Source organism: Dipodomys spectabilis, unplaced genomic scaffold (assembly GCF_019054845.1).
Source record: "Dipodomys spectabilis isolate Male_0828 unplaced genomic scaffold, ASM1905484v1 ptg000112l, whole genome shotgun sequence".
Classification (NCBI taxonomy): domain Eukaryota; kingdom Metazoa; phylum Chordata; class Mammalia; order Rodentia; family Heteromyidae; genus Dipodomys; species Dipodomys spectabilis.
In genome coordinates, this window is record NW_024870789.1 from 4,848,006 (window position 1) to 4,987,359 (window position 139,354).

General features: G+C 47.9%; 6 protein-coding genes, 1 long non-coding RNA gene, 1 other non-coding gene and 1 pseudogene across 10 annotated transcripts; 5 read left to right on the forward strand and 4 right to left on the reverse strand.

The window, feature by feature from the left end:
• The first annotated feature begins 2,104 nt into the window (after positions 1-2,104).
• Positions 2,105-3,039, forward strand: Cldn3 (claudin 3). Its single transcript, XM_042688141.1, has one exon. It carries the CDS (start codon positions 2,240-2,242, stop codon positions 2,891-2,893), a length of 654 nt encoding a protein of 217 aa, XP_042544075.1. The 5' UTR covers positions 2,105-2,239; the 3' UTR covers positions 2,894-3,039.
• Positions 3,040-18,257: 15,218 nt separating this feature from the next.
• On the forward strand, positions 18,258-21,237 carry Abhd11 (abhydrolase domain containing 11). 2 transcript variants are annotated; one of them, XM_042688085.1, is made up of 6 exons: positions 18,258-18,443; positions 18,589-18,724; positions 19,995-20,168; positions 20,371-20,541; positions 20,652-20,833; positions 21,017-21,237. In XM_042688085.1, exons 1-6 carry the CDS (start codon positions 18,325-18,327, stop codon positions 21,213-21,215), a joined length of 981 nt encoding a protein of 326 aa, XP_042544019.1. In that variant the 5' UTR covers positions 18,258-18,324; the 3' UTR covers positions 21,216-21,237. The 2 variants fall into 2 exon arrangements, with proteins under 2 accessions (XP_042544019.1, XP_042544020.1); XM_042688086.1 differs by having other exon boundaries at positions 18,261-18,443; positions 20,971-21,237.
• A 9,776-nt stretch (positions 21,238-31,013) lies between these two features.
• Stx1a (syntaxin 1A) lies at positions 31,014-47,462 on the forward strand. Of its 2 annotated transcripts, none has more exons than XR_006148657.1 (10): positions 31,014-31,087; positions 39,207-39,284; positions 39,455-39,554; positions 41,738-41,812; positions 42,333-42,406; positions 42,494-42,602; positions 42,750-42,823; positions 43,719-43,856; positions 45,873-46,051; positions 46,406-47,462. XR_006148657.1 is itself a non-coding variant. In XM_042688157.1 (10 exons), exons 1-10 carry the CDS (start codon positions 31,058-31,060, stop codon positions 46,481-46,483), a joined length of 867 nt encoding a protein of 288 aa, XP_042544091.1. In that variant the 5' UTR covers positions 31,014-31,057; the 3' UTR covers positions 46,484-47,462. The 2 variants fall into 2 exon arrangements, 1 of the variants encoding a protein (XP_042544091.1); XM_042688157.1 differs by having other exon boundaries at positions 45,941-46,051.
• A 455-nt stretch (positions 47,463-47,917) lies between these two features.
• Positions 47,918-55,146, reverse strand: Bud23 (BUD23 rRNA methyltransferase and ribosome maturation factor). Its single transcript, XM_042688155.1, has 12 exons — positions 55,077-55,146; positions 54,936-54,973; positions 53,184-53,279; positions 53,012-53,094; positions 52,823-52,919; positions 51,754-51,850; positions 49,958-50,008; positions 49,500-49,585; positions 49,292-49,337; positions 49,071-49,129; positions 48,232-48,321; positions 47,918-48,145 (listed from the first exon to the last, which is right to left on the reverse strand). The coding sequence occupies exons 1-12, from the start codon at positions 55,122-55,124 to the stop codon at positions 48,091-48,093; spliced, it is 846 nt and encodes a 281-aa protein (XP_042544089.1). The 5' UTR covers positions 55,125-55,146; the 3' UTR covers positions 47,918-48,090.
• LOC122114902 lies at positions 48,452-48,579 on the reverse strand. Its single transcript, XR_006148664.1, has one exon.
• Positions 55,147-55,198: 52 nt separating the features above from the next.
• Dnajc30 (DnaJ heat shock protein family (Hsp40) member C30) lies at positions 55,199-56,866 on the forward strand. The gene has a single exon (XM_042688136.1). It carries the CDS (start codon positions 55,199-55,201, stop codon positions 55,979-55,981), a length of 783 nt encoding a protein of 260 aa, XP_042544070.1. The 3' UTR covers positions 55,982-56,866.
• A 5,296-nt stretch (positions 56,867-62,162) lies between these two features.
• On the reverse strand, positions 62,163-66,143 carry Vps37d (VPS37D subunit of ESCRT-I). Its single transcript, XM_042688145.1, has 4 exons — positions 65,977-66,143; positions 64,862-65,033; positions 63,896-63,978; positions 62,163-63,224 (listed from the first exon to the last, which is right to left on the reverse strand). Exons 1-4 carry the CDS (start codon positions 66,112-66,114, stop codon positions 62,862-62,864), a joined length of 756 nt encoding a protein of 251 aa, XP_042544079.1. The 5' UTR covers positions 66,115-66,143; the 3' UTR covers positions 62,163-62,861.
• Positions 66,144-134,716: 68,573 nt separating this feature from the next.
• Positions 134,717-135,211, forward strand: LOC122114897. The gene is made up of 2 exons (XR_006148660.1): positions 134,717-134,919; positions 135,134-135,211. It is a non-coding gene; the product is annotated as an uncharacterized LOC122114897 (long non-coding RNA).
• A 1,018-nt stretch (positions 135,212-136,229) lies between these two features.
• LOC122114875 lies at positions 136,230-136,680 on the reverse strand (annotated as a pseudogene).
• Positions 136,681-139,354: the final 2,674 nt, after the last annotated feature.

The following is a 139,354-nucleotide window of genomic DNA, read 5'->3' on the forward strand; positions in this document are numbered from 1 at the left end:
AATGAGATCAAGGTTCAAGGCTAACCCAAGACAAAAGTTCTTGACTGTCTCCAAAATAACTAGCAAAAAGCTGGGCTGGAGGTGTGACTCAAATGGCAGAACATCAGCTGAATAAGCTGGGCAGGCACAAAGCCCTGAGCTCCAATCCCGGTACCAGTAATATGCATATATATATATATATATATATATATATATATATATATATATATACACACACACACACACACACATATATACATACGTATACATATATATGAAGCAATTAGAGAACATAAGTATGAAAGAGGATGAGAGTCAAGCATGAAGGTATACACCTGTAATCCCAGCTACTCAGGAGATAGAAAAGGAAGACCCTGCAGTCTGAGGCCAGCCAGGAGAATGTTTGAGCCCTTTACTAAAAAGCAAAATAAGGAGGTCTGGGGTGAGGCTCAAGTGGTAGACTGCTTGTATAGCATGTACAGGGCTCTGAGTTCAATTCCCAGTCCCACTAATAACAATAATAATAAGCAAAAGTTGTGGGGGTGGCTAAAGTGGTAGAAGGCTAATAATCTTCAGCACCATAGAGGAAGGGGTCAGGATAGTAATTGTGGGGTAGGAAGCCACTATTCCCTCATAGCCAGGAATGGTCTTGTGGGGGACAAAACCTGCTAGGAAAAGAGTGAGCTAGAGGACACCTAGAATGCCCCCACAGAGGGGACAGGGGCCAAAGGGGACTGTGGTGAGTGCTCACACTGCGGCATCTAAGAGCTAAAGCAGGCAGCCAAGCGCTGTCCAGTCCCCAGTGAAGAGAGCACAGAGCAGGACAGGACAAGAAAGGACAGGAGGGGTAGAACCACGTGACCTCTAGTCCAACCCCAAGGCTGGCAACAAGTTGGGGAGGAAGGACCCAGAGCAAATCAAGAGCTTTACCGGAGTTTCTAACTTTTTTTTTTTTTTTGTCTTGGATTAAATCTCTTTCCTGGCCCTCAGTGGGAGGGAGGGGGCCCTGGCACTCACTCAGACAGAAGGGAGGGGGCCTGGGCTCTGAGAAGCCAGGGGGCTCAATGGGGGATGGGAAAAGGCAGCTCAGCCTGAACTCCTGGTTTTCTAACAACACAAGAGCTGCAGAAGAAAAAAAAAATTATTTGTGGCTTGGACTCAGGGCTAGTCTGTCATAGCTTTTCCACTCGATGCTGAGGCACAGCTCCACTTTAGGAATTTTGCAGGGTGATTGAAAATAGGAGTCCCTCTTTGTCTGTCTCTGTCTCTGTCTCTATCTCTGTCTCAGACTTTCCTGCCTGGACTGGCTTCGAACTGCGATCCTCAGATCTCAGCCCCCTGGCTAGCTAGACGTGAGCCACCGGTGCCCAGTTTGGAGGCCACTATAGGGCACCTGTGCGGGCAGACACTGGCTTCTGAGTCCAGCACCCCTCAGAATGGATAACTCCATCCTCCTAGGTTAGGCCAGGCCTGTTCGAGGCGTGCCTTGCTGCAGAGGACCCAGCAACCAGAGCAGGTGTTGAGCTCAGGCTTCTGCCATCAGGCTACAGCCACGCCCCCCGTGGCTCCGCCCACTAATCACTGTCCGGGGTGGTTGGCCGCGCCCCTCTGGCCCCGCCCACTCTCTCGTTGTCCTGAACGGTTGGCTCGGCCCTTAGACTGCCCAGGTGGTTGGTCCCGCCAACGTAAGCCCCGCCCACTCCACTGTCACGTGGCCTGTAGGCCACGCCCCCAGCCGCCTGCCCCAGTGATGCCAGCGGGAGGGGGAAAGGTGCTGAGATCCGGATAGGGAGGTCGAGCCCTTCGTGATTTGCACCCCAAATCCATGAAGCACCCCTTCCCGGCTTGCCCCAGAGAACTGGTCTGTGAGTCTTATGGACCAGGAGCCCGGAGCTGAGGATGCAGACCCCTGCCCTCCCCGAGCCCCACCTGGCGCCCTCCACTGGGGGCGCGCGGTGGCCGAGAGGCGGGTCCGCGTCACGGTCCCGGGTCCGGGAGGGCGTGGCTCCGCCGCTCCCGCCCCTCCGGCCCCCGCGGGGCGCGGGGCGCCGAGCTAAGCTCAACCTGCCCGGCCCAAGCCCGGCCCTGTCGCTGTCGCTGCCTGCAAAGCCGGGAGCGCAGCCGGGAGTGCGGCGAGCGCGGAGCGGGCCGTTACGCGCGCGGGCGCACACCTGTCAGTCCGTCCGCCCGTCCCGGCGCCGCCACCGCTCTCCAGGCCCCGCAGCCGCACAGCCCGCGGCCCTCGTCCCCCGAGCCGGCCATGTCCATGGGCCTGGAGCTGGCCGGCACGGCGCTGGCCGCGCTGGGCTGGCTGGGAGCCATCGTGAGCTGCGCGCTGCCCATGTGGCGCGTGTCGGCCTTCATCGGCAGCAGCATCATCACGGCGCAGATCACCTGGGAGGGACTGTGGATGAACTGCGTGGTGCAGAGCACCGGGCAGATGCAGTGCAAGGTGTACGACTCGCTGCTGGCGCTGCCGCAGGACCTTCAGGCGGCCCGCGCGCTCATCATCGTGGCCATCCTGCTGGACGCCTTCGGGCTGCTCGTGGCCCTGGTGGGCGCCCAGTGCACCAACTGCGTGGAGGACGACACGGCCAAGGCCAAGATCACCATCGTGGCGGGCGTGCTCTTCCTGCTGGCCGCGCTGCTCACCCTGGTGCCCGTATCTTGGTCGGCCAACACCATCGTCCGCGACTTCTACAACCCTCTGGTGCCCGAGTCGCAGAAGCGGGAGCTGGGCGCGGGGCTCTACGTGGGCTGGGCGGCCGCCGCGCTGCAGCTCCTGGGGGGCGCCCTGCTCTGCTGTTCCTGCCCCCCGCGCGACAAGTACGCGCCCACCAAGGTCCTCTACTCCGCGCCGCGCTCCACCGCGCCCGCTGCGGGCCCCGCCTACGACCGCAAGGACTACGTCTGAGCCCCGGCGCCGCCGCCGCCCCCTCGCTGGACCCCGAGAGTCCGAGCCCGGAGGCCACCCCTCGAGGAGCCGCTCGCCCGGGGCCCGGGGCCGAGCTCCCTGGACGGCCGCCCGCCCGGCTTGGTGTCCACCCGCCGCGTCTTGCCAGCCCCAAAGCCAGCTGTGTGCTCCGATCGACCGGCCCGGCCACCAAGAAGCCGGGCCATTGGTATTTTTCAATAAAAGTCTTTCTCATTTTGCAATCGCCGCTGGGCACCTCCTTGTCCTGAGCGCCCACCCGGGAGTCGCCCTGGGCCGGGTGCCCCGTCCTACTGCCTGGAGCTTAGAGCAGGATAGGGGTTCAAGAAGTAGAAAGTGGGGCAGGGGTGCAGCACTGTTTGGTGTTCACTTCCCTGCCATGCTGGGGGATTTCAGGGCCCGAACCAACCCAAGCCGGGGTGGAGTGGCAAGTCCCATCCACAAAGCCCAGCTCCGCTGGGGGGAGAAGCGGTCCCCCGTGGTGTGGAGGAGACCGTGGGGCGCTCCTGGCTGTGGACGGGGGCCCCTGTGGTGTGTACTGGGACCCCATGGGCGCTCCCACTCGTGGATCAGTGGGGTGCTCCCGCCCATGGATAGGGACACCCGTGGTGTGGATCTGGGCTTCGTGGAGCGCTCTCGCCCGTGGTTGGGAACCTCCGTGGTGTGGATCAGGACCCCATGGGACGCACCTCCCCGCCCCGTGGACTGGGCTCTCAGTGCAGGTCCTTCCCAGACAATAGACCTTTTGTATGGATCCGGTGCACCATGGAAAGGAAAGCCCCAGGCCACATCTGCTCACCTGTTGGGGGGGGGGGAGTGGGGGTGGTGTCGGGAGAAAGAAAGACCCTCTACCTTCCCTGGGATCCTCAGGAGTGGAAAAGAAGAGAGGAGTCAGAGTCTGTATCCCCAAGCTAAACAATTCTTAGTACTCAAGACTATGCCCCACCCTTACAAGGAAGAGGCTCCTATGCTTAGAGAGAGTGAGAGAGGGGATCAGCTGGAGAGATTCCCCCCATCCCTGGGTGACAGGGTGCTGGTCAAGAGCAGAGGGAGGGGGACAGAACCCAGTGGGGAGGGGAGAAGGTCTTTGAAGGAAGCAAAATTGGATTGGGGGTGTGGCTCAAGAGGGAGAGAGCCATGTTTGCCAAGCGCATGAGGCCCTGGGTTCAGTTCTGTATAAGGTAACAAGAAAAACAGAAAGTCAAAAGCTGGTGGCTCATACTTGTAATCCTAGTTACTCAATCCTAGCTGAGATCTGAGAATTGCATTTCAATAGCCAAAATAACCAAAAGTGGAGCTGTGGCTCAAGTGGTGGAGCGCCAGCCTTGAGCAAAAAAGTCAAGCCTGAGGCAGTGTGTTAAACCCCAATACCAATACACACACACAGAAGAAGAAAGATGAAAGAAGAAGTCATCAGCATGAGGGAGCAGGAAAGATCTAGATCTGGAATCAGTGTAAGCCAGGTTCCCACCGTGGTGGAAGCCGCTGAGGGGTTCTGATGGGAATATATTAACTTTGGCCAGTCTCAGGGCCATCCAGGAAGGACACCAGGAAATAGGAGGACGATCAGATGGCAACCGAAACCAGAGGGAAGATGACGTCAGTCTAGAAACCAAAAAAAAAAAAAAAAAAAAGCTTCAAGGAGCAGCTACGGGCACCAATGTGGCAGGCAGAGGCTGAGGCAAGAAAAAAAAAGCTAGCTCTGCCTATGAGGATTGTGGGGTCCAAGACAGCCAGGGCTCCTTCCTAGGCCCCTCCCCAGTGAGAACTTGTCTCAAAACAAAAAAAAAGGGGGATTAGTGGACCTCTAGGGACCCAAGATGACAACACATGTAGAACCACACATAGAACCACAGGGTCTTGAAATTGTTTGTGTTTCTCGAAATGTTTTGGCTGTGACAAGCTAAACCCATGTTCTCTATTTATTTGCCTATTTACTTACATATTTTGGGCAATGGGGGTCTTGTTATGCAGCCCACACTGATCTTGAACTCCATCTCAGGCTGGCCTCAAATTCTGGATCCTCCTGTCTTGGCTTCCAGAAAGCTAGGACTACAGGCTACTGTAGCTAGGATTACAGGCATACCCTACTGTAAAAAGGATTTCTAGGCTAAGGAATACTAGTGTGGTATCACCAAATGACCCAACGAGGAGGAAGCTCTTAGAGAAGTACTATGTGCAGGGTGTAATCTCCCCAAAGCTGTCCCAGAGCAACCAGAGGAAGGAGACAACCCAGCCAAGTGACTGCTTTGATTGAGTTCAGTCCTGAACAGGGCTGAAGAAAAGGGATTCCTGCTGGGTGCTGGTGGCTCACGTCTGTAATCCTAGCTACTCAGGAGGCTGAGATCTGAGGTTAGAGGTTCAAAGCCAGCCTGGGCAGGGAAGTCTGTGAGACTCTTATCTTCATTTACTCATCATAAAGCTGGAAATGGAGCTGTGGCTCAAGTTGTAGGGCACCAGCCTTGAGCAAACAAAATTAAGGGACAGAAGCCAAGCCCTGAGTTCAAGCCAAAGGACCCCTCCTACCCCTCACACCCAAAGAAAAGGTATTCCCCTAGCTTCCCACTACCCTCTGTGAAGGGGTGGAGCTCCCCAAAGGGGGCTTCCAGAGGGAGGGGCTTAGAGCATGACTGAGGGCTGGAGGGAGGCAGAGGGCAGCGTTATAGGGTCCTGTTGGGAAATCAGGGCTGCCTCTGACTTGGCTCCCACAGGCCCTGCCCAAGGCAGCCAGGTTGGGATACGATGATGAACTGAAGGGCTCCTGTGCCGCTGTCTCTGGGAGCCCTACAGGCAGCCCCAGGGTGACTGAGAGCTACCAGCTTCCTGAGGACAGCCTGGATGCCATGCTCCCAGCCACATAGACATCATGGAAAGCCATGGAGACATGGCCAGAGGGAGAGAGCCTGTCCTAGGGGTGCAGACCAGACTCAGGGTAGGGGGCAAACTTTGCCAGTGTGCTTGCACCCCAACTCTAGGCACCCACTGAAGGGCTGGGCAATGGGTACCCTCCTTCCTCACTGCTGTCTTATTTACTTATTTTGTCAGTACTGGAGATTGGTCTAGCTTGGTCTGCTTGCTGGTCAGTTGCTCTACCACTTAAACCATACCTCCAGTCCCTTTTTGACATGGTTATTTTCCAGGCAGGGTCTCACTGTCTGCCTGGACAGTGATCCTCCTATTTGTACTTCCCTGTGTCACGGGATTGCGGGCACATCCACTGCACCCAGCCTTTGTGCTGATATAACAGGCATGGGCCACTGAGACAGCCATTGGTTGAGATGGATCTTGAAAACTTTTGTTTTGTTTTGTTTTGGTCAGTCATGGGGCTTGAACTCTGAGCCTGGGCACTGATGTTGAGCTCTTCAGCTCAAGGTGAGTGCTCTACCACTTAAGACACAGAGCCACCTCTAGTTTTCTGGTGGTTAATTGGAGATAAGAGAATCATAGACTTGGGCTGGGAAGGTGGCTCAGTGGTAGAGTGCTTGCCTTACATGCATAAGTCCCTGGGTTCGATTCCTCAGCACCACCTAATCAGAAAAAGCCAGAAGTGGTGCTGTGGCTTAAGTGGTAGAGCTCTACCCTTGAGCTGGAGAGCTGAGGGACAGCACCCAGGCCCTGAGTTCAGGACCCATGACCAAAAAAAAAAAAAAAGTCTGGGCTGGCTTTGAACCGTGATCTTCAGATATCAGTCTCCTGATTAGCTAGGATTACAGGCATGAGCCACTGGTGCCCAGTTCTTAAAAACATTAAAAAATTATTGTTATAAAGGTGATGTACAGAGAGGTAGCAACTACATGTATACATTTCTTTTTGGACAATGTCACCCCTTCCCTCATTCTGTTTTTCCCTCCCATCCTCACCCACAAGTTGTGTAGTTCATTTTCAACACAGTATCTAGTGAGTGCCACTGCCACATTTGTCCACCGTTTGTCCCTTCATGTCTGTGCCCCTTTACCCTCCTAAAGACAGATAAATGAACAAACAAGACAAAAAGAAAACAACAATAATAACAAAGAAAAAAAAACCTGTTTCCATACTCTGAGTTCATTTCAATGAATACTACTTTATATGATCAGATGCAAACAAACATTACACTTTTGTGTTCCTCCCCTAAGAGTGTCCTCCTTTGGTCTTACTATGTGTGAATGCCTAGAGTCCTGTATAATGTATTATGTGCAGAAGCTATCTGCACTTGAGAGAAAACATGCCATTTGTCTCTTTGAGACCCCTCAGGGCTGGCCTCAAACGAACCTCCTACTCCACCTCCCAAATAGCTAAGACTACAGCCTTGAGCTACCACACCCACCTTGGATTTTTCTTATTTGCCTTTTTCTTCTCTGAAACAGGATCTTGATTGAAGCCCAGGCTAGACTGAGCTCTTCATCCCCGGCCTCAAGCTCTCAGGTGCTGGGGTTATAGGTGTATACTACTATGCTGGGCTTTGAACCTCTGAATCCTTTCTGAATTCTGGGGCCTAAGTGGAGACAGCACAGAGATCACCAGCTGAAGGTCTCAAGAGAGAGGCCTCAGGAAGTCTTTGGAAAAGAAAAGGAGGTGGTGGTGGTGGGGGGGGAATGGGAGGGCAGAGATGGTAATTAGAAACAAAGGCAGAGGCAACAATGCTGGATAAGAAATGTACTCATTACCTTGCTCATGTAATTGTAACCCCTCTGTACAGTATTTTCACAATAAAAAAACTTATTAATAATAAAAAAGAAAAAAAGAAAAAAAAAGGACATCTGGTGTCAAGGGACACATCCTGAGCAGAAAGGCAGGTGACCTGAGCTAGGTCCAGCCAGGCTTTTTTTTTTAAACCTGGGTAGCAACACCCCCCCATTTCTGAGCCTCAGTTTCCCTGACATTTTGACAAAGAGGAAGCAGACCAGATGGTCCATGACACCCCAACTTGTCTTTTCTACTCCCACCTTTATTCTTACCACAACCTTTACAGGAAAACCAGCTGAAAGCAAAATGAGCAGGTAAAGAGAGTCCTCCACCCTCAGTTTCTACATCCATGAAAGGGGTTTAACAATAGCATAAGTAACTCATGCCAGTAATCCCATCTATTCAGGAGGCTGAGACTTCAGGCTCTAGATTCGAAGCCAGCCCTAGCAGACAAATCCATTAGACTCTTATCTCCTAATAACCAGCAAAAAGCCAGAAAAGCTCTGGCTTAAGTGACAGAGCACCAGCCATGAGGAAAAAAGCTAAGCAAGAGTGCAAGGCTCTGAGTTCAAACCCCAGTACCAGCACACAAATCAAATTGCCCAGATCAACAGCACTGAGTATTGCTAAGGATCCGCTCAGCCCTCCTCCTGGGCCTGCTCTCCTGGATGAGCCCTAGTCTCCTGACTTCCACCAGAGGCTCAGGCCCCACAGTGAAGGCCAGTGCCCCCCAGCCTCTCTGTGTACAGCCCCCAAGCCCACTGAGAAGGCTATGGAATGAGGGCAGTTGGTGGCTTGCTTGCTCCTGGCACCAGGCTGGCTACGTGTTTAATTAATTCACATTCCTATCATTCATTTTTTAATATACATAGCTAGCCAGGAAGGAACCTGGGAACACAAAAGAAGATGGCTGGATTAGGAGAAAGTCCTCAAGTTTCTCCCAAATTCACAGCCCTGGAGCTCTCTGCCAGGTGCCTGTACCTCTCTCCCCGCCTCCTGCCTGTGCCCCAGGCCACCCAGGCCTTGCTACACCTGTTTGAGATCTTCCTTGCTCTGTCAAACAAACACAGAGTTTATTGTGGCTGCCTCAAGGCCTGGAAGAACAGACAGGGCCTTCCTTGCTCCAGCCCTGCCAGATTCCAGGAGAGGTCACCAGTGCCAGGTCAAGTTGGCCAGGCCCAGCTGGTACCTGGAGCTCTATCTGTCACTTTGTGATCTCTGCAAGGCTGGCATTAGAAGCTGAGAGCTGGGGAATCACAGTTCAAAGCCAACCCAGAGCGGAAGGCCAAATTTGTGAGGCTTTTATTTCCAATTAACCAGCAAAGTACTGGATTAGAGGCATGGCTCAAGTGGTAGTGTAAGCATTATGCCCACCTTTGGTCCTCAGCTCCACCCAGACCTAAGCTCCTGAGCCCTGGAGTTCCTGCATACAGCTGGCCCCTCCCTCTCTCCACCCAGACACACCTGAGCTCCCACCTACCTCACTTCCTTCTCCCAGACTGTCCTGCTAGCTAGACAGTGAAGAGTGCTGCGTGCTCTCTCTCCAGTGGAAATATGGCTCCTCTAATAAACCTTATAATAATCTTTCTCCTCTGCCTGTTTGCCTCTGCATGATCCCCTGGAATGGATGTGAAGGATCCTTTCAGGTAGAATGCCAGCCATGATCAAGAAAGCTGAGCAAGCTCAAGGAGAAGCTGAGTTTAAGCCCGGGAACTGGCAATAAAATAATATTAATATTAATAATATAGTATTAGCCAGGCACTGGTGGCTCACCTCTGTAATTCTGGCTATTCAGGAGGCTAAGATCTGAGGATCGGAGTTTGAAGCCACCCTGGACAGGAAAGTCTGTGATACTCTTTATCACCAATTAGCCACCAAAAGTCAGAAGTAGAGCGCCAGCCTTAAGTTAAAAAAAACTAAACTCAGGGACAGCATCCAGGCCCTGTGTCCAAGCTCCAAGACCCACCCAACCCCTTCACACACAAAATAATAGAATTACAAAATGCTGCAGCAATGTTTCTGAGCATACCATCCAAGAGTTACAAGGCAAACTGTAGAAAACACACACACACACACACAGAGAGTTGCCACAGCCCTACTCACTCACAATGCCGAGAAACAAAACCAAAGGTTCAGCAATGGATGAATGCACAAACTAAATGTGTTGCAAACACATAATGCACTATTTCTCAGTCAGCAAGAAGAGGTAAACTCCATCACCCGCTCAAACCTCCAGTGATCCTTGGTGACCCACAGCCCACAATTACTTTATATAAAGGTATTTTGTCAGAGAATAAAAACAGAAAGTAGGAGTGCTGGGAGGGGAAGGGGAAGGAGGAGGAGCTTTTGGTTCAGTGTAGAGTTTCACATTAGTGAAAGGAAGTTCTGGAGATCTCTTACACAATACTGAGAACATATTTAATACTACTGTAGGCAGGCACTCTACCTCTTGAGCCAGTGCTGACTCTTCTGGTGTTGGCTATTTTCAAGACAGGGTCTTGCTTTATGCACTGGCCAACCTGGACTGTGATCCTCCTATTAGTGCTTTCCTGAATTACTGGGATGTCAAACTCACACCACCATGCCCAGACACTGGCTGAGATGGGAGTCTTCTGAACTTTTTATGACTGGGCTGGCCTTGAACCACAAAATCCTGATCTCTGTCTCCTGAGTAGCTAGGCTCACAGACTTGAACCACATTGTGCACAGCTCTGAATTGTGCATTTTAAAAATGGTTAAGAGGGGTTGGGAAGGTGGCTCAGTGGTAGAGTGCTTGCCTTGCATGCCTGAGGCTCTGGGTTCGATTCCTCAGCACCACAGAAGCAAAAAGAAAAAAGCCGGAAGTGGTGCTGTGGCTCAAGTGGTAGAGCGCTAGCCTTGAGCTGAAGAGCTGAGGGACAGCGCCCAGGCCCAGAGTTCAAGCCCCACAACCGGACCTCCAAAAAAATAATAAATAAAAATAAAAATGGTTAAGATCCAGCTGGGAAGGTGGCTCAGTGGTAGAGTGCTTGCCTTGCATGCATGAAGTCCTGGGTTTGATTTCTCAGTAACACATAAACAGAAAAAGCTGGAAGTGGTGCTGTGACTCAAGTGGCAGAGTGGTAGCCTTGAACAAAAGACACTCAGGGACAGTGCTAGGTCTAAGTCCCAGGACCAGCAATAATAATAATAATAATAAAGAATGGCTAAGATGGTAAAGGTTATGCAAATTATTCTTTGAAATAATACCAAGAATAAAAAGAATGATAGAACGCCTGCCTAGCAAGTGCAAAGTCCTGAGTTCAAACTCCAGTTATGCTGAAAAATTAATACAGAAGTAAAAAGTTCAAAGATAAACAAGAAACAGGAATAAAATATTTGCCTTATCTGTTATAGAAAGCTTCCTTGCCTTAAAGAGTGGCTGCAAATCAATAGTGAAAGTTTAATAATCCAATGGAACAACGTGAGGAAAGATAAACAATTACACAAGAACTACTTGTGCTAAATATACATCAAAAAGATGGCTAACTATCCTATTTAAAGATATATATATTTTTTTTATGTACTCGTCTTAGGGCTTGAACTCAGGACCTGGGTATTGTCCTTGGGCTTTTTTGCTCACAACTGGTGCTCTACCACTTGAACCACAGCTCCACTTCAGGCTAGCTTTTTGGTGATTGTGATGCATCTCAGGGACTTTCCTGCAGGGGCTGATTTTGAACCTGGATCCTCGATCTCAGCCTCCTGAGCAGCTAGGATTGCAGGCAGGAGCCATTAGCTTTTTTTTTTTTTTTTTGGTGACACTAGGGAGGGAGTCCAGGCTGTCCTGGAACTCAGGCTCTTCCTGCCTCCCCTGGACCACGAGCGAACTGCAGATTTCCCATGCTGCCTCTGTCAGGGCTGCCCATTCCTGTCTTCTCCAAACCTTTTTCTTTGGTTTTGTTTCTAGACTAATGTCATCATCCTTCCCTGGTTCCAGTTGCTGTCGGTTGTCTGCTTCCTGCTGTCCCCATCGGGCTTCCTGGGAGGGCCAGATAAGGAGCCCCTGAGGGTCCCCAGTACAGCCTAACTCTCTGACCTTTGGGTCTTGACCCCCCTCCCTTTCCTCTCTTTTCTAGATCTCTTCTCTCTCTCTTTTGTCTCACTCACCCCCCTCTCTTCTGTCTCTCCTCTCTCTTTCTCTCTCTCTCTTGTCTCTTTCCCTCCCCTCCCCCTCTGTTTCTCTGGTACTGGGGAGGACCCCCTCCCCCCTCCTCAAACTTGCCACGTAAACTCTCTACCACGTGGCCCACACCCCTGGCTGCAACTGGATTCCTCCACAGATCCCTGACTGCCACCATCTCACTAGGGTACGGGAAATTCTCTTCTGGGGTCTCCCCTATCTTTTATATATATATATATATATATATATATGGGTTGTGGGGCTTGAGCTCAGAGCCTGGGCACTGTCCCTGAGCTTCTTTGCTCAAGACTGGCACTCTACCACTTGAGTCACAGCTCCACTTCTGACTTTTTAGTAGTGAATTGGAGATAAGTGTCTCACAGACTTTTCCACTCTACTTGGCTTCCAACCTCAACCTTGATGCTCAGATCTAAGCCCCCTGAGCAGCAATGGGTGGGGTGGGGTAATGCCTTTTACTCTTTCTAGTCATTGGAACCCTTCTTTCCTAGTGGGGCGGAGCCTCAGGTCTCCTCAGAGGGTTTCAAGAACAAGAGCTTTCTCATGGCTCAGCTTAAAGATTCACATTGCGGCTCCTCCCCTTTCCCTCCCACCCACAGATCACTCGGTAAGGCCTCTGCCCTTACCCCTTACTTACCAAGCCTCCACTCCCAGGACTCCAAGATGGGCCTCTGGCATGTCCCCACCAATGGTCACCTTTGTCTGTAGCACTTACTCTCTTTTTTTTCTTTTTTTTTGGTCGGTCGTGGGGCTTGAACTCTGGGCTTGGGCGCTGTCCCTGTGCTTTTCAGCTCAAGGCGAGCGCTCTACCGTTTGAGCCACAGTGCCACATTTTGGATGGAGTTAATTCTCTAATGTGATTACGCAGTTAAGAATTTTTGTGAGGTAAATGTTCATGTGAATCTCACACAGTATGTTTCTTAAAACAATTTTATTTACTTTTTGGGTCCGGTCGTGGGCCTGAATTCTGGGCCTGGGCGCTGTCCCTCAGCTCTTCAGCTCAAGGCTAGCGCTCTACCACTTGAGCCACAGCGCCACTTCCGGCTTTTTTTTTTCTGCTTATGTGGTGCTGAGGAATTGAACCCAGGGCCTCAGGCATGCAAAGCAAGCACTCTACCACTGAGCCACCTTCCCAGCCCTCTTAAAACAATTTTAAACTCTACTCATAGTCCTTGCTCTAGTAACTTCAACATCCTCTTTTTTTTTTTTTCCCGGTCGTGGGGCTTGAACTCTGGGCTTGGGTGCTGTCCTTGCGCTCTTCAGCTCAAGGCTAGCACTCTACCGCTTGAACTACAGCGCCACTTCTGGTTTTCTGGTGGTTTATTGGAGATAAAGAGTCTCACAGACTTTCCTGCCCGGGCTGGCTTTGAACCTTGATGCTCAGATCTCAGCCTCCTGAGTAGCTAGGATTGCAGGCATGAGCCTCCAGCGCCCGGCCACTTACTCTCTCTTTAATGTCAAGTACTAGCTGGGTGCTAATGGCTCATACCTGTCATTGTAGCTATTCAGGAGGCTGAGGATTATGGTAAACCCAGCCCGGGCAGCAAAGTCTGTGAGACTCTTATCTCCAATTAACCACCAGCCTTGAGGAGAAAAAGAAAAGAAAAGAAAAAAAAAAGCCAGGGGCTGGGAAGGTGGCTCAGTGGTAGAGCACTTGCCTTGCATGCATGAGCCCTGGGTTCCATTCCTCAGCACCACATAAGCAAAAAGAAAAAAGCCAAAGTGGCGCTGTGGCTCAAACGGTAGAACGCTAGCCTTGAGCTGAAGCGCTGAGGGACAGCGCCCAGGCCCAGAGTTCAGGCCCCACTATGGGGCCCCCCCACCCAAAAAAAAATAAAGCCAAGAGACAGCATCCAGGCACTGAGTTCAAGCTCCTGGACTGGTAGAAAAAAAAAAGAAAAAGTTTCTGCCTCCTCACCACCCCCACCTGCCTGCCCTCTGGGACCCATTGCATCCTTCCCCCAGCGCCTCCTTTTCCCATTTCTCTCTCCTCCAATCCCAAGGTCTCTGTCTTGTCTCCTCTCTTCCTCCGAGGCACTTTCTGTTGGTCATCTCGTGCTGTACGGTCATGGACAATTAACTGACCTCTCTGATCTCTAAAGGGGATCAGAAATCATAATGTGTCTCTGGGGAGGTCATTATTCCATCACAGAAACACCAGGAACAATGCTTAGCACCTGACAAGCTCCATCAATCTTCACTCTGGCGCCACCATGGCGCCTTGCACCTTTGCCCAAGCGGAACTCTAGTGGTCAGGCCCCACAGGGGGACCCACTCTTTACTTCTCCCCTCGGCCTAGTCTTTAACTCTCTAGTCTCTGACTCTCAAATATGCTCCAAATCCCCCAGCTGGCCTCGGCTCACCTCCTCTTTCCAGTTCCAAGTCAGCATTCACACTGGGTGCCCATGGCTCACACCTGTAACCCTAGCTACCCGGGAAGATGAGATCTGCAGGTTTGCAGTTTGAGGCACAGTTTAAGCAGAAAAGTCTACAAGACTTTGCTCAAGAGGCAAGGCACCACCTGAGCAAATTCAAAGCATCCAATCTCAATGGAATATGGCCATAATCTCCTATGTTTTTCTTCCTCTCCTCAGCTTCCCTGTATCTGTTCTTTGGATAGTCAATAGCTCTTTAAAAATGTAAGTAATAAATCAGGTTGCTAGTGGCTCAAGCCTATAAGCCTAGCTACTTAGGATCTGACAATCTTGGTTCAAAACCAGCCAGGGCAGACATATCCCAGAGACTTTTATCTCTAATTAAGCAGCAAAAAAAAAAAAAAAAGCCAGAAGTGGCTTTTTTTATGGCTCAAATGATGGCGCACCAGCCTTGAGGAAAAAAGTGTAAGCCCTGAATTCAAGCCCCAGGATCACCACACACCAAAATAATATAAAGAACAGTGAAGCTGGGTGCCTGCCTGTGGCTCACGCCTATAATCCTACTCAGGAGGCTGAGATCTGAGGATGGTGGTTCAAAGCCAGCCTGGGCAGGAAAGGCCTTGAAACTCTTTATCTCCAATAAACCACCAGAAAACCGGAAGTGGTGCTGTGGCTCAAGTGGTAGAGCCCTCGCTTGAGCTGAAGAGCTGAGAAACAGCACCCAAGCCCAGAGTTCAAGCCCATGACAGACAAAAAAAAAAAAAAAAAAGTGCTGGGATCATGGCTGGGGCGAATGTGCAAGGTTCTGGGTTCAGATCCCTAGCCTTCCTGAAAGTATATATTGCTTGAAAACCTTCACTGGCACTCAATTCTCTTAAGATAAATGGCAGTGTCTTACCAACTTTCTCCCTGCTTCTCCCAACCCAGCCCCGCTCTTCCTCATTCATGTGGTTCATATGGGAATCCTGCTCGGGTGCCCTCCGGCTTTCCTTTGTACCTCTGGGCCTTTGCACCTGCTTTGTCTGGAGCAATTTCTCCCGCTGTACCTCTGCCCACCTACTTCTTATCCTTCCATATTTTGTGCCCCCCCTCCCCCAGCCCGCTGGTGGAATCTGCGGGTGAGGCCCGGGTCCGGGAGCGGTGCCTGATCCACAGAAGAAAGGCAAGAGAAACCGAGGTTGACAGAGCCCTGGTAGCGCAGCTAAGGGCTCAAGGGAACGTGCGGGCCCCGGCTCCAGGTGGGAGCGGCGGGGGGGCCGTGTGCGGGCCCCGGGTCCCTCCTCGCGCGGGCCGGGCGGGGGCTGCAGGCCAGGCCGTGGGGGACGGGCGGCCGGAGGGCGCGCGCAGCCGCCGGGGTCCCCGGGAGCCCGCACAGGAGCCCGCACAGGCCGCGGCCCGGGCCCGCCGGCGGGCAGGAATTCGCCCCGTGACCTCTCCGGCGCACTCCGGTCGCCATGGCGACCGCGCGCGAACAGCGGCCGATTGTCCCCGCGCGGCGGGGTGGGTGAAACCCGGGCCACGTGACCGATACCGGGCCAGGTGCGGGCGCGGACGCCGCCGCCTCTGCGCCTTAACCCGTTCGAGGCTGCCCGGGGCCGGGGTCCCAGCCGCTGGGGGCCACGCCCCCGAGGCCCTTGGTCGCCACGCAGGTCATGGATGAATCCGAGCACTGTGCTCCGAGTCCACGGGCGTGGGCTTTACGGCGGACCCCACGCGGGCTTCTGGCTGGGGGCGGGGCCCGTGTCGGGGGGGCGGGACTACAAAAACCAGGCCCCACGCCCAAGGCGCTGGGAATGCCGGGAGCCTGGAAGGGCCCAACCCGCTGTCGTGACTGACAGGCCCGCGCGGGAGGCTCCGCCCAGGGCCTCCGGAAGCCCAGGCCCCACCCCGCCCTCACCCGCTCTGAAATGTTCTCCTGGTAACCTCAAGACAACTGGTTTTTCTGCTTGCTGGGCCCAACCCAGAGCTGTTAGCTCGGTGACCAGGATGGGCCTCTTCCCTCTCCTCCCCCTCCCCAGGGGTCTCAGGTTCCTGACAGATGGCCGTAGGTCATGGCCCTGGCTAACCTGCAGAGCCACCCAACCTTTTCCCTTCCTCCCGAGGCCTAGAAAAACCTACTCTTCCTCCAAGGCCCCCGCGGTCCCGGCCCTGGGCTCAGGTGTCCCCACCATCCCCTCATTGAAGGATTGCACCAGCTGCATTTAGACTCCCCAGTGAGCTCAGTTAGAACAAGGCACCAGTTGGGTCCCCTTAGGCTCAGAGTTGTGAGGCCTTGGAGTGGAAAAGCAGGGGACTGCTTCAGATCTGACTCCAAGGAGGTGGCAGAGAGGCCCTTGTCCTCTGCTGGGGTAGTGTGGGGCTGTAGCTGAGCCCCAGCTTAAGGTTTGACTAGGCACTCTCAGGTGCCCTTGAACCCCCAGCCTCCCTCATGCTGGGCAGGCTCCACTACCAAGCCACATTCCCAGACCAACAACCCTTGCATCTCTTGTTGATTGTTCAGTAAAATCACTAATACAGTTTGCATCAGATAACAAAACCTAACTCCAGTCCTCCAGGAGACTGGAACTAGGTGAAGGCCTAGGGAACTGCTGAGTAGACCCTCAAATGTTTTGAGGAGGGGCTGGGAAGGTGGCTCAGTGGTAGAGTGCTTGCCTTGCATGCATGAGGCCCTGGGTTCGATTCCTCAGCACCACATAAACAAAAAGAAAAAATTGCTGTGGCACTGTGGCTCAAGTGGTAGAGCACTGGCCTTGAGCTGAAGAGCTGAGGGACAGCACTCAGGCCCAGAGTTCAAGCCCCACGACCGGACCCCCCCCCAAAAAAAAATGTTGTGAGGATGTATATTTCCACTCAAGAAATCTGGGAAGGATGAAGTGGCAGTTATCTCTAACCTCAAGAGATGTTTAGGGCACACTGGGAGTGGTGGTGCACACCTGTAAGACCAGCACCCAGGAGGCAAAGGCTTGTTAGATCCTGTCTTAAGTAATAACAAAGTGCTGGGCACAGGTGGCTCTTGCTGTCATCCTAACTACTCAGCCCGAGAGCTGAAGATCAGGGCTGTGGTGGGAAACTCTGTGAGACTATTACCAATAAACTACCAAAAAGCTGGAAGTGGAGCTGTGCCTCAAATGGTAGAGTGCCAGCATTTAGAGTAAAAGCAAGGGGCAGCACCCAGACCTTCAGTTCAAGCCCCAGAATTGGCATAATCACACACACACAAGAAGATACACAGGACCCAACACCTAGATAGACCGCTGAAAGGCAAACAAAACACCAGGGGAGAACCGCAATTAATATCTAAGAAACAGAATGCCTGCTAGGGGACCACGGGAAGAACCCCTCTGGGGGAAGCCCCACTTAGGGACAGGAAGACCCAGGGGCTTTCGAGCAGAAAAGTGCCAGAAGAAAGTGGTAGGAAGAATAGACTGGGGGAAACTTGAGTCCATCTCGCCCCCCCCCAAAGCGAGGCGACTTCCGTGCTGCCAGGGCTGACCTGGGGCTTCAGGGAGGGCAGGGCAAAGGCGCTGATGCAGGCCGTGTGTGTGTGTGTCGGGGATTGAACACCCAGGGTTTTTGGAAGTTTGAGATACAGTCTCACGGACTTTCCAGCCCTGATGCTCAGATCGCGGCCTCCTGAGAAGCTGGGATTACAGGGCGAGCCGCGGCAGCCGGGCCACAGTCCGGGCACCTGGCCGCGCCCTGCCCCGGTCCCACCATCTCCGCACGCGGAGACCTAGGCTCTCCCTGGCCAAGGCAACTGCCCTCGACCTTCCGGCCGTGCCCTAGCAGGGGAGAAAGCGGCCCCACCCACCCCCGCCCGGCTCGGCGAGGGAAGCGATCCCCCAGAAGCCGCCTGCGCGGCCGCCGCGGCCCCTCCCAGAACGGACGACACCTGCGCCCGGCGGACCCGATTCTGACCCCAGGCTCGGAAATCCCGCGAGGGGCGAGACTGGGAACGCGTCTCCCGTGGCTCCGCCCGGGGCGTGGCCAGGAGGCAGGCTTTGGAGGCGAGGAGTTGCACGGTAATACGCGGTGACGTAACTGCTTGGGGGCGTGGCCACGGGAGGAGCCGGATTCGGTTTAGCGATTACGTGACTGAGAGCGCAGGCTCGAGTGGGAGGTGAAGGGGCGTGGACATGCTTGTTTGTGGGCGTGGCTCCAGGGAGAGCACTGCAGGACGTCCGCCGCGTGGGACGTGCTGTCTGAGGATCGGCATGCTCCGCCGCGCCGGCGCCTGGAGGGTCCTTCGTGGGGCGTTCGGCTCTCAGGTTCCCAGCGTCTCCAGAGCTCTGATCGCGCACAGCAGCGGCGGCCGCGGGGACGCTGAGCCGAGGTCAGTCGAGGGCGCGGAGACCGCAGTTCTGCGCCGCTCCTCCCCCGCTCCACGCGCGGGTCCCCGCCCCGCCCCGCCCTGGCCGCGCCCCCCGGGCCGCCCCTTCCCCGCCGCCGACCCTCTCCCTGTCTCCCCCGCCCGCCAGGCCGCTGCCGCTGTCCTACAAACTTCTTGATGGGGAGGCGACCCTCCCGGCCGTCGTCTTCCTGCACGGGCTCTTTGGCAGCAAGACCAACTTCTCCTCCATCGCTAAGGCGGTGGCCGGGCAGACGGGCCGCCGGGTGAGCTTCGGATGGCCGGCCGGGCGGGGCCTGGGAGGAGCCTACATTTGACCTCGCTTCTGGGCTGCTGCTGGCCTACCCACGCGGGTTTTAGCCAAAAGTGACACAGAAATCAAAGAAGCTGCCGGATCCGGTGGCTCATGCCTATACTCGTAGCTACTCAGGAGGCTGAGATCTGAGGATCGTGCTTCGAAACCAGTCCGGGCAGGAAAGTCCATGAGACTCTTATCTCCAATTAACCACCAGAAAAGCAGAAGTGGTGCCGTGGCTCAAGTGGTAGAGTGCTTGCCTTGAGCTGAAGAGCTCAGGGACAACGCCTAGGTCCACAGTTCAAGCCCCACGACCGAAAAAAAAAAATCAAAGAAGCCATTCCAAGGATGGAGAGAACCCACGCGGAGCTGGCTCTGCTTGGACCGATGTTCATGTCCCCTCTTGTGTGCTAGTGTGCGGGTACTGGGGCTTGAACTCAGGGTCTGAGCACTGTCTCTTAGCTTCTTTCAGTTTAGGCTGGTGCTCAACCACTTCTGGCTTTTTGCTGGTTAATTGGAGAGAAGAGTCTCACCGACTTTGCTGTCCCACATAGGCTTTGAACCTTGATCCTCAGATCTCAGCCTCCTGAGTAGCTAGGATTATAGATGTGAGCCACGAGGGGGGGGGCACTCAGCTGTTTAGTCCATTCATATTAGACCTCTCCACTGCTTTTCCACAACGAGCTAGCCTCCACTCACACCCTCACTATAAAGGGTCTGCTCCTGGTTGCTCACTCGGGATGACAGGAAGCTCACCACTCCTTATGGCAGCAACCCATTGACCTTATCCTACTGTTGGAAACTCTGGGTGTGGCTTTCGTGGCTGCCATCTAGCCAGCCCAGATATAGTCAGTCTTTTTTTTTGTTGTTGGTTGGTTGTGGGGCTTGAACTCTGGGCTTGGGCGCTGTCCCTCTGCTCTTCAGCTCAAGCCGAGCGCTCTACCACTTGAATCACAGTGCCACTTCTGGCTTTTTCTATTTATGTGGTGCTGAGGAATCGAACCCAGGGCCTCATGCATGCAAGGCAAGCGCTCTACCACTGAGCCACCTTCCCAGCTCCTGTAGTCAGTCTTTTGTGGAAGAGTGGCCTGCTTTATGTGGGGCTCCTTGATGTGGCCCCCACACCTTCCTCAGCACCTGTCCCCAGCTTTGTCTCTGCAGTCTTCATGGCTCAGGCAGGATTCTCTCCTGGGTACTTTTGACTAATGCTTAGAGTAGCACTACCCCTTCTCACTTCCTAGGTGCTGACTGTAGACGCTCGGAACCATGGTGACAGCCCCCACAGTCCCGATGTCAGCTATGAGGCCATGAGCCAGGACCTGCAGGACCTGCTGCCCCAGCTGGGCCTGGTCCCTAGCATCCTCATTGGCCACAGCATGGGAGGAAAGACTGCCATGCTGATGGCACTACAGAGGGTGAGCCTGCCCTCTGTGGGACTTGCCCAGCCAGTGTAGAAATGAGGTGCCCAGCAGGAGCACTGGGACTCATGGCCAAGTTCAGGTTCTGGAAACCTAAGGGCTTGCAGCATGACTGGGGGGGGGGGGGGTAGACCCAGCGTCTTTCTAAGAAACACACTGTACCTGCCCTGAGCCACCCCAGCCCTCTTCTCCCCCACAGCCAGACCTGGTAGAACGTCTGATAGCTGTGGACATCAGCCCTGCACCCACTACATCTGTCTCCGATTTCAAAGCCTACATGACAGCCATGAAGGCCATCACCATCCCACAGAAGGTGCCCCGCTCCCACGGCCGCAAACTGGCAGATGAGCAGCTCAGGCCCATAGTACAGGTGACATGCCCCAGCCCCCCATGCTTCCTGGGAGCAGTGTTGGGAAGAGAGGCAGCCCCTCCACACCCAGGGCTCACAGCGAACGCCCCGTAACTGCCAGGCCCCCACAGGACACGGCAGTCCGGCAGTTCCTGCTCACTAACCTGGTGGAGGTGGACGGGCACTTCTCATGGAGGGTGAACCTGGATGCCCTGGCCCAGCACTTGGACCAGATCATGGCCTTCCCTCCACAACAGCAGTCCTACCCTGGCCCAGCCCTCTTCCTCCTTGGTGGGAACTCCCAGTTTGTACAGTAAGCCAGCCCTGGTGTGGGAGGGAGGCGTTCACTCAGTCTCCTACCTGAGGAATGGGCCTGAAGCACTCCGTGGCTTCCCTCCCCACCTGGCCTCTGTTTGTCTCCTCTTCCTGTGGCCCCTCTGCGGTGGACAGGCCCAGCCACCACCCTGAGATTTGGCGGCTCTTCCCTCGGGCCCAGATGCAGATGGTGCCTAATGCAGGCCACTGGGTTCACGCCGACCGCCCGCAGGACTTCATGGCTGCCGTCCGGAGCTTCTTGGCCTAAGATGGAGACCCCAGGCTTCACATCCACGCGGCTGGGCCCCGCTTCTACGTATGACTCAGGCAAGGCACTGAGCATGTATGAGGGTGCAGAGGCAGGGGGATGCCAGCTTTAATGAATAAAGATAGTGTTCCCCATGTCTGGCCCTCATTTCTCACCACCAGTGCCTCCGCCAACCAGAGGGGAACAGGGCCCCCGGGCTCCTGGCCATGCTGGCAGCGCGGGGGTCCCCAAGGGCTCGCCTGAACTCTCCATGCAGCTGACTCTGGACCCGCTGTCTCACCAGTTGCCGCATATCCTCCTGGGGGCAGAGAGCAGGTTCAGGGCCATCCCCAGCCATCTTCCGTGCCCCCCAGGCCCGGCAGGCATCCTCACCCTACCTCCCAGGCCTCCACCTCCTGCCTCAGTCGCAGTTTCTCTGCCAGGACCTCCAGCAGCTGGGCCTCCACCTCCCTTAGCCTGGCTTTGCATGTGTCCAGCTCAGCCTCCACTGCCTGCTTCCTGCAGGGGACAGGAGCAGCAGCCTGAGGCTCAGGGCCCTGGCCTTAGTTGACAAAGTAGGTAGTTTGGTGGCTTCTCTTCAGCAGGATAGGCCCTGCAGTGGAGCCCCAACCTCCTCACCCAGCCCTCCCTATCCCAGCCTCCTCCTCACTTGGCAATGGCTTCATCCCGCTCCCGGAGGGCCTGGTCCAGGGAGGGCCCAATCTGGATGTCCCCCAGCACGACCGCCGCTTGGGATTCCAGGCCCTGCTGGAGTGTGGCATGGGAGGGGTTTTGTTGGTCTGGGCTTGCTGGGAGAGATAACCCAGCCCTGGTGGGCTCTGCCACCTGGGCTAGGACGGTAGGGGAAGAGGCTGAGGCCTTCCATGTCTTCCAGTGCCAGTCCTGGAGGCCTTGGGAATGCTGAAGACAGCAGGGCGACTCAGCCATACTGAAAGATACTGGACTGGCCAAGGCCTAACTTAAAGACCAGCAGTGTGGGCAGGGCCTCTGATCCCCCCCAAAGAGGGAGGGGTCCTCACGCAGCCCTCGGGGAAGGACAAGGTTAGTGGGTTTTGAACACTTACCCTGCAGGCCCTGGACAGAGACAAAGACAGAGACGGACGCCTGGTGACAACTCTGGCCAGTGGGGTGGGGCAAGTGAAGGACGAGGCCCTTTGCCCCGTTCCAGGTGGGGCACGCCTGGGCAGGCTCCACCCTGTGATGGCCAGCTGGGGACTAGGAGCAAGCTGCCCTTCCCTGCCTGTCCCTGCCCCGGCTTGCTGACTTCTGCCATAGGGGGCACTCCACAGGTCACTTGTGACGCCAGGGGATGGCCAGGATGAGGCCAGGCAGGTCCAGGGCTGAGACAGTCACAGCCCCCAGCCTGAAGGGCTGGCTTTGTAAACCACGCATGCGTCATTCACACATAAAATGAACCTCAGCTATCCAGAGTGGGAAAAAGCTTTTTTCCTGACAGATTTCTCCTGACATAATTTTTTTTTTCCTTTTTCTTTTTTTGGTCATGGGGCTTGAACTCAGCTTGGGTGCTGTCCCTCAGCTCTTCAGTGCAAGGTGAGCGTTCTACCACTTGAGCCACAGTGCCACTTCCGGTTTTTCTGGTGGGTTTTGGAGATAAGAGTCTCACAGCCTTTCCTGCCCTGGCTGGCTTTGAACCATGATCCTCAGATCTCAGCCTCCTGAGTAACTAGGATTACAGGTGTGAACCACAGGTGCCTGGCTTTCCTTTTTTAGCCAGTTACTTGAGCTTGAATTTGGAGCATGGGCATCGTCCCTGACATTCTGTCTTTTGAGTTCTACTTCAAGCTTTTTTGGTGATTAATTTTAGTTAAGACTCTCATGGACTTTCCTGCCCAGGCTGGTTTCAAACTGAAAACTTCAGATCTCAACCTGAGTAGGACTTCAGATGTGAGCCATTGGTACCTGTCTCCTTCCTTAAAAAAAAAAAAAATGTGTGTGTGTGTGTGTGGTCTGCGCAGGGACACCTCCTTAGCTTTTGGCTAAGTTTCCGCCCAGTATCTGTTACCTAGGTAACTGGCAGACCTGGAAGCAGAAGCAGGCACCTTCCCTTCCTGCTAGGTCACATCCTGGGCCACCTCTGGTCACATTCCTCCCATCTGACCTGAGGAGGGTCCCAGACCCTGAGGTAACATCTGGATCCAGTGTGGCCACACCTCTTCCTGTTCCTGGCCTACATAAGTCCTGGCCAAGGGGTGGGTACCCTTTCCTTTTCAGCCATGTCTCTCCAGCATGCACGGCTGCGGCAACAATTCGGTAAATAAACTTATGCCTGAATAGCATGTGTTCTCTTCATTGGCTAATGAAACCTACCTATTTAATATACCTTACATAATACTTACATATATATATATATACACACACACACATATATTATGCATAATGCAAACATACACACTATTTTTGTAGAAAGGAGTTGCCATTCAACAAGTTTATGAATACAGTGCATCTTGATGTTCCCCCTTTCATCATCATTATTCCTCATCCTTTCCCAACCCTTCCTTTCCTCCTGGTCCCTTTAAAGACAATGTTTCATTATGTAGCCCAGGCAGGCTTAAAAGTTTCCCCTCTTTGGCTTCCTGTGTGTAGCCTTTCCATGTGAATTTAAGCCACATCGATAGGAATATGTATCGCTTAAGATTAAATATTGGAGGAGGGAGAGATGAGACAATGAGGCTTTTTTTTGTTGTTGTTTTTGTTTTTGGTCCGGTTGTGGGGCCTGAACTCTGGGCCTGAGCGCTGTCCCTCAGCTCTTCAGCTCAAGGCTAGTGCCCTACCACTTGAGCCACAGCGCCACTTCCGGCTTTTTACTTTTTGCTTATGTGGTGCTGAGGAATGGAACCCAGGGCCTCAGGCATGCAAGGCAAGCGCTCTACCACTGAGCCAACTTCCCAGCCCCGGCTTTTTTTTTTTTTTTGGCATCATGTTCACTTAGGTTGTAGTGGTACATGCCTTTAATTTCAGTACTCAGGAGGCTGAGGCAGGAAGATCTCAAATTGAAGGGCAGTCTGGCCTACATCCTGAAATGTGATCTCAAAATACTTTTTTTTTTTTTTGGTCGGCCGTGGGGCTTGAACTCTGGGCCTGGGCGCTGTCCTTCAGCTCTTGAGCTCAAGGCGAGCGCTCTACCACTTGAGCTACAGCGCCACTTCCTCAAAATACTTTTAAAGGCTTCCTTCACTCCCAGTGTTTGTTTTTGTTTTCCTTTTGCCAGTTTTGGGGTTTGAAAGCACAAGTACCTTGTGCTTTCTCTTGGTTTGCTTGCTTATTGTTGGTGTCCTACCACTTGAGTCATGGCTCAAGCCATGCTTTTAGCTGGTTAATTGGAGATAAGAGTCTCACAGACTTTCCTGCCTGGGCTGGCTTAGTACAGTGATCCTTGGATCTCAACCCCATGAATAGCTGGGATTACAGGTGTGAGCCAGCCAACAGTAAGCACTCAGTTCATTTAGGTGGGTTTTTTTTTTTTTTGTCGTGGGGTCTGAACTCTGGGCCTGGGCACTGTCCCTCAGCTCTTCAGTTCAAGGCTAGTGCTCTGTCACGTGAGCCACATCACCACTTCTGGCTTTTTCTGCTTATGTGGTGCTGAGGAATTGAACCCAGGGCCTCATGCATGCAAGGAAAGCACTCTACCACTTAGCCACCTTCCCAGCCCAGTTCATTTACTTATAATAGGTGGACACATGGTTTTCTGTTTTACTCACTGGGTTTTAATGCATCCCTATTGTTTATTTTGGTACTCAGAATGCGCCAGATTTGGCCAGTGGGTATCCCTGGCCAGCTTCTTGGTCTGGCACCTCCCATCATTCTTTGGGTGCTTGGCTTTCTCTCTAGCTTAGTAAGATATCCCAGGCTGGTCTTGTTTTGCTCTGACCTAGTGTGGAGGTAGCCATTTCTTCAAGGACATCCAGTTCTTTTTGGCAGGAAGTAAGCTGCAGTCAGCCCTCTGCACTTGGGAATCCCAGTATGGGTTCTCCTTAACTTAGGTGTGTCCTAAGTCCTGCATGACTGACTTGTCATCCCACCCACGTGCTATTCTTTCTCTGAGGCCAGACTGCCAGTGGGCTGCCAGATGTTTCCAGGAATTTTAGACTTTTTGCACATTCTACAGTTACTTAGCATTTGCCACATTCTAGGCATGCATGCAGGGTCCTGACAAAATAGATGAGGTACTCTGGCCTTAAACAGTTTTACATTCTATTAGGAAAAAGACTAGAGAAATAAGGAGCCAGGTGTGGCAGTACCTGCCTGTAATCCCATTTCTCAGGAGATTGGGGCAAGAGAACTGGAAGTTTGAGGTCAGATTGAACTATATAGAATCTATCTGATAGATAGATAGAGAGAGAGAAGTCTGTTGCTTGTGGCTCATACCTGTAAGCCTAGTTACTCAGGAGCCTGAAATCTAGGGGACTGCAATTCCAGGCCAGCCAAAGCAGAGAAGTCCATGAGACTGCATCTCCAATGTAAGCAGCAAAGCCAGCTGGAGGAGTGACTCAAATGATAGAGCACGAACCATGAGCAAGAGAGCCCCTGAGTATAAAACCCAGTACTGAGCCCCCACCAAAAAAAAGTTTTCTGGTAAAAGTAAGGATGTTGGGGGGGGGGCACTAGGGATGATGACCCAAGGGCATGGCAGAGATGCTGGGGTAGAAAGGTGAAGGATTTGAGTAAAACATCAGCCACCAGTCTGGAAAAAAACATCGTTTCAACATAACATTGTCCTTTAATGAATGTGATTTTAAATATTTAAAATTTCAATACTTTCACTACCGTAAGTGCAGAGTCAATTCCTCATCTCTGAGGGGAGAGTGCTGTCCATTGGACAGGGCTAATCCTAGTGATCACAATAGCCAGGAATCAGTGGTCACCTGTAATCCCAGCTCCTCAAGAGACAGGCAGAGGGATCCACGAGACCCTCAGCTCCAATTAACCAGCAAAATGCCAGAAGTGGGCCGTGGCTCCAGTGGTACAGCGACAGCCTGGAGCGAAAAAAGCCACGCCAGAGTGCAGAACCCGGGGTTCAAGCTCCAGCACAAGCAGAAAGCCCCAGCTGGGCCCGGCAGGGCTGGGCCTGGCCTGCGTCCCGCTCCTCCGTTCAACGGGGCTAATTAAAAGCCTCCCCCGAGAGGCCTGGGACACCTGCGGTTATGCACAGCCCAGCCATCCGCAGGGCAGGGCCAGAGTTCGCGCGAGAAGAGGAAAAGGGACTTCAGCGCCGGAAGCGCGCGCATGCGCACGCCGCCCGGAGCCCGGGTCCGCCGCCCCATCCCATAGCGCGGACCCCGCACACCCTCCTCTTCCCCCTGCTCTAACACCCTCATAGCCCCTGCAGGTCCCACACCGTCTAGTCCCGTTCCCGCCAGCGGGAGCACTTGGAGCGGGAGGTGATGTCATCCTAGCCTCCGCGCAGGTGCGGGGCGGTACCGGCCGCGGCCGGCAGGTGGCAGCAGCGCCTAGTGCCTGGGACCCGCGGAGCCGCCCAGTTGCTCAGTGCAGAGCCTTGGAGGCCCACTGCACCTGCTGGCCACGTCCGCTGGGCCCCAAGCCCCGCCGGAAGTCGTGTCCGGAGAGGCGAGGCAGGGCCTGGCAGAGAACGACAGGGAAAGCCAGGTTGAAATGCTGCCCTGAACAAGTAGGAGAAACCAATGCCTTTAACAAGCAGCCACCAGACTTCAAAGAGCGATTATCCATCAGCTGTCTAGATCAAAGAATGGATGGGTATGCCTGTAATCCCTGCACTCGCGAAGCTGAGGCAAGAGGACCGCAAGTTTGAGACCAGCCTGGATTACATAATGAGAGTCTGTCTCCAAAAATAAAAAAAGACTAAATTAAACAAGTAAAAAGAATAGGGGTGAAACCAGGCATTGGTGGCTTAAACCTGTAATCTAGCTACTCAGTTATGGGCCAGCTTGGGCAGACAGGTGTATGAAACTCCATCTCCAAAGTAACCAGAAAAAAGCTGAGCTGGAGGCAAAGCTCTTGGGGTAGAGCATCAGCTTAGCAATTTCCACTCCTACCATACTACTCCCAAGTTCCCAGCTGGCACCCCACAGAAACTGCACACACCATCTGGGGGCTCCCCTGGGTGTTGATGAAAGGGCCTCAGATGCTACTCAGTCCAGGCTGACCCCCCACCTGCTCCCCCCAACCTGATTTTACTGAAGGACACCCAAACAGCAGCGAAGGGATCAGTCCTATCTTATTTACATGGCTAATGCCAGAACCTTGCTCTAGCTCACAATACTGGTGTACTTTAAGCTGGGTATCGTAGCACATGCCTGTAATCTCAGCACTAGAAGGCAGAAGCAGGAGGATCAAGAGTTCAAGGCCAGCTGAGAATGTGGCCTAGTGGTAGAGTGCTTGCCTAGCATGCAGGAAGCCCTGGGTTCGATTTCTCAGTACCACATACACAGAAAAGACCAGAAGTGGCACCATGGCTAAAGTGGTAAAGTGTTAGCCTCAAGCAAAAGAAGCCCAGGGACAGTGCCCAGTCCCTGAGTTCAAGCCCCAGGATTGGCAAAAAGAATAAAAGTTCAAGGTCAGCTTAAGCTACATTGTGAGGCCCTGACTCAAAACACAAAATGCAAACAAAAAGGCTACTGGCATAACTCAAGTAGTGGAGCTCCTGCCAAGCAAGAAGGAGGCCCTGGGTCCTAGGATTGAAGAAAAAAAAAAAACAGAAAGGAGGAAGGAGAGAATAAATTGGTATATTTTTGTTTATTTTATTTTATTTTTGTGTTGGTCCTGGGGCTTGGATTCAGGGTCAAGGCTGCTCAAGGCTGGTGCTCTGCCACTGGAACCTCAGCTTCACTTTTGAATATTTGGTGGTTCGAGTCTCATGGACTTTCTTGCCCAGATTGGCTTCAAACCATGATCTCAGCCTCATGAGTAGCTAGGATTGGATTACAGTTGTGATCCATAGTGCCGGCTACAACTAACATATTCTTTTCATAATGGAAATAAGCCCCAGACACAATGCCTTTCCCCCTCTCCAGCCCTGCCTTTGTTCCTGTGCTCACAGGTCCCTCCTGGACACCAGAGCAGATTTTCAGCTGCCCTGTCACCCTGAGGCTGCCTACTGGGAACCCTCTTTGTTCCTGTGCCTCCAGCCTGGACCTCCCCCCAGAATTCCAGACTCCTAGGGGTCTACGTGCCTCCCCTTGGGCTGTCAATTTTTCTTTTTTTCTTTGTTCGTTGTGGAGCTTGAACTCTGGACCTGGGCGCTGTCCCTGAGCTCTTCAGCTCAAGGTGAAAGTGAGCCACAGCACCACTTCTGGTTTTCTGGTGGTTCACTGGAGATAAGAGTCCCACAGACTTTCCTGCCCAATCTGGCTTGGAATTACAATCCTCAGATCTCAGCCTCCCGAATAGCTAGGATTTCAAGCATGATCCACCGGTGCCCGGCTTCAATGTTTGATTAAATGGCAGGCCTTGTTGAGAACCACCTGACAAGTCTGAAGCCCCTATTCCCGCTGCACTGAGCCCACAGCTGCTCCACCTCCCACCTCCCCCACTTCTGGTCAGAAGCCTTGCTCCGACCCAATGCCCTTCACACCAGTAGTCCCAAATACTCAGGAGGCTGAGCTTTGAGGATCATGGTTCAAAGCCAGTCTGGGAAGGAAAGTCTGTGAGACTCTCATCTCCAATTAACTGCCAAAAATAGCTGGAAGTAGAGCTGTGGCTCAAGTGGTAAAGCATTTGCTTCTTTTTCTCTTTTGTTTTTGTTGGTTATAGGGCTTGAACTCAGGGCCTGGTCTGTCCCTGAGCACTTTTTCCTCATACTTGCATCCTCTCTGTCTTCTCCCTACTATATGGGGTTCCCCGGAATACAGAATGGGCCCGATGCCTGCTTTGCCAAGCCATGTGTGTCCTGGCCACAGGCTTCCCCTGAACACAGGAAATTCCCCTTGACCCCAGGAAAGTCCCCCTCCCTATGGCACCCTCTCATGTGCCAAGTGAGTGGCAGCTGGTGGACAGCTGGGAGGGGTGTGGCTGCCTGGTTGCTAAGCCAGACACATCCCAGTGTCTCGAGCCAGATTCTTCATGGAAGGCTGGACCAGCATCCCCAGCCTGCCTGCCAGCCAGCTAACCTAAGCTGGAAGTCTGGGACATGTGCCAGGCCCAGACATGCTGGACAGCAGGAGGCTGGACTGGATCCAGAGCAATGCTGGAAGGGGTTGGGGGGGGGGCCAGGAAGGTGGCTCAGTGGTAGAATGCTTGCCTAGCATGTGTGAAGTCCTGGGTTCGAGTCCTCAGTTTCACATACACAGAAAAACCAGAAGTGGTGCTGTGGCTCAAGTGGTAGAGTGTTAGCTTTGAGGAAAAGAAGCTCAGGGACAGTGCCCAGGCCCTGAGTTCAAGCCCCAGGACCAGCCAAAAAAGAAAGGAAGGAAGGAAGGAAGGAGAGAGAGAGAGAGAGAGAGCGCTAGGAAGAGGGAGGGTTGGGAGGGTGTGGGGGTGGCCATGCTTGCACCTAGATGTCGGCAGGGAGCCTGAGAGGGTCATCACCCCATTACCCCCGTGGGTCTTTGCATTGAGCCATGAAGGAGCCAGAGCCCAGATTGAGCTCAATCTGACCTAAAGATGGTTGGGGAGGGCCACAGAGAGAGAGGTGCAACCTGTATCCTCACTTCCTGCAAACTGCTGGGCCTCATGAGCAGAAAAGAGGTAGCCCCAGCCTCCCACCCTGGAAAAGAGGGGACCAGAGCCTGCATCCTGATGAGGGTGGGAGAAGAGGGAAGGGCAAGGAGGAACTCTCTGAATGAGTGCGGGTGGAGAGGGGTGGGGCGTGTGTAGGTGCAAGTGCACCAGTCCTGGGGCTTTTACTCAGGGCTCAGGGCCTAGGCACTGTCTCTGAGCTCTCTACCACTTTGAGCCACAGCTCCACTTCCAGCTTTTTGATAGTTCAGTGCAGATAAAAGTCTCATGGATTTCCTGCATGGACTGGCTTCAAACCCAGATCCTCAGATCTCACCACTGAGTAGCTGGTACTACAGGTGTGAAGGCTTGGATGGGGAAATTTTGTTTTTATTTTGCCTGTCCTGGGGCTTGAACTCGGACTAGATGCTGTCCCTGAGCTCTTTTGCTCAAGCCTAGTGCTCTACCTCTTTGGGCCACAGCACCACTTCCGGTTTTCTGGGGGTTAATTGGAGATAAGAAGCCTCATTGATTTTCCTGCCCAGCTGGCTTCGAACTGCGATGATCGGATCTCAGCCTCCTGGGTAGCTTGAATGAGACATGAGCCACAGCACCCAGCTTGGATGAGATTTTGGGGATTTTGACCTGGGAGTAGGGTTCCCTCCTCCAGCAGCAATTCCAGGGGATGAGAACCCAGGCCCAGACCAGGACGCTGAAGGAAGGATGCTGTGGTCGGACAGGGGAGGGGCAGACCCCCGGCTGGGTCCACACCGGGAGACGCTATGCAGGCACGGTGGAGGGCGTCTCCCACCAGGGCTCCAACCCCGCCAGGAGATTTAGCAGTTTAGTATGGAGTGCAGGGCGAGCAGGCGAGGCTTACCGAGGTGAGGCGTGGTCTTACAGGCGTGGGTAGGACCAGGGCTCGAAGGGGTAAGGCCTTGGGTCACGGGCGTGGTCTGGAGGGACAGTGGGCGAGTCTTGTTGCGTAGAGGCGGGGAGGGATTGAAGGCGTAGTCTTTGTGGGGCCTGGGTGGGGCCTAGCGCGGCCTGGGTGGGGCTTTGGGCGTGGCCTTATGGGCTACGGGCGTGGCCAGGGTGTTGACAGATGGGTGGAGCTGTGGGCGTGGCAGTGCGATTGTGGGTGGGACTGTGGGCGTGGTCCTGGGAGGGCGGGGCCGGCTGGGGCCGGGCCGGGGTCCCGGGGGCTGGGGCGGGGCCGGGCGGGCGCTGCGCAGTCGCGGGGCGGCCGTCGCGCATGCGGGACTTGGTCGCTGCAGCCGGTGCCGCCGCTGCTCGGGGAGCATGAAGGACCGAACCCAGGAACTCCGCACGGTGAGTGCGCCCCGCGGGGACGCCGTCACCTGTGCCTGGGCGCTGGACAACCTTGGCCCCTCTCCCGCGGTCCCCGAGGCGCGGCCCAGCGTCCCCGACCGGGACGCAGAGAGCTGGGAGAGCCGCGGGACCCTGACCTCCCCTCGGGTCCCGCCCCTTGGACTCCTTTGGGGTCCCCGACTAGCGCGAGCTCGGCCGCGGGGGCCCGCGTGGGTTGGCGGCCGGAGCCTGCGGTGCTGGAGAAACTTTCCAGGACCTCGCGGTTTCGGGGGCATCGGAGGGCTGGGGTGGGGGGTTTCGGGGGCGGGACGGGAGCCACCTCCCCGCCCGAGGGGCAGGTCTGGTCTCCGGTCCCCCATTGTCCCACGTCCCCCTGGATGTGGACAGCGGGAGCGGGCCGGGCGCCACCTGCCAGGAGCCCCGCCGCGGGGTGCCTGGCGGATGCCCGGGTTCGGGGCGCCCTCCCGGGCGGGAGCCGCCTCGTCCGCGTCACCTGTGGCTCGCGTCCTGCTGGCCCGGTCCTCGGCGCGCCCGGGTGTGGGGGTGGGCGCACACCTGTCCGGCCCCTGGCTCACTTTCGGGCTCCAGGGTGACGTTTGCAAACCTTTCCTGGGTCCCCTGGTCTGACGGCAGCGAGAGGCATTTATTTTTCCACCTGTGTCTCCCAGGGCCTTCGGGGTGTGGCTCCTGGGGCGCGGCTAGCGGGGTGCGTGGAGGTTCTGAGTCCCAGCTCCAGGTCTCCCAGTCCTGACGGAGACCCCAGCTGCCCCGCCTCCTGCACGGGTCCCCCTTGCCGCCCTCCCCACCCCCCGCCTTTAGGGATGGGAGGAGGTGGGGGGGGGGATGACAGAAAGGAAGCCGGCACGTGGGATCAGGCCCTGCTCACTGATCCCGTGGAGCCCCAGGCTTAGCAGCTCCTCACTTAGAGCCAGACCCCTTGCCCCTCTTGCATGGGAACTTACTTCTGACCCCATAGCTTGTGATCTCTGACCAGATGCTCCCCAAATTTGTGCCTGCCTCTTCTCCTGAGGTGGGGGAAGGCCCCGTTTTCTGCTTCCATCTCACCCCGTTCTGCGCCTGCCAGCCCCCACCTGCCTTCAGACCTGTGTTTACTCCTGGCCCAGTGCCCAGCCCCAGGGTAAACCCCACAGGTTTCAGAGGAAGACGATGGTCCCTCCTGGTCTCTAAACACCCCCACTGGCGATGCTGCTTCTCTCAGGTGTCCTGCTGTCCTAGCAGAACATGGCCGGGCAATTACCTATGTTGAGATGTCTCATGGGTACCAGTGGAAACCCAGAGATTGGGGGATACAGTCCTTCCCCCCTCCATCTTCCAGTAGCTCCTGGCTTGCCGGTCTTCATCCCCTCTGTGGGTGGGGAAACTGAGGCACTGAGAATCAGCACCTGGCTTGGCAGATGAAGGGATAGGGTGCAGGGGCTCAGCATGGCCTCTGAAGGTGGTCAGAACTGAGGGTTCCCCCAGAAGAGCTTGAGTTGTGAGGTACTTGTGAACCCAGAACTTTGCCCTTCCCTCTCTGCTTGGTGACTCCCTTCCACAGGAATGCCTAGCTTTGCCTTTTTTTTATTTTATTTTATTTTATTTTTTTGTCGGTCGTGGGGGCTGAACTCTGGGCCTGGGTGCTGTCCCTTAGCTCTTAGCTCAAGGCTAGTGCTCTACCACTTGAGCCACAGTGCCACTTCCAGCTTTTTCTGCATATGTGGTGCTGAGGAATCGAACCTAGGGCCTCAGGCATGCAAGGCAAGTGCTCTACCACTGAGCCACCTTCCCAGTCCAACCCCCCTCCCCTCCCCCCGCTTTTTTTTATATATAGTGAGATAGTGTCTTGCTCTCTAGTTTGTGCTGGCCTTGAACTCAGGATCCTCAGGATCTTTCTGTTTCAGTTTCCCAAGTGCTGGTGTTACAGATCAGGCTCTGGTTTTGCTCCTTTTGTATGTGCCCTATGCACCCAGAGCGTGCAGAGCTCCTGCACCACTAGAACTGCTCCTCAGATGAGGCCTTCTAGCAGATTCTATTTTCTGGCAGGAGCCCACACTGGCTTGGGGGAGGGAGGGAAGAGAGTGAATCTTGAGGTGTTGTCCTTCCTAGAGCTCCCTTTCCCTTTGGGCCTGGGGTTTCCATCTGTGAAGCAGGAGGAAAACCTAGATTTCAGATTCTCAAAGGCTTCTGATTTTCTTACTCCGCATTTGGAGGGGACCTTGAACCCCAGGAGCCTACCCTTACCCCCTTGAAGGGAGAGAGGCTAGGGCTGGCCAGGGTGACCATAGACAGTTCAGGCCAGCAGCTGTGCCCTGCTCCCATTCTTCCTTCCTCCCCCCCCCCTCCCTTCCTCTTCTCCTCCCCCACCCACCGCTGCCAGATTTGGAAGGAAGGAAAGGAGCTTATTTATAAAAGTCACACTTGGGAAGGAGCTGCTGTTTCCTCAGCTCTGCAGCCCTAGCCCAGCCCTCCCACATGCACCTCTCATGGGGCCCATTTCCCTCTCAGCAGAGGGGCAGTGCACAGCTCCTTGTGGCCTGTGTGGGTCCCTCATCAGTATTCAGAGATCGGGTCAGCCCCTCAGGGTGCACATGGGAAATGAGACCCTAGAGGAGTAAAACTGGCTCAAGCCAGCTGAGGATCGCAGTTAAAAGTGGGACCAGGCAGAAAAGTCTGTGGCTCTTCTCCAATTAACCACCAAAAAGGCTGGAAGTGGAGTTGTGGCTCAACTGGTAGAATGCCAGCCTTAGGTGAAAAAGCTAAAGGACAATGTCCAGGCCCTGAGTCCAAGCCCCAATACCAGCTCCAACTCCACCGCCCTCCCCCTACCCCCCCCCCCCCAAAAAAAAAAAAAGAAAAAAGGATGGATCAGCTCAAGCGAAAGCAAATAGCTACCAAGTAAGGCTGGGGGTGCTCACACCCAGCCTCCAGAGTCCCTTGAGGTCTGGCGTAGGCCAAGATCACTGGAAACTGAAGCTCCCTCCCGTGCGCGCCCCTCCCCCCCCTCCCGCCCCAGCCCACCCACCCATCCTCTGTCTCTTGTTCAGTTCCTCTGTTCAGCTCACCTGTGGAGTGGAGCTGATTTTACAGAGAAGGTGAGAACAGGCCCAGAACAGGCCCCCCTTCCCTCCCTCCAGCTCAGGGGTGAGGGTATGTGTGTGTCTTAGACTGAAGGATGGCAACACAATTTTTATCTGGGGTGCTGATGGCCTCATTCTCTGCACTACTGGGATTTGAACTCAGGGCCTCGTACTTGCTAGGCAGGTGCTCTACTATTTGACCTCAGCCCTAACTTCCTGTCTCAGATCACGCAAGCCAAGATCAGAAAGGGCTAGGCTTTATCCAAGGTCACACAGCAGAGCCCAGCCTCTTTCCAGATCTGGGCCTTAGTGAGCTCCCAGGGGCCCTCTGAAGGAGACCCATCCTGGGGGGGAGCAGAGAGCCCAGGATGTGGGGAGGGAACAGAGGTGCCCCGATTTTAGAGCCAGCTTTACTGGGGAGCTGCCTGGCCTCTCCCATACCCTGATTCTACTCCGGGCCTCTCTGCCCAGTGATATTGACTTTGATTAGTCATTAAAAAGAGGAAAGGGAAAAAATAGCCCTGGAGGCAGACAACAGAGCTGGCTGGGCCCAGCTGTGATGAATCCACCCTGCCTGCCGGCTGGCCTGACACCAGGCGGGATGGGCTGGAGGCCACAGGGCCTTAGTGCCTCCTGTAGTGGCCAGACTCGTTACCTGGAAGGCACCCTGGGGTCCAGGACCAAATACAGGATGAACACCAGGGCTGCCCAGCACCACCCAGAGCAGCTGTTTTCTGCCCTGATGGTTCAATCCAGCTATGAGGCCTGAGCTGGGGCTGTTGCCCAGAGGCTGGAAAACCAGACCTAAGCTATCCAGGCGTAGAGAGGGCATTTTATGTGCTGTGCTATGGAGCACAGGGCCTTGGGCTTGCTAGACAAGTGCTTGAACTCAGAGCCTGCTTGCTAGGCAAGCATTTTACCACTTGAGCCATGCTCCAGCTCTTTTTGCTTTAGGTCCCCTGTCCTCCCCCTCCCCCCCTCAGTAATGGGGCTTGAACCCAGCCTGGGCAATGTCCCTCAAGGCTAGGGCTCTACCACTTGAGCCACAGCGCCACTTCCAGTTTTCTGGTGGTTAATTGGAGATAAGAGTCTCACTGTCTTTCCTGCTTATGCTGGCTCTGAACCAAGACCCTCAGATCTCAGCTTCCTGAGTAGCTAGGATTACAGGTGTGAGCCACAAGCACCCGACTTGCTTTAGTTTTTGTTCCCCCCCCCTCTTTTTTTTTTTTTTTTTTTAGACAGGTCTCTTCCCTTTGCTCAATCTGGCCGCAGATTTTAATCCTCCTACCTCTGCCTCCAGGGTGCCTCTTGGGATTACAGGTGTGAGCTATCAAATCTGGCTTGGAGGAGCCACACCAGCCACACCCTTACAAACTCCCACTCAGCCTCCAGAAAGGTCTAGAAGCACGCTTTTTTTTTTTTTTTTTTGGTCCGGTCATGGGGCCTGAACTCTGGGCCTGGGCGCTGTCCCTCAGCTCTTCAGCTCAAGGCTAGCGCTCTACCACTTGAGCCACAGTGCCACTTTCGGCTTTTTTCTTTTTTTGCTTATGTGGTGCTGAGGAATCGAACCCAGGGCCTCAGGCATGCAAGGCAAGCGCTCTACCACTGAGCTACCTTCCCAGCCCCTAGAAGCACGCTTTTTAACTATCACCACCACCCCTCCCCTGGAGCTGGGCCAGGGTTGACAACCGTAGAATGAGAAATGAATACCAGGCTTGAGTGTTGGTAGGACTCAAAGGGATTAAGAATGCTGGTGCCTCTAGGTTTCTAGCTTGGGGTGGGGGAATGGGGCTAGGATAGTGGGGGTTTGGGCTGGAAATTTTGAGGTGATCTGGGGAAAGGTGGAGGCCAGAAGGTATCTCAGTACATCTGTCCAGAGGGCACTGGGGCTTTTGAACCTGTGGCTCCAGCTGCCTCCGCCACATCAGACCTTCCCAGGTTCCTAGCTGCGTTACAGCTCTGTTCTGGAAGATTTCACTTGTTTTTGTTTGGGGGCTGTACCAGGGTTGGAACTCAGGGCCTTGAGCTTGCTTTCTTGGGCTGGTGCTCTACCATTTAAACCACACCCCAGCCCAGCATTTTGCTGGAGTTCTCATGGACTTTTCTGCTAGGCCTGGCCTCAAACCTAGTTCCTCAAGATCTTGTTCTACTGAGTAGATAGGATTACAGGCATAAGCCACCGGCCTCTGGCCCCATCTAGGTTTTTCTGAGAGCCACCATAGCTGGTGGGACCACAGCAGAGAAGTCATACCCCAAACCTTCTGATTGGCTATGGGGCCCCTCTGAATACCAGGTCCAGGGTGGAGCCTGTCCTGGTTGCCCCATTCAGGCTCAGAACCTGCATCTCTGTCTCCCCGTTCTGGCATCATGGACCTAAGTCCACACATGTCTCTCTGTGTCCTCATGGGAGAACCTTTTGGGTTTATCTTTGCACCTGTGGGCAGGGATAGTTTTGAGGCCAGAATGGGCAGATGCCAGCAGAACACAGGTCTCTGTGTGACACATAGCAGGCTGAGGTCCAGAGGGGCTTAGACAAGCCAGGGGTCTCTGAGGACAAGGCTGGTACCCTCTGTTACCCCGGACATTCCTCTTGCTGGCAAAGGGACTGCTAGAATATTCTCTGTGCACCCTTTCCCAGTCTCCCTGACCTTCAGCCACCCAAAGGACCCAAGGTGCGGATGGCACATCTTAACCTGGCTGGCTGCCCAGGATGTCGTGTGCCTCAATCTCCCCCGGGAGGGCTTGGGCCTGGCATGGTCCAGGAGTATGGGGTTGCCCCTGTCTTGTCTATGGGTGGGCTTGGGGGAAGGGTGGCCACCTAGCAGCCTGGCCAGCAGATGCTGGTGAGAAGGAGGGTGCTTTTAGCTTTGGAGAGGAGGTGTGATTTTTAGACTTAGGGGGGGGTGTCCCCCAGCTGCCTCCAGCCACCCCACTGTGACTGTCTGTTGCTTGTAGTGGGTCCCACTTTGGGGGGATGAAGCCAACCTCCTCTCTGTAGCCCTCTCTCCCTGCAGCCAGAGGGTCCTCCCTTAGCCCCTCATCCCCAGTCCTGGGGAAGAACCCAGCGGGAGGTGGCTGCTCCCCTGGGAAGTGAGCCCCAAGCTGGGCACTGGTGGCTCACGCCTGTAATCCCACCTACTCTGGAGGCTGAGATCTGAGGATCATAGTTTGAAGCCAGCCCAGACAAGAAAGTCCATGAGACTCTTATTTCTAATTAACCACCAAAAAGCTAGACATGTTCATTACTGTTTTCATTTTCTTTTCTGTCTTATCTCTTTATCTGTCTTTGGGAGGGTGAGGGTAGGGGCACAGAAATGGACGGATAAAGGGCGAACAGCAGTGGTGCTCACTAGACACTCTGTAGAAAATGTACTGTACAGTTTTTGGGTGGGGATGGAGGGAAAAACTGGGAAAAAGTGAGGGAAGGGGTGACATTGTCCAAAAAGAAATGTACTTTTTACCTGAGTTATGTAATTGTAACCCTTTTTTTTTATAATAACAAAAAACTAAAAGAAAGCTGGAAGTAGAGCTGTGGCTCAAGTGGTAGAGCACCAGCCTTGCGCAAAAGACAGTATCTAGGCCTTGGTTTTTAAACCCAGGACTGGAGAAGGAAGGCAGGAAGGAAGGAAGAGAGGGATGGAGGAAGGGAGGGAGGAAGAGAGGGAGGCAGGGAGGGAGGCAGGGAGGGAGGGAAGAAGGAAGGAAGGAAGGAAGGAAGAAAGAAAGGAAGGAAGGAAGGAAGGAAAGAAAGGAGGGAAAGGAGGGAATGGAAAGGAAATGGGCCCCAAGTCCCCGTGGGAGAGGTGGCAGCCATGCCTGGGCAGAGCTGGCTGACCCTGGCACCCTCCAGGCAGCCAGGGACAGCAGGACCATCAGCACCCAGGACGTATGGATTTCCTACAGCTCATGCAGGGCTCTGATTTGTACACACCCTGGGCGAGGGCTAGGGCAGGCCCGGGCCATGGCAGTGTGCCTTCCCCTCACCCCTTCCAGAAGTGGGGGCATCGGCCCAAGGTGGAAGCTGACCCCAGAGAGACTGGATCAGGATGGTGTGGGCCTTGCTGACACCAGAATCCTGCTCACATTGGGTTTTTGAGGCTGGGCTGGGGGTGCATGAGGATGACCCATGTCTGAGGGCTTGGGGGTCCCCTGGAAGATGAGCCTGGAAGCTCTGGGCTCCATTGTAAGACCATGGAGGAGCTAGGCTTGCTGGTTCATGCTTGTAACCCCAGCCCTAGGGAGGCCAAGGCAGGAGGATTGTGAGTTTGAGGCCAGGTTTGGTGACACCCTGAGGCAGCTCAGAAACACAAAGACTACTGGGCCTGGGGAGTACACAGTGCTGGCTTACAGGCCAGGGCCTGTGCCTTGGAGGGGTCAGATAGGCCCAGCTAACACACACCAGCCCAGCCATGACTCAGGCTCGGGGGCTACTGGTGGGGGGACACCACCCCCGCTCCATGACAGGGCAGCTGTCAGGAGAGGATCAGCAACTGGGTCCCTGGCCTGGAGGAAGAGACCATCACCAGGCTCTCAGGCAAGGTTTCTCTGTCTTTTTTTGTGCTGGTACTTGCACTCGCTATGGCTTACCTTTTCTGCTGAAGGTTGGCACTCTACTACTTGAGCCACAGCTGCACCTCTAGCTTTTTACTGCATCATTGGAGATAATATGCTCTCATATTTTTTCTGCCTGGGCTGGCTTCAAACTGTGATCCTCAGATCTCAGCCTCCTGAGTAGCTGGGATTACAGGTGTGAGCCACCAGTGCCCTGCTTTACATTGACATTTTTATCATCATCCCAATTAATCTATGCAGAAAAGAGACTGAGGCCCAGTGTGGAATGTCCCTAGCTCAAGTTTACCCCGACTCAAGCCAGACTGTCTTTGTCCCTGCTCACAGGCCCCCAGGAGGGAGGGAACGGCCAGCTGGCAGAGCTGTGCCCAGTATACCTTCCTGTATACAGATGCTGGGCAGTTGGGGTATCAGTTCTGGAGGGATCCAGGGGTCCTGCACAGGCCCATTCATGTGCACACACCCCTGGGTAGGCCAAAGACAGTGACGATGATGACGAGGTCACAGTCACCGTGGACCGGGATCGCTTCATGGATGAGTTCTTCGAGCAGGTAGGAGGGCCTGCCCTGTCTCCTCCCCAAGCTGGGCCTGCCTGCCCAGCCCTGGGCTCCCATGTGTGGGCATTTGGGCGTGGTCACCCCTTCCCACCTGTCCTCTCCTGGAGCTTCCTGGGCTTTCCTCTGGGCCAGTCCTGGGCCCACACAACCTGGCCTTGGTCCAGGTGGAGGAGATCCGGGGCTTCATCGACAAGATTGCTGAGAACGTGGAGGAGGTGAAGCGGAAGCACAGTGCCATCCTGGCCTCCCCTAACCCCGACGAGAGTGAGTAGGGGTCCAGGAGCCATGGGGACGGCTGGAGCACTAAAGGGTGCCCAGGCTGGTTGGGTCAGGGGAGGGTTCTGAGAGACCATCCAGGACTGAGGACAGTCACTGGTGGGACCCTGGTCTCATGCAGACTTGTGTGGGTGGGCCAGATGTGGTGGCAAGGCCTGTAAGCCCAGCTAATCAGAAGTGGAGGTAGGAGGATCGTGGTGTGAGGCTGGGGCATAAACTTGAGAAAGAACTAAAGCAAAAAAGGCTGGGGATGTGGCTCAAGTGGTAAGTCTAATTCAAACACTAATTCTAGCAAAAGAAAGAAAGAGAGGGAAAGGAAATAGAAGAGGGAGGCTTGGGGGGGTCTCTTCCTGGCCCAAGTAGGGTCTGTAGCCTGCTTGGCCCTTTCCTTCCTCTGGGTTTTTCCTAAGGCTGGCTGCTGTCCAGGGAGGCCCTCTGGGAAGGAGAGGGAGGGGCTGGGAGGGGCCCTAGGGCCCCTCCCAGCTCCACCTCCCCAGGGAGCAGATGGTAGCTTTGAGGCAGCAACACTGTGGGAGGGCAGGCCGGCTGAGCAGGCAGAGCTTCCGGCAAGAGCTGGCAGCCCTGGCACCTGGCCACTTGGTACCCTGGAGCCACGCATCCTCCCGGCTCCAGGAAGTCACCTCGCTCTGCCAGCTCAGGGAGCCTGTGTGGCCTAGGTTCCATACATGCCAGGTTGCTCCCCCAAGACGACTTGGCCATTTACCTGTCTCCCCCTCCCCCCCATGCTGGTTGCAGACCTCATTGCAGCCCATCAGGGCCCAGGTTGTTTCCCTGGGTACACTTTCTACTCTCCCGCGTGGCCCCCAAGCCACCCAGACACTTCACCTGTGCCCAGCACTGTGCCCTGGGAAGGCAGGATGTAGTGTAGTTAGGGAGACACCAGGGTGCCTCCAGAGAGAGAATATGCCGGCTGGTTTGACCCCCTTTGCCCCCTATCCAGAGATGCCCCTGGTGGCCAGGCCTGTGGCGCGTCTGTGTGGCCCTGTGCGGGCTCTTCCCGCCGAGGCTAGGAGGTGGTGACTGAAGTGAGGTGGAAGGATTCAGCTTCTGGAGGGGGTGGGTAGGGTTGGGGGTAACAGAGCCCCTTGGCTTCCTTCCTTGGGGTTCCTCTGTGTCTTAAGCTGAGCAGGAGACCTGGCAGGGGGGAGGGCTGGGGAGGGGTGCTGCAGGGCAGAGTAGAGTCAAGGAGGGACCAGAAATCTGGTGGTGGGGGGCTTTCCCAGCCCAGGTGCTAGGCCTCCTCTGGGCCCGCCATCCGGCTGGGCTATTTTGGGTCTGAGCAAGGAAGGCTGAGATGAGAGCAGCTGGTAACCAAGCTGCCCTTGTTCTTGCTAAGAAGGTGGAGCCCCCCACACCCACCCACGCTGCCTGTGGGAGGTGACCCTCCAGGCCCATCCCCAAGGCCAGCAGCCATGCCTCTCCCCAGCCACTTCAGGACTTGGCTTGAGGGGTGATGGTGGAAGGCTAGCCCTGGCTGATGGGGGGGCATCCCAGGGAGCACCTGGGAACACTGCAGCAGGGAGCAGCCGGCTCCCCTGAGGGAGAGGGGCCAGCTGGGCACCCCCTGGCCTCTGCCAGCTTAGTAAAAAGATGGCTTCAGTGGCATGTCAGGCCGCAACCCCCCTTCCCCTCCCTTGGCCCCAGCCACCTGCTACCTCAAGGGCCCACTTCTTTGAACCCCTTCTCCATCAGCTCTCAGCCGGGCTGGGTGCCGCCAGTCCCTGAGGAGGGGCAGTTCAGGGATCAGGGGGACTGCACTCTTGTCCCCCATCAGCCCATGGCTGGCTGCTCAGTCCCAGCCACCAGGTAAGGCCAGGTGAGCCCCACCTAGCCTGGCTCCAGCCAGCAGCAAGTCAATGTCCCCAGCCTCCTGGCGCCAACTCCAGCCTCACCAGCTGCTCCACAATTATTCTTGCCTTAAATTTCGACCCATCTGTGTTCTGCAGGGGGTGGGAGAGGCGGGAATGGGGAAGGAGCGGGGAAGGGGGATGCGGCTGCAGCTGGTGTGGCCCTGACCCAGATACGGGGCAGCAAGCAACCACTCAGCCAGGGCAGGACCCCATCCATCCAGTGCAGGAGGCAGAGCCTGACCATTAGGATAAGGGGGAAGGTACCCCAGTGCCTACACCACACCCCTTCTGCTTCCCCAGAGACAAAGGAGGAGCTGGAAGAACTCATGGCAGACATAAAGAAGACAGCAAACAAAGTTCGTTCTAAGTTAAAGAGTGAGTTGGGCTTTGGGCTATGCTTCTTCACTCTGGTGGGTTGAGGGTGGGAGACGGTCCCTGACCCCCGGGGCGATACTGCTGTTTGGGTTCTAGGATAGGTGCTTGAGTACCAAAGGAGCATGGGAGCAGGTGAGGAGGGCTGGGATGTGGCTCCGTGGCAGTGCCCTGTCCACAGGGTCTGAGGTCCTGGGTTCCAACACCCTCCAAACAAGCTGGTGGCCGTGCAGTGGACACCTCAGCCGAGGGCCAGGTGTTGTGAAGGTGGTGGCTGCCTAGGAGCTCAGCCCTGTGCCCAGCCTTGCTGGGGCACGCAGCCAGCACACAGTAGGTTTGCCACCAGCACCCCCCCCCCATTCCCCTGCTTCCCGGGGGAGGGCCTTCAGGGCTTGCCAGCTTGCCTTGCTTCCCATGTGGCCCCCACAAATCCCACACGGAGGCCCTCCCAGGGGAGCAAGCACCCTATCCCGGACTTGGGGGTGGGTGGGGATCTCGAGGGCTCAGCCGCTGCCTCCTCTAGGTATAGAGCAGAGCATCGAGCAGGAGGAAGGCCTGAACCGCTCTTCTGCGGACCTGAGGATCCGCAAGACACAGGTGCGCGGGCGTCTGGGGCGGGGACGCCCCGGAGGCTCTGGGGCTCCGTGAGGCCTGACAGCTGCACCCCTTGTCCCGGACTCCCAGCACTCCACGTTGTCCCGGAAGTTTGTGGAGGTCATGTCCGAGTACAACGCCACGCAGTCCGACTACCGCGAGCGCTGCAAGGGCCGCATTCAGAGGCAGCTGGAGATCAGTGAGCGGGGGTGGGGCCTGCTCAGAGGCGGGGCCTGCGGGGCGGGACCGACAGGGAGGGGCGGGGTCTGCCGTGAGGCAGGCCCTCTAGGAGGGGCGACCAGGCGACTATGGTTAGGTTGCATGCTCAGCGTGGTCCCGTCCACAGCCGGCAGGACCACCACCAGTGAGGAGCTGGAGGACATGCTGGAGAGTGGGAACCCCGCCATCTTTGCTTCTGGGGTGAGTGTGGAGCCTGCTGCTGTGGCCTGCTAGCCATCCCTACCCCAAGGCTCCAGGGTGTGGGGGAGAAGTGCTCGGTCAGGGCGGTAGCTGGACCTAGCCACCTATGAGACAGGTTTCAGATACAGCCGAGTCCCCAGAGGTGAGGTCACATGTTAGTTGCAAAGACCTATCTATGCCCAGCATGGTGGAGCACACCTGTAAGAGGATTTGAATTCAAGGTTAGCCCTGGCTACATAGTGAGACTTCCACAAACACCCACTGTGTTCCCAGTATCTCCTAGGGGGCTCCACTTCTGTGCCATTGCTACCCCTGGGCCTTTGCTAATAACTGTCATTGGGGTCTTTTTCCCTCCTGATAGACATACTGTATGGTACACTCCTGGAAGGCTCCAAGTTCTCCTGGCACAGGGGGCTCTTGGGTTTATATTTTGAGACAGGGTTTTCTTTTGCAGCCCAGGCTGGTCCAGAACTTGAGATCCTTCCTTCTCAGCCTGAGTGCTGGCATTACAGCACTTAGGGTGCATTGCGGCACCTTGCTAGGGGATGCCTTATGTGAAGGAGGTGGCCCATAGTTGTGGGTGGGGATTCCAAGAGGAGAGGAAGGGGGCAGTCATTGAATGATGGTAATTCAAGGCCTGGGTCCATGGGGCTGCAGACACTGATGTTAAGAACTGTCTCTCATGGAATGGGAACTGTGGAGCATGCACAGGTAGGTAGTTCCATGGAGAAATGGAGTTGAAGCTGAGCAGATGGGTGGAAGGACTGTGGCAGTTGGTACTGGAAATCTGCCATCCCAGTTGCCTTCCACCCTGGCCTTCTACCCTCCTCTCCCTGGGCCTGTGCCCTCCCCCTGGGCTGGTCTCTGGGTTCCAGCTCTCTGCTCCTTCCCCCAGATCATCGTGGACTCCAGCATCTCCAAGCAGGCTTTGAGTGAGATTGAGACTCGGCACAGTGAGATCATTAAGCTGGAGAGCAGCATCCGGGAGCTGCATGACATGTTCATGGACATGGCTATGCTTGTGGAGAGCCAGGTGAGCCCCAGGCCCCTCAGCCCCAGCCTCCACCACACCTGGGGCTGCATTAACCCCCTCCCTTTCTGCCCAACATGCTGCCCGGCCTGGGAGGGACTGAGCCCTCAGGTAACCAACCAAACACTTGCCCACCTGTGGCACCTCTCTTAATGGCTCTGCTTGGTCCTGCATGGTACCCCACCCTGATGTCTGTTCTCTGACCCACTGCTCTGCTAGGGGCTCCAAGATAGAATGATGAGGTCAGCAGAGGGGCCTGGAGCAGATCATTGTGTTCAAGGGCAGCATCAGTGAAGAAAGGGGTCAGCATTTTGTGGTGGTGCATGTGAGTAATACCAGCTACTCAGGAGGCTGAGGCAGGAGAATCCCACAGAAGCCTATCTGGGCAAGTTAGTGAGACAGCAGGAAAGGCTGTGAGGCTTCTATCTCTAGTTAAACATCAAAAGGTGGAAATAGAGCTGTGGTTCAAATGGTAGAACACCATCCTTTTAGAAAAAATGTGAGGGAGCATGGGAGGCCCTGAATTCAAGCCCCAGTACCGGCACAGGGGCTTGAGTGCTGCCCTGACAGCGGATGTGGAAAGGAGCCAACTTCCAGGGAAGGTGGAGCAAATGCCCAGGGCCCTGGTCAAGTAGCTGGCTTTACTTGAGGGAGATACGTGATCAGTGGCTGGACCCCAGGGTATGGGCAGGCCCAAGGTGAGGTCAGCTGAGGGAGGTGAAATCCACAAGGCCTTGGTTAGTGGCCTTTGTTTTGGTTCGTTATGGGGCTTGAACTCTGGGCCTGGGCACGCTGTCCCTCAGCTCCTCAGCTCAAGGCTAGTGCTCTACCACTTGACCCACAGCACTACTTCCAGCCTTTTCTGTTTTCTGAATTGAACCCAGGGCCTCATGCATGCGAGGCAGTCTCCCACTGAGCCACCTTCCCAGCCCTGGTCAGTGGCTTTGAGTACCTGAAAGCATTTACTTTTTTGTTGGTCCAGGGTTTGGGCACTGTCCCTGGGCTCTTTTGCTCAAGGCTAGCAAGCTGCCATTTTGAGGCACAATACCATTTCCATCTATTTTCTGTTTTTCATAAGTGGCTCCTTGGAGATAAGAGTCTCATGGGGACTTTTCTGCCCGGGCTGACTTCAAACCAGTCCTGATCTCAGCTTCTTGAGTAGCTAGGATGACAGGTGTGAGCCACTGGTGTCCAGCTCACTTCTGGTTTTTGTGACAGGATCTTGCCATGTAGCTCAGGCTGGACTTGAGCTCTCAATCATCTTGCTTCAGGATTACAGGTGTGAAGCACCACACCAAGTCAGTGGGGGCTTTGGGGCATGGTGGAGGTAGGACTTAGGAAGCAGGGAGGCTGGAGGAAGCTGTCATGCCCAGTGAGACACACTGTGGTGACCTGGACAAGAGTGAAGGCATTGGATATACTAGGAGTCTGTGGGCAGTGCCAAGATTGGACAGGCCTCCAGGGGGATCATGGGACCATGATGGCCGCAGAGGTGGGCAAGAGAGGCTTAGGGGAGTCAGCCAGCCAAAGCTCAATGGAATCATTGTGCCTCAGGGTGACAGGAACATAATGATGTTATCCCATAAGCTGTGGACAGGGAAGGCTTAGACTCACCTGCTGGTCCTGGGGGTCAGGGCCCAGTTGCCGCTCTCTGCATGCCTCCCTCCATCCCCAGCCTGCATGGCCAATGCCACCCCAAGATGGTTGCTGGGAGGGGAAACAACGGAGCCTGTGGTTGTCAGCTCAGCTGAGAAGCTATATCCTGGGGCTGGAGCTGGGAAGGTGGCTCAGTGGTAGAGCGCTTGCCTTGCATGCATGAGGCCCTGGGTTCGATTCCTCAGCACCACATAAGCAAAAAGAAAAAAGCTGGAAGTGGCACTGTGGCTCAAGTGGTAGAGCGCTAGCCTTGAGCTGAAGAGCTGAGGGACAGAGCCCAGGCCGAGTTCAGGCCCCACGACTGACAAAAACAAAACACCCAGCACCATGCCTACCTCTCATACCTTATTTTCCTGACTTCAGGTTGCTGGCATGCCAGCCCTGCCCTGCCCTGAGGAGCCAGCCCTGGAGCCACCACCCGGGCCTTGCAGGGGGAGATGATCGACAGGATCGAGTATAATGTGGAGCACGCTGTGGACTACGTGGAGCGGGCTGTGTCTGACACCAAGAAGGCCGTCAAGTACCAGAGCAAGGCGCGCCGGGTCAGTGTGCTGCCCAGCCCTGGCTGGTGGGCGTCCCTCCCCTCTGCCTGGCCAGGAGCTTCAACCCTTCTTTATTTTGTGTGTGTGTGCCAATAGTGGGGCTTGAACTCAAGGCTATCCCTGAGCTTTTTTACTCAAGGCTAGCACTCTGCCACTTACTTGAGTCACAATTCCACTTCCTGGGCTAGCTTTGAATCCTCATCCTTAGATCTCAGCCCAAGAGTAAGCTACCAGTACCAGGCACAACCCTCACTTTTACTTTGAGGTGCTGGTGTTATAACCCAGTCTCAGTCCCCCCTGCCTGAGGTCCCCCAGCTCTGCCTGAGGCCTGCCCTCCCCACCCTCTGTCTGCAGAAGAAGATCATGATCATCGTGTGCTGTGTGATCCTGGGCATCGTCATTGCCTCCACCTTTGGGGGCATCTTTGCATAGGGCTGCTTGCCTGCCACGCTACCCTGGACAGCTCACCCAAGGCGGTCTGACCACGGGCCCTCTCCACCCACCTCACCTCTGGCTTGGAGCAACTCACTGCCCCCCTCTGCCCAAGCTGTGTTGTGTGCATGATCTTGTGACTGTGTGTCTGTGCAGAGATGCAGCTGGGGCTGTGTGGGGCAGCCCCAGGTCCTCCCCCAGGCTGCCCTCCCTAGCCAGGCAGGGCTGGCCCATGGGCATGTTAGCAGTCCTCAGGCTTGGGTCCACCCTGACCTGGTGCCCAGGCTTTCTGGACCCCAACCTTGCTTCTACCCCTCCTACCCTGGCCTTCTCAACTGTTTTTCCCACCCAGCCTTCCGGAGCGCGGCCCAGCTGGCCTCATGGTGCTGCTTTTTCTGGCTGGGGGAGGGGGTGGCCCCAAAAGCTCTAGCACCAAGCCTCTGCCAGCTGCCACTGTCATGAGGCTCAGGGGTGCTGTTGCTGGCCTGTCAGGACTAAGCTCCTCCTCCTCCTGGGCCAAGCCTCTGGCTCTCATCTCCCTTCCCAGGGCCCAGGAACAACCCCAGGGTGGGGCCTGAGCTGGGGTGGGGTCCGGGAAGGCTGCAGCCTGGGCCAGTGTTGCGCGTTTGGGGATGCTGGCCCAGGTGCCTTGCCAGGCCTGGTCTTGCCCTGCCCTTGCCATTGATGTGTCAGTGCCATGTGGCTTCAGGTGTCCTGGATGCAGTATTAAGCAGCCAGTCAGGGAGTGCCCCCATCCTGGGGCTCCTAGTTCAAATGTGCCCCAACCCCAGATCCCCTCTTCCTTGACAGGCTAGGAGTCTGCATGCGCCCGCATGCAGGGGGACTGGCCATGCCCAGGCCACCGCCCTCAGCTTTGCTCCTGCCTGGTACCTGTGACCACTGTCCGTGTTGCCTTCTCTGCCCTCCCCTGCCACCTCCACCAAAGGTCTTGGTACAACCAGCTGCCCATTTTGTGAATTTTTATGTAGAATAAACATTTGTATCTGTAGCTGCCTCTGGGCGATCCTTCTGTCTGCAGCAGCCTAGCCTCAGGACTTGGGGACAATATGACGGGCCTGGGAAGGGCCTCTGACGGAGAGTCTGACTGCTCCCAACGCACGTGCACATACACCTGTGCCTTCCAGTTCCTGGTCCTGCCTCGGTCTGCCCTGCCCCCTGGAGTCTTAGTTGTGTTCCACGCCATCCTGTACTACCATGTGACTTTGTGCTCCTTGTCCTGGCAAGCTAATGTCTATGCCTCCTGGACAGGCTGCCCCTCACCCCACCACCTGTGGTTGTGGGTACCTCCCACCCAAGGCCACTAACACCCGACCATGCTTCCCCACTTGTGGTTAATGGTTAGAGGAGAGACACCCAGTCCTGCGACACCTGCCTGTGGCTGGAAAGAAAGCTCTTGTCCAGTACAGATTTGTTTTTGTTGTCGTGGGAGCCACACAGTGGTCCACAAAAAGTCATTTATTCCTTCCAGAATAAAATCAGATGTCCTCAGTGCTTCTGCAGAGATGAGAACATGCTGAGCACTGCAGAGCTCTTGGCAGCCTCTGGGTAGCCGTGGTCGGTGGCCCCATAGGGTGGCATGGGACCCTTCAGAAGCGAGGTCTGCGCTTGCGGCCCGTGTACTGCGTGTTGGGCCTGACTTCTCTGTGGAAGACAGCGTTAAGTGGGGCACCCTGCCTGCAGCCAGGCCCCTGTGGCCCTGTGCCCGCCCTGCTGGGCCTAGCACATACTTGCCCTGGCGCTGCCGGCGCGCCTTCTTCTCCAGCACCCACTCGCGGCTCTTTCTTACCATGGCCCGACGTGAGGTCCTGTGCGGAAGCCTGTCCCAGAGATGTAGCTGTGAGATCAGGGGAGGGCTTGGGACCCCTCTTCTTCCCAGAGCCCTGATTCCCCCCTGTGCAGCCTCCAGGAGGGGCAAGGCAGCTGGGGCAGGGCTCTCCTGGCACCCACTGGTGTGTGAGGCAGGAAAACGAGGCCGCCGGCTCATGGCAGCCCGACGAGCATCCTCAAGCCTAATCTGGGCCTCCTGCTCTGGCTGAGGGGACAGGGGACCCCTGACAGCACACTGGAGGGCAGCCCTGGGCTCCAGGCACCCATCTGTCCAGGGCCAGCATGAGTGGGGGGGTGGGAAGGCTGGCAAGGCCCAGGCCCACACCCATGGGCGAGGGGGCAGGTGTGAGGCCCCACCATGCAGGGGGCAGGGAGAGGGCGGTGGTGGGAAGCTCTCTGTGAGTGATACCTCTCTGTGGGTGATACATGTGTGGAGAGGTGGGAGCCAGGTGGCAGCATGAGGAAACACGCAGACAGACTAAGGGAGACAGGTGAAAGCTACAGTGCCTCCCGCTCCCGACAGTGTTGGGAAGGAAGCCAGGGTGTTACTATGCAGCTGGAGCTGGCCTTGAACTTGAGATTGCCCTGCCTGAGCCACACTCATCCCGTGACCTGCTTCTCTGGAAGGCTCCTAGTCCCGTGAGCCACATCCCTGGAACTAGATGCAGGCTCCCTCTGCGCCCACGCTGGCACTTGGCACCCTTCACCCACAGCCCTCCTGTCCCAGGGGCGGCCTCACCTCTGGTGAGTGAACGCCGACTCCGTGGCCTGCTCGGCATCTTGGTTTTCTGTCAGCCCCTGTGGGACACAGAGTGCTCTAGGAGCCCCATCTACCCCCACCTGGGTGTCCGACCAGCAGGCTCAGGCCCGGGTCCCCCACCAGGCATTGCTTCCCACTGTGGCACAGAGGTCCTGCACTAGCCGCACCCCCGCCCCAGCCGCAAACCCAGGGCCCCTCACCTTCGGCAGAGAAGTTGAAGGCCCAGAAAACAGGCAGAGGTAGAACCTGGAAGCAGAGCGCAGCCTTAGGCCTTCTAGGTCTGGGCCAGACCCTGAGGCCCTGCCTACTCCCTGGCTCCCCCAGACCCTGGTGGTCCACACTCCCACCCAGGTCCCCTGAGGCTCCACCCACATGGGGGCAGAGCCCTGCTCCGGGGTCTGTACTCACTTCTTTGCTCGGGCACTGTTGGGGTAGTCTACCACCACGCCGCCCGTGAAGCCGGCCTTCGTGGCCTGTGTCGTGATCAGCTCCAACTGCGAGGACGAGGGCAGGAGTTGGCGGGGAGGTGGAGGCAGAAGCTTTGCCCCACTCCTTGGGAAGCCGGGCGTGGCCCCGGGCTGCCTCTGAAGTGGACACCGATGTCCTTCCCCATGAGACCCCACAATGGAGCCCGCACAGTGGTCACCTGTCTCTCAAGTCCCTCCCGAGCTCAAATAATTGCTCGATGACTGCCCAGGGCCTCTGGCACGCCCATTTATGTACTGGGTTCTCCAGATGAGTCCCATCCTGGAAGTCACGAGGTCCAACATGGCCTTGGCATTCACCTATATGCAGGGCAGGTGAGAGAGGAAGCCAGCGCCTCCCCTCTCCCTTTCCCCACACTTCTAAGCAGCCAAAAGGCTTACCTGCTCTGAGTTCTCAGGGTATAGCTGTAGGATCGCTCGGGCTCCTCGGACCTGCAAGCAACAGAAATGTCATGACCTCCCTGGCCTTGGGTATCCAGATTGGGACTCTTCACCCCTCCTTCCACCACTGAATGCAAATGGAGCCCTGCCACAGGACCTCCATACTAGGAACAGGGCCATTTCAGGGATGGACAGTTCTACCCTGAGGGCCAGGCCACAGGGCAGGGCTGGCTCGGTGGGTCCTCTCTGAGGTCCTGAGCAGACCTGAAGAATGAGGGAGAGCTGGAGGTGGCATAGGGTAAGAGGAAGAGCAGAAAAGCAGAGAAGGGAGAACACAAGAGACCCTGTGAGTCTGGAGAAGGTGAGGAGATAGGAACATCCAGAGCCTTCAAACAAGGAGAAAACATATTTTGATCTTAATGAGAACTGCAACCACTGGGTGCTGTGGCTCACTCTTGTAATCCTAGCTACTTAGGAGGCTGACAATGAGACCTGAAGATCAAAATTTGAAGGCAGCCAGGCCACTAAAGTCCAATTATTCAGGAAAAGACTGGACTTGAAGTGTGACTCAAGTGGTAGAATGCCAGCTGTGAACATAAAAAGCCTACAGAGAGCATGAGGTTCTAAGTTCAAGTCCCAGTATTCTCCCTCTCTCAACCCCCCCCCCCCCCCCACACACACAAAATCAATCAATCAATCCAGGTACCATGGCTCATGCCTATAATCCTAGCTACTCAGGAGGCTGAGATCTGAGGATTAATGTTTGAAGCTTGCTGGGAAGGAAAGTCCATAAGACTCTTATCTCCAATAACCTACTCAGAAAAAGTGGAAGTAGTACTGTGGCTCAAGTGGTAGCAGGCTAGCGTTGAGCACAAAGAGGCTCAAGGAGAGCACCAAATCACTGAATTTAAACCCCAGGACTGGCAAAACAAAACAAAACTGGAGCCGATGCTTCCAAGTACAAAAACAAGAGACAGGGACTGGGAAGGTGGCTCAGTGGCAGAGCGCTTGCCTTGCATGCATGAGGCCCTGGGTTCGATTCCTCAACACCCACACAAGCAGAAAAAAAAAACCGGAAGTAGCGCTGTGGCTCAAGTGGTAGAGTGCTAGCCTTGAGGTGAAGAGCTGAGGGACAGTGCCCAAGCCCAGAGTTCAGGCCCATGACTGGACCAAAGAAAAAAACAAAAAAAAAAAAACACAAAACAAGAGGCAGCATATTCATGATGGCTCTGGTAAACCACGGGCTGTCCTGTCCTGAGGTGGGAGGTCCAGATCATGTCCTCTGAGGGCTGGATGCAATGCCTTTGTCCCAAACCAACTTACAGATAAAATGAGGCAGAAAATGGGGGAGTGCTGACACGCCTGGAATCCTAGCACTCAGGAGGCTGAGGGGAAACTTAGGTTCTAGGTCAGTATATAGCTGGCTGTCTCAAAAAAGAAACCAATCCAAACCAAAAAAGCCAGGCAAAGGATGCACAACTGTGATCCCAGCCCTCAGGAGGATGGCGTATTCAAATTCCAGACTAGCCTGGACTATAGAGCAAGACCCTGTCTCAGAAAAACAAAACCAAAAAGCAGAAGAGAGCTCAGAAACTAAGGTCATCAGAAGTGACCTAGTTCCAGGTTAAAATACTGTTTGCAGACAGCACATTCCAGCTTCTAGAAGTACCCACACACTGCCTGGACTTCTATGAGGCTGAGCCTCAGACCGAGCAGCCGTAGGAAGGTCCTGTTAAAGTGCTTATGAAGGGACCCCTTCACAACCTGCAGGGCAGGAGAAGAGACCCCATACTCACAAGAACAGAATAGAGAGTAGTAAAGAAGCAGTACAGGCGCTTGGCAGGGATGTGAGTCTTCTTGTTGGCATTACAGAGCCACTGCACTGCAGAGATGCTAGAAAGGAGGAGAGGGACATGGTCAGGGTCAGGAGAGCCCAGCCTTCCCCACCCATGCTGAAGGATCTGCCCCCAGCTCTTCCTACAAACTATCTCCTCTAAGGCCCAGGGCACACACAGGGTGCCACTCAGTCTGAGTCAGCACAGGGGATCCTGGATGCTACCAGCATCTCCTGTGTGTCTAGGCTGTGTGCACACCTGCCCCCTTCCCTTCCATCTATCAAATGAAACCCCTGGGCAGCCCTACCCGGTACCGCTCACACACCTCCTTCACCTGTGATGAAGGCACCAAATCCTCATGAGGCTCTATGTCCTCTGGTCTGTGCATTCAGCCGCAGGACTCCATGGCTCACTGGGTGGGGCCTGCCTCCCTCTCCCCAGCTTTTGCTTCCTCCCCACTGCCTCAGTACCCATTATCCTCTCAATGCGACACCAACCACCAGGTGCTCTGCAAATCCACCTGGAAACAACCTTCCTAAACAGTTAACATCATCACCCCCAGCTCCCTAAACCAGTGCCGGAACCTGGCAGCAGAGGATGACCTCAGAACTAGAGAGGTTTTGGGGTTTTCTTTTCTATTTTTTGCCAGGGATGAGACTTGAACTCAGGCCTCTTGCTGGGTCTTTACTACTTAGTGCTAGCACTCTACCACCTGAGTCACATCTCTAGTCCAGAGTAGGTGGTTTTGACATACTTTTGACATTGTGTGTGTGTGTGCCTTATCTGTCCAATAAATCTGCACATCTCAGGAGAGGTATGTTTTTTTTTGTTTTGGTTGGTCATGGGGCTTGAATTCAGGGGCCTAGGCACTGTCCCTGAGCATTTTTGCTCAAAGTTAGCACTCTATCACTTTGAGCTACAGCATCACTTCTAAGAGAGGAACATTTTTCAGCATCCTGTGTAACTGCTTCACAGCCAGGTTTGGGAAGCAGTGGCTTAAATATTAAGAGCAGGAAGTGAATACACTCACCTGATGCAGCCATCAAAGGAACCTGGTTTGAAAGGGAGACCCTGGCCCATATCCCCCAGAAGCAGGTCTCCCTCTGTGTCACGGTCCAAGGCTGCATCTACAGCAGAGATGAGAATAGGAGGGCATGGTATAAGGACGGCTATGCACTCTTGAGTGTGGTGGGCAGAGTGCATCACAAGGTATACTCACCCAGCATGGACGAGCTGATGTCAATGCCCACCCAGTAGTGTCCTGACTCTGAGAGGTGATCTCCACTCAGCCCAGACCCACAGCTGGAAAACACAATCACAGAGCCCTCCAGTGGTGAGTACAGAGAAGCTCCATACCACCAAAGTGATTGTAGCCAGGCCTCACATCTCACCCAATATCCAACAGGTAGCAGGGCTGACCCTCAGGCAGACAAAGGAGCTCCAGGGCTCGCTCGGCCATCTTGGTCTGGACATCAATCATCCGAGAGCTGGGAAGGCAAAAACACAAGCTAGTAGAAAAGTATTTCTGGGGTAATCTTTCTTCTAGAACAACAATAATCCAAGAGAAGAAAAAAAAGTCAGCCAGGGTCCTTTTTCCTGACCCTTTTACCTAGTAATTCTAATATGAGATTAACAAACTCAACTGTAATTATTTAAAAGAAGCCAGGCATGTAGGCTTATGAAGGTAATCTCAACTACTTGGTAAACAAACCTTTGAGGTCAGTCCTAGCAAAAAGTTAATGTGATTCAAAGACATGCCTGTAATCCCAGCTACCTGGGAGGCAGAGGCAGCAGGCTTGAGGTCTGAGGCAAGATTAAAACTAAAGCAAAAGGTCTGAAGACATGGCTCAAGTAGATCCCAAGATAAGAAAGGGAAAGAGAAGAGCTCTAAGTTCAAATTTTAGTACTTTCCCAAATCCCAAAGAAAATCTCTCACACACACAATAATCATGCAAAATAGTTTCAAAACACTAGACACAGCTCTGCAGCTAGAAGAAAGATTATTTTGTTGACCCTCTGTTTGGACCTCCAGTTTGAGCAGAAATGAGAGACTGAGTATGTAATATATATAGAAAGGGTAGACTTAAAAGTTGCTGCTCAAGTCTTTCTGTCACATGGCTTTATATACATAACTATCCTTTATGAAATTCAGACAATATGCAGCCAGTTATGGTGAATATTTAGTGTTACTGTAAATAGGGTAACACGATAAGCCTATGTTTTCTTTCTTTTTTCTTGGGTCCAGTCGTGGGCCTGAACTCTGGGCCTAGGCGCTGTCTCACAGCTCTTCAGCTCAAAGCTAGTGCTCTACCACTTGAGCCACAGTGCCACTTCCATCTTTTTTCTTTTTGCTTATGTGGTGCTGAGGAATCGAACCCAGGGCCTTAAGCATGCAAGGCAAGCGCTCTACCACTGAGCCACCTTCCCAGCCCTATGTTTTCTTTCTTTAGTTACTAAGTTGTTGTAAATAACAGTTTCAAGCTGGGTGTTGGTGGCTCACGCCTGTTATCCTAGCTACTCAGGAGGCTGAGATCTGAGGATTGCAGTTTGAAGCCAGACCAGGCAAAAAAGTCCATGAGACTCTTAGCACCAATAAACTACTCAGAAAAAGCTGGAAGTGGTGCTGTGGCTCAAGTGGCAGAGTGCTAGTCTTGAGCACAAAGAAGCTATGAGACAGCACCCACGTCTTGAATTCAAGCCCCAGGACCGGCCAAACAACAACAACAACAAAACGTTTCAACTCCCTAAGTCAGATAAGTGCAACTTTTCTTGATCAATATATCCCCTTCCATTGTTCTCCCCCCATTTCCCCCCGTACCATCTCATCACTACCCTCAAGTTACACAGTTCGGTTTTTACAAATGTACACCGAATATAATGGCTACATTATATTGGCAGTCCTGGGGGTTGAACCACCGGAACCCCGCCCCCAACCTCTAGTTTACTCTTCTTAGAACAAGTTATGCCACTGAACTTTGAAAACCACCCGAGCCCCTTCAACTAACTTTACCAGTGGTAGACACAGACCTGACCCAGGGACTTTCCTTCCCCCCCCTCCCCCCAAATGCTACACGCTTTCCCAGGAAGACTTGCCGGTCCCCTGGACTGGCGCCCCGGAGCCCCGACGCCAGCAGTCTGCTCACTTGCGGACGTATTTCTGGGCTTCTTTTTCGTCGTAAAACTGCAGGAAAGAAAGAAATGGCAGGTGGAGGGAAGCTTCCAGACGCATCAGGCCTAGAGTAGAATGGGGGGGGGGGGGTCTCCGAGGGCCTTCAGGTACTCACCAACTCCGGGGGACCGCGATGCTCCGGCCGGCGGCTCCGACACGCCATCGTGCACAGTGGCGGGCGCACCTTCCGGAACCGGGTTTTTACGTCATTAGCCCCGCGACCGCTCCTTAACGCGCATGCTCTACTTTCTGTCCCCCGCCTTCGCTCTCAGCAGATTGGTTACTGGGGCCGACGCCCTGACAACAACTTGCGGCTCCTATTGGAGCGGCCCGTCCGCCTCTCAAATGGCGGCCACGCAGAGACTGAAGTGGTCGCGGCTGTTGCTCCCGGGTAGGTGGCCGTCCCCCAGGCTTTCCGCGGCCCCGGCCCCCGGCTCCCGGGTGTGGGCGAGCACGTACTCCCGCACGGCGCTCTACGACCTGCTCGGCGTCCCCGCCACCGCCTCGCAGGCGCAGATAAAGGCGGCCTACTACCGGCAGAGCTTCCTCTACCACCCGGACCGCAACTCGGGGAGCAGCGAGGCCGCCGAGCGTTTCTCGCGCATCGCCCAGGCCTACCTGGTGCTGGGAAGCGCCACCCTGCGTCGCAAGTACGACCGCGGGCTGCTCACCGACGAGGACCTGCGCGGGCCGGGGGTGCGGCCCTCCCGGGTGTCGGCGGCAGACCCCGACCCGCCCTGCGCCCCACCGCCCGCCGCCTCGGCCAGCCGGGACCGCGCTCGGGACGGACGCCGCTCCGCGTCGGATGCCAATCGCACCATGTTCGACTTCGACGCCTTCTACCAGGCGCACTACGGAGAGCAGCTGGAGCGCGAACGGCGCCTCCGGGCCCGCCGGGAAGCCCTGCGTAAACTCCAGGAAGAGCGGGCCAAGAGGGGCTTCCGCTGGGACGAGACCCGAGACCTGTCTTTGATTCTCCTTTTCTTTGCCCTCTTCGCCATCTTCGGCTTTCGGGTTTAACTGGAGAAGGGAGAGTAAAAAGGAGCCACCCCAGCCAGCCCGCACAAGAGACCGGCCTGCATGTACTACCTCTGCTGGGGTGTGAAGAAACCGCACCCCTACGCCCTGCCCTCCTGCTCCACACAGCCAAGAATCGTCTTACGAAGGAAGTGTTTCCATGCCCTAAGGTGGGGGGTGGGGAGGGCTTCCTAACGGACGGAGAGTCCTGAAATCCCATGATCAAGGGATTTCCGGGGTCCCTGCTTCTAAAGGTTGCCTTCTCCTTCAGCCTGCAGAACAACTTGCTGAGGCTTCATTGGAAAATCTCAGCAAAACTTGTCTGCCTTTGGGCCTACAGTATTTGTCCCTTGTGGCCAAAACCCCGTGCAATATTTTCTCTGACCTAGTTGGCTGCCAAAAGAACAATCCTGGGGTTGCCCAAACTTTGTCTTTCTATCCATTTCTGAATCCACAGGTGAGAGCTGACTGACCCAGGATGAATGTGGTCCTGGAAAGCACCGCTATTTGTTTTGGGTTGCCCCACGGCTCTCCTTTCTGTCTGTGGCAGTGGGAACTGGGAAAACAAGGTCATCTGGCATAAGGAGTATGCCATTTTGTGTACCTCATGAATGACCTTGGCTGCTGTGTGGTTGTCACAGGCAGAGGTTAATCATTTGCTGCCTTGCGGCCTGTCACACTTTACTACAGTCCAGAGTTTCCATCCCATGCAATTATTTACATAGTGTAATCTCAGCTGAGCTGGGAAGTGTGCTTGTCACCTCTCTTCCCTGTACTAGCCACCCCCATCCCTAACTGCTGACTGTCACACAGCACTTGTAGCTGTCACAGTAATCCCAGTCATTCGGAGACTTTACAGGTAGATGAAGAATTCTAGGCCAAGGCTGGGAATGTGGCTTAGTGGTAGAGTTCTTGCCTAGCATGCATGAAGCCCTGGGATTGATTCCTCAGTACCACATAAACAGGAAAAGCCAGGAGTGGAGCTGTGGCTCAAGTGGTAGAGTGTTAGCCTTGAGCAAAAGAAGCCCAGGGACAGTGCTCAGGCTCTGAGTTCAAGCCCCAGGACTTGCGCCGTGCATGTGTGTGTGCATACACAAAATTCCAGGCCAGCCTAGGACAAAGGAAGGAAAGGGAAAGGAAAGGGAGAGAAAGGAAAGGAAGTAGATGGGCTCAGAGCTCAGATGGACTTAGGTGTGGCAAAGTTCACAAGCCCCACAAGCCATGTCCTTGGAACTCTGCAAGTTTATTGTAGCCAGTGCTGCTGAGCAACCACCTGGTGGTCCAAGAGAGACAGGGTTCCTTTGTAGTACTGACTAAAAGACTGCTGTAGGTTTCCAAAGGGAAGCCCCCTGGGCCTTATGGTAGCTTACACCTGTTAAGTCCAGGAAAGGGAACTGATTTTAAGCCAGTCAAAGTTAGTGCAAGACCCTAGTTGTAAAACTAAAAGCAAAAGGACTAGGGAGCTGGGGAGGTGACTCAGTGATAGAATGCTTGCCTTGCATGCATGAGCCCCTGGGTTCGACTCCTCAGCACCACATAAGCAGAAAAGGCCGGAAGTGGTGGTGTGGCTCAAATGGTAGAGTGCTAGCCTTGATCTGAAGAGTGGAGGGATTGCTCCCAGGCCCAGAGTTCAGGCCCCACGACCGACAAAAAAAAAAAAAGTTTAAGTGTGGCTGCAGTGGTAGACCAAGAGGCTCTGAGTTCAGTTCCCAGTGCCACATATGTGCATACTTGCACAAAGAAGAAACACCTTGCACGAGGTCTTCAGTAAGGATGGAGGCCCATGTCAAGGATATAACAAAGCCAGGGGGCTTTGATGTGTTAATAGGAGTTTCTACTCTTGATATTTTGTGCCAGATCCTTGTACAAATTAAGATAAATCCACTGCTAGTCCAGCTTGTTCTCATGAAAACCATTGATCACTGTCTCTGTCTGTCTCTCTTATGGAGTGGGGGGTGGTTAAGCTCCCAGCCATCTGCTATGCAATTCCACAGTGAGGATCTGATCCCCCCACTAGTTAGACTTGGTAGATTCAGGGAGCCTTGGTTTGGGGGTAAGGGAGATATATGCTTCTTAAAAAAGCATTTAATATTATTGTCTTTCATATTTGGAAAAGGTAGTAAGCTAAGCTTTGCAAAATGGACAGAAATCAGGGGCTGAGAAGGTGGCTCAGTGGTAGAGCGCTTGCCTTGCATGCTCAAGGCCCTGGGTTCGATTCCTCAGCACCACATAAGCAAAAAGAAAAAAGCCGGAAGTGTGCTGTGGCTCAAGTGGTAGAGTGCTAGCCTTGAGCTGAAGAGCTCAAGGACAGCGCCCAGGCCCAGAGTTCAGGCCCCACGACCGGACCCCCCCCCCCCCCAAAAAAAAAAAAAAAAAAAAGGACAGAAATCAGTGATTTCTCAAACCAAGAAACTAAGGTGTAAACTGGGCCTGACAGCACACACCTGTAATACAAGCAACTTGATAGACTGAGGCAGAAGGATCTCAAGTTCCACACCAGCCTAGACTACAAAAATAAAAGGGAGGGCTCCTTTTGTTCTTGGTTTGTAAAAGCACTCATGGTCTGTAATACCACGGACCCATTGACCTTCAAGTCTGCTGTCAGTGTAAACTACAGCCAAGAATGTCCCCTGTGACCTCCTACCTGTAGGTATATAGGAAGTTCCAGAAGCCTTCAAACTGGGGTGCCTGTCCAGATGAAGTGAAATTTCTGGAACATGCCAAACATCCCATGCAAATTGAAGCAAAGCAGTCCATATTTATTAATTACCATCCGACTTCAAGCCTGTCCTACCACCCAGAACTAGGTCTGTTCTACTCTAGTGTTGGGCCATAGCTGACCCCTTAGGAAAGGACTTCTGCCCTGAGACTTTTGAAGGACCCAGTTTCCACAGTAATGTATTTCCCCACCTCTCTAGGCATCCTTGATCTTCTACCCACCCTAGTAAACAGTGAGTTGGGCATGGGCTCCTTCCTTCTAGGGGCTATCATCCACCTCTTGGTAATGGAGGAATTGGGGCAGGGAAGGAGCTGAAAGTACAGTAGGAGACTGAGTGAATGTGGGCATGCTTCCTGGGGGGATGGCGGTGGAGATGGGGCACAGGCAACAGGACCCAAACACACAGGCCGGGGGATTGTGTTGTCTTTGGACTCAAGACTTCATGCCTCTTGAGCCAAACTGCTTTTCCCTCCTTGCTCTTCATTTGTGGTTCTTGGCAGAGCCCCAATGTGGATGGAGTAGGACATCTTCCCTGGATTCCTTCCCTGCCATCCTGTGGCCTCCGGCATGGTCCCAGCACGAGCTGAGATGATCACCAAGAGCCTGTCCCTCCAGGGCTGTGCCTCCAGTGTATGGCACTCGCTAGGCAAGCCCTAGGCCCTGAATTGAATCTCCAGTCCCATAGTAAGATGTAAATATCGGCTGGGACTTGCAGTGCCTCCCTATAATCTCAACACTCTGGAGGTGGAGGCAGGAGGACTGACAAGGCCTGCTCAGGCAAAAGAAATAAGTCTACTTCAGAAACAAAACACAAAAGGGCTGGAGGTTGGGCTGGGAAGGTGGCTTAGTGGTAGAATGCTTGCCTACCATGCATGAAGCTCTGGGCTCGATTCCTCAGTACCACATAAACAGAAAAAGCCAGAAGTGGTGCTGTGGCTCAAGAGGTAAGAGTGCTAGCCTTGAGCAAAAAGCTCAGGGACCAGTGCCCAGGCCCCGGAGTTCAAGCCCCAGAACTGCACAAGGGCTGGAGGGCTGGGAAGGTGGCTCAGTGGTAGAGTGCTTGCTTTGCATGCATAAGGCCCTAGGTTCAATTCCTCAGCACCACATAAGCAGAAAAAAGCTGGAAGTGGCGCTGTGGCTCAAGTGGTAGGGTGTTAGCCTTGAGCTGAAGAGCTGAGGGACAGCATTCAGGACCAGAGTTCAGCCCCCAGGACTGACACACACACACACACACAAACATGAGGTTGGAGATGTGGCTCAAGTGGAAGAGCACTTGCCTAGCTAGCAGGAGACTCCCACTGTGTTACCAGTGAAATGAAAAAACAGTTGCCCTATGCCAACAAGTGTCACTGTCCTGACTGACTTCTCAGAAGGTCCCATAGATACCTGTGAGTGGCTACCAACAGCCCTTTATGGAAATGAACTTCTAACGTGCCAAGACCCTATAGAAGGCTGAGAGAAGGGACAGCTGGTAGGTCTTGAGATTCCTCCAGTCTCAGCTTTTGTGTGTGTGTCTTGAAGGGACAAAAACCCTCATGTCATCATGTGTCATAACAAGAAGACAGCAACACACAGAGAAGTTAGTAATTCCCAAATGAAGAGACAGATAACTTTAAGACTTCCTCGTGGGACAGAAACTCCTAAAGAAGTGAGTTTTGTTTTGTGGGGGCTATTTTTTCTTTATTTGGGTTTGTAAGAACACTAATAGTCTGTAACAGGGCTATTCTTAGGGAACCCCTAATGTAGACCCTCAGGGATGCTGAACTCCTGGAACATTTCAGGCAACAGGAAGGAACCTTCCAGAATATTCCATGTACTTGCAAACAAGGGGCTTTTTGTTTTGTTTTGCCAGTCCTGGCACTTGAACTCTTGACTTTTTTTTTTTTTTTTTTTTGCTTCTTTTGCTCAAGGCTAACACTCTACCACCTGAGCCACAGCACCACTTCTGGCTTTTTCTGTTTATGTGGTACTGAGGAATCAAACCAGGGCTTCACGCATGCTAGGCAAGCACTCTATCACTAAGTTACATTCCTAGCCCAAGCAAGGGCTTTATAAATTTTCTTTCATTGTTGTGTAAGACTAGTGGGAGAGTTTTCCTACATATCTCAGCCCATGCCTTTGGTTCTTGCGTTTCTCCTGTCTCAGCCTCCTAAGTGCTGGGATTATAGGCCTGCGTGTCCAGCCCTTTTCTTGCCTGAGTCTGCATTCTCTGCTTCTCACTTGCTCTGGGAGCCTGGACCTAGTCTGGGACACTGGTTGCTGAGGCTGCTCCCCAAGTTAGAGTAAGGAAAGGCTCAAACATGCCCACCTTAACCAACCCCCATTTCTCCTTTAGGTTCCAAAGGCCAGTGAACATCCCTGTAAGCAGGAGCAGGTGTGGGGTTTTGTGCGTGTGCCCTGAGAGCAGGGTGGGTGAGGGCACACACGTCTGCCATGGGCATCACCTGTGTCCATAAGCCTCATCTGAGCCGGGTTGGTGCCATCCTTCCCATGAAGTTCTAATGCAGAACTTCATCCCACAGCTCATTACCCTAAACATGCCATTTGGGGCGACTTCTAGTACAGAACTTGGGCAAACAGCTTAGGTGCTCCACCACTTGAGCCACACCTCCATCCCTTGTTGCTTTATTTTTCTAATTGGGTCTCACATTTTTGCCAGAGGCCAGTGATCTCCCTATTTGTACTTCCTGTGGCTGGCATGACACATGTGTACCACCACATCCAGTTTTTATTTTTATGGGTGAAATAGGTCTCAATGTTTTTGCCCAGGCTAGCCTCAAATGGTGATACTCCCAATTTCCACCCCTGACTAGCTGGGATTATAGGCCTGAGCCACCATGCTCTACTGCTTTAGCACTCTTGACTGCCCTCTTCTTGCTTGTAAGAACTTCCGTGCCTCTTGGCCAAACTCCATATCCTTAGACTTGCCTGTAACTGATCCAGGGTCTCAATGGAAGCCAGGCTGGCCTCAAACTTGTACTCTTCCTGCTTCAGTCTTCTGTGCTGGGACTACAGATGTGTACCAACATGCCCAGCTCTGCTTACCCACCTTCTTGGCCCATACTCACCAGCCAGCTGGCTACCCAGGGTAAACCTAGCTGAAGAACGTGCCCTCCATCCTACCAAACCTTTCCATTGCCCAGTGGGGATGGTCATTTGGAAGGCCGGACGGAGCAGGTGCCATTCTGATTGGGCTGACAAGTGACCTGGGAATGGGGGGAAGGTGCCATAGATGAGGAAACTGAGGTGGAGGTGGAGCAAGTGCTGGGAGGTGAGACTGGGAAAGGCTCTCATGGCTTGGTAACCAGAGAAGGCTTCTTGGAGGAGGCAGCAGCAGCACTGGGCCTTCGGAAGGACAGCTGGGCCCTGCATGGGAAAGGACCAGGGAACATCTCAAAAGGAGGACGAGCTGGAGCTGGTGTGGACGCTGCGCCCCTAAGTGCAGGCAGGAGTCAGGCAGCAGCATCATCTTTATCAACACATTTATTGACGGCCCCTGGGAGGCGGGGCTGGGGACAAAACATACAAACACAAGGACCTGCCCTCAAAAAGCTTCCATTCTAAGGAGACAGGGACAGAAAAATACAGATCGGTCTTTCCTAGGGACAGCCCACTCTGCCCGATGCAGGTCAGATGTCCCGGCCTACCTTGCCCTAGGGTCTGCAGCCTGGGCAGTGCCCGCAGAGGCCTGAGGGCTGTAGCGCTACGCTGGGGGCTGACCACCTGGCTCCTAGGCGGTGGGCCCCAGAACTGGGGGAAAGGTGGGCTCAGGCCCAGAAGGGGCAATCCTGTCTGCCTTGGCCTTGGTACTGCTCGAGCCCAGTGGAGATGTAGGGTGCCATGGGCCCCCTGGCAGGGCCCAGGGAGGTGGGCGCCCTGCCTGGCCTCCACGGGTGAGTGGATCTGTCACGGGGCTGGTCCCTTACCCTGGAGGCCCCAGCCAGGGAGACGAAAAAGGCAGTTTCCTCAGTGCCCACCCCCCCACCCCCCAGCCCTCAGTGGGCCACTTGGGGAGACCCTCCTCCCAGAGTGGCCTCCAGGGCCAGGGCCTGCCAGAGGCCAGGGGGAGGGGCCTGCCCCTCCCCCCACCCAGGCAGTGGGGAGGGAGGAGGAGCCACTAATCAAGTTTGTCTGGGCCCCCACAGGGGGGCCACACCCCAGACCCTACCGATGGGGGGGCTCTGGCTGCGAGGGCCGTGGGCTTAGCAGAGGGGCTGGGCCCAGGGGGACCCCCGGGGAGCCCTTCAGGGGGGGCACAGGGCGGGAGTCCAAAGGGGGCAGGCTCCTGGGTGCAGCTGGTGGCCCCCGTGCAGCCCCGGTGGGCAGGACGGCTGCGGGTGGAAAGGGTTTGGGGGGATCTGGAGCTGCTGTGGGGGTCGGCTGTGGGGGGCGCTCACGGCGCCGCAGCAGCTCCTGCAGTTTCTCGGCCTGCGTCCGCCTCAGGTGTGCCAGGGCCCGGCCTCGCTGGAAGGCAGGCAGGAAGGCCTCCAGGCTCTGCTCCCCAAGCAGCAGCTGTTCCATCTGCACCTGGGAGTGGGCACAGGAAGCTTGGGAGACTGGGGCTGCTCCCACCCCTCCCACCATAGCCCCCCACTTTGAGGTCAGAGAAGGGGCAGGAACCCATGTCTAGTCATGACATCCAAGCATTAGGCCAGGCCTGCTGGTGCACTCCCACGATCCCAGCTACTCGGGAGGCAGAGATCAGGAGTCTCACACTCCAAAAGGTCGGCCAGACACCCTATCTGCAAAATGACTATAGCCAAAAGGGCTGGGGGTGTGGCTCAAGTGGCTGAGCACCTGCCTAGCCTGAAGTTCAAATCCAAGAAGTGCAACATCATCACTACTATCCAAGATCCTCAAGGAACTGGAGGGATTGCTCAAGTGGTAGAGCACCAGCCATGAGTGAAAAAAGCTAGGGGTCTTGGGTTCAGAAAACAGCAAAACAAACCCCATACACAAGCTGGCCCTAGGTCCTCTCATCCATACCCTCCAAGGCTCCCTACCCTGTCTTGAGTCCTGGGCCTCACTGCTGTGCAAATCCAGCCCTCTGCTGCTGGGGGTGTGGGGGGAGGGTGGAGAAGGGTCCCCACAGCCGCCTGGGGCCCTTCTGTGGGCCAGGAGCTCCCAGCCTATGATGGAGCTGAATAGGACTGGTTGGATCCCCTCCAGTTCCTAGGCCCAGCCACCTCGCCCCTCACCTCAGCTTCCTGCTCAGCTTCTTCCAGCTCAGCCTGCAGCCAGCCTAGCGCACAGTGGGGGCTCCAGCGATGCGTGCTCTCCTCTGAGGACCACAGAGGGACAGAGTGACAGGCCAGGCCAGACCAAAGCCCAAGACCTCTGCCATTGGCTCTGTGTGTGAGCCTAAGTGTCTCGCCTCCTCTGTGGAGCCTTGTTTACTCATTTGTCCATTACTAATCACAGGACACTGAGTGATGTGGACAGATGGCCTCCTGACTTCCAAAACCAGGTGAGAGGTGAAGCAGCCCCTACTAATATTCTGCCTCTAGTGTAAAAGCAAAGAAAGAAGCAGGTCTGTGAGGCTCACATGCATGATCGCAGCTACTGGTAGACACAGACCAGGAGGCTCTCAGTTTGAGGCAGGCCCAGACAACACAGCATGCCCCCATCTCAACTAAGAAGCTGGGTGTGGTGGTGCCCATTTTAATCCCAACTACATGGGAGGACATAGGTAGGAGGATCCCAGCCTAAGGTCTTCCCATGGCAAAAATGCAAGTCCCATCTGGAAAAAAAGGTGTGTGTGTGTGTGTGTGTGTGTGTGTGTGTGTGTGTGTGTGTGTGTGTGTGTGTGTGTGTGTGTGTGTGTGTGTGTGTGTGTGTGTGTGTGTGTGTGTGTGTGTGTGTGTGTGTGTGTGTGTGTGTCAAGTGGTAGGGTGCCTAGCAGGCATAAGTACTGAGTTCAAACTTCAGTACTGGCAAAAGGTGGGGGAAAAAAAGAAGAGTTTTGACCTCTAAAACACTAGGGCTTCGGGTCCCTTTCTTCCCAACCCTCCAGCCCAACTCCTTCCAAGGATTCAGCACCACTCACATTTGCCCAGGGTCAGGACTACCCCCACCCTTTAGGGTTAGCCTGCTCTATGTCAAGGCCAACCAACCAGGAGGTCAACAGCGGGCCTCTCCCGAAGGGCCTCGCCTTGTCCCCTCACCCAGTCGCTGTAGCTTGTCAGCGCAGTTCTCAGCCACCTCTCGAAGCTCCTGGTACTTGATGGCCAGGGCCGTCCTGCCCATCTCCAGGCGAGGCCGCAGGGCGAGGTTCTCCTTGGCCAGTGCATAGTTGGAGGCCAGGCACGCCTCTCGCTCCAACTGCAGACCTTGGAACTGCCCCAGAGAAGAGGTGAGCAATCGGGGGGTCCGCCAGATATGTGGCAACCCCAGGGGCACAGCCAACAGCCCCCTCCACACCCCGAGCCACAAGGGGGAGAAGCCCAACAGGTTGACAAGGGACCGGCTCTCACTCCAGCCCTGGGCCTGGTGCTCTTCCACCCTGAGTTACAGTCGCCTCTCTCCTAGGGTGGCTGTGAACCCCTAGTGAACCAAACTATCAAGGCCTCTACAAATGTTAGTTAATTTTTAATTTTTCAATTAATATGTCTGCTCGGGTCCCGGAGGACTTCTCCCCCGCCTCCCTCCCTCCCTCCCTCCCGGTCCCATTTTCCACGAGCTGCTCGTCCAGCGTGCAGGCTTTGTCTGGCCGCCTCCTCCTCAGGTGGCTGTGGTGACCACACGGGTCCCCCGGCCCGGGGCTCGGCCGGGGGTGCTGGGTGTGTGCGCCCGCCCCCCGCCCCCCGATCGCCCCCGCGCCCCGAGCACACCCCCCTCCCGCTTCCCGGGCCCGGCCGCCTCTCGAGGCCGGCGGCGGGCGGTCGGCCCGGCCTGGCGGAGCCCGGTCTCGGCGGCGGGGCCGCGCGCGCGTCCGGGCGGCGGGCCCCGGGGGGCGGCCGCTCCTCCCGCCGCGGCCCCGGGCGCCGGGCCTGGGCCGCGGAAGACAACTTTCTCCCCGGCGGCGGCCTCGGGCCCGCGGCCCCGCCGCCTCCCCCCCGCGCCCCGGGCGCGCACGCTCCCTCCGCGGCTCCCGGCCCCGGCCCCGAGCCGCCGGGCCCCGCGCCACGGCCGCCCCCCGCCCCCCGGCCCCGGAACACGCCCCCCGCCCGCCGCGGGCCCGCGCCCCGCCCGGGCCTCCCGGGGCGCCCCCGCCGCGGGCCTCGCGGTCCCGGCAGGCCCCGCAGGCCGCGGCCCGGCCCCCCGCCCGGCCCCGCGCTACCTTCCGGCTGAGCCGCACGATCCGGTCCAGCTTGGGCTCGTCCTGGAGCAGGTCCCGCAGCTGCCCGGTGCTGAGGATCCCAAAGCGCCCCGGGCTGCCGGGCTCCGGCCCCGCCCGCGCCGCCCGGGCCCGGTACATCCCGCCCGCCCGCGCCCCCAGCTCGGCTGCTGGCTCGGCCCGCTCGGCCCGCTCCGCCCGACTCCGCTCCGCGCCGCGCCGCTCCGGCTCCGCTCCGCGCCGCGCCGCTCCGGCTCCGGGATCCGCGCCGCGCCGGCCGCCGCGCCGCCGCCAGGGGGCGCGCCGCGCGCTCTTAAAGGGGCCGCGCCGCCGGAGCGCGGGAGCGCGGGAGGGCGGGGCGGGGAGCGGCGCGCCGCACCCCTCCACGCCCCAGCCCGGCCCGCCGCACCCCGCCTCCCCTGGCCCGCCGCACCCCGCCTCCCCTCGGAGGCTCTCCCGCAAACTCATCCTCCCGCAGAAATCTGCGTCCTTTTATCCCGCCACGCCCCCCAGGCTGGTCCCCGTTTCCCTCTTCCTCCCCTCCCGCGCCTCGGGCGCCCACAATCTGCAGGGCTAGGTCATGTTTTCCCCACCCCACTTGCATTGACACAATTTTCAGAGTTTGGCTTCCTTGATGGTGACTGGGACTAACACTCACCCTCCCCGGGCCTCAGTTTCTCCTCTTCTGTAAAAGGAGTCTACCATTGAAACACATACCATAAGTAGTGAACCGTCGCTGCTTCCCACGGAGTAGGCGAGTGAATGGGCACCTTTCACACCCACACCCCGCAGCGGGGCGGGGGGAGGCTCCGTGGAAAAGCGCTGGCCTAGCACGTGCAAGGCACCTGGTGCCAACCCCTGGCACCACACACACACACACACACACACACGCACACACACACACACACACACGCTAACCACGACAGCACCAATCTCATGATAGCTAAGTGATGACCTGCAGCTTCCCACTGTGAGCTGTGCCCTATCTCCCGGACAAGGAGATCACCGATAAGATCACTGTGCTAAAGTTCAAGGAAAGGCAGGTGTCACTACTGGACAGCCTCCAGTTCTCCTGAGATGTCAGATACAATCTTATCTCTACAGCTAGGCTTGGCTGTTGTTAAGGTCTTCACCTCAGGAAAAGACATCCCGAGATCAAGTTGCTAAACTGAATGGAAATCAATGCCCCAGTTCTACCTCCTCATGTGGCAGACAAGTTCTACCACCCCATGTGGCAGACAAGAATAGAGGTGGGACCTGAGTAATCAAAAAGGTTATGAGAGGTGGTGTTGCTTAAGCTGGGTTTCAAGGGATGAATAGGAGTACTGAGGTTTGAGGTGAAAATAAATAGCTGAGGGAGCTCAATAGGGATGCTTTCAATGGGCTGGGAAGGTGGCTCAGTGGTAGAGCGCTTGCCTTGCATGCACGAGGCCCTGGGTTCGATTCCTCAGCACCACATAAACAAAAAGAAAAAAGCCGGAAGTGGCGCTGTGGCTCAAGTGGTAGAGCGCTAGCCTTGAGCTGAAGAGCTGAGGGGCAGCGTCCAGGCCCAGAGTTCAGGCCCCATAACCGGACCAAAACACAAAAAACAAAAACAAAACAAAAGGATGCTTTCAACACAGGCTGACTTGCGATATAGCACAGACCGTCTGGAACTTGTAAAACTTCTGCCCCTGCCTTCCAGAGTGCTGGGATTACAGATTGCATCAGCAAGTCTAGCTCCAGCTCCTTCCACATCTTTGTGAGTTCTGACACATTAGGAACATTAAGGCCTGTAGGAAGCCCTCTCTCCATCCCCACGCTGAGAATGTGCCCTTCTCTGCCCTTTGCTCCAAACACACAGACCCCTTGATCTGCTCTGCCATAGTCCCAATATTATAACAAGAGACCCAATGCTGGTGGGCATCAGTAGGTCAAGCCTATAATCCCACATACTCAGAAGGCTGGGATCTGAAGATAAGAGGCTCAAAGTCAGCCTGGGTAGACAATGAACCAGTGAAAAGCTGGTAGTGGAGATGTGGCTCAAGTGGTAGAGCACCAGCCTTGGGCAAAAAAGCAAGAGAGTTCCAGTACTGTCACAAAAGAAGAGAAAAAGGGAAAGAACTCCAATGTCCCTCTTGGCCTTGCCCTGCCTCTTCCAGTGCCTTTCCCCCTTGTTTCTTCTGGTGCTAATTACACTGCCTCTTCTAGTGCCCCTTGCCCCACCCCTTCTGGTGCTCCTTCCACGGGTCTCTACTGTTTGGCCCGCACCCCTTCTCTTTCTCTTTTGCCCTTACCCTCACTCCTCTCTTTCACTACAATTTAAAAATCTAGAACTTGAGATTGAAGTTAGGACTTTTTTTTGGTTTGTTTTAGCTTTGTCAATCCTGGGGCTTGAACGCTGGGCCTGGGTGCTGTCCCTGAGCTCTTCAGCTCAAGGACAGCACTCTACCACTTGAGCCACAGTGCCGCTTCCTGTTTTCTGGTGGTTCATTGGAGATAAAGAATCTCATGGACTTTCCTGCCTGGGTTGCCTTTGAGTCCCGATCCTTAGATCTCAGCCTGCTGAGCAGCTAGGATTACAGGCGTGAGCCACCGGTGCCTGACTTGTGCATGATGTCTTTCATATGAATTTTCTATTTCTGTGAAGAATGTCATCAGGACTTTGCATTGAATCTGTACATTGCTTTCAGTGGCTGTGTTCATTTTCATGATATTCTGTCAGCCCATGAGTTGGGAGGTATTTTCAACTTCTAATGTCTTCTTCAATTACTTTCTTCAAGGTATTTTTTTTTGTCAGTTGCAAGGCTTGAACTCAGGGCCTGGGTGTTGACCCTGAGCCTCTTTGTGCTCAAGGCTAGTGCTCTACCACTTGAGGCACAGCACCACCCATTTTTGAGTAGTTAATTGGAGATAAGAGTCTCACAGGGACTTTTCTGCCTGGGCTGAACCTCAGATCTCAGCCTCCTGAGTAGATAGGATTACAAGCATGAGCCACCAGCGACTTGCTGTAGTTGTTTTTGTAAAGGTTTTTACTCTGCTTAGGTTAATGCTTAGATATCTTGTTATTTTTGAGGCTATTGTAAATAGAATTATTTCCTTGATTTACTGCTCTGCTATTTCATTATTGGTATTAAAAAACAACAACAACTGACTGTTGGGCACTGATGTAATTCGAGCTACTCAGGAGGCTGAGATTATTTCTTTCTGTAAACGCTGAATGGGTTTGGAAGCCAGTCTGAGGAGGAAAGGATGTGAAGACTCTTTTCTTCAATTAACCACTAAGAAGCCAGAAGTGGAGCTGTAGCTCAAGTGATAGAGCACTAGCCTTTAGTGAAAACAAAAACAAAACCGCAAAACTCAGGGATACGTCCCAGGATGAGTTAAAGCCCCAGGAGGATCAGCACTAAAACACCAACAACACCACCAACAACACCAAACAAACAAACAAAAAACGTTATTGACTTTTTTTTTGTCGGTTGTGGAGCCTGAACTCTGGGCCTGGGCGCTGTCCCTCAGCTCTTCAGCTCAAAGCTAGCATTCTACCCTTTGAGCCACAGCACCACTTCCGGCTTTTTCTGCTTATGTGGTGCTGAGGAATTGAACCCAGGGCCTCATGCATGCAAGGCAAGCACTCTACCACTGAGCCACCCTCCCAGTCCCCACTGACTTTTTTTTCTTTTTGCTTATGTGGTGCTGGGGAATTGAACCCAGGGCCTCATGCATGCAAGGCAAGCGCTCTACCACTGAGCCACCTTCCCAACCCCCCCCATTCACTTTTGAGTGTTGCCTTTATATCCTGCAATGTTTATCAGATTTAGAATTTTAGTGGAATCTTTAGGGTTTTAAAATACAGAATCACAATAGTGACATACAATAACGTTCATTTTTTATCTTGCCTTATTTCCCCATCTAGGAATTGTAGAAATATGTTGAATAAGAGTGGGGCAAGTGGATATTGAGTTCTGTTCCTGATTGTAGGAAAACTGGTTACAGATTTCCTATTTAGTATGATGTTGTCTGTAGGTCTATATTAGGTAACCTTTCTTATGTTGAGTTATGACCTTTTTCTACTCCAGTTTCTGCAGAAATTTTGTCATAAAAGGATGGGGTTGGCACTGGGAATGTGGCTTAGTGATATGATGCTTGCCTAGCATGCACGAAGCCCTGGGTTCAATTCCTTAGCACCACATATGCAGACAAAGCCAGAAGTGATGCTGTGTCAAGTGCTAGAGTGCTAGCCTTGAACAAAAGAAGCCCAGAGCCAATGCCCAGGCCCTGAGTTAAAGCCCCAGGACTGGCAAAAAACTTTTAAGGCCCCCAAATTCTGAGAGCTCAACTTTGTCATTTGCATCGTGAGATCCAGATGTACATGCATCAGCTTTCCACAAAGTCAGGGGAAAAAAAAATCAGATCTGTGGCTGTGGATAGTGAGAGGGGAGGGGACAGGCCTAGGTGCTAGGATAAACACAGGAGCTGCTTTTGACAGAAAGAAGCTATGTAGTTAACTTTGTTGGCATGTCTGTCCTTGTGTTAATGTGTAGAACACTCAGGTTAGGGGTACTAAAACAAGATGATGAGTGTATTGGAGCTCAGGATGTAAATGACAAAGTAGAGCACTCAGAATTTGGGGGCCTTATAATATTTCTTTTAAGGCCCCCAAATTCTGAGTGCTCTGCTCATATACCCGATGCATGCCACCTCTGTGGATGCAGGCATTTGCTGATGGCTCACTTCACAACACCTGCTGCCCACACTGATGCCATCGTCTGCTCACAGTGTAGTGCCACAGCTTGCTGCCCACATGGATGCTATCGTCATTGGCTCACAGCACACTGCACAATGCCTGCTGTCCACACATATGCCAATGTCCACACATAGACACCAGTGTCCACTCACAGCCAAGTTTCCCCCACATCTGCTGACCACATGGGTGCTGGGGTCCACTCACATCACACTGCCCACGCCTGCTGACCACATGGGTGCTGGGGTCCACTCACATCACACTGCCCACGCCTGCTGACCACATGGGTGCTGGGGTCTATTCACATCACACTGCCCCTGGCCCGCTGCCCACACAGACAGTGGAGTCCTCTCATAGAGCAGTGCACAATGTCTGCTGCCCACATGGACACTGGCATCCACCCACAGCATATTGCCCCATACCCGCTGCCCACACAGTGGGCTGCACAATGTATTGCCCCATACCCACTGCCCACACAGTGGGCTGCACAATGTATTGCCCCGTACCTGCTGCCCACACAGTGGGCTGCACAATGCCTGCTCTCCAGCTGGATGCTGGCATCTGCTCATATCCAAGCTCCCACCATGCCCACTGCCCATATTTATGCTGGCATTCATTTATAGCCAAGTTGACCCGATGCCCAATGCTCACGCATATGCTCACACAGTGCACTGCCCCATGTCCAGTGCCCACGAGGATGCCATTGTCCGGTCACAGGGCATAGCCCATGCCTGATGACCACACGGACACTGGCTTCTGCTGACAGCATGCTGTCCACACATGCTGCTGTCTGCTCACAACGTGCTGCCCCATGTCTGCTTCCCACATAGATGCTGGTTTCCACTCACAGTGCACTGCCCCACACCTGCAGCCAACATGGATGCCAGTGTCAACTAACAGTGCACTGCACAACACCTGCTCCTACATGGCGCCCATTCTCAGCACACTGCCTATTGCCCACTGCCCACTTGGATGCCAGCATCCAATCACGGCACATTGCACAATGCCCACTGCCCTCACAGACCCTGGTGTCCACTCACAATCAAGCTGCTTCCAAGCCTGCCGACCACAGGGACACCAGTGGCACTGCCTTACACCTGCTGCCCACCTGGATGCTGGTGTCTGCTCCCAGCCAAGCTTCCCCCAGGTTCACTGCCCACACAGACACTGGCTTTTGCTCACAGTGCACTGCCTCATGCCTGTTGCCCACATGGATGCTGGCAGCTGCTCACAGCTTACTGCCCACACCTGCTGCCCAGAGATTGGTATCTGCTCACAGCGTACAGCCCCCATTCCTGCTGCCCTCACGGGTGCTGGCATCCACCCAAAAAGCAGGCCTCCATGAGAGCAAATGGTAGTGCATCTTTACTATTGCACTACAGGATGTTGCCCTAAGCTCAGGCTTCGGTGAGAGCAAATGATGGTGATTTTTTTCACCACCAAATGGTGCTCTAATCCTAGGCCTCCATGAGAGCAAATAATGGTGGTTCTTCACTTTCACCACATGAAGGCGCTTTAAACTCAGGCTTCGGTGAGTTCAAATGATGGTCCATCTTCACTATTGCACCACAAAAGGGCTCCCTAAGCCCAGAATTCCATCAGAGAAAATGATGTTGCATCTTCACTATAGCACCACATGAGGGAGCCCTAAGCCCAAGCTTCCATGAGAGCAAATGATGGTGATGCTTTACTTGCACCACAAGAGGGCACCCTAAGTTCAGCCTTCCACGAGTGCAAATAATGGTGATTTTTCACTTTAACCACAGAGGGCGCCCTAAGTCCAGGCTTCCATGAGAGCAAATGATGATTCTTGTCTTCATTATTGCACCAGAAGAGGGCACCCTAATCCCAGGCTTCTTTGAGAGCATATGATGGTGATGCTTCACTTGCACCACAAGAGGGCACACTAGGCCCAGGCCTCCAGGGGAACAAACTATGGTCATTCTTCACTTACACCACAAGGGGACTCCCTAAGACCAGGCTACTGTGAGAGCAAATGATGTGGCATGGACACGAATGCAGCACAAGAGGGTGACTGTGACAACAAATGATAATTCTTCACTTTCATTATGAGAGGGCGCACTAAGCCCGTGAGTGCTCTCTTGGAAGCCTGGGCTTAGGGTGCCTTTTTGAGGTGAGAGTGAAGAATTACCATTAGCTCTCATGGAAGCCTGGGATTATGGAGCCCTCGTGTGGTGAAAATGAAGATTCATCATTTGCAGTCGTGTAAGGCTGGGCTTAGGGCTCCCTCATATGGTGCTATAATGAAGACACAACATCATTTACTCTCACTGAAGAACGGGCTTAGTAGCCCTTGAGCTGAAGACCTAGGGGACAGTACCAAGGCTCAGAGTTCAAGCCCTAAGACTGACAAATAAAAAAACCAACACTCATGTCATAATTGACACACATGTCAATATGTAGAAGCATGTCAAAATGAACACAATTGACATGAATGTCAAAATCTACATGCATAACCAAATTGACCCACATATTGAAAATAACACACATGTCATATCCACACACGTCAATATTGACATACATGTCCAACTTGGAACACATGTGGAAATCAACGTGCTTGTTGAAATCAATGAGCATGTCAGTATCGACACAAATATCAAAATTAACACAATTGACACATGTCAAAATTCACATGCATGTCCAAATCCACTATATATCACAATTGACACACTTATCTAAATTGACACACATATGAAAATCCATTCCCATTAGTTGCCTGCCATTGGATCACCTCTTTTATCCTAGCTACTCAGGAGGCAGGGATCTTAGGATTGTGGTTTGAAGCCATCCCAAGTAGGAAAGTCTATGAGACTTTTATCTCCAACTAAACACCAGAAAAAATCAACACACATGTCAAAATGGACCCAATTGACTTGCATGTCAAAATCCACAAGCATGTTCAAAGAGATTCAAAGGTCTGATTTGTTATACTTGTCCAAATGGACACACATGTCAAAATCAACACACATGTCTAAATCGACGCATAAGTAACAATCGACACATTACCTAGGTGTTGATAGCTCAAGCCTATAACCCTAGCTACTCTGAATCCTTAGATCTCAGGATTGTGTTGGGAGCTAGTCCAGGCAGGAGACTCTTATCTCCAATTAACCACCAAAAACCCAGAAGTGTGGCTGTGGCTTACATGGTAGAGCATTAGCCTTGAGCTGAAGAGCTCAGGGACATTACCAGTCCCAGAATTCAAGCACTATGACTGACAAAATAATTTGACACAGTGTCACAATAGACACACATCAAATTTACATGTGTCTCCAAATTGACATGTATGTCAAAATTGACATGCATGCCAAATCAATGTCCATGCCAAAATTGACACACTTGTCAAAATCAACACACATATCATAATTGACAAAATTGACACATGTGTCAAAATCCACATGCATGTCCAAATTGACATGCATGACAAAATTGGCCCACAAATCTAAATTGATATGTATGTCTAAATCAACTCCTGTTAATTGGGCACTGGTGGCTCATACCTGTAATCCTAGCTACTCAGGAGGCTGAGATATGAGGATTGCGGTTAGAAGCAAGCCAAGGGAGGAAAATCAGTGGGACTCTTTAATTAACCACCAGAAAACTGGAAGTGGTGCTTTGGTTCACATGGTAGAGCTCTAGCCTTGAGTTGAAGAGCTCAGGGACAGACAGAGCCCAGGCATAGAGTTCAAGCCCTAGAACTGATTAAAAAAAATGAAACCTGCGTCAAAATAAAGTAGAACCAGGCACCTCTAATCCTAGGATTAGTATTACAGGCTCAAGCCTGTAATCCTAGCTACTCAGGAGGCTGAGATCTGAAGATTGAGGTTCAAAGCCAGCCCAGGCAGGAAAGTCTGTGAGACTCTTATCTCCAATAAAAACCACTAGAAAACTGGAAGTGGTGCTGTGGCTCAAGCGGTAGAATTCTTGCCTTGAGCTGAAGAGCTCAGGGACAGCACCCAAGCCCAGAGTTCAAGCCCCACGATCGACCGAAAAACAAACTTGCATGTCAAATTTGACATGATTGACATGCATGTCAAAATCAACACACACGTACAAATCGACCCGCACACCCAAATTGACACACATGTCCAAATCGACACACATGTAAAATCCACACACTTTCAAATTGACATGCACATCCAAGTTGACATACATGTCAAAATCAACATGCATGCCACAATGGATGCTCATGTTGAAATTAACAAAATCCACATGCATGCCCAAATTGGCATGCATGTCTAAATTGACACCTATTAGCTGGGTGCCAGCGGAAGATCCCTGGCAATATTTGCTTCTAAATAGAATATGTTGCTGTTACTCTCTTGAGCTATCACAAAGCAACTTAGGTTGAGGTGCAAAAGAATTTAAACCAAAGAGCTTTTGGCTAGCTGCAAGGCTTCAGATCAAGGATTCAGGTTCCATTTACTCAATCAGCCTACGGACTCTGACTGCCAATGTCTGCTTCTAAATCCTAAAAGATTGATTATGGCTGGCTGAGCTTTTACATAGTCACTCAGTTTGATGTGCTGAGTAAGATTAAACTACAGGTATTTTATTGTTGTCAAGAATTCAGATCAAGGAGTCAAGTTACTTTGACTAGATGTGCTTACAGCAGCTGACTGGACATATCAGTCTCTAAAAATGAAATGGTTCATTGTTAAGGGAATGAACTCTTGATGCTCACTTAGGTTTGTTAAGGGAATGAACTCTTGATGCTCACTTAGGTTGAGGTTCTGACCAACATGAATCTAACAGCATCTTACTGGCTTCAATTATTCCTAGGAAGAACTCTGGTTTTTATGACCCAGTAGTCAATGGAAGCTCCCTGGCAGTATCTGTTTCTAATATTAAATGGTTGCTGTTACCCATTTTATCTATTGCAAAGCAACTCAATCTGAGGTGTTGAACAATTTGAACATCAGAGCTTTGAACTGGCTGCAAGCCATCAAATCAAGCTTTCAGGTTCCCTTTACTCCATAGGCCTATGGAAGGTGACTGGGAATATATGCTACTCAATCCTAAGAAGTTGAAGGTGGTTGTTAGAGCTTTTACATAGTCACTCAGTTGGATGTGCGGAGTAATATGACCCACAGGCATTTTACTGTGTTCAAGGGTTCAGATCAAGGATTCAGGTTTCTTTTACTAGACATGCTTATGACAGCTGACTGGATATATCAGTCTGTGAATACTAAATGTTTTTTGTTAGCTGAATGAAATCTTGTATGGTCACTGGGGTTGAACTTCTGAGCCATAGGAACCTAACAGTATTTCACTAGCTTTAAGTCTTTCTAGGAAGAACTCAGGTTTCTTTGATCCAATATGTTGATGGAAGTTCCCTGGAAATGTCTGCTTCTAAATATATAACGGTTGCTGTTATCCTCTTGAACTGTGGGAAAGCAACTCAGTTTGGAAGCTGATGAATTTAAACCAAAGAACTTTTAATCTTGCAGGCTTGCAGATCAAGGATACAGGTGTCATTTACTCCATAGGTGTATGTATGCTGACTGGCAATATCTGGTTCTTAATCCTAAAAGGTTGATGGTGGCCAGGTGAACATATACATAGTCACTCAGTTGATATGTTAAATTAGAGGAATTTAGGGCTATATTATTATGTTTTGTATTAGTAATGAGTATTCAGGTTTCTTTGATCAGAAATGCTTATGGCTAACTGGAAATACCCTCTAAATACTAAATGGTTATTGTTAGCTGTATGACTTCTTGTATGTTGACTGAGTTTGAGGTTGTGAGCCATGGGAACCTAACAGCATTTCATTGGATTCAAATCTTCCTAGGAAGAATTCTAGCTTCTTTGACTCAGTATGCTTATGGAATCTCTCTGGCAATATCTGCTTATAACTACTAAAGGGTTCCTGCTACTCCATTGACCTATGGAAAACAAGTCAGATTGATGTGCAGGAGAATTCAAATTAAAATGATTTGGAATATCTCCAAGGCTTCAGATCAAGGATCCAGGTTTCAACTACCCCATAGGCCTATAGATGCTGGTGGGAAAAATCTGTTTCTAAATCCTAAAAGGTTGATGGTGGCCAGTAGAGTTTTTACACAGTTACTCAGTTTGACATGCTGAGAAAGATGTAGCTACAATCATTGCACTGTGTTCAAGATCTCAGAACAAGGATTCAGGTTTCTTTGATCTGACATGCTTATGGAAGCTGACTGGAATAATCAGCCTCTAATTACTGAACAGTTGTTGTTAGCTGAATGAACTCTTGCACCCACGCTGGGTTTGAGGTTCTGAGTCATGGAAATCTAACAGCATTTCACTCGCTTCAAGGCTTCCTAGGAAGAATTCAGGGTTCTTTGATCCAGTATGTCCATGGATGATTCTTGAAAATACCTGCCTTTAAATAGTGCATGGTTGCTGTTACCTGCTTGAATTTTGGCAAAGCAACTCAGTGCGAGGTGCTGAACACTTTGAACCTAAGAACTTTGTAAGGTTGAAAATCTCCAGGCCAGACTTTCAGGTGACTTTTACCCCAGGACTATGGATGTTGATTGTGAACCCCTGTTTCTAAATACTAAAATTTGGATGTTAGCCAGTGGAGTTTTTACACAGTCACTCAGTTTGACATACTAAGATGAACCTACAGTCATTGCACTGTGTTCAAGATTTTGGAGCAAGGACTCAGGTTTCTTTGACAAGACATGTTTGTGGAAATGACCAGAAATATAAGCCTCTAATTACTAAAAGATTGTTGTTAGTTGAATAAATCCTTATGTGCACACTGGTTTGAGGTTTTGAAACATGCAAATCCAATCGGATTTCACTGGCTTGAAGGCTCCCTAGGAAGCATTTTGGTTTCTTTGACAGAGTCAGCTCATGGAAGCTCCTTCGAAATATCTGCTTTTGAATACTACATGGTTTCTTCTACCCACTTGAGTTTTGGCAAAGCAACTCAGTTTGAGGTGCTGAACAATTTGAATCTAAGAGCTCTTAACTGGCCTCAAGCCTTCTGACTAGGCTTTCAGGTTTAAGTTACACCATAGGATTATGGACTTTGGGAAGATTTGCTTCTAAATTCTAAAAGGTTGATGGTGGCCAGTGGAATTTTTACAGTCACTCAGTTTGATGTGCTAAGTACTATGTTCATTGCACTATTTCAAGATTTCAGAGCAAAGATTCAGGTTTCTTTGACCAGATATGTTTATGGAAGATGCTTTGAAATAATAGCCTCTAATCATTTTATGGTTGTAGTTAGCCGAATGAAGTCTTGTATGTACACTGTGTTTGAAATTCTTTTTTTTTTTTGGGGGGGGTCCGATCGTGGGGCCTGAACTCTGGGCCTGGGCGCTGTCCCTCAGCTCTTCAGCTCAAGGCTAGCGATCTACCACTTGAGTCACAGCGCCATTTCCGGCTTTTTTTTTTTTTTTTTTTTTTTTTTTTGCTTATATGGTGCTGAGGAATAGAACCCAAGGCCTCATGCATGCAAGGCAAGTGCTCTACCACTGAGCCACCTTCTCAGCCCTTGTGTTTGAAGTTCTGTGCCAGGGGAACTAACAGCATTTTGCTTGCTTCAAGGCTTCCTAGGAAGAATTATGGTTTCTTTGACCCAGTATGCCCACAGATACTCCCTGGAAATGTCTGCTACTAAATACTAATTTAGAAGCAGATTCCAATTTTGTAAAGCAACTCAATTTGGGTTGCTGAACCTGCAAGACTGTAGACTAGGTTTTCGGGTTTCCTTTACCCTATAGGACTATGGATGCCAATTTGGAACATCTGCTTCTAAATCCTAAAAGGTGGATGGTGGTCAGTGGAGCTCTTACACAGACACTCAGTTTGATGAGCTGAGTAAGATGAATCTACAGTCATTGCACTGTGTTCAAGATTTTGGAACAAGGGGAGGACCCAAGATGTCAATGGAACAGTAGGGAAACACTATAGCTCTCTCCAACCAGAATTCAAGTTCCAGCACTTGGCTTCCCCAAGAGACTGACAACAGCAAAAAGGTGAAAGCCCAGAGAAATACAGGAAGTGAAAAAAGAGAAGGAAAAAACTTCAGAACTTACATAAAGATGGAAAAATGCAAAGACCCTTCCCCCACACCTCACTGGCAGCGTGGCTCCACTCCAACCCACCCAAGTGGCCCAGCCTGTGGCCACTGGGGACCCAGAGTCAGAGGAGTCTGTAAAATGCCAGTGCAGAACACTCCCAAGGTGCCAGTGCCAGACTCAGTGATTGTAAACAGAGGCAGAAACCGTGGAGCTCAGAACCTGCACAAAGACCCTCCCCCCACTCCTCACTGGCTGTGCAGCTCCATGCCAAACTGCCAAAGAGATGCTGGGGACCCCAGAGCCACAGCAGTCTGTAAAATGCTAGTGCAGAAGACTCCCATGGTGCTGGTGCTGACATGGAGAGTGCAAACAAAGACAGAAACCTCAGAGCTCAGAACCTGCATGAAGACCCTTCCCTTGTCAGTGGTGCAGCTGCACACCAACCCACCAAAGCAACCCAGCCTATGGACGCTGGGGACCCCAGAGCCCCAGTGGTCTGTAAAACACCAGTGCAGAAAACACCTGTGGCACTGGTTCCAGTCAGGGTAAACAGAGACAGACCATGAAACCCACACCCAGAGCCTCCACCACCACTTGGCCCAGCCCACAATCATCACAACAGAATGCAGAACATGTTGGTGGCCAGCAACCTACAGTGCACAGAAACAGAGATCTGCCAGCACTGCTGGACAGCTCTCAACCAGTTCCAGGATAAGTGAGTACCCCACAGGGGATACCCCCCTGTCATGGGAGATCACTGCTGGTGGTAACCTCTAGAGCTTGACTCAGACCCCCCCTGTACCACCTGGGCTACAGGTCCAACTGAAGCTGGGAACTGTACTAGTGCCCCAGCAAATGGTAGAGCACACCCAGACCACCAGTCTTGACCAAGAGCACCCCTGAGAGGGAGTTGAACACTGAAGCTGGGAACCATGCCCATGGACCCCAGCAGCCAGTGGTGGAAGAAGTCTGAGACCCAGCAGCCCAGGTCCTATCAGAGCCCAACCTGTGTGTCCCGGGTTGGGGACCTGGCTAAAATCGGGAACTTCAAGTGGGCTCCAGCAACTGGTGGAATATGTCCAGCATACCTGGTTTTGCCAAGAGTACCCCTAGGAAGGAGCATGAAGAGTCTAGGCTACCAGTCGTTGGCTGATGGTGGGAACCACTTGTGGTCTCCAGCAGGCAGCAGAACAAGCCCCACCTGTGTCTCATGCAGGAGCCCAAGCTGTCTAACTACTTGTCCCTGACTGAAATCAGGAACTGAGTGCATGCCTCAGCAGAGGGTGGAGTGTGTCTGCCCACCAGAATCTAACAAGAGTGAGCCCTATGTGCTAGTCTGCTAGCAGCTGGAATTCAGCCCCTCCCCCAACAGAATTGAGACCCGGCAAAGTCTCTCTTAGCCAGTCCAGGGTTGAGAGCAAGATTCATCAATTGATCCAGGAACCAACCCAGAACAAAGTGAAGGCAGCTACTTATTGACCAAAACAGGCAGAGCTTGGGATTTGTCTCTAATACTCCCTGAATCTCCATGTGAAAATCACAGTGAAAATTTATAAGATTCCTCAGCAGCCAAGAAAGCAAACCATCCCTAAAGGCCAGCAGCCACCTAGGAAAAAGCCTCATTGAAAGCAAAAAAGAAATGGAAGACAAATGCTACATCCAAGAGATGGTAGAGGCAATGACTCAAGAAAAAAAGAATTAAAGAGAGAAATGGATCAGAAAGAACAAAGAAATGAATTATCAAAAGAGATCTAGGATTTCAAACAAGAGATGCACTTAAAAATACATGCAGTAGGGCTGGGAAGGTGGCTCAGTGGTAGAGCGCTTGCCTTGCATGCCTGAGGCCCTGGGTTCGATTCCTCAGCACCACATAAGCAAAAAGAAAAAAAAGCTGGAAATGGCACTGTGGCTCAGGTGGTAGAGCGCTAGCCTTGAGCTGAAGAGCTGAGGGATAGTGCCCAGGCCCATAGTTCAGGCCCTACGACTGGACCCCCCCCCCCCCCAAAAAAAATAGATGCAGTACACACCTTGCTAAAAGATTAATACTCTGAAAACCGATAGAAAAATCATAAATGGTTCAATTTCCTCCATGAAAACCACAATGGAAGCCATTGTTAATAGAGTGAATGAGATGGAAAATAGAATATCAGGTACTGAAGACAAAATGCAGCAACTGGAAAAAGTCACAGATATGGAAAAACACTCAAAATATGCCAAAAGAATTTCAAGACCAAGCAGGCAGTGCCAAGAATGTTAACCTTCATGTTACTAGGTTGGACAAAGGTGAGGAATACCAGAATAAAGAAATGCAATACTTATTTAATAAGATTATCACTGAAAACTTCCCCAATCTTAAGAGAGAAAATCTTACCCATGTAACAGAAGCATACAGAACACCTAACAAGCAGGATCCCAGGAGGAACACTTCTAGTCATATTATAGTAAAAATGCTAGACATGAACAATAAAGAAACAATCTTGGACACAGCAAAAGCAAATGGGAAAAAAATCAGAATCACTGCAGATCTCTCCACACTGACACTGAATGCAAGGAAAGCCTGGGAAAGTACCATCTGAACTTTGAGAACCAATAACTGCCAACCCAGACTGGTATATACAGCAAAGCTAGCATTCACATTCGATGAAGAAACTAAAATTTTAACAATAAAGAAAAATTAAATGAATTCATAAACTAAACCAGCACTATAAAGAATATTAAGAGGGGGATTACAATCTGCAGAAAACAATCAAGATCAGGAATCCACATCAGATAAATATCAATAGAAGCACCAATTTAGTAAGCACAGGGGGAAAGGAAAGAAGAAAAATTTAGGAAAGCAAGAAAATGACAGGAAACACAATGCACCTCTCTGTAATAACCATAAATATTAATGGACTCAATTCACCAATCAAAAGAAAGAGATCTGAAGGTTGGGTCAGAAAACAAGATCCATTTATTTGTTGCCTTCAATAGACCCATCTTACAGCCAAAGATAAAAACAAACTCCAAGTGAAGGGATGGAGGAAGATCTACTGTACAAATGTTCCCAGCAAGAAGGCAGAAATTGCCATCCTGATATGTGTAAAAATAAAATTTTCATTAAAATCAATACACAAAGACAAAGAAAGACACTACATATTAATACAGGGGACAATCCAAGAAGAGGATATCACTATTATCAATTTATACTCTCCAAACATTGGTGTGCCCAAATATGTTAAGAAAATACTTTCAGACTTACAGGAAAAATAGATCCAAATACAATAAACTAGGAGAGTTTAATATTCTACTCTCACCAAAGGACTGGTCTACCAACCAGGAGGATTGGCAAAGAAGCCTCCTATTTAAATGATTCCATATCTCAAGTGGACTTAATTGACATCTACAGAGTCTTCCACACAACAACAACCCAGTACATATTGTTCTCAGCAGCCCATGGAACTTTCTGCAATATAGATCATATCATAATTCATACAAAGAATTTAAGCAAATACAAGTGGATTGACATAATCCGCTATATTCTATCCAACCACAATGGAATCAAGCTAGTTATCAATAACAAAGCATACCTTACATATTACTCAAATACATGGAAATTGAACAGCACACTTCTGAGCAACACCTGGGTCACAGAAGAAATTAAGGAAGAAATAAAAAAGTTCCTACAGTTCAATGAAAATGAATATACATCACAAAAAAACTGTGGACATGGCAAATGCAGTCCTGAGGGGAAATTTATTGCTCTCAGTGTACACATCAAGAAAATAGAGACAGATCAGTAAATAATCTCATGAAGCAACTAAAACTGCTAAAAAATTGAACCTAAAGTGACTAGATGGAGTGAGATAACCAAATTAAGAGCTGAAATTAATGAGATAGAGACTAAGAAAACTAAAACTAAAGTTCATAAAACAAAAAGCTGTTTTTTTTTTTAAATCAATAAATTGATGGACCTCTGGCAAGATAAACTGAAAAAAGAGAGGAAACCCAAATCAATAAAATCAGGGATGCCCCGGGAAAAATGACAACAAATACCCAAGACACCCAAACAATTATAAATAATTATTTCTAGAATCTATATTCACTAAGGAAGGTAAACCTAGCAGAAATGGGTGAATTTTTTTTTTTTTTGGGTCCGGTCGTGGAGCCTGAACTATGGGCCTGGGCACTGTCCCTCAGCTCTTCAGCTCAAGGCTAGCGCTCTACCACTGTAGCCACAGCACCACTTCCGGCTTTTTTTCTTCTTGCTTATGTGGTGCTGAGGATTCGAACCCAGGGCCTCAGGCATGCAAGGCAAGTGCTCTACCACTGAGCCACCTTCCCAGCCCAAGACTAGATGGATTCACTATGGAATTCTATCAGACCTTTAAAGAGGAACTAATGCCCATACTCCTCAAGCTCTTCTGAAATAGAAACAGAGGGAGTAATCCCAAACTCATTCTATGAACCAATATCACACTCATCCCCAAGCCAGGAAAAGACAGAACAAAAAAGAACTACAGACTAGTCTTCTTTCTTATTTTTTAAAAATTGAGATTAGGTGATTACATAAATTTCACAGTATTCTGGAATAGTGATAGTTAAAGTCATAAATGCTTTTTAACCTTCACAAGGCAAATTGTCATTATCATGGTCTATAAAGTTTGTGAATTCTGAGTTTTGACGATACAATTATTTCTTCCACATCAGGTGATATTTACATTTCTTTCCTTTTGCTTAATGTAATCTGTTCCCTCTTTCCCTCTCATTCCTCCCTTCCCATCACTGTCTTTGGGTTGCTTAGTTCATTTTCATCTATGTCCAGTGCAGCTGATGACCCCTCTGTTTTCCTATTTCTCACTGATTCTGTGTCCTCCTCCTAGCTTTCCTCTATCACACACACACACACACACACACACACACACACACACACACACACACACCAGATATGTGGTCAATAACGTGGAGTCATTTAGCAATGATCCAACAAAATGAGTGTCAGTCTTTTGTTTCTTGAGTCCTGTTTACTTTGTCATATCTCCTTGCCTTTTGGCGTTAGCATCCACATATCAAGGAGACCAGGTGCTGTTTGTCTCTGCTCTTGGCTTACCTTGCTCAAAATGATTTGTTCTAGTTCCATCCATTTCCCTGCAAATGCCATTATTTTGTCCTTTCTAATGGCTGCATAATATTCCATTGTATATAGATACCACAATTTTTGGATCCACTCATCAGTAGTGGGGCATCTGGGTTGTTTCCATATCTTGGTTATTGTGAACAGTGCTGCAATGAACATGGAGGTGCATGTGTCCTTGTATCCAGGTTCCTGTTGCTCAGGGTATATGCCTAGGAGTGGTATGGATGGGTCATAGGGGAGATCTATATTTAGCTTTCGGAGGTACCTCCAGACTACTTTCCAAAGTGGTTGTATTGGTATACATTCTCACCAGCAATGCAATAGGCAGACCAGTCTCTTTGATGAGCACAGATGCAAAAATCCTCAATAAAATTTTAGCCAACAGAATCCAGAAACATATAAAAAAATCATACATTACGATCAAGTAGGCTTCATCCCAGAAATGCAGAGATAGTTAACATGTAACTCAATAGATGTAATCCGTCACATCAACAGATCCAAGGTCACGAATCACATGATTATCTCCATTGACTTGGAAAAGGCTTTTGGTAACATAGAACATTCCTTCATGTTAAAAGCTCTGGAGAAAATAGGAATAGAAGGAATATTCCTTAAAGCAATAAAAGCCATATACGACAGACCAATAGACAATATTATACTAAACAGGGAAAAACTGCAATCAATTCTCCTAAAAACAGGAGCAAGGCAAGGATGCCCAGTCTCTCCACTACTCTTCAATATAGTTCTGGAATCCTTAGCCAGAGCAATAAGGCAAGAAAAAGACATTAAAGGGATCCACGTAGGGAAGGAAGAAGTTAAACTATCCTTTTTTTTTGCAGATGACATGATATTATACCTTAACAACCCCAAAAACTCCACTCTCAAACTCTTAGAGCTTATGAACCACTTGGGCAAAGTAGCAGGACACAAAATTCACCTACAAAATCAATTGCCTTTCTGTATCCTTTCTGTTCACCAAAAATGTACAAGCAGAAAGGGAAATCAAGGAAACAACCCCATTCACAATAACCTCAAAAAAATAACTATCTACGAATTAACCTAACCAACGATGTAAAGAAATTATTTAGTGAAAACTATAAGCCTAAAGAAAGAAATCAAAGAGGACACTAGGAAATGGAAAGACCTTCCATGTTCTTGGATATGCAGAATTTATATAGTAAATGGCCATACTGCCAAAAATGATATACAAATTAATGCAATTCCCATCAAAAGCCCGACAACTTAAAAAAAAACTGAAATAGAGAAAACAATCCAAAAATTCATATGGAGCAACAAAAGACCTAGACTAGCTGAAGCAATTCTAGGCAAAAGAAACAATACAGGAGGGATCACTATACTGGATTTCACGCTCTACTATAGAGCTATAATAACAAAGACAGCTTGGTATTGGCACAAAAATAGACTTGGAGACCAATGGAATAGATTAGAAGATCCAGAAATAAAACCACATACTTACAATCAGTTGATATTTGACCAAGGAGCCAAAGGCATACAATGGAAGAAGCATAGCCTTTTCAACTATTGGTGCTGGGAAAACTGGGTGTCCACATACAGAAAACTAAAAGTGGACGCCAGCCTTTCACCATGCACTAACATCAACTCAAAATGGATTAAAGACCTTAACATTAAACCTGAAACTGTGAAACTACTGCAGGACAAAGTAGGAGAGACAGTTGAACTTATAGACACAGGAAGGAACTTCCTGAACAGATTCCCAGGGTCCCAACAAATTGGAGAGAGATTCAACAAATGGGACTACCTTAAAAAGTTTCTGCACAGCTAAAGACATATCTACCAAACTAGAAAGACAGACAACTAATTGGGAAAAATATTTACCAGCAACATATCAGACAAGGGGCTAATATCCATTATATACAGGGAACTTAAGAAATGAATCCCTCCCAAATATAACAAACCAATCATTAAACAGGCAAGGGAGCTAAAGAGAGACTTCTCAGAAGAAACATCATCCCAGTCAGGTTTCTGATTAGGTTTAGGGGTATCGGGTTTGGGTTCAGAATAGGGTTATAATTAGGGTTAAGGTTATGATAATGGTTTGGTTTGGATTCAGGTTTGGGTTAGGGTTTGAGTTCAGATTTGAGTTAAGATAAGGATTTGGTTTAGGTTTAGGTTTCAGCTTAAGGTTAGGAGTAGGATTCGTTTTATGGTTATGGTTCAGGTTAGTTGTTAGGGTTAGGTTTTAGGGTTTATTTTAGGGTTAAGATTAGAGTTAGGGTTCGAGTTAGGATTAGGATTCTAGTTCTGGTTAGGGTTTGCGATTGGGTTTGGGTTAGGTTTAGAGTTAGGGCTAGGGCTAGGATTAGAGTTAATTTCAGGATTAGGGTTAGGGTTAGCATCTGGTATAGGGTCTGGATTTGGTTTTAGATTAGGGTTCAGGTTTGGGTCAGGTTTCGGGTCTGGGTTTGGGTTCAGGTTAGGTTTATGGTTAGTGTTAGTGTGAGGGTTCAGGTTCGGGTTACAGTTAGGGTTTGGTTAGGATTATGGTTAGGATTTGGGTTCAGTTTCTGTTTTGGGTTAGGATTAGGGTTAGGGTTTGTGTAAGGGTGGGGTTTCGGGTTAGGGTAGGTTTAGGTTTAGGATTTGGGTTCATATTAGCATTCAGGTTCGGGTTCGGGTTCAGGTTAGCGTTAGTGTTATGATTTCTTTGTCAGGTTAGGGTTAGGGTTTCCGTTAGGTTTCGGGTTTGAGTTCGGTTCAGTGTTAGGGTTAGAGTTGCGTTCTGGTTAGTGATAGACTTAATGTTAAGACTAGGGATACAGGTTGACCCATTGTAATAATGAGACCTACAAGATGCTATGTTGAAAATGAACTTTACAACTTGGGGGGGGGTGGTAGGGAGGACTTGGGGAGGTGGGGAAGGAAGGGGTAGTAAGGGAAAACAAAGGAGGGGGTGACAATGCCCAATAGGAAATGTACTCATTACCTTACTCATGTAACTGTAACCCCTCTGTACAGTATCTTTGCAATAAAAAAGGCTAGGTATAGTGTTAGGGTAGGTTGGGGCTAAGGTTAGGATTAGGTTTTGAGTTCATGTTTGGATAGGGTAATGGTTAGGGATAGGGTCAGAGTTAGGGGTAGGTTAAGGATTAGGTTTAGGGTTAGGTTTTGGGCTTGGCTTGTGGTTAGTGTTAGGTTTAAAGAGCAGGTTAGGGTAAGGGTTAGAGTAAGGGCTTTGGTTAGACCTAGGGTTCTGGTTAGGTTTAGGTTTAGGGTTCATGTCAGCGTTTGGGTTTGGGTTAGGGCTAGGATTTGGGTTCAGGTTCATGTTAGGGATCAGGTTCGTGTTAGGGTTAGGATTCAGTTTAGTTTTAGGGTTCAGCTTAAGGTTAGAATTAGGGTTCATTTTATGGTTACAGTGCATGTTGGGTTTAGGGTTAGGGTTTGTTTTAGGGTTAGGGTTACAGTTATGGTTCAGATTAGGGTTAGGATTAGAGTTAGGGTTCAGGTTTGGGTTTGGGTTAGTGTTTGGGTTAGGGTTAGTATTCTGGAAAGGGTTTGGATTAGGGTTTGGGTTTGGGTTCAGAGATTAGGGTTCAGGTTCAGGTGAGGTTTCTCTTTCAGGTTTGGGTTTGGGTTAGGTTTTGGGTTAGGGTTGTTTCGGTTCAGGTTAGAGTTAGGATTGGGCTTAGGGATAGGGTTAGGGTTTGGTTCAGGTTAAGTTTAGGGTTAGGGTTTGCATTTTGGCTTGCTTTGAGGTTGGTTTCAGGTTTGGGTTAGGGATAGCATTAGGGTTAGGGCTTGGTTTAGCATTAGGGTTAGGGTTCAGGTACAGATACAGTTTAGGGTCAGGTTAAGGGTTTGGGTACATTTAAGGTTAGGGTTAGGGCTTGGGTTCCTTTAGGCTTAGGGTTCAGGTTCAGGTTTGGGTTTGGGTTGGGGTTGGGGTTAGGAATAGCGTTATGGTTAGTCTGGTTCAAGTTATGTTTCGTATTTGGGATTGGGTTAGGGTTAGGGATTGACAGGTTAAGGGTTAGGGTTAGAGGTTGGAATAGGGTTAGGGTTAGGGTTCTAGTTAAGTGTAGACTTAGAGGTCAAGTTAGGGTTCGGATCTGGGTTAGGGTTAGGTTATGTTCAGATCAGGTTATGATTAGGGTAAGATTTAGGATTAGGATTAGGGCTAAGATTTGGGTTAGGGTTTGGGTTCAAATTTGGTTTAGGGTTCAGGTTAGTGTTTGGGTTTGGTTTAGGGTTCCGGATCAGGTTAGGGTTAGAGCTAGTATTGGCTTTTGGGTTATGGTTAGAATAAGGAGTTGGGTTCGGGTTATGGTTATGGTTTGTGTTGGGATTAGTTTTCAGGTTCGGGTTAAATTTCAGGTAGGTCTCCAGTTCGGATTAGATTGGGGCTGGGGCTAGGGCTAGGGCTAGGGTTAGGGTTTGGTTCTGGTTAAGGTTAGGATTAGCGTTTGGGTTTGGGTTCGGATTCAGGTTATTGTTTTGGTTAGGGTTAGGGTTTGAGTTAGGAATAGTGTTAGGTTTAGAGTTCGGGTTTGGGTACGGACTTGGTTTAGGGTTCAGGTTAGGGTCAGGGTTAGGTTTGGGTTAGGATTTGGGTTTAGGTTAGGTTTAGGGATAGAGTTGGGGTTGAGGTTCTGGTTTGGTTAGGTTTGGGGTTAGAAACAGTGTTAGGGTTAGGGGTCGGGTTTGAGTTATGGTTAGGTTTCAGGGTTGGTTCAGGGTAGCTTTAAGTGTTGGGTTAGTGTAAGGGTAAGGGTTAGGGTTCTGGATAGCTATAGGTTTATGGTCAAGGTTCTAGTTAGGTTTAGGGTGAAGGTTTAGGTATGGGTTTGGGTCTGGGTTAGGGTTAGGTTTAGGGTTTGGGTTCAAGTTAGGGATGGAGTCTGGTTTGGGATTTGGGTTAGGGTTGGGGTTAGGGGTAGGGTTAAGGTTAGGATTACAATTGGGGTTTCGATTAGGGTTGGGTTCAGGGATAGCATTAGGGTTATGGTTCAAGTTTGAGTCAGGGATGAAGTTCGGTTTGGATTCTGTTTTGGGTTCAGGATCCAGTTCAGGTTGGCTTTAGGGATAGCATTAGGGTTAGGGTTTGTGTTCAAGTTAGGGATGGGGTTTGGGTTTGGGTTTGGGTCTGATTACGGTTCATTTTAGGGATTGTGATAAAGTTAGGGTTAGTGTTCAGGTTCTGGTTCTAGTTGATGTTGGCTTTAGGGATAGTGTTAGGGTTGGGGATAGGGTTAGGGTTAGAATTCAGGGTTGGGTTAAGGTTGGGGTTAGGGATAGCATTGGGATTAGGTTTTGGGTTAGAGTTAAGGGTTACTGTTCAGTTTAAGTTTAGGGTTTGGCTTAGGGTTAGGTATTAGTGTTAGGATTATGGTTATGGTTCATTTTAGGATTAAGGTTCATGTTGGTTCAGGTTAGAGTTAGGTTTAGGGTTCTCTTTAGAGTTAGTATTCTGGTTCAGGTTAAGATTAGGGTTAAGTTTTAGGGTTTAGGCATACGTTTCATTTTAGGGTTAACTATCAGGTTAGGATTATAGTTAGGGTTTTGGGTTCAGGTTAAGTTTAGTGTTGGTGTTAGGCTTTGCTTTAGGGATAGCGTTAGGATTGGGGTTTGGGGTAGTGCTTGGGTTTTAGTTTTGGTTTGGGTTGCTTTAAGAATAGCATTAGGGTTAGGTTTAGGGTTTAGGTTCAGGTTTGGATTCAGTTTAGGATTTGGGTTAGGATTAGGATTAGGGTTCAGGTTGGGGTTAGGATTTTGGTTTGGGTTAGGGGTAGGATTAGTATTCTGGTTAACATTAGGGTTATGCTAAGATTTGGGTTCAGGTTAGGGTTAGGGTTCAGGTTGGGGTTGATCGTTAAGGCTGAGTTTAGGGATAGCTTTAGTGTTAGGGGTCGGGTTTGGGTTAGAGTTAGGGTTTGGGTTAGGGTTCAGGTTCTATTCTATTACTTTTAGGGTTAGGATTCAGGTTATGGGTCGGGTTTGGGTTATGTTTAGGGTTGGGGTTCAGATTTGGATTAAGGTTAGGGTTAGAGTCCGGGCAGGATTAGGTTTTGGGTTAGGGTTAGGTTTAGGGTTTGGGTTCGGGTTCAATTTATGGTTAGGGTTAGGATTAGAGTTTGGGTTCGGCATCAGGTTCTAATTCTGTTTTGGGCTTACTTAGTGTTCAGATTCAGAAACGGGTTAGGGTTCAGGTTAGTGTTAGTGTTCGGTTTAGGGTTAGGTTTAGGGTTAAGTTTCCGGTTAGGGTTAGGTTTCAGATTCAGGTTAGGGTTTGATTTTGGGTTCAGTTTAGGGTTAGGGCTTGTTTTAGGATTAGGGGTAGGGGTAGGGTTTAGACTTAGCATTAGGGTTTGGTTTTGGATTAGGGCTAAGGTTAGGGTTAGGATTAGGTTAGGGCTCAGGCTAGGACTATGATTAGGGTTATGTTTAGGGTGAGGGTTAAGGTTAGGGTTAGGGTTAGTGTTTGGGCTAGCATTAGCTATAGGGATAAATTTAGGGTTAAGCTTAGGGCAATGGCTAAGGTTAGGGTTAGGGTAAGGGCTTGATTTAGTGTTAGGTTTAGAGTTAATGTAAGGGTTAGAGTTAAGGCTAAGCTTAGGATTAAGGCTTGGGTTAGCATTAGGGTTAGGGCTAGGTTTAGGGTTAAGGTAAGGGTTAGGTCAAGGCTTTGGTTTAGGTCTAGTGTTGGGGTATGGTTAGGGTTATGGATAATGTTAAGGTGAGGTTTAGGACTAGGATTAGGGCTAGGGTTAGAGTTTGAGTTAAGGCTAGGGTTAAGGTTAGAGCTAGGGCTAGCTTTGAAAGACCCTAGTCCCCTAGGATACTTTCGTCAACGGGAGGGCGCCCCAGAAAACTCAGACTCCAGGCCGGGAGATGCAATAAGCAAGAGGAGTTTATTTGACGTTTGCGCAAACAGACTCTCTGTCCCGAGCAGACAGGGAGCCCCGAGCAGCGGTTACAAGCCTTTTTTAAAGGCAAAACCCACAAGATTAACGCATAACACAAAGCATCCCATGATTGGTCCATTTAAAGGTCACCATATACACCAACAATCACTTTGCCACGCAGGAAATTTTGTAACACTCTTTGTAAAATGACTGGCCCATGGTTGGTTTAAGGGGGGTTTACATGGTTACAGGCCTATGATTGGTTGACATTTGGCTTAGCTTGTGGTCTTGCCAGGTAGTCTTTATCTCAAGGTCCTGTCTGGGGAATTTTTAAATGGGAACTGAGGAACACGTACTGTCTGTTTTTTATCTACGACCACTGACCTTGTCCTGGGGCCAGCATCTGGTCCCTGAAACTTTTTAACTCATTTCTGGGAAGGGAAGGGTCAATGCTAGCATAAGCAAGTTTACAGAAGCAGAATCGGCAGTTAGCAAGTTAGTAATGGTAATGGTCAATTTTTAATCTTTCAGCTTTAGGGTTAGAGTTAGGGTAGGGTTAGGGTTAGGTTTAGGGTTTGAATTAGTGCTAGGATTACCTTTAAGTTTAAGGTTAGGTTTAGTATTAGGGTTAGAGTCAGGACTAGGTTTAGGGTTAGAGCTAGGGCTAGGGTTAGGTTTAGGGCTACAGTTAGGGTTAGGGCTAATTTTAGGGTTAGGATTAAGGCTATGGTTAGGGTAAGTCTTAGGCGTAGGTCTAGCGTTAAAGTTTGGATTAAGACTAGTGTTACGATTATGGTAAGGGCTATAGTTAGTTTTAGGGATAGTGTTAGTGTTAGAATTAGGGTTAGCATTAGGGCTAGGGTTTGGCCTAGGTTCAGGTTTAGAGGTAGATTTAGGGTTGGGTTAGGGCTAATTTAGGGTTAGAGCTAGGGCTAGGGTCAGGTTTAGTGTTAGGGTTTGGGCTAGGTTTTGGGTTAGTGGTAGGCTCAAGGTTAGGACTAAGACTAGGGGTAGTGCTATGGTTATGTTTAGGTTAATTATGGCTAGGGTTAGCCTTACCAATATAGTTAGGTTGAGGGCTACGATTAGGGTTAGGGCTAGGGTTAGGGCTAGGGCTTGGCCTAGGTTTAGGTTTAGAGATAGGGTTAGGGTTGAGGGTAGGGTTAGGGCTAGTATCAGGATTAGATTTAGGGTTTGGGCTACGTTTTGGGTTAGGGGTAGGTTTAAATTTAGGACTAGGGCTAGGGTTAGGGTTAAGGCTTGGTCTGGGACTGTGGTTATGTTTAGGTTAAAATTTAGGGCTAGGATTAGGGTTAGGGTTTGGGTTAGGGTTAGGGCTACAGATATGGTTGGGGCTAGGGTTAGGTTTTGGGTTATGTTTAGCGTAGGTTGAGGGATATGGTTTGGTTTAGTGCTAGGGTTAGGGTTAGGCTTAGGGTTAGGTATAGGGTTTGGTTCAGGGCTATGGTTAGAGGTAAGGTTATGGTTAAGGTTAGGGATAAGACTAGTGTTAGGGATAGAGTTAGGTTTTGGCTTAGGGTGAAGGTTAGTTAGGGCTAGTGTTAGGGTTGTGTTTAGGGTTAAGGCTAAGTTCAGGAGTAAGATTAGGGTTCTGGGTAGGGCAAGGTTGAAGTTTAGAACTAGGGTTAGGTTTAGGATTAGAGATAGGGTTATGTTATGATTAGGGCTAGAGCTAAGTTTAGGCTAAGTTTAGGCTTAGTGGTTTATGGTTAGGTTTAGGACTAGGGTTAGGGTGAGGATTAGGGTAGGTTTAGAGTTAGGTTTAGGGTTTACAACAAGGGTTAGTAATCAGTTTAGGGTTAGGGCTCAGATTATCTTTAGGGCTTGGGCTAGGGCTAGAGTTAGGGTTAGGATTAGCTTTAGGGTTAGGGCTACTGTTAGGGCTAGAGCTAGTGTTAGGGTGAGGTTTAGGGTTCAGGTTAGGGCTAGGTTTAGGGTTAGAATTATGGCTAGGGCTAGAGATACAGCTAGGGTTAGGGTTAACTTTAAGGCTAGGGTTATGGATATGGTTATGGTTAGGTTTAGGTCTAGGCTCAGGATCAGACTGGAGTTAGGTTTAGAGTTAGGGTTAAGGATAGGGATAGGGTAGGGATAGGATAGGGCTAGGGTTAGGGCTTAGGTTAGGTTTAATGCCAGGGTTTCTTTTTTCATAAGGGTTACAGTTAGGGCTAGAATTAGGCCTAAGGTTAGAGTTAAGATTAGGATTAGGGTTAGGAGTAGGGTTAGGATTAGGGTTAGGTTTAGGGCTAAGTTTTGGGTTAGGTTTAGAGTTAGGATTATTATTAGGGCTAGGGTTATGGTTAGGATCAGGGCTGGGGTTAGGTTTAGGATTAGGTGCAGGGTCAGGATCAGGGTTGGGTTAGGTTTATGACTAGGGTTAGTGCTAGGCTTCGGGTTAAGTTTGGGTTAGGGACATTTTGTTAATGTTATGGTTAGTGCTTAATTTTGGGCTAGGGTTAAGTTTAGGTTTTGGGTCAGGTTTAGGTTTAGGGCTAGGCTAAGTGTTAGGCTTAGGGCTAGGATTACATTTAGTGGTAGGGTTAGCGGTAAGTTTATGGTCTGGGCTAGTGTTAGCTTAGGGTTTGGCCTATGTTTAGGTTTAGGTTTAGGGTAGGTCTGGGCTTAGGTTTAGGTTTAAGGTTAGGGCTAAATTTAGGGCTAGGTTTATATTTAGGGTTAGGATTAGGGGTAGGGTTAGTTTTAGGGGTAGGGTTATGTTTAGGGCTAGAATTAGGGTTAGGATCTGGTTAGGGTTAGGGGTAGGGCTAGGGTTAGAGTTAAAATTAGGGCTAGGGTTGAAAGACCCTAGTCCCCTAGGATACTTTCGTCAACGGGAGGATGCCCCAGAAAACTCAGACTCCAGGCTGGGAGATGCAATAAGCAAGAAGAGTTTATTTGACGTTTGCACAAACGGACTCCCTGCCCCGGGTGGTCAGGGAGCCCTGAGCAGCGGTTACAAGCCTTTTTTAAAGGCAAAAACCACAAGATTAACGCATAACACAAAGCATCCCATGATTGGTCCATTTAAAGGTCACCATATACACCAACAATCACTTTGCCACGCGGGAAATTTTGTAACACTCTTTGTAAAATGACTGGCCCATGGTTGGTTTAAGGGGGGTTTACATGGTTACAGGCCCATGATTGGTTGACACTTGGCTCAGCTTGTGGTCTTGCCAGGTGGTCGTTATCAAGGTTTGTCCCAGGGATTGCTTAATTAATCTGGAACTGAAGAACATGTACTATCTATAACCGCTGTCCTTGTCCTGGGTGGGCTGATATCCGGACATCTGGGCCGGCCAATATCCTTGAGTCACTGCCCAATTTTATTTCCCAGGGAAAAGGGGGTCTGAATGCAAGCATAGTTACAGAAGCAAAATCAGCAGTTAGCGAGTTAGTAATGGTAATGATAAAGTGAGGTTTTTAATTTTTAACCCTTCAGGGTTAGTCTTACATTAGAGTTAGGCTTAGGTTTAGGGCTAGGACAAAGGTTAGGATTAGGCTTAGTGTTAGGTTTAGGGTTTGGGCTAGGGTTAGGGTAAGGTTTAGGTTTAGGGTAATGCCTAGGGTTAAGTTAGAGTTAGGGTTTTTGCTAGGGCTATAATTAGGGGAAGTCTGAGGCTTAGGGTTAAGGTTAGGGTTAGGGTAAGTGCTAGGATTAGGGCTAGGGTTAGATTTAATCCTAGGTTTATGGTTATGATTAGGATTATGTTTAGGGCTAGGGCTAGCATTAGATTTAGGGTTAGGTTTAGGGTCAAGGCTAATGTTTATAGGATTATGATAATGGTAAGGGATAGGCTTAGGTTTATGTTAGGACTAGGATTAGGCTAGTGTTAGTGTTAAGGCTAGGGTTAAGGTTAGGTTTAGGGTTTGGGTTAGGGCTATTGTTAGGGTTAGGTTTAAGGTTAGGGTTAGGACTAGGATTAGGTTTAGGGTTATATTTAGTTTTAGGGGGAGGGTTAGGGTTAGGTTTAGGATTATGGTTTGGGTTAGGTGTAAGACTAGGGCTAAGTTTAGGCTTAGGGTTGAGGTAGTGTTAGGGTTAGGGTTATGGCTATCATTAGGGTTAGGATTAGGTTTATGGTTTGGGTTAGGGCTAGGCTAAGGGTTAGGTTTAGGGTTAGGATTTATGGTTAGATTGAGGGTTAGCATTAGGGATAAGGTTGAAGTTTAGGGTTAGGTTTTAGGGTTTAGTTTAGTGTTAGGGTTTAGAATTAGGTTTAGGGTTAGACTTTATGGTTGGGTTAAGGGTTAGGGTTTAGGGTTCAGGTTAAGGTTAGTGTATAAGTTTAGGTTTAGGTAAGAGTTAGTGTTAGGTTTTAGTGTTAGGTTTAGGGTTAGTGTTTAGTGTGAGAATTAAGGTTAGGCTTAGGGTTAGGGTTCAGGATTAGGGTTGGGGTTAGGGTTTAGGATTTGGGTTAGGGTTAGGTTTAGTGTTTAGTTTTAGGGTTAACGTTAGGGTTTGGGTTAATGTTTTAGTTCAGGCTACGTTTAAAGATTGGAAGTGTAAGTTTTAGGTCAAACAGTTTTATCTAAAAAACTGGATATACAGTCATCATGAAATTTAAAAGATACTCCAGTAGCTTCCCTAAGGTTAAAATTCAGCATCATTATGGTTAGATTTCTCATTATGTTTAGGGATATCTCTGCTTAGGTTTCTAAAATGAGTATGATATTGGTGAAATTACAACCTACTTTTACAAGAATTATTTGAATTCAGGTGAACATGAAAGAAAACTAGTGTATTTTTGTTCCTGATAGCATATGAGAGTCATTTGGGTTAGGGTTAGGATTAGTTTTCTGGTTTAGTTTGCCGGTTGGTTTGGGAATGTTCAGCCTCAGGGTCAAATGGAGTTTTCTTCCAACAGAGTAATTACATATTAAATTTTATAGACACTATAACATTTTTCTTACTATTACTCTTTGGGATTATGAGGTTTTGTTTGTAGATTAGAATTGGGATAGGTTTAGGGTTAGAAAAAGATATTGAGTAAAACTGGAAACTATAAGAACAAGTACAAGGGCATTCTAGGTCAGGATAAAAGAAAACTAGTGTGTATGAGTACCTTTTTTTCAGCTGAGGGTCATAAATTTTAGGGATAGTGTTCATTGTATAGTTCAGACTATAGTGAATGTTAAGTAAGGGTATGCTTTAAGGTCAAAAGTGTGTTCTACTTATTACTAGAAGTAACATCATCTGGAAATTTAAAAGAAACGCCAGTACTTTTTTAATTTTAGATTTCAGCATCATTAGGATTAAGTTTCTAATTAGTTTTAGGGCTATCTATGATCAGGCTTATTAAATGGGTAAGATATGTGTAAAATAGCAAATGATCTTAGCAAGAATCAATTGAATTCAAGGAAGGGTGAAAGAAAACTAGTGTATTTGTGTCCATGATAGCATTTGAAGGTCATTGGAGTTGGGGTTAGGTTTAGTTTTCTAGATCAGGTTAGGTTTAGGGTTAGGTACAGGTCAGCTTCAGGGTCAAAATGAGATTTCTACCTACAGTTAGATGTAAAGTACCCATGCAAATATACACTATAACACTTTTCTTACTATTGCCCTTAAGGATTATTAGGGTTTGGTTTCGACTAGGATAGGCTTAGCTTTAGAAAAAGAGTAAGATATTCAGTAAAGTTGCAACTTATTTTATCAAGTACAGGAGAATTCTAGGACAGGAGAAAGGATAACTAGTATTTTTGGGGTCCTTTTTGGACCAGAGTTTCATTAGCATGATAGTTAGGGATAGTTTTTTCATGCAGCTTTAGGATAAGGTTTAGCGAAGGTAAGCTTTAGATTCAAAATGAATTTACTGACTACAATAAGAAAAGTCCCCATTAAATTTAAAAGTCTTACTGTCCTTATTTTGACATTTGAGCATCATTAAAGTTAGGTTTCTGATGAGATGTAGGGGTATGTACTGTAAGGTTTTAAAATTGTGTAAGATAATGGCAAAACTGAAACCTATTTTAACAAGAAACAGGTGAATTGAGTAAGGATAAAAGAAAAGTAGGTTGGTTGAAATCAGGTGAGGGTTATTGAGCTTTGAGAGAAGGGTTAGGGTTAGAGTTAGGGTTTAGGGTTAAGGTTAGGGTTAAGATTTATGGTTAGGGTTAGATTTAAGTTTAGGGTTTATGTTTAAGGTTTAGAGTAAGGGTTAGGGTTAGAGTTTAAAGTTAGAGTTGGGGTTAGGGTTTAGAGTTAAGAGTTGGGTTTAGGGTTAGGATTTAGGGTTAGAATTTAGTGTTAGGGGTTAGGGTTAGGTTAGTGTTCGAGTTCAGGCTAGAGTTAAGGTTTGGTAGGGTAAGCTTCAGGGTCAAATTGAGTTTTCTATAAAAAAACTAGAAGTAAAATCATTGTGAAATTTAAATTCAACTCCAGCATCTTCCCTGCTGTTACAATTCAACACCACTATGGTAAGGTTTGTGATTAGGTTAAGGGCTTTCTCTGCTTAGATTTCTAAAATGGATAAAGTATTGGTAAAACTGCAAAGTACTTTAATAGGAATCAGTTGAATTTAGAAGAGGATGAAAGAAAACTAGTGTAATTGTTTTCCTGAAAGCATTTGAGTGTCTTTGGGATTAGAGTTAGGGTTAATTTTCTAGTTTAGGTTAGGTTTAGGATTAGGTACAGGTCAGCTTCAGGGTCAAAATGGGATTTTACCAACAATTACAAGTAAAGTACGTGTGAAAATATAAACGATAGCACTTTTCTTACTATTGCTCTTTGAGATTATTAGGGTTTGATTTCGACTATGTTGAAGGATAGGCTTAGCTTTAGAAAAATGGAAACTTTAGCTGGGCGTTTGTGGCTCACACCCTTAATCCTAGCTACTCAGGAGGCCGAGATCTGAGGATCCTGGTTCAAAGCCAGTCCAGGCAGGAAAAGCTGTGAAACTCTTAGCTCCAACAAACCACCAGAAAACCAAAAATGGTGCTGTGGCTCAAGTGGTAGAGCACTAGCCTTGAGCTAAAGAGCTTAGGGAGCGTGCTCAGATCCAGAGTTCAAGCCCCATGACTGACAACAACAAAAAAAGAAAAATGGAAGTTTTTCCATTATGACTGCAAACTATTTTAACAAGTAAAAGTGGATTATAGGACAGGAGAAAGGAAAACTATTTTATTTGGGATCCTTTTTGCACCTGAGGATCATTAGCCTGAGTGCTAGTGATACTTTTCTCATGCAGGTTAAGATAAGGTTTAGGGTTTTGGTTAGGGTTAGGGTTAGATTTTAAGTTTAGGTTTAGGGTTAAGGTTGGGGTTAGATTTAGGGTAAGCGTTAGGGTTAGAATTCAGGTTTAGGCTTAGGGTTATGGTTATGGTTAGTGTTCTAGTTCATTGTAGGGTTAAGTCTTGGAAGGGTAAGCTTTAGGGTCAAACTAAGTTTTCTACGAAAAAACTAGAAGTAAACTCATTGGGAAATTTCAAAGAAACTTCAGTAGCTTCCCTACTTTGACGATTAATCATCATTACGGTTAGGTTTTTGATTTGGTTTAGGGCAAGCTCTGCTTAGGTTTCTAAAATGGTTAAGATATTTGTGAAATTGCAACCTACTTTAGCAAGAATTAGTTGAATTAAGGTGAGGACACAAGAAAACTAGTGTATTTGTGTTCTTGATAACATTTGAGTGTCATTGGGTTTAGGGATAAGGTTAGTTTTCTGGTTCAGGTTTGCTTTAGGGTTTGGGAAGGGTCAACTTCAGTGTCAAAATGAGTTTCCTGCCAACAGAATAAAGTACATATGAAATTTTAAAGACACTGTAGAATTTTCTTTACTATTACTCTTTGGGATAATTAAGGTTAGTTTGTCAGTAGGTTTAGAAAAGATATTGAGCAAAACTGCAACCTATTTTAACAGTACAAGTGCATTCTAACCTGGTTAGAATTCCCCAAAAGCCTGTTCACCCCTCACCTCTAAAGGTAGGTGTTCTATTGGCTGCTAAGTTTTTTCCTTTCCCTTTTCTCTTGGTTCTTTTTTTTTTCAGTTGTGAACATACTGTACAGAGGGGTTACAATTACATGGGCAAAATAATGAGTACATTTCTTATCAAGCATTGCAGCCTCCTCCTTTGTTTACCCTTCACATCCCTTCCCAGCCTCCCCCCCCATCCCCCCACCAAATCCTCCCCCCCCCCCCACCAAAGTTGTAAAGTTTGTTTTTGACATGACAACTTGTACTTCTCATTGTTGCAACGGGTCCACCTATATCCTTAAACGACTTGTTTTTCCCCTTCTCCTCCACAAATTATACCGACATCAAATATAGTGAAATCAGGGGTTATACTGTAGGGGAGGGTCATACAAAGCAACAAAGAAATAATCTTATAAATGCGTTGGAAACAAATGCATGAAAGAAAAAAAGCATTTAAATACATATCTAAGGGTTCATTTTCCTAACATCACATTATCAGACCTTTGCTGCTTGACTCATACATATACTAGATATGGCAAATAAGGAAAACCATGGGACCTATGTTCTTAGGGCTTGGCTTACTTCACTTAATATAATTTTTTCCAAGCCTTTCCATTTCCTAACCAATGGGGCAATGTCATTCTTTCTGATGGAGGCATAGAATTCCATTGTGTATATATACCACATTTTCTTGATCCATTCATCTACTGAGGGGAATCTGGGTTGGTTCCATATCTTAGCTACGGTAAATAATGCTACAATAAACATAGTTGTGCTGGTCACTTTACTGTGGTCTTGTTTGTAAACATTTGGGTAAATGCCCAAAAGTGGGATTGCTGGGTCATAGGGGAGCTCTATGTGAAGTCTTTTCAGGAACCTCCATACTGCTTTCCAAAGTGGTTGAACAAGTTTACACTCCCACCAACAATGAAGTAAGGTTCCCTTCTGTCCACATCCCCTCCAGCATTTGTTGTTATTAGAGTTCTTGATTTTTGCCATTCTAACTGGGGTGAGGTGGTATCTCAATGTTGTTTTGATTTGCATTTCTTTGATGGCTAGGGAGGTTGAGCATTTCTTCATGTGTCTATTGGCCATCCTTCTTTCTTCTTCAGAGAAGTTTCTCCTTAAGTCTTTAGCCCACTTATTTATTGGGCAGTTGTTTCTTTGAGGATTTGTTGTTGGGGGATTTAATTTTTTGAGTTCCAAGTATATTTTAGATATGAGACCCTTGTCCGTTGTATGGCTAGTGAAGATCTTCTCCCAATCCGTGGGCTTTCTATTGATCTTGCTAGCTATGTCCTTTGCCATGCAGAAGCTCTGCAATTTCATGCAATCCCATTTGTCCAACCTTTCTTTGATTTGTTGTGTTTCCGGGTCTCTATTAAGAAAATTTCAGCCTGTTGCAAGGAGACTTAGGGTTTCTCCTATTCCATCCGGTAATGTTTTCAGAGTGTCTGCTTTGATCCATTTGGAGTTGATTTCGGTGCAGGGTGATATATAAGGATCTAGCTTTAGTTTTCTACAAGGAGTTAACCAATTTTGCCAGCACCATTTACTGAAGAGGCTGTCTTTCTTCCATTCTGTTTTTTTTTTTTTAGCTCCCTTATCAAAGATTAGATGGCTATAGATCTGTAGGTTCATTTCTGGGTTTTCAATTCTATTCCATTGGTCCTGAGGTTTTTTTTGTGCCAGTACCAAGCTGTTTTGATTACTAAGGCTTTATAGTAGAGTTTGAAATTTGGTATTGATATTCCTCCAGTAGTGTTCTTTCCATTGAGGAGCATTTTTGCTATTCGGATTTTTTGTTCCATATGAATTTTTGGATTGCCTCTTCTATTTCCTTGAAGAATGACGTTGGAATTTTGATAGGTATCGCATTGAATTTGTAAATAGCCTTGGGAAGTATTGCCATTTTCACGATGTTAATCTTTCCAATCCAGGAGCATGGGAGGTTTTGCCATTTTCTAAGTTCTGTTTTGATTTCCTTTTTTCAAGTTTTTAAAATTTTCATCATACATGTCTTTCACTTCTTTGGTTAATTCCTAGGTATTTTATTTTATTTATTTATTTATTTTTGGATCTGGTCGTGGGGCCTGAACTCTGGGCCCTGGCACTGTCCCTCAGCTCTTCAGCTCAAGGCTAGCACTCTGCCACTTAAGCCACAGCGCCACTTCTGGCTCTTTTCTTTTTACTTATGTGGTGCTGAGGAATCGAACCCAGGGCCTCAGGCATGCAAGGCAAGCACTCTACCACTGAGCCACCTTCCCAGCCCAGGTATTTTATTTATTGTGGGACTATTACAAATGGAGTTGCTTTCCTAATTTCAGCCATACTTTTCTCATTGTTGGCTTACAGAAAAGCCATTGATTTTTGGGGAGTTAATTTTACACCCTGCTACTTTGCCAAAGTTTTGAATCAGCTTGAGTAATTTGGGAGTGGAGTCTATGGGATTCTTTAAATACAAGGTCATGTCATCTGCAAAGAGGGAGAGTTTTATTTCTTCTTTCCCTATTTGGATCCCCTTTATGTTTGCATCTTGTCTTATTGCTGTAGCTAGGCCTTCTAATACTAGATTGAAGAGAAGTGGAGAGAGTGGGCATCCTTGTCTTGTTCCTGAGTTAAGAGGAAATGGCTTTAGTTTTTCACCATTGAGTATAATGCTGGCTGTAGGTTTGTCATATACAGCCTTTATTGTATTGAGGAATGTTCCATGGATTCCTAATTTTTCCAAAACCTTCATCATAAAGGGGTGTTGGATCTTGTCGAATGCTTTTTCTGTATCTATTGAGATAACCATGTGGTTCTTATTCTTGCTCCTGTTGATGTGATGAATAATATTAATTGATTTGCGTATATCGAACCAGCTTTGCGTCCCTGAAATGAATCCTGTTTGATCGTGGTGTATCATTTTTTGGATGAATTGTTGAAGTCGATTGGCCAAAATTTTGTTGAGAAGTTTTGCATCAATGTTCATCAAAGAAATGAGTCTATAGTTCTCATTCTTTGATGAGTCCCTGCCTGGTTTTGGGATGAGGGTTATGATGGCTTCATAGAATGTGTTCAGTAGTGAACTTTCTCTTTCAATTTCATTGAAGAGTTGGAGGAGTATTGGTGTGAGCTCTGCTTTGAAGGTCTTGTGGAATTCCGCTGTAAAACCATCTGGTCCTGGACTTTTCTTGGCTGGGAGGTCTCTTATTGCTGTTTCTATTCAATACTTGATATGGGTCTGTTAAGATGGTTTAACTCATCTTGGTTTAGTTTTGGCATGTCAATATTTGCTAGGAAAAGGTCCATTTCTGCCATGTTCTCAAACTTATTGGAATAAAGTTTTGAGGAGTATTCCCTTATAATGTTCTGAATCTTGGTTGTTTCTGTGGTGATGTTTCCATTCTCATCTCTGAGTTTATTTATTTGGGTGTGTTCTCTTCTTTTTCTGGTAAGATTTGCTAAGGGGCTGTGAAGTTTGTTAATTTTTTGGAAGGACCAACTCTTTGTTTTGTTGATTCTTTCTATAGTTTTTTTTTGGATTCTAATTCATTTAATTCTGATTTAATTTTTATTATCTCTTTCTGTCTACTAGATTGGGGTTTATCTTTCTGCTCTTTTTCAAGGAGGTTTAGATGTGTCATTAAATTGTTGGTTTCAGATCTCTTCTATTTGTTGATGTAGGGGCTCAGAGCTATAAACTTGCCTCTGAGTACTGCCTTTGCTGTGTCCCAGTGGAGCTGGTAATTTGTGTGCTCATTTTTGTTGAATAGCATAAACATTTGAGGTTCCTTTCTAATCTCTTCCGTGACCCACTCGTGATTCAGCAGTGTGTTGTTCAGCTTCCATATGTTACTGGATTTTCTTTGGTGGTTTTTGGTGTTGAGTTCTAATTTTATTCCCTTGTGGTCAGAGAGAATGCAAGGTATAACTTCAATGTTTCTGAATTTAGACAAGTTTGCTTTGTGTCCTAAAATGTGGTCTATTTTAGAAAGTGTTCCACATGCTGCTGAGAAAAACGTGTATTCTGATGTTGCTGGGTGAAATGTTCGGTAGATGTCTGTTAAATCTAGTTGATCTATGCAGCTGTTTAGATCTGCGGCTTCTCTGTTGAGTTTTTGCCGAATTGATCTATCTAGTGGGGAGAGTGGTGTGTTAAAACCCCCAACAATTAATGTCTTTGGATCTATGTGGGATTTGAGGGAAAGTAGTGTTTCTTCGATAAATTTGGGTGCTCCATTGTTTGGCAGATAGACATTTAGAATTGTAATATCTTCCTGAAGGAGAGATCCCTTAATTAGTATGTAGCGACCTTCTTTATCTCTACTCATGAATTTTAATTTGAAGTCTATTTTATCTGATATTAGGATTGCAACTCCTGCCTGTTTATGGCGGCCGTTTGCTTAGTAGATTTTGTTCCAGCCTTTAACATTGAAAATGTGTTTGTTTTTATAGGCAAGATGTGACTCCTGAAGGCAGCAGATAGAAGGATCTTGTTTTTTAATCCAACTAGACAGTCTATGTCGCTTAATTGGAGAGTTAAGTCCATTAATGTTGATAGATAGGATTGAGAGGTATTTGGGAGTTCCTGCCATGTTATCCACCTTCTTGCGGGCTGCGAAAACTGGGTTCTTCCTATGGTTCTTGGATTCTCAGTTTGGGTGCAGTTTCTTGGCCTTTATTGTGTTCTTGTTAGTTTTCTATGTGTAGGACATCTTTAAGAATCTTTTGTAGGGCTGGTTTGGTGGAGATGTATTGTTTCAATTTTTCTTTGCTGTGGCAGGTTTTTATTTGGCCTTCAGTTATGAAGGAGAGTTTAGCTGGGTACAGTATTCTTGGTTGATAGTTGTTTGTTTTTAGGGTATGGCATACATCATTCCAGGCTCTTCTTGCTTTGATTGTCTCTGCTGAGAAATCTGAGGTGATTCTGATTGGTTTCTCTTTATCCGTGATTAATCTTTTCTCCTTGACAGCTTTAAGGATCTTTTCCTTGGTCTGAGTTGATCCTGTGTGGATTATAATGTGACGGTGGGATGTCCTATTCTGGTCTGGTCTATTTGGAGTTCTAAAGGCTTCTTGTATCTGAATAGGCCTATGTTTTTGCATGTTTGGGAAGTTCTCTGCTAGGATCCTGTTAAACAAATTTCCTAGACCATTAACTTCTGTTTCTAGGTGCTCCTCTACACCCATTATCCTTAGATTAGGTCTTCTGATGGTGTCTTCCAAGTGTTGGATAGAACTATCATATTTCTTGGACTTGTTTTGGATGTTTGTATGTTCTTTCTCTATAATATCTAGGCTGTCTTCAATCCTGGAGATTCGATCTTCTTCATGATCTAACCTGCTGTCAAGACTTTCTACTTTTTTTTTTTTTTTAAATTTCTTTTCCTTCTAATTGGTCAGCTCTGATAGCTTCAAATTCTTTGTTGAAGCTTTGTTTTAGATCTTGTATGAACTTCTTTACTTCTTTAATTTGGTGTTCAGTGTTTATTCTATAGTCACTTAGTTGATTGGTTATGTTTTCCTTGGACTCCCATTCCTTCTGTTGGGTTCCATTCAGCATTCCCTTTCTGGTCTTCCTGACTTCCTTCAGCTATTTGTTAATGGATCCCATGAATGCCTTTAGTGATCTTTGTGTATTCTCATCCTGCTCTCTCAATTCCTGTATTACTCTTTGCTTAGTTTCCTCCCATTCATGCCATTCCTGTAGTTCTCTTTGAGTGTTCTCAGCCTGTTCATGCCATTCCTGCCTTTCTCTTTGATTTTTTTCAAGCTGCTCACACAAATCCTGTATCAGTTTTTGAGTAGTTTCCTCACGCTCATGATATTCCTGTATAAACCTTTGGATTGCCTCCTCTCTCTCCCTATCATGCTCATACAGAGTCCTTTGTAGGTTTTCAATCTTTTCTTGCATTGACCTTTTGTTTGCCACCTCTCTCTCCCTATCACACTCATACAGAGTCCTTTGTATGTTTTCAATCTTTTCATTTATCATGTTTGCCAGCAGTGTTTGTAGAGCTATTTGGGAACTCTCCTCTGGATTATTCAGTATCTGTTCTGTCCCCTAATTATCATGAGTGGGAGTTGAGATACCTGGTCTTGCTATTTTTCTCGTGTTTTCCCAGCTTACTCTGCCCAGTTGGGATGAAAATAACACCAGTTTTGTGCTAGAACATTATCTTAAGGCAAGCATCAACCAAAGTCTGAATTTGCACAGTCAATAGTCTGCAGATACAATCTAGTTCAACAGATATATCTATTCAACGTCAAACAACTATATATTAATGGACTACGAACTGCAAAGAATTTGAAAAACCAGAAATGATTAGGGTTAGGGAGAGATGTGGGTAAAAAATAGGAATAGAGTGATGTGGGAAGGCACAGGGAGAGTTAACTTAACTAAGTCCTAATCTCCAAGTAGGAAATAGGTTGGATAGGATAAAAGTAGTGAGAGAGAAAAGAAGAAGAAAGAAAAAGGGAAAAAAAGAGACCAGAAAAAATAGAAAAGTAAAAATTAAAAATATTATGCAGAAGCGAAAACAAACTATTGAGAGAATAACATGAATATAATGGGAGAAGGGGAGGGATATAAAGGAGAAGTGAAAAACTTAAAAATAAAAATACTTAAAATATTATGTAGGTATGAAGAGGTAGTACTGCTCTTAAGAAATTTAAGTCTCAGAGGTTTTGAATTGAGTAATATATTTGTGGATTAAGTGTGTACACAATGAGGGATAGGGTCTAATAGTCAACTACGGGTTTGTCTGAGGATGTGCAGAATAACAATTAAGTCACATAAAGAAGAACGAAAGAGAAGAAAAGGTGAAAAGGATAAGAAAGAAAGAGAAAAAAGATCAGAAGTTCAGTAGAGCTAAACAAAAAACAAAATGAAAAATTTTTTAAAAAAAGAAAGAAAAAAAGAAAGAAACACACACACACACATTTCCCTAAAATAAAAATCATAAGAGTAAAAAAAAAGTTACTAGAAAACAATTTTTTCCAAAAAAGATAAAAATTAAAAATTAAAAAAGTTTTAGAAAAGAAAAAGCAGGAGGGGGGACCAAGATGGCGACGGGGCAGTAGGGAAACGCCACAGCTCTCTCCAACCAAAAAGAGAGTTCGAGTTCCAACCTTTAATCTCCCCAAGAGACCGACAACAACAAAAAGATGAACACTCAGAGAAAAACCAGAGGTGGAAAATAACAAAAAAAAGAAAGAGAGGAAAAGAAGAATTTCAGAACAGAGAAGAGCCAAGACCCCTCCCCCAACCTTTACTGGCCACGCGGCAGTGCGCCAAGCTGCCGGCCAGCCGGCCCGGCGGGGGCTGCCGGAGCCACAGAGACACAGGGGGCTGCTTGCAGATCACCAGGTACCGGATTGCAGAACAGCGGATCGCCAGGAACAGAGAAACCTACCAGCCGGGAGTCTCCAGGAGGATCCCACCCCACCCATCACTCTCCACCGGAGCGGAGAGGCTCCATCCCGCCAAAGCCGCCTGGCACCAGCAGCGCCACAAAGGGACCTGTCCGCAGACCACCCGCCCAATCGCGATCGCAACGACCCGGCGGGGGGCCGCCCAACCCAGCCCTCAACCACCCCAACTGAACTCGGACTGCAACAACAACTGACGGACTGCAACAACTGACGACCTACAGGGTGAGTACCCATCAGGGGACAGAGAATCCATCAAGGGAGACCAGAGTTGGAGGGAATCCCCAGACCCTGACCTAGACTCCCTACCCCAACACCCGGACCACAGGACCCACTAAAACTGGGAACTGTTCGAGAGCTCCACCAGCCGGTGGAGCACACTCTGCTGGCCAGGCCAGAGCAAGAGCGCCCCTGGAAGGAAGCTTAAATGCTCAAGCCAGGAACAGTGCCCCTGGGTCAAGACTACCAACAGTAGAAGAAATTTGAACTGTGTCCTCCAGGCTGCATAACCAAGGTGGTATACACATTAGCACAGGCCTAACGAGCGCGCTCCAGGCGGGGGCCGGAACCAGGCCAGGGGACCGGTGCCTGAACAAAGCAAAAAGGGTCAGAAGTGGGGCTGTGGCTCAAATGGTAGAGTGCCAGCCCTGAGCTGAAGAGCTGAGGGACAGCACCCAAACCTAGAGTTCAAGCCCACAACCAGCCCAAAACAAACAAACAAAAACACATCAGGAGCCCATAGCAGACTCCAGTATTTGGGAGAGTGCATCCAGAGCATCTGATCTTCCCAAGAGCACCCGCAGGAGCAAACACAAGCAGTCTAGGCTGCTCAACCCTTCCAAAGGCGGGAATTGCTACAGCAGAGAGCTGAGAATCCTAAGTGAATAGCAGCTGGAAATAGGCTCCCAACAGAATCCAGATCAGGCACAGACTCTCTCTACCAATACAGAATCAGCAACCAAGCAAAGACAGACACACCAAAACAAGATTGAAGAGCAGTCTCCTGAACCCCCATGCGAAAATCACAGAGAAAAATCACAAGGTTTACCACTACCCAGGACAGCAAGCTCACCTCAAAAGCCAGCAGCCACGCAGGGGAGAGCCCCAGTGGGAGCAAAGCAGGAATGGAAGACAAAAACTACATCCAAGGGTTGCTGGAGGCAATGACTCAAGAAATAAAGCGAGAAATGGATCAGAAATTGAAAGAGCACAAGGATGAACTATCAAAAGATATACAGGATATCAAACAAAAATTGGATGCAAAAATAGAAGCTGCACAAACCTCAGTAAGAAGTGAGATAAACGCCAAATTAGAGGTAATGCATACTGATCTCACCTCATTGAGATGTGAGATCAGTACTCTGAGAACCAACATTGAATCCATAAAGGGATCCATTTCCACCATGCAAACCACAATAGAAGCCACGGTCAACAGAGTGAATGAAATGGAAGGTAGAGTGTCAGATACAGAAGACAGAATACACCAACTGGACCAAAAAGTGACAGATATGGAAAAATCACTCAAATTAAACCAAAGGGAAATTCAAGAGCAAGCAGATAATGCTAAAAAATTTAACCTTCGCATAATCGGAGTGGACGAAGGTGAGGAATTCCAGAGCAAGTGAATGCAACACCTATTTAACAAGATAGTCAATGAAAATTTTCCCCACCTCAAAAACGACCATCTTAACTACATCACAAAAGCTTATCGAACACCCAACAAGCAAGATCCCAGGAGAAACACCTCTAGGCACATAATAGTAACAATGATGGATCTGAATAATAAGGAAACAATCCTGCATGCAGCAAAAATGAAGAAGGAGCTATACTACAACGGGAAAAAAATTAGAATCACTGCAGATCTCTCCACACAAACAATGAATGCAAGAAAAGCCTGGGAAAGCACCATACGAGCCCTGAGAGCCAATAACTGCCAACCCAGACTGATATACCCGGCAAAGCTAGCATTCACATTCGATGGAGAACTGAAAACTTTTAATAGCAAAGAAAAACTAAATGAATACATAAACATTAAGCCAGCATTACAAAGAATTCTAAGAGGGGGGACACAACCTGAAGAAAGCAACCAGGAACTGGGACCTGCCCCAAACAGGCATTACTCAAAGTCTAACTGAGCATGCACAGGAGGAAAGGAAAGAAGAAAAACTTAGGAAAATGGAATGGCAGGGACAACAATGCATCTCTCTATACTTTCTCTTAATATAAATGGGCTGAATTCGCCAATTAAAAGAAAACGAACTGAGGACTGGATCAGAAAACAAGACCCATCCATCTGTTGCCTTCAGGAGACCCACCTCTCAGCCAAACATACAAACAAACTCAGAGTGAAGGGGTGGAAAAGGATCTACCAATCAAATTCCCCCAATAAGAAAGCAGGTGTAGCTATCCTGATATCTGACAAAATAAACTTTTCATTAAAATCAGTACAGAAAGACAAGGACGGACACTACATATTAATAAAGGGAACAATCCAAGAGGAGGATATAACCATCATCAACTTATATGCCCCAAATATTGGTGCACCCAGATATGTTAAACAAATGCTCTCAAACTTACAGAATAAAATAGATCCCAATACGATAATACTAGGAGACTTTAACACGCCACTCTCACCAAAGGACAGGTCTACCAACCAGAGGATTGGCAAAGAAGCTACCGAATTAAGTGAGGCCATACTTCAAGCGGAATTAACTGACATCTACCGAGTATTTCACCCTAAAACAACACAGTACACATTCTTCTCAGCAGCTCATGGAACTTTCTCCAAAATAGACCATATCATAGTTCATTCAAGGAACTTAAGCAAATACAAAGGGATCGACATAATCCCCTGTATCCTATCTGACCACAGTGGAATCAAGCTAGCTCTCAATAACAAAGCATACCACAGAAATTTCTCTAATACATGGAAATTGAACAGCACACTCCTTAACAAGGCCTGGGTAACAGAAGAGATCAGAGAAGAAATAAAGCATTTCCTAGAACTCAATGAAAATGAAAACACCTCACAAAGAAACTTGTGGGACACAGCAAAAGCAGTCCTGAGGGGCAAATTTATTGCCCTCAGTGCCCACATCAAGAGAATGGAGACAGACCAAGTAAACAATCTCATGTTGCAACTAAAACAGCTAGAAAAACAAGAAAAAATGGGACCTAAAGCTACTAGACGAAGCCAGATAACCAAATTGAGAGCAGAGATTAACCAATTAGAAAATCAGAAAACCATAACCAAAATAAACCAAACAAAAAGCTGGTTCTTTGAAAAAATAAACAAAATTGATGGTCAGTTGGCAAGATTAATTAAAAAAAGAAGAGAGGAAACCCATATTAATAGGATTAGGGATGCCACGGGAAACATCACAACACGTACCCAAGATATCCAAACAATTCTAACAGACTACTTTCAAAAGCTATACTCTCTAAAGGAAGAAAATCTGGCGGAAATGGATGCATTTTTAGAGAAATACAAGTTACCCAAACTGAGCAAAGAAGAAGTTAACCAATTAAATAAGCCAATATCCTATAATGAGATACAGGAAGCTATCAAAAGTCTTCCAACAAAAAAAAGCCCAGGACCAGATGGATTCACAGCAGAATTCTATAAGACCTTTAAAGAAGAACTAATACCCATACTCCTCAAGCTCTTCAGAGAAACAGAGAAGGAGGGAGCTATCCCAAACTCATTCTACGAAGCCAATATCACACTCATCCCCAAACCAGGCAAAGACCCAACCAAAAAGGAGAATTACAGGCCAATCTCCTTGATGAACACAGATGCAAAGATCCTTAACAAGATTCTAGCTAACAGAATCCAGAAACACATAAAAAAAATAATACACTATGATCAGGTAGGCTTCATCCCAGAGACACAGGGATGGTTTAACATACGTAAGTCAATAAATGTAATCCAGCATATCAACAGAGCCAAGGTCAAGAATCACATGATTATCGCCACAGATGCAGAAAAGGCCTTTGATAAAATTCAACATTCATTCATGCTAAAAGCTCTGGAGAAAATAGGAATAGAAGGAACATTTCTAAAAACAATAAAAGCCATTTATGACAGACCAATAGCCAATATTATACTTAATGGGGAAAAGCTACAACCAATCCTCCTAAAAACAGGAACAAGGCAAGGATGCCCACTGTCTCCACTCCTCTTCAACATAGTCCTAGAACCCTTAGCCAGGGCAATAAGGCAAGAAAAAGACATTAAAGCCATCCGCATAGGGAAAGAAGAAGTTAAACTATCCCTTTTTGCAGACGACATGATACTATACCTCCACGATCCCAAAAACTCCATCCCCACACTTTTAGAAATCATAAGTCACTTCGGCAAAATAGCAGGATACAAAATAAACCCACAAAAATCAGTTGCCTTCCTATACACTGATAACGCACAGGAAGAGGGAAATAAAGGGAGCAACCCCATTCACAATAACCTCCCAAAAAATAAAATATTTAGGAATTAACCTAACCAAAGATGTAAAAGAACTATTTAATGAGAACTATAAAAAGTTAAAGAAAGAAAGTGCAGAAGACACTAGGAAATGGAAAGACCTCCCATGCTCCTGGATAGGCCGACTTAATATAGTAAAGATGGTGATACTTCCAAAACTAATATACAAATTCAATGCAATTCCTATTAAAATCCCAATGACGTACATCACTGAAATACAGAAAACAGTCCAAAAATTTATATGGAACAACAAAAGACCTAGAATAGCCAAAACAATTCTAGGGCATAAAGACAATATGGGAGGGCTATCCATGCCGAACTTCAAACTCTACTACAGAGCTATAATCACAAAGACAGCATGGTACTGGCACAAAAACAGACCCGAAGACCAATGGAACAGAATAGAAGATCCAGATATAAATCCACAGGCCTACAGCCAGCTGATATTCGACAAAGGAGCCAAAGACATACAATGGAAGAAACACAGCCTCTTCAACCGCTGGTGCTGGGAAAACTGGGCAGCCACATGCAGAAAACTAAAAGTGGACCCCAGCCTATCACCATGCACCAACATCAACTCAAAATGGATTAAAGACCTTAACATTAAACCTGAATCTCTGAAACTACTGCAGGACAGAGTAGGAGAGACACTTGAACTAATAGGCACAGGAAGGAACTTCCTGAACAGAGTCCCAGGGTCACAACAAGTTGGAGAGAGACTCGACAAATGGGACTACCTTAAAATAAAAAGCTTCTGCACAGCTAAATCTATCGCAACTAAGCTAGAAAGACAACCAACTAATTGGGAAAAAATATTTACCAGCAATATATCAGACAAGGGGTTAACATCCTGTATATACAGGGAACTCAAGAAACTAATCCCTCCCAAACCTAACAAACCAATTACTAAATGGGCAAGGGAACTAAAGAGGGACTTCTCAAATGAAGAAATAAAAATGGCAAAGAAACACATGAGGAAATGTTCATCATCCCTGGTGGTGAAGGAAATGCAAATAAAGACAACCCTGAGATACCACCTTACCCCAGTCAGAATGTCCCACATCCACAAATCAGCCAACGACAAATGCTGGAGGGGATGTGGAGAAAGAGGAACCCTATTACACTGCTGGTGGGAATGTACACTTATACAACCACTTTGGAAAGCAGTCTGGAGGGTCCTTAGAAAGCTAAAGATTGACCTCCCTTACGACCCAGTCATACCACTTCTAGGCATCTACCCTGAACAACAGGAACCAATATACAAGGACACGTGCACCTCCATGTTTATTGCAGCACTGTTCGCAATAGCTAGGATATGGAAACAACCTAGGTGCCCCACCACAGATGAATGGATCCAAAAATTGTGGAATCTATACACAATGGAATATTATGCAGCCATTAGAAATGACAAAATAATGGCATTTGCAGGGAAATGGATGGAGCTAGAAGGAATCATGTTGAGCGAGGTAAGCCAAGAACGAAGAGACAAACGGTACATGGTCTCCCTCATAAGTGGATGCTAAATCCAAAAGGTTAGGTGATACCACAAAACTAACAGGACTTAAGAAAGAAAGAACTCCCGCTCATCTGGTTGAACCACTACTAAATATCCTCATGCTGCTGATCACAACTATGGTATATAACATGTGAACACTGTTATATATTACAGACTGTGGTAGACAATTTGCTCCAGGGAAGTTAGAATGAACTTGTGACTTTGAAATTATGTAATCATTTAATCACAATCAAAAAAAAAAAAAAAGAACCTCGGGGAAGGGAGGGATGGAGGGGATGGTAGGGGGAAAACAATGGACGGGGTAACAATGTTCAAGAGGAAGTGTACTCATAACCTCACTCATGTAACTGTAACCCTCTGTATAGTAGCTTTACAATAAAAAAAAAAAAAAGAAATAAAAAGCAAATTTTTTAAAAATAAAAGGTACAAAAAAAAAAAAAAAAAGAAGAAAAAAAAGTTCTTTGATTCTTTTGAGAGGGTTGGGAAAAATCCTGTATCTCCCCTGTGTCTGTAACCAGCCTCTTGTTGGAGTCTCAGGTCTGCTTGTGGTCCTGTGGCTTCGTTGGTTTCTTAAGCCAGTTTGTTTGAACAGGCAGAAAAATGCTCTGCTTTACCCAGGATTTTTCGATCCTCCTCCCAGGTTAGTTCAATGGGAGGAAGATCTGCTTTGAGTATCACAAAAAAGGGAGATGGCTTTTTCCTCAAGTTTGGAGATGCTGTGATGAGGCTAGGTTCTGGGTAGAGTTGAGGCCTTTCAGCAAACAGTAGCTTTTCCTGGGGGCTAATTTGTGAGAAACCCACAGAGCCCAGCCAGGAGCCACTCTCAGGGTTTATGTTTACTAAATTTCAATTGATTGTCAAGGCTGCTAAAGGGAGGGGCAGCCTCTGGCTCTGATTACTCAGTGAAGAAAGCCACTCCTAGGGCTGGCGCCAGAGCTGGGTGACTTTTCCCTGGGTGGAGCTGAGTCTGGCAGGTCAGTTAGGTTCTTGTGATCTCCTAAATGACTCTAGTTTTCTTCCAAGGCCTGAGTTGGAGCTAGCACTCCACCGAGCTTTGTCGGTATCCAAGATGGAGATCTCCGGTACTGGGCAGGGGAGGGGTGGCCTTCCCTCCTGTGCTCCCTGAGAAGGAGTGAGGACGTCAGGCTTCTACTCACGCTGAGTCTTGGTTCCTGGGTCATCTCTGGTCTGCGAACTGCAGGATGAAGATGTCTGTTCCTTTTCGGTTCTTGCTGGTGTTGAGTAGAGTCTCCTCACCCGCTGCATCTGGCTTCTTCATCCTGGACTCTGTGATTCAGGTATGGCGGGTTCGTCCACCCCGCCATCACTGCCACTACCATGGCGGCGGCTGCTGGCAAGAGCTCAGATCTGTCTCCTTGCCTAGATTTTCCCTCTCTGGCCTAACTCTCTGTCCTGTGAAGGCATACTTGGTGTGATTCTCTGGCTTAGGACTGTTCACTGGAACTCTGAAACTGCTTTCTATGCGAGAGCTTGTTTAGCGTTCAGCTTCTCCTCCGACATCTTCGCAGAACTCCACCCTCTCTTGGTTCTTGATTGAAATATCCAAGCAGATTTAGACAAAAGGAACAGGTAAAGTCTTTGGCAGTGGTAAACAAACCTTTAGATTTAAATTTCTAATACTTATCCCCAAATTTTAGTTGAGGGAAATAAATCCTAAATCCCCAATGCCTTTTTGCTAAGCCAGATAACTTGATTACAGTGTAAACAGTCTTAAGCATTTTAAAATACCAAAATTTGAGCCACTGGCCCCGCCCCCCCTGCCGGGCAGCCCTCAATCTCGCACCACCAGGACCCCCTCCACCTCCTCCCCCACCCCTTCCCCACGGACTCTGGCGTCCCCACCCCCCAATCTTCCTCCTCGTCCCCTCCCCTGCAGCATGGTGCTTGTGGGCCCGCTGCTGCTGGGCTTCCTGCTCCTCGCCCTGGAGCTGTGGCCCTGGGGGGAGGCGGCCGAGGGCCCTGCTGGGCAGCGGCCGCGGGGGTTGGATGGGTGGGGGTGCAGCGCACGCTGTCCGGTGTGCGTGTGGTGGCAGCACAGTCGCGAGCTGCGGCTGGAGAGCATCAAGTCGCAGACCCTGAGCAAACTGCGGCTCAAGGCAGTGCCCAACATCAGCCTCGTGGTGGTGAAGCAGCTGCTGCCCATGGTGCCGCCACTGCAGCAGATTCTGGACCTTCACGACTTCCAGGGCAATGCGCTGTAGCCCGAGGACTTCCTGGAGGAGGACGAGTACCATGCCACCACCGAGACCATCATCAGCATGGCCCAGGAGAGAGCCTTAGAAAGATCAAGGGAGAAAAGAGAAAGAACTAGACGTGGGGCACCACCTACTAAACCTGACCTGGTGCCTGCCACCAATCAGATCAATCCAACACAGATGTGGCCCCTTCCCTTCCCTATGAGTGCTTGGAGGGGGGGGGGGATGAGAATGACATGTGTTGGGGACATTCTCAAGCCCCATTTCCTTCTGTAGCTCTACCTGCTTCCCCTTTGTTTCTCCCTCTGAACCCTTTCTGCTCTTTTCTTTACCCCACTAGGTTCTACTCCCTCTTACCTCTAGCTTCTTAATTCCTACTCACTCCTTTCCAATTCACTACCTCAGCCTTCTGCAATTCCCAAACTGACTTCTTCCCTTACTGTGATCTAACCTGCCTTCATTCCAAGATCTCTCCATTTCTCCTCTCCCTTTTCCCACATCCACAGAAGTGTAGGTGTGAGGGTTCTCTAGTGTGGGTGAAGAATGAGGATAAGGAACCAGATTGCGGGAACAAGACTCTAGTACCTCCAAATCCTAGCTCAGCTTTGGTAGTGACATAGGTTTAGAGCTTAGAGAGTTAAACCAACATTGATTGAGAATTACCTCTACCACACTGAGTGTGGTAGGTAAGGAGTCTGGCAGTAGTTAAAACCCACTGGTGGCCTGGGGTCTGCTGGCACATATCTATAATCTTAGCTACACAGTAGGTTGCGATCTGAAGATCACTGCTCGAAGCCAGCCAAGGCAAAAAAGTCCATGAGACTCTTTTTTTTTTTTTTTTAAATTTTATTTTATTTTAATTGAGAACATACTGTACAGAGGGGTTACAATTACATGGGCAGGATAATGCATACATTTCTTACCAAACATTGCAGCCTCCTCCTTTGTTTACCCTTCACCTCCCTTCCCAGCCTCCCCCCTCCCCCCCCACCCAATCATACCCCCCTCCCCCCCCCTCCGACATTGTAAAGCTGGTTTTGACATGACATTTTGTACTTCTCATTGTTGGAACAGGTCCACCTGAATCCTTAAACGACTTGTTTGTCCCCGTCTCCTCCACATGTTATACTGACATCAAATATAGTGAAAGCGGGGGTTACACTGTGGGGGAGGGACATACAAAGCAACAAAGAAATAATATTATAAATGCGTTAGAAACACATGCATGAAAGAAACAAAAACATTAAAATACATATTTGAGGGTTCGTTTTCCTAACATCACATTCTCTGACTTTTTCCGCTTGACTCATACCTATACTAGATATTGCAAATAAGGGAAACCATGGGACCTATGTTTCTTTGGGCCTGGCTTACTTCACTTAATATAATTTTTTCCAAGCCTTTCCATTTCCTAACAAATGGGGCAATGTCATTCTTTCTGATGGAGGCATAGAATTCCATTGTGTATATATACCACATCTTCTTGATCCATTCATCTACTGAGGGGCATCTGGGTTGGTTCCATATCTTAGCTATGGTAAATAATGCTGCAATAAACATAGTTGTGCTGGTAGCTTTAGTGTGGCCTTGTTTGTGGTCATTTGGGTAAATGCCCAAAAGTGGGATTGCTGGGTCATTGGGGAGCTCTATATGGAGTCTTTTGAGGAACCTCCATACTGCTTTCCAAAGTGGTTGAACAAGTTTACATTCCCACCAACAATGAAGTAAGGTTCCTTTCTGTCCACATCCCCTCCAGCATCTGTTGTTGTTAGAGTTCTTGATTTTTGCTGTTCTAACTGGAGTGAGGTGATATCTCAATGTTGTTTTGATTTGCATTTCTTTTATGGCTAGGGATGTTGAACATTTCTTCATGTGTCTATTGGCCATCCTTCTTTCTTCTTCAGAGAAGCTTCTCTTTAGGTCTTTCGCCCACTTACTTATTGGGCAGTTGTTTCTTTGAGGATTTGTTGTTGGGTGGTTTAATTTTTTGAGTTCCAAGTATATTTTAGATATGAGACCCTTGTCCGTTGTATGGCTAGTAAAGATCTTCTCCCAATCCGTGGGCTTTCTATTGATCTTGCTAGCTATGTCATTTGCCCTGCAGAAGCTCTGCAACCTTATACAATCCCATTTGTCCAACCTTTCTTTGATTTGTTGTGTTTCCGGGTCTCTATTCAGAAAATTTCGGCCTGAGCCGAGGAGACCCAGGGTTTCTCCTATTCCATCCTGTAATGTTTTCAGAGTGTCTGCTTTGAGTTCAAGGTCTTTGATCCATTTGGAGTTGATTCTGGTGCAGGGTGATATATAAGGATCTAGCTTTAGTTTTCTACATGTAGTTAACCAGTTTTGCCAGCACCATTTACTGAAGAGGCTGTCTGTCTTCCATTCTATTGTTTTAGCTCCCTTATCGAAGATTAGATGGCTATAGGTCTGTAGGTTCATTTCTGGGTTTTCAATTCTATTCCATTTGTCCTGAGGTCTGTTCTTATGCCAATACCAAGCTGTTTTGATTACTATGGCTTTCTAGTAGAGTTTGAAATTTGGTATTGATATTCCTCCAGCAGTGTTCTTTCCGTTGAGGAGCGTTTTTGCTATTCGGGGTCTTTTATTGTTCCATATGAATTTTTGGATTGCCTCTTCTATTTCCTTGAAGAATGAGGTTGGAATTTTGATAGGTATTGCGTTGAATTTGTAGATAGCCTTTGGATTCTAATTCATTTAATTCTGATTTAATTTTGATTATTTCTTTCCGTCTACTGGATTGGGGTTTATCTTGCTGCTCTTTTTCAAGGAGGTTTAGATGCGCCATTAAATTGCTAGTTTCAGATCTCTCCAATTTGTTGATGTAGGAGCTCAGAGCTATAAACTTGCCTCTGAGTACTGCCTTTGCTGTGTCCCAGAGGAGCTGGTATTTTGTGTGTTCATTTTTGTTGAATAGCATGAACATTTGAATTTCCTTTCTAATCTCTTCCATGACCCACTCATGATTCAGCAGTGTGTTGTTCAGCCTCCATGTGATACCGGACTTTCTTTGGTGGCTTTTGGTGTTGAGTTCTAATTTTATTCCCTTGTGGTCAGAGAGAATGCAAGGTATAACTTCAATGTTTCTGAATTTAGACAAGTTTGCTTTGTGGCCTAAAATGTGGTCTATTTTAGAAAACGTTCCATGTGCTGCTGAGAAAAACGTGTATTCTGATGCTGCTGGGTGAAATGTTCGGTAAATGTCTGTTAAGTCTAGTTGATCTATGCAGCTGTTTAGATCTGTGGTTTCTCTGTTGAGTTTTTGCCGAGTTGATCTATCTAGTGGGGAGAGTGGTGTGTTAAAATCCCCAACAATTAATGTCTTTGAATCTACATGGGATTTGAGGGAAAGTAGTGTTTCTTTGATAAATTTGGGTGCTCCATTGTTTGGTGAATAGATATTTAGAATTGTAATATCCTCCTGAAGGAGAGATCCTTTAATTAGTATGTAGTGACCTTCTTTATCTCTTTTCACGAATTTTAATTTGAAGTCTATTTTATCTGATATTAGGATTGCAACTCCCGTCTGTTTATGCGGTCCGTTTGCTTGGTAGATTTTGTTCCAGCCTTTAACATTGAAAATGTGTTTGTTTTTACGGGCAAGATGTGACTCCTGCAGGCAGCAGATAGAAGGGTCTTGTTTTTTAATCCAACTAGACAGTCTATGTCGCTTAATTGGAGAGTTCAGTCCGTTAACATTAAGAAATAGGACTGAGAGGTATTTGGGAGTTCCTGCCATGTTATCTACCTTCTTGGGGGCTGCGAAAACTGGGTTCTTCCTATGGTTCTTGGATTCTCAGTTTGGGTGCAGTTTCTTGGCCTTTATTGCGGTCTTGTTGGTTTTCTATGTGTAGGACATCTTTAAGAATCTTTTGTAGGGCTGGTTTGGTGGAGATGTATTGTTTCAATTTTTCTTTGCTATGGAAGGTTTTTATTTGGTCTTCGGTTATGAAGGAGAGTTTAGCTGGGTACAGTATTCTTGGTTGATAGTTGTTTGTTTTTAGGGCATGGCATACATCGTTCCAGGCTCTTCTTGCTTTGATTGTCTCTGCTGAGAAATCTGAAGTGATTCTAATTGGTTTCCCTTTATAAGTGATTACCCTTTTCTCTCTGACAGCTTTAAGGATCTTTTCCTTGTTCTGAGTTGATCCTGTGTGGATTATAATGTGGCGGTGGGATGTCCTATTCTGGTCTGGTCTATTTGGGGTTCTAAAGGCTTCTTGTATCTGGACAGGCCTATCTTTTTGCATGTTTGGGAAGTTCTCTGCTAGGATCCTGTTAAACAAATTTCCTAGACCATTAACTTCTGTTTCTAGGTGCTCCTCTTCACCCATTATCCTTAGATTAGGCCTTCTGATGGTGTCTTCCAGGTGTTGGATAGATCTATGATATTTCTTGGACTTGTCTTGGATGGTTGTATGTTCTTTCTCTATAATATCTAGGCTGTCTTCAATCCCTGAGATTCGATCTTCTGCATGGTCTAACCTGCTGTCAAGACTCTCTACTTTGTTTTTTATCTCTTTTCCTTCTAATTGGTCAGCTTTGATGGCTTCAAGTTCTTTGTTGAAGCTCTGTTTTAGGTCTTGTATGAATTTCTTTACTTCCTTAATTTGGTGTTCAGTGTTTGTCCTCAAATCACTTAGTTGATTGGTTATGGTTTCTTTGGGCTCCCATTCCTTCTGTTGGGTTCCATTCAGCATTCCCTTTGTGGTCTCCCTGACTTCCTTCAGCTCTTTGTTAATGGATTCCATGAATGCCTTTAGTGATCTTTGTGTGTTCTCTACCTGGTCTCTCAATTCCTGTATTACTCTTTGATTAGCTTCCTCCCGTTCGTGGGATTTCTGCAGATCTCTTTGAGTGTTCTCAGCCTGCTCATGCCATTCCTCCCTTTCTCTTTGAGTATTCTCAAGTTGTTCACGCAAATCCTGTATCAGTTTTTGAGTAGCTTCCTCACGCTTATGATATTCCTGTATAAACTTCTGAGATGCCTCCTCTCTCTCTCTGTCACGCTCATACAGAGTCCTTTGTACATTGTCAAACTTTTCATTTATCATGTTTGCCAGCAGTGTTTGTAGAGCTGTTTGGGAACTCTCCTCTGGATTATTCATTATCTGTTCTAACCCCTGATTATCAAGATTGGGAATTGAGATACCCGAATTTGCCATTTTTCTTGTGTTTTTCTGGCTTACTCTGCCCATTTGAGATGAAGATAGCACCAGTTTTGTGCTAGAACACTATCTTAAGGCAACCATCAACCAAAGTTTGCATTTGTACAGTCAATAGTCTACAGATACAATCTAGTTCAACAGATACATCTATTCGACATCAAACAACTATATGTTAAAGGACTTTGAACCGCAGAGAAGAATTTGGAAAACCAAAAATTATTAGGGTTAGGGAGAGATGTGGGTAAAAAATAGGAATAGATTGGTGTGGGGAGGCACAGGGAGAGTTAACTATGTCCTAATCACAGTGCAGGAAATAGGTTGGGTAGGATGCAAGTAGAGAGAGAGAGAAAAAGAAGAAAGGGAAAGGGGAATGAAAAGAGACCAGAAAAAAAAATAGAATCGTAAAAATTAATGTTATTTTAGAGATTAAAAGACCATCTATTTATAGAGGAATATGAATATGTTGAGAGAAAGGGAGAGACATAGAGGAGATGTAAAAAACTTTAAAAAAATGCTTAAAATATTATATAGGTATAAAGAGGTAGTACTGCTATTAATGAATTTAAGTCTCAGAGGTTTTGAATTGAGTAATAAGTTTGTGGGTTAAGTGTGTACACAATGGGGGGTAGGGTCTACTGGTTAACTACGGGTTTATCTGAGGATGTGCAGGACAAGAGTTAAGTCACATAAAGAAGAACAAAGAGGAAAAGATGGAAAGGATAGGAAAGTGAGAAGAAAAGATCAGAAGTTCAGTAGAGCTAGACAAAAAACAAAAAGATAATTAAGAATGAAAGAAAAAGAGAAAGAAGACAAGAAAAGAAAGGAAAACACACATTCACGTATTCCTAAAATAAAAATTATAAGAGGAGAAAAGAAAAAAAAAAGTTAATGGAAAACAATTATTTTTTCAGAAGAGGCAAAAATTAAAGATTAATAAAAGTTTTAGAAAAGCAAAAAAATTTTTTTTGTATATATAAGGTAACAAAAAACAAAAAAAAAACAAAACAAAAAAAAAGAAAAAAGAAAAGAAGAAGAAGAAGAAAAAAAAAAAGGTCTTTGATTTTTTTTTTTTTTGTTGGGGAGGGGTGGGAAGAGTCCTGTATCTCCCTTTTGTCTGTAACCAGAGTGTGGTTGGAGTCTCTGGTCAGCTTGAGGTCCTGTGGCTTGATTGGTTTCTTAAGTCAGTTTGTTGGAACAGGCAGAAAAATGCTCTGCTTTACCCAAGATTTTGAGATTCCCCCTCCCAGGTTAGTTTACTGGGAGGGTGATCTGCTTTGAGAATCACAAAAGAGGGGGATGCAGTGATGAGGCTAGGTTCTGGGTAGAGTTGAGGCCTTTCAACAAACAGGAGCTTTTCCCTGGGGCTATTTTGTGAAAAAAACTCACAGCACCCAGCCTGGAGCCATTCTCAGGGTTTCTGTTTTTCAATTGATTGTGGTGGCTGCTAGAGGGAGAGGCAGCCTCTGGCTCTGGTTACCCAGTGAGGAGAGCCACTCCAATGGCTGGCGCCTGAGCTGGGTGACTTTTCCCTGGATGGAGCTGAGTCTGGCAGGTCACTTCTCCGTTAAGTTCTTGTGACCTGCTAAATGACTCGTTTTATTCCAAGGCCTGAGCTGGAGCTAGCCGCTCCTCCGAGCTTTGTCGGTATCCAAGATGGAGATGACCGGTGCTGGGTGGGGGGAGGGGTGGCCTTCCCTCCTCTGCTCCCTGGGAAGGAGTGAGGAAGTCGGGCTTCTACTCACGCCGAGTCTTGGATCCTGGGTCGTCTCTGGTCTGCAAAGTGCAGGATGAAGATGTCCGCTCCTTGTCGGTTCTTGCTGGTGTTGAGTAGAATCTGCTTGCCCGCTGCGTCTGGCTCCTTCGTCCCGGACTCTCTGTGTGAGCGCTCAGGTATGGCCGCGGCTGCGGTCGCCGCTGCGACCCTGCCGCCGCAGCAGCAGCTGCTGGCAGACGCTCAGATGTGTCTGCTTGGCTTCCCCTCTCTTGGCTAACTCTCTGTCCTGTGATGGCACACTTGGTGTGATTCTCTGGCTTGGGACTGTTCACTGGAACTCTGAAACTGTTTTCTATGCAAGAGCTTGTTCAGATTCCAGCTTCTCCTCCGCCATCTTCCCGGAACTCCCCGTCCATGAGACTCTTAACTACAATAAACCATTCAGAAAAAGCCAGAAGTGGCACTGTGGCTCAAGTGGTAGAGCACAAGGAGACTGGGGACAGCACCCAGGCCCAGAGTTCAACCTCCAGTACCAGTGAAAAACAAAAACAAATCCACTGGTGTTGTAACCAAAGAATAAGAGTTTAGGAAAAATTGAAGTCCTTGCGTGTATACGATCCCAGCATGGAATATTGAGTACAGCTTTGTATGTATGAGAAATCTGTTCGCAAGGAGATGAGTAGTTAGCAGCAAAACCCAGGTAATTCCTATGCTGCAATTAGGCATATTATGCCATGTGGACTGTTGCTTGTCATTCCAGATCTCACTAGTAGCTTCCCTGACCCAAATACTACTCTCCTAATCTCTGAATCTCCACTCCCCAAATCCCACTCCACTGCACCTCTACTGAAGCTCCCACCAGTAGAGTAACTGTGAGGACTACCAGAGCACGGGGACCTCAGAAGAACCAAGGAAAAGATGCGACAGAACAGAAGAACTTTGTGTATCATGTTCTGAATATATGGAAATCATTAAGCAAAACAACCCCCAAAAAACAAAATTTAAAATACAGTATTTTCTGATTTTCAAATTAAAGAATCCTTTGGAAGTCTTTTAACTAAAGTTACTCTTTAAGACAATGCAATAATCCCTGGAGTCATTTGACAACCAAATCTGATGACCTTTGTTGGAGTAAAAACTCACTGTTTACTTTTTACGGTGTGCTGATAACTTATATCTTGAACATGTTCACAATATACAAACATATACTCTCTCACAGAGTTTTTTTTTTTTTTTTTTGTCGGTCGTGGGGCTTGAACTCTGGGCCTGGGCGCTGTCCCTCAGCTCTTCAGCTCAAGGCGAGCGCTCTACCACTTGAGCTACAGCGCCACTTCCGGTTTTCTGGTGGTTTATTGGAGATAGGAGTCTCACGGTCTCTCCTGCCCGGGCTGGCTTTGAACCGCGATCCTCAGATCTCAGCCTCCTGAGTAGCTAGGATTACAGGCGTGAGCCACCAGCACCCGGCATTCTCTCACAGAGATTTTAAAGCACACAAAAAATGAAAAACGGTCTTACATTTTTCAGAATTTTTAGTGGCAAGAGATCTTTTTGCCAATCTTATTCTTGCATATAACAAAGACTTAAGACAAGACTTTTTAACAAAGCACTTTAGCTGAGCCTCATTTTCTAGGGCTTGCTTGTTTAAGCAAGGCATTTTACCAATTGGCCTTCTGAATATTTTCAGTTGGAGGAAGGCTGTGTGTGTGTGTGTGTGTGTGTGTGTGTGTGTGATGTGAAACTAAGTTAGTCTGACTCTGTCTTTTATCCAATTTTAGATAAAAGAACTTTACAAATTTTTTAATACTGTCAGGACCAGCCAAATGTCCAATGCAAACTTACAGCCTTCTACACCCTTACCTCTTACTGCCTCTGCAGGGAGATGCAGCCTGAGGCTTATGAGACCAGACAAGCCTTAACCCTTCCATGCCCTACCTCTTGACTGCAACAACACAAGGAAGGGGACGTAGCAGGTCTGTGATCAGGTTCAGACAGAGGCTGGAACTTTTATTCCTCCAGAGATGTCCAAATTAACAACAAAACTAAAGAACACAGACTCTAATAACTGAATAATTGCCTGGGGTTTTTCAGAGAACGGTGAGTTCTGGTGTTTCTAGTTGTACAAATCAATAGTGGAAAAGCCAACATTTATCATGTGGCTCAGCCCCTCTCCCCTTCCAAGGGCAGAAGGACCAGTGGCTGGGTATGTTGAAAAGCTGACTTACTGCAAATGTGGGCCGGACTCAAAAGGAAAAATAGTGTCTTTGGGATCCGTTTTACACCTGAGGGTCATTAGCATGAGAGTTAAAGGTAGTTTTTTCTTTTTTTCTTTCTTTCTTTTTTTTTTTTTTTTTTTTTTTGGGTCCAGTCATGGGGCCTGAACTCTGGGCCTGGGCGCTGCCTTTCAGCTCTTCAGCTCAAGGCTAATGCTCTACCACTTGAGCCACAGCGCCACTTCTGGCTTTTTTCTTTTTGCTTATGTGGTGCTGAGGAATCGAACCCAGGACCTCATGCATGCAAGGCAAGTGCTCTACCACTGAGCCACCTTCCCAGCCCCAAAGGTAGTTTTTCTATGCTCATTAAGATAAGGGTTAGGGAAGGTAAGCTGTAGATTCAAAATAAATTTACTAACTTCTAGAAGTAAAGTCATCACTAAATTTAAAAGAAACAGCAGTATGTTCTATACTTTGACATTCAGCATCATTAAAGTTAGGTTTTTGACTAGATTTAGAGCTATGTACACTAAGATTTGTAAAATTTGTATTAAATGTAAAATGAAACTATTTTAACAAGAAACAGGTGAATTGAGTTAAGGATGAAAGAAAAGTAGGTCAATTGGGTTCTTGATACCAGGTGAGGTTACTAAGCTTTTAGAGGAGGGTTAGAGCTAGGTTAGGGTTATGGCTAGTGTTGTGGTTAGGGTTCAGGGTTAGGGTTAAGGTTAGAGGTTTTGTTTAGGGTTAGGGTTAATGTTAGTGTTAGTGTTCTAGTTCAAGCTAGGGTTAAATTTAGGAAGGATAAGCTTTAAGGTCAAACTGAGTTTTCTATGGAAAAAACTAGAGGAAAAGTCATCGTGAAATTTAAAGGAAACTCTCAGTACCCCAAGATGGAGCCAAAACAATATGGAATCATCCTAACTCTCTCCAACCAAAAAGAGAGAAAGGGGAATCCAAAACACAAAACTCCAAGAGACTGACAACAACGAAAAGCTGAGCAAGAGAACTATCGGAACTGAAAGACTAAAGAGAAAAATGCTCATAGACTGCAACAACAAACAGCGTAACTCATGAAGATATGTTCCCCTCCCTTCTCCAGAGTGCTGCCCTGCACCATCGAACCAGCTACTGGGGACTGCAGATCCCAGATGCAGAAAACCCCCATCGAGTGGGACTTTGACAGCACTGGCAGCAGAGACCCCGTAGAGTTCAGTAGCTTCCCTAGTGTGACAATTCAGCATAATTATGGTTAGTATTCTGATTATTAGGTCTATCTCTTGTTAGGTTTTTAAAAATTGGTAACATATTCATAAAACTGCAATCTACTTTATCTGGAATCAGCTGATTTCAGGGGAGGATGAAAGAAAACTAGTGTAATTGTGTACTGAAAGCATTTGAGTGTCATTCGAGTTAGAGTTAGGGGTAATTTTCTAGTTCATGTTAGGTTTAGGGCTAGGTACAGGTCAGCTTCAGGATCAAAATGAAATTTCCACCACCAATTAGAAGTAATGTGCATGTGAAATATAGCAGTTTTGTTACTATTGCTCTTTGGGATTATTAGTGTTTGGTTTTCGACTAGGTTTAGGGTTAGACTAAGCTTTAGAGAAATATAAGCTATTCAGTAAAACTGCAACCTATTTTAACAAGAACAAGTGGATCCTAGACAGGAGAAAGGGAAACTAATGTGCTTGGGATCATTTTACACCCAAAGGTCATTAGCTTGATGGTTAGGGATAGTTTTCTCATACAGGTTAACAAAAGGGTTTGGAAGGTAAGCTGTAGGTTCAAAATGAATTTATTAACTACAAAAAGTAAAGTCATCATTAAATTTAAAAGAAACAAAAGTATTTTCCTTAATTTGACATTTTAGCATCATTAAGGTTAGGTTTCTGATTTGATTTAGGGCTACATACTATAAGGTTTTTAAAATTGCACAAGACAATGGTAAAACTGAAACCCATTTTTAACAAGAAACAGGTGAATTGATTTAAGGATGGAAGAAAACTAGTTCAATTGGGTTCCTGATACCATGTGAGGATCATTTAACTTTTAGAGAAGAATTAGGATTAGAGTTAGTGTTTAGGGTTAGTCTAAAGGTTAGGATATGGTGTTAGTGTTAGGCTTAGGGCTATGGTTAGGGTTTAAGGTTATGGTAAGGGCCAGGGTTAGGGATTATGGTTAGGGTTAGAGTAGGGTTTAAATTTAGGGCTAGCTTAGGGTTAGGATTCAGTTTTGGTTAGATTTTTTGGTGTTAGGGTTAGTGTTAGGGTTTAGGAATAGGGTTGGGATTAAGATTAGGGTTTATGTTTAGGGTTTAGTGTTAGGTTGAGGGTTATGTTTAGAGTTAGTGTTCTAGTTCAGTGTAGGTTTAACTTGGGTAGGGATAGCTTTAGGGTCAAACTGAGTTTTCCATAAAGAAACTAAAAGTAAAGTCATTGTGAAATTTAAAAGAAACTCCTGCAGTTTTTCTTTTCTTTTCTTTTCTTTTTTTTTTTAACCCCTGCAGCTTTTCTATGGTTACAATTCAGAATCATTACTGTGGTTTAGAGCTATCTATGTTTAAGTTCCTAAATGGGTAAGATATTGTTTAAACTAGCCGGGCGCTGGTGGCTCACGCCTGTAATCCTAGCTACTCAGGAGGCTGAGATCTGAGGATCGCGGTTCAAAGCCAGCCCGGGCAGGAAAGACTGTGAGACTCCGATCTCCAATAAACCACCAGAAAACCGGAAGTGGCGCAGTAGCTCAAGTGGTAGAGCGCTCGCCTTGAGCTGAAGAGCTGAGGGACAGCGCCCAGGCCCAGAGTTCAAGCCCCACGACCGACAAAAAAATAAAAAGAAAATTGCGCCGAACATTTCACTCCCTCACTCTCTTCTTTCTTCCCTCCCTTCTTCCCTCGGTGCCTCCCTCCCTCTGTTCCTTCCTCCTTCCCTTCCTTCTTTAAAAAAAAAAAGAATATATAGATATTGTTTAAACTGCAGCCTACTTTAAGAAGTAGTTGAATTTGGTGTGGATGAAAGCACACTATTGTGTTTGTGTTCCTGATAGCATTTGAGTTTAATTGGGTTAGGGTTAGCATTAATTTTCTTGTTCAGGTTAGGTTTAGAGTCAAAATGAATTTTCTACTAACAAAATAAAGTACATATGAAAACATAAACACTATAACATTTTTCTTACTATTACTCTTTGGGATTATTAGGGTTAGTTTGTCAGTTAGGTTTAGGCTTAGGCATAGAAAAAGATATTGAGTAAAACTACAACTTATGTTTATCAAGTACAAGTGGCTTCTAAATCAGGATAAACCCCTATTTTCACTGTATTTGATTCTGGTGACTTGCATCTTGTATATGCATTTTTCTAATTTGGGGAAGGGAAGGGAAATAACAAAAAGCTGACACGTTGACCCATTGTAACAATGACACTATGTTGAAAATGAAGTTTATAACTTTGGGGAGGGGGAGGGAGGAGTTTGGGAGGTGGGAAGGAGTAGGATGGAAGGGGAAAAACAAAGGAGGGATAGAAAATCTACTCATAACTGTAACTCCTCTGCACAGTATCTTTATAATAATAATATATAAAGAAAACTAGTGTATTTGGGATCCTTTTCATACCTGAGGGTCATTAGTGTTAGGGACAGTGTTAATTGTGTAGTTCAGGCTATAGTGAGGGTTAAGAAAAGGGAAGCTTATAAGCTAGTAGTTAGTAGAAAACTAACTACTAGAAGTAACGTCATCATGAAACTTAACAGAATTGACAGTACTTATCTTATTTTTAAATTTGAACATCAAGGGGAAACAAAGGAGGAGGCTACAATACTTGATAAGAAATGTACTCATTATCTTGCCCATGTAATGGTAACCCCTCTGTACAGTATTTTCACAATAAAAAAATAAATTTGAACATCATTGGGGTTAGGTTAGGTTTAGGATTATCTATGGTTAGGGTTATAAAATGGGCAAGATATGTGTAAAACAGCAAGCAATTTTAACAAGAATCACTTGAATTCAGGTGAGGATGAAAGAAAACTAGTGTATTTGTGTCCCTGATAGTATTTGAGTCTTGGGTTTAGGGTTAAGGTTAATTTTCTAGTTCAGGTTAGGTTTAGCTTTAAGTAAAGTTCAGATTTCTACCAACAATTAGAAGTAAAGCACCTGTGAAAATATAAACTATAGCACTTTTCTTACTACTGCTCTTTGGTATTATTGCAGTTTGGCTTTTGACTAGGTTTAGGCATAGGCTTAGCTTTAGAAAATATAAGCTATTTGGTAAAACTGAAATCTATTTTCACAAGTACAAGTGCATTCTAGGACAGGTGAAAGGAAAATTAGTGAGTCTGGGATCCTTTTTGCACCTGAGGGTCATTAGCAGGAGGGTTAGGTATCGTTTTCCCATGCAGGTTAAGATAAGGGTTAGCAAAAGTAAGCTGTAGATTCAACATTAATTTCCTAACTACTAGAAGTTAATTCATCCTTAAATTTAAAAGAAACGACAGTACTTTCCTTTCTTGGACATTTGAACATCATTAAGGTTAGGCTTCTGATTCGATTTAGGGCTATGTATGTTAAGGTTTTTAAAAGGTGTAAGATAATGGTAAAACAAATCTATTTTAATAAGAAACTGGTTAACTGAGTTAAGAATGAAAGAAAACTAGGTCCATTGCCTTCCTGATACCATGTTAGGGTCTTTTAGCTTTTGGGGAAGGTTAGGTGTAGGGTTAGGGTTTAGGGTTAGGGTTAGAGTTAGTGTTTAGTGTTAGTGTTAGGGTTTGGGGTTAGAATTTGTTTTCTAGTTCAGCCTAGGGTTAAATTTAAGAAAGGTAAGCTTTAGGGTTTAACTGAGTTATCTATAAAAAAACTAGAACTAAAGACATCTTGAACTTTAAAAGAAACTTCATTAGCTTCAATTCACCATCAATATGATTAGTTTTCTGACTAGATATAGTGCTATCTATGTTTAGGTTTCTAAAATGGGTAAGATATTGGTAAAACTGCACCCATGTGAGGATGAAAGAAAACTAGTGTATTCATGTTTCTGATAGCATTTGAGGGTCAGAAGGGTTAGGGTTAGCTTAGTTTTCTGGTTCAGCTTAGGGTTAGGGTTTAGGGAGGGTCAGTCTCAGGGTTAAAATTAATCTTCTACCATCAGAGTAAAGTTCCTGTGAAATTTTATAGACACTACAGCATTTTCTTTACTATTACTCTTTAAAATCGTTAAGGTTAGATTGTCGATTAGGGTTAGGGGTAGGCTTAGGAGTAGAACAAGATATTGAGTAAAACTGAAATCTATTGTAACAAGTACAAGTGGATTCTAGGTCAGATTAAAGGAAAACTAGTATGTTTGGGATCCTTTTGATCCTGAGGGTCTTTAGTGTTAGCAGTATTTCAGACTATAGTAAGGATTAAGAAAGGTAAGCTTTAGGGTGCAAAAGAGTTTTCTACTAATTACTAGAAGTGATATCATTGTGAAATTTAAAGGAAATGACAGTACTTTTCTTACTTTTAGATTTCAGCATCATTAGGGTTAGGTTTGTCATTAGGTTTAGGGTTATCTTTGATCAGGGTTATAAAATTGGTATGAGATTTGTCAAATAGCAAACTATTTTAACAAGAAACAGTTGAATTCAGTGTAATTGTGACTTTCAATGGGATTAGGGTTAGGATAAATTTTCTAGTTCAGGTTAGGCTTAGGGTTAGGTACAGGTCAGCTTCAAGGTCAAAGTGAGATTTTTAAGCAACAATTAGAAGTACCTGTGAAAAATAAACTATAGCACTTTTCTTACTATTGCCCTTAGGGATTATTAGGGTTTGGTTTTCGACTAGGTTTAGTGATAGATTTAGCTTTACAAATAGAATGAGCTATTCTGTAAAACTGCAACCTATTTTAATGAGCACAAATTGTTTCTAGGACAGTAGAAAGGAAAACTAGTGTGTTTGGGATCCTTTTTACATCTGAAGGTCTTTAGCATGAGAATTAGGGATAGCTCTCTCATGCAGGTTCAGATAAGGGTTAGGGAAGGTAAGCTGCAGATTCAAAATGAATTTCCTAACTACAAGAAGTAAATTCATCATTAAATTGAAAAGAAGCAACAGTACTTTCCTTACTTTGACATTTGAGCATCATTAAGGTTATTTTCTGATTAGACTTAGGGCTATGTATGCTGGTTTTTTAATATATATATATATATATATATTTATTGTAAAGATATTGTACAGAGGGGTTACAGTTGCATCAGCAAGAAAATGAGTCCATTTCCTGTGGAGCATTTATGCTAAGGTTTTTAAATATTTTAGATAATGGTAAAACTGAGAACTATTTTAACAAGAAACACGTGAATTAAGTTAAGGATAAAACAAAACTAGGTCAATTGGGTTCCTGATACCAGGTGAGGGTCATTGAACTTTTAGAGAAGGGTTAGGGTCTTAGTACTTATGGTTATGGTTAGGCTTAGGGTCAGGCTTAGGATTTAGGTCTAGGGTTAAGATTAATTTTCTAGTTTAGGATAGGTTAGGGTTAGTTACAGGTCAGCTTCAGGGTCAAAATGAGATTTCTCCCAACAATTAGAAACTAAGTATGTGTGAAATATAAACTATGGCACTTTTCATTTTTTGTATTTTTATTTTATTGTAGAGATGAGGTACAGAAGGGTTACAGTTACATGAGTAAGTTAATGAATACATTTTTTTTGGGGTCATGGGCTTGAACTCAGGGTCTAGGCACTGTCCCTCAGCTCTTTAGCTCAAGGCAAGTGCTCTACCACTTGAGCCACAGCACCACTTCCAGTTTTCTGGTGGTTTATTGGAGATAAGAGTCTCACAGATTTTTCCTGCCTGGGCTGGCTTTGAACCATGATGTTAGATCTCAGCCTCCTGAGTAGCTAAGATTACAGGCGTGAGATACTGGCCCCCGGCAAGTACATTTCTTTTTTGACATTGTTTCCCACTCTTTTGTTGTTCTCCCACTATCCCATCTCTCCCCACACCTCCCCTCTGAAGTTGTAAAGTTCATTTCCCACATAATGTCTTGTAAGTATCATTGTTGCAGTGGGTCATCCTTTGTCCTTCTTGAGCATTTTGATATTTCCCTTCCCTTCCCCAAATAAGATAAATGAATATACAAGATGGAGAGTACCAGAATCAAAGATAGAGATTGCCAGGGATAAACCAATGGAAAAATAACAATGAAATAGAATAAGAAGAAAGAACTAGATACAGTACATCGGTGACAACAAGGCCAACAACCAGAAAAAAAGACCTGTTGTTTCCATGTCTTGGTTCATTTCAATTAGCATCACTTTGTATGGTCATTTGTACATAGTTATTGAGCTATTATAATTCTCTGCCAGGACTATCCTAGGCATATACTAATAGTTACAAATGAGGGAAACCATAGAGCCTATATTTCTTTGGGTCTGGCTTACTTCACTTCATATGATTTTTTTCCAAATCTTTTCATCTCTTTACAAATGGGGCAATGTCATCCTTTCTGATAGAAGCATAAAATTTCATTGTGTATATACACCACATTTTCTTTATCCATTCATCTATTGAGGAGCATCTGGGTTAGTTCCATACTTTAGCTATGGTAAATAATGCTGCAATGAATATAGTTGTGCTGGTAGCTTTAGGGTGGCCTAGCTTTAGGTCCTTTCAATAAATGCCCAGGAATGGAATTACTGGATCATATGGGAGTTCTATGTTTAGTCTTTTGATGAACCTCCATACTGCCTTCCAGAGTGGTTGAACCAGCTTGCATTCCCACCAACATTGTAATAGTGTTCCTTTATGACCACATCCCCAAAAGCATCTGTTATTAATTTTTTCTTTATTATAGCCATTCTTTTTTTCTGAGAAAACTTGCAATCGCAAAATTTATTTTTGTTAGACTTCACATAGAACTCCCCTATGACCCAGCAATCCCACTTTTGGGCATTTACCCTAATGTTTACAAAAAAGACCACATTAAAGCTACCAGCACAACTATGTTTATTGCAGCATTATTTACCATAGCTAAGATATGGAACCAACCCAGATGCCCCTCAGTAGATGAATGGATCAAGAAAATGTGGTATATATACACAATGGAATTCTATGCCTCCATCAGAAAGAATGACATTTCCCCATTTGTTAGGAAATGGAAAGGCTTGGAAAAAATTATATTAAGTGAAGTAAGCCAGGCCCAAAGAAACATAGGTCCCATGGTTTCCCTTATTTGCAATATCTAGTATAGGTATGAGTCAAGCGGAAAAAGTCAGAGAATGTGATGTTAGGAAAACGAGCCCTCAAATATGTATTTTAATGTTTTTGCTTCTTTCATGCATGTGTTTCTAACGCATTTATAAGATTATTTCTTTGTTGCTTTGTATGTCCCTCCCCCACAGTGTAACCCCCGCTTTCACTATATTTGATGTCAGTATAACATGTGGAGGAGACGGGGACAAACAAGTCGTTTAAGGATTCAGGTGGACCTGTTGTAACAATGAGAAGTACAAAATGTCATGTCAAAACCAGCTTTACAATGTCGATGTGGGGGGGGAGGGGGGTATGATTGGGTGGGGGGGAGGGGGGAGGCTGGGAAGGGAGGTGAAGGGTAAACAAAGGAGGAGGCTGCAATGCTTGGTAAGAAATGTATGCATTATCCTGCCCATGTAATTGTAACCCCTCTGTACAGTATGTTCTCAAATAAAATAAAATTAAATTAAAAAAAATTATTTTTGTTATGAAATATATGAACATGTCAAAATACAATAATTTACAAGTTATACAATGTTTGGAGAAAGTTAATTCACAAGAATTAACTTCAGTTCTTTATAAGCAGCTTTTGAGACTGTTCTCTACAAAGAAAAGGACAGAACGTGGGCATTTTGATTGTTGCTGCTAAAACGGTGGCTTTAAAAATCCAAAACAAAGTTCGTTTTCAATATAGTGTCCTGTACATCTCGTCGTCAAAGTGGGTCAGCCTGCATTCTCATTTAAGCGTTCTGCAATATCTCTTCCCCTTCCCAAATTACAAAAATATATATACAAGGTGCAGAGCACCAGCATCAAATCCAGTGAAAACCGGGGTTATACCATGGGTGAAGAAGATACAATAGAAACAAAAGAATCACATAGTGTATTGTAAGTATATTAAAAAAAACTAGGAAGGAAAAAAAAACCTTCTTGTGTCCCTGTCTTGGGGTACATTTTGCTTAACATTATCTCATATGTATATAACCTTTGACCTACTCTGCTTGTCCTAGACATGTACTGGTCACTGCAAACAAGGGGAACCATGGGACTTGTATTTCTTTGGGCCTGGCTTATTTCACTTAATATGATTTTTTCCATCTTTCCATTTCCTAACAAAAGAGGCAATGTCATTTTGTTTTTGATGGAGGCATAGAATTTCATTGTGTGTGTATGTGTGTGTGTGTGTGTGTATCACATTTTCTTGATCCATTCATCTACTGAGGGGCATCAGGGTTGGTTCCATATCTTAGCTATGGTAAATAATGCTGCAATAAACATGGTTGTTCTGGTAGCTTTGGTATGACCCTGTTTGTGATTATTTGGGTAAATGCCCCAAAATGAGATTGCTGGGTCATAGGGGAGCTCCATGTGGAGTTCTTTTGAGGAACCTCCATACTACTTTCCAGAGTGGTTCAACAAGTTTTCAATGTTGGGATGGGAGGTGGGGTGGGAGGAGTTGGGGAAGTGGGGAGGAAAGTGATAGTAGGGGGGAAATAAAGGAGGAGGTAACAATGCTCGTTATGAAATGTACTCATTGCTCTACTTATGTAGCTGTAACTTCTCTGTACAACATTTTTTTCCCTGATATTTATTTATTTATATTGTGAAAGTACCGTACAGAGGGGTTACAATTACATGGGCAAGGTAATGAGTGCATTTCTTATCAAGCATTGTTGCCTCCTCCTTTGTTTCCCCTTCCCATCCCTTCCCATCTCTCCCCCTCCCCCACCCCTGCAAAAGTTGTATAGTTCGTTTTTCGACATAACGACTTGTACATCTCGTTGCAATGGGTCCACCTGTATCCCTATTTAAACAATTTGATTTTTTCCTTCCCCTCTACAAATTATACCAACATCAAATACAATGGAAGAGGGGTTATACTGTGGGGGAGGGACATACAAAGCAACAAAGAAATCTTATAAGTATGTTAGAAACAATCACAAGAAAGAAAAATAAACATTTGAGTCCTTATCTTGGGGTTCATTTCACCTAACATCAACATCTGAACTTTTCTGCTTGTCTCAGAGATATACTACTTATTGCAAATAAGGGAAACCATGGGACCTATGTTTCTTTGCGCCTGGCTTACTTCACTTAATATAATTTTTTCCAAGTCTTTCCATTTCCTAAGAAATGGGGCAATGTCATTCTTTCTGATGGAGGCATAGAATTCCATTGTGTATATATACCACATTTTCTTAATCCATTCATCTGTTGAGGGGCATCTGGGTTGGTTCCATATCTTAGCTATGGTAAATAATTCTGCAATAAACATGGTTGTTTTGGTAGCTTTGGTATGACCTTGTTTGTGATTATTTGGTTAAATGCCCCAAAGTGAGATTGCTGGGTCATAGGGGAGCTCCATGTGGAGTCTTTTGAGGAACCTCCATACTACTTTCCAGAGTGGTGCAACAAGTTTACAATGTTGGGGAGGGGGGTGGGGTGGGAGGAGTTGGGGAGGTGGGGAGGAAAGTGATGGTAGGGGGAAAATTAAGGAGGAGGTAACAATGCTCACTATGAAATGTATTCATTACTCTACTCATGTAATTGTAACCATTCTGTTCAACATTTTTACAATAAAAAATTAACAACAAAAAATACAAACAATCCTAAGGGACTGTTGTGAACAATAATACGATGAGAAACTGACAACATGAACACATTTCTGAGCCACACATTGTCTACCAAAACTAAACCAGGATGACATAGAAAACATGAACACATGAATAACAAGTAATAAGATTAAGTCAGTAATAAAGTCTCTCAACAAAGAAAAAAAATCAAAATCAAAACAATTTTTTGAATAAAAATTTGAGTATAATATCTACATTTTTTTCAGTGTAACAAGAAGATGTACTGGAACTTACAATTTTAATAGTGTATTAGAATTAGAGTAGTTTGGAGCAAAAGAATATTACTGATTTTAAGATGGATATAAAACACAATAAAATACGAAGACTTTTACAGTTTAACCAAATACCAGTTAATATTTTTTCTTTTCTCTTCACAAATTGACACATAACACCAAATTGTTCTTTTGAAGTTTACATGAAAGTCTATTGTTCTTCAAGTCCTAAAAATAGGCTACATTTTTTAGGAGGTAGGAAACAAATTACAAAACTCTACCCTTTGGTTAACCTCCTCCTCCTATCCCTTACTTTGGGCTTTGACCTTGGATTTCTACATTTGTCATTACCCATTCTCTCATTAAAGCTATTAGTTCTACTACTACTCATTTACCTAAATTTATACCTGGAGCTGCAAAGAAAAATGGTTTTAAGAAGTTTTTTTTTTTTTTTTTTTTGTCGGTTATGGGGGCTGAACTCGGCCTGGGCGCTGTCCCTCAGCTCTTCAGCTCAAGGCTATTTACCTACCACTTGAGCTACAGTGCCACTTCTGGCTTTTTTTCTGCTTATGTGGTGCTGAGGAATCTAACCCAGGGCCTCATGCATGTGAGGCAAGTTCTCTACCACTGAGCCAACTTCCCAGCCCCGAAGTTTTGCTTTTAAGTCACTAAATGAACCATATACTCAGGTATCAACTGAGAATGTTTTGCACACCTCTAGTCAACAAAAGAAAATATGAAAGAAAAAGACTACCAAATGCTTCTACATGCAACTCAAATATGTCAGAGTTGTTATGCAAACCTATACTGACCAAAAATAAGTACATATTTCACTATAAAATTAAGCTAATCACAAAAAATTCCACTCTTTTGTGGGGCACATGGGCAGCAAAGATGGCAGAGAGGGAGTGAGCAGAACCCGAGTTGTTTACATTAAAATCTGATTGGATGAAGCTTAGGCTCATGATAGGGTGTGACCTTTATAGTGATTGGTTGGTTCCTTTTCCTCCCCTTTTATGCCTCGAGGTTTTTCCGATTTAAAAGGTGCTTGCTCTGTGGTAATAAATGAGTTCTTGCTTGGCTTGACTCCCCGCTGCATCTGATTGTCTCCGGGGCTAAGGGAGGCTGGGAAACGGGTGAGTGGCACATTTCCTTTCCTCGGACCCCGTCTGTCTTTCTTGGGGCGGACGAAGACCCAACACTCTTTCCCCAGATATCTGTGTTGTGCTAATATTCTATTACATAAAGATTCCATTTTTAAAATAGGCTGGATTCACAGTCAGTATGTTAGTACCAAGATCATGTTTAATACTACTAAAAGAATGTCATCAGGGCTGGGAAGGTGGCTCAGTGGTAGAGTGCTTGCCTTACATGCATGAGGCCCTGGGTTCGATTCCTCAGCACCACATAAGCAAAAAGCTGGAAGTGGCGCTATGGCTCAAGTGGTAGAGTGCTAACCTTGAGCTGAAGAGCTGAGGGACAGTGCCCAGGCCCAGAGTTCAGGCCCCACGACCGGACCCAAAAAAAAAAAAGAATGTCATCAGTGGAATGTGTATATAAGGCATGTAAAAAACTAGCATTAAAGCTCTTGAGGGCAACAATCCAAAGTAGCAGCTGTGTCAAAAGGTGCTGTTAGAAATACAAAAATATTAAAGAAATTTCTTTATAGCACATATTTCTAGTGCTTTTATAAAGAAAAGCTTTTTAATGAAATGTATTATTTTGAATATAAAGTTCTGTTACTGGAACTAATGAACTTAATAAAGCATGGACTTGTGCCCCTACTTAGTGACTATTAGACCAACCTTGAAAACAGCAATCACTGGCAATCTTCCACAGTGTTATTATTAGAAGCGGTCTGAGCTATCAGCAGGAAATTCTGGTTAAAGTAGTGTTGTTTGTTCCCATCAAACTTGACGGTTCCACTAGTCACAACAAGAACTGTAGAGTGGCACTGTGTAGCAGGCTCATGAATTGGTTGGCAATCTAACATATTAACCTGGGACTAACTAGAAGGCAACATTTCGAAGAAATGTATTAGCTCAACCCAGTAACATTTCCATTCCAAATTAAAGTAGCCCTGCCAGATGCAGTCGGATAAATGCCCTTGTTCTTTTGTCTATTATATTATAGTAAATACTCACAAATTCCTCAGCAGCTCTACATGTGTGGTCTGTGTGTTTTAAAATCCACAAACATGCCTGATGGTCCTGAACCACACTTTTTCAACCGTGGGTGTCTCCCTTTTCTCCTACTTGATCAATTCTTTGGGCTCGCTCCACTCTTTGCTTTTGCCCCTGTCTCTCCACCCCATTCTCTTCAGGTCTATTATAGCCATTCTAACTGGAGAGAAGTGGAATCTCAATGTTGTTTTGATTTGCATTTCTTTTATGTCCAATGATGTTGAGCATTTCTTCATGCATCTATTGAACATTCTTATATTCTCTCCAGAGAAGTCTCTTACTAATTCTTTAGCCCACTTATTAATGGGGTGATTCTTCCTTTGGTGATTTTTTTATGGGGAGGGTGTTGATTTTTGTGAGCCCTAGCTATATTTTTGATATGAAACCCTTTTCTGTTGTATAGCTACTGAAGATATTCTCCCAATCTGTGGGATTTCTATTTATCTTGCTAGCTATGTCCTTTGCCAGGCAAAAGATCTGCTGTTTAATGCAATCCTATTTATACAACCTTTCTTTGATTTGTTGTGTTTGATTTGTTGTGGAACTTTATTTAGAAGTTTCGCTCTTTGCTGAAGAGCCCTAGTGTATGTCATATCCCTTCCTTTAATGTTTTTAGGGTTTCTGTTTTTACTTTGAGGTCTTTGATCCACATAGAGTTGATTCTGGTGCAGGGTGATATATAAAGGTCTAACTTCAGTTTTCTATATGTGTGTAGCCAATTCTGCCAGTACCATTTGTTGAAGAGGCTGTCTTTCTTCCATCTGATAATTTTGGTTCCCTTATCGAAGATTAGGTGGCCATAGGTCTGTGGGATCATGTTTGGGTCTTCAATTCTATTCCATTGGTCCCCAGGCCTGTTTCTGTGCCAGTACCACGATTTTTAAAAAAAATAACTACAGCTTTATAATAGAGTTTGAAGTTTGGCATTGATATTCCTCCAGCATTGTTATTCTTGGTAAGGATTGTTTTTGATATTTAGGGTCTTCTATTGTTCCATATTAATTTTTGGATTGCTTCTGCTATTTCATTAAAGTATGTCGTTGGGATGTTATAGGTATTGCATTGAATTTGTAGATAGCTTTGGGCACTATTTCCATTTTTACGATGTTAATTCTCCCAATCCAGGAGCATGGGAGGTTTTTCTCTTCCTTAAGTCTGCTTTAATTTCCTTTTATAAGTTTTTAAAGTTTTCACATAGAGGTCCTTGACCTCTTTGGTTAGGTTTATTCCTCAGTATTTTTTTTTAGAGGCTATTACAAAAGGAGTTGCTTTTTTATTTCAGCTTTCCTCTTCTTATTGTTGGCATACACAAAAGTTACTTTTTTTGGGTTAATTTTATACCCTGCTACTTTGCCAAAGTTTTGGATTAAGTCAAGTAATTTCAGAGAGGAGTCAATGGGGTTCTTTAAGTACAGGATTATGTCATGTGCAAAGAGGGAGAGTTTTACTTCTTCTTTACTTATTTGGATACCTTTTATGTTTGTGTCTTGCCTTATTGCTCTAGCTAGGAATTCCAATACGATATTGAAGAGGAGTGAATAGAGTGGACATCCTTGTCTCATTCCTGATTTTAGAGAAAATGTTTTTAACTTTTCACCATTAAGTATTATGCTGGCTCTACGTTTGTTATATATAGCCTTTATAATATTGAATGTTCCGATGGATTCCTAGTTTCTTGAGAGCTTTCATCATAAAGGGGTGTTGAATCTTGTCAAATACTTTTTCTGCATCTATTGAGATGATCATGTAGTTCTTGTCCCTGCTCCTATTGATGTGTTGAATTACATTAATTGACTTGCATAAATTGAGCCAGATTTGCTTCCCTGGAATGAATCCTGTTTGGTCATAGTGTATGATTTTTTTGATTAGACGTTTTAGTCAGTTAGCCAGAATTTTATTAAGAACTTTTGATTAATGTTCATTAAAGAGATAGGTCTATAGTTCTCTTTTCTTGATGGGTCCCTATCAGGATTTGGGATGACGGTTATACTAGCCCCATAGAACGAGTCTGGTACTGATCTTTCACTATCAATTTCATCGGAGAGTTTGTGGAATATTGGAGTGAGTTCTCCTTTGAAAGCTTTATAGAATTTAGCTGTGAATCCATCTGGTCCTGGTCTTTTCTTGAGCGGGAGGTCTTCATTGCCATTTCTATTTCAGTATTTGACACTGGTCTGTTTAGTTGGCTTAGATATTCTTGATACATTTTGAGTATATCAATATTCATTAGCAATTCTTCCATTCCTTCCATATTGTCAGATTTGCTAGCATAAAGGTTAGAAAAGTATTCTATTATAATGTTCTGAATCTTGCTTGTTTCTGTTGCGATGTTCCCATTCACATCTCTGATTTTATTTATTTATTTTTTAGATTTTTTTTTAAAGTCTTACTACAGATAATTGAATTTCTTTTCTTTCTTTCTTTTTTTTTTCTTGGGTCCAGTCATGGGGCCCGAACTCTGGGCTTGGGCGCTGTCCCTCAGCTCTTCAGCTCAAGGCTAGCGCCCTGCTACTTGAGCCACAGCACCACTTCCAGGTTTTTCTTTTTTGCTTATGTGGTGCTGAGGAATTGAACCCAGGGCCTCATGCACGCAAGGCAAGCACTCTACCACTGAGCCACCTTCCCAGCCCCTCTGATTTTATTTATTTGTGTGTGTTCTCTTTTCTTTTTGGTCAGATTTGTTAAGGGCC

What these genes read in the sequence shown, in the direction of transcription:
- Stx1a (XM_042688157.1), top strand. Translation starts at nt 31,058, where the DNA reads ATGAAGGACCGAACCCAGGAACTCCGCACG. An exon ending in TGGATGAGTTCTTCGAGCAG is followed by an intron (nt 39,285 to 39,454) that starts GTAGGAGGGCCT and finishes GCCTTGGTCCAG; the next exon opens with GTGGAGGAGATCCGGGGCTT. An exon ending in TGAGGATCCGCAAGACACAG is followed by an intron (nt 42,407 to 42,493) that starts GTGCGCGGGCGT and finishes CCGGACTCCCAG; the next exon opens with CACTCCACGTTGTCCCGGAA.
- Abhd11 (XM_042688085.1), top strand. Translation starts at nt 18,325, where the DNA reads ATGCTCCGCCGCGCCGGCGCCTGGAGGGTCCTTCGTGGGGCGTTCGGC. An exon ending in AGCTCAGGCCCATAGTACAG is followed by an intron (nt 20,542 to 20,651) that starts GTGACATGCCCC and finishes AGGCCCCCACAG; the next exon opens with GACACGGCAGTCCGGCAGTT. An exon ending in GGGAACTCCCAGTTTGTACA is followed by an intron (nt 20,834 to 21,016) that starts GTAAGCCAGCCC and finishes CCTCGGGCCCAG; the next exon opens with ATGCAGATGGTGCCTAATGC.
- Vps37d (XM_042688145.1), bottom strand. Translation starts at nt 66,114, where the DNA reads ATGTACCGGGCCCGGGCGGCGCGGGCGGGGCCGGAGCCCGGCAGCCCG. An exon ending in TCGTGCGGCTCAGCCGGAAG is followed by an intron (nt 65,034 to 65,976) that starts GTAGCGCGGGGC and finishes TCTCTGGGGCAG; the next exon opens with TTCCAAGGTCTGCAGTTGGA. An exon ending in TGACAAGCTACAGCGACTGG is followed by an intron (nt 63,979 to 64,861) that starts GTGAGGGGACAA and finishes TGTGGTCCTCAG; the next exon opens with AGGAGAGCACGCATCGCTGG.
- Bud23 (XM_042688155.1), bottom strand. Translation starts at nt 55,124, where the DNA reads ATGGCGTGTCGGAGCCGCCGGCCGGAGCATCGCGGTCCCCCGGAGTTG. An exon ending in TCCTTTGATGGCTGCATCAG is followed by an intron (nt 51,851 to 52,822) that starts GTGAGTGTATTC and finishes CCTCCTTTCTAG; the next exon opens with CATCTCTGCAGTGCAGTGGC. An exon ending in CGCCGGCAGCGCCAGGGCAA is followed by an intron (nt 48,146 to 48,231) that starts GTATGTGCTAGG and finishes TGTCTTCCACAG; the next exon opens with AGAAGTCAGGCCCAACACGC.
- Dnajc30 (XM_042688136.1), top strand. Translation starts at nt 55,199, where the DNA reads ATGCTCTACTTTCTGTCCCCCGCCTTCGCTCTCAGCAGATTGGTTACT.
- Cldn3 (XM_042688141.1), top strand. Translation starts at nt 2,240, where the DNA reads ATGTCCATGGGCCTGGAGCTGGCCGGCACGGCGCTGGCCGCGCTGGGC.